Source organism: Telopea speciosissima, chromosome 11 (genome assembly GCF_018873765.1).
Source record: "Telopea speciosissima isolate NSW1024214 ecotype Mountain lineage chromosome 11, Tspe_v1, whole genome shotgun sequence".
Classification (NCBI taxonomy): domain Eukaryota; kingdom Viridiplantae; phylum Streptophyta; class Magnoliopsida; order Proteales; family Proteaceae; genus Telopea; species Telopea speciosissima.
The window spans coordinates 5,214,900-5,359,078 of record NC_057926.1 but is presented as its reverse complement, the minus strand read 5'-3'; the positions used below and the strand labels follow the sequence as shown (position 1 = coordinate 5,359,078).

At 39.9% G+C, this 144,179-nt stretch overlaps 7 protein-coding genes and 1 non-coding gene across 8 annotated transcripts; 3 read left to right on the top strand and 5 right to left on the bottom strand.

Annotated features, from left to right (window-relative positions):
• Positions 1-31,271: 31,271 nt before the first annotated feature.
• LOC122646839 (membrane-associated progesterone-binding protein 4) lies at positions 31,272-32,415 on the top strand. The gene has a single exon (XM_043840446.1). It carries the CDS (start codon positions 31,582-31,584, stop codon positions 32,317-32,319), a length of 738 nt encoding a protein of 245 aa, XP_043696381.1. The 5' UTR covers positions 31,272-31,581; the 3' UTR covers positions 32,320-32,415.
• Positions 32,416-36,502: 4,087 nt separating this feature from the next.
• On the bottom strand, positions 36,503-60,404 carry LOC122645485 (50S ribosomal protein L21, mitochondrial-like). The gene is made up of 5 exons (XM_043838796.1): positions 59,865-60,404; positions 59,634-59,714; positions 37,889-37,990; positions 36,838-36,912; positions 36,503-36,749 (listed from the first exon to the last, which is right to left on the bottom strand). Exons 1-5 carry the CDS (start codon positions 60,357-60,359, stop codon positions 36,606-36,608), a joined length of 897 nt encoding a protein of 298 aa, XP_043694731.1. The 5' UTR covers positions 60,360-60,404; the 3' UTR covers positions 36,503-36,605.
• Positions 60,405-84,364: 23,960 nt separating this feature from the next.
• Positions 84,365-88,173, bottom strand: LOC122646237 (xylulose 5-phosphate/phosphate translocator, chloroplastic-like). Its single transcript, XM_043839740.1, has 3 exons — positions 86,924-88,173; positions 85,044-85,053; positions 84,365-84,377 (listed from the first exon to the last, which is right to left on the bottom strand). The coding sequence occupies exon 1, from the start codon at positions 88,171-88,173 to the stop codon at positions 86,932-86,934; it is 1,242 nt and encodes a 413-aa protein (XP_043695675.1). The 3' UTR covers positions 84,365-84,377; positions 85,044-85,053; positions 86,924-86,931.
• A 4,702-nt stretch (positions 88,174-92,875) lies between these two features.
• Positions 92,876-94,444, bottom strand: LOC122646234 (putative glycosyltransferase YtcC). The gene has a single exon (XM_043839738.1). It carries the CDS (start codon positions 94,436-94,438, stop codon positions 92,969-92,971), a length of 1,470 nt encoding a protein of 489 aa, XP_043695673.1. The 5' UTR covers positions 94,439-94,444; the 3' UTR covers positions 92,876-92,968.
• Positions 94,445-97,088: 2,644 nt separating this feature from the next.
• LOC122646236 (probable serine/threonine-protein kinase PBL15) lies at positions 97,089-100,224 on the bottom strand. The gene is made up of 5 exons (XM_043839739.1): positions 99,729-100,224; positions 98,530-98,665; positions 98,280-98,416; positions 98,056-98,179; positions 97,089-97,625 (listed from the first exon to the last, which is right to left on the bottom strand). The coding sequence occupies exons 1-5, from the start codon at positions 100,215-100,217 to the stop codon at positions 97,180-97,182; spliced, it is 1,332 nt and encodes a 443-aa protein (XP_043695674.1). The 5' UTR covers positions 100,218-100,224; the 3' UTR covers positions 97,089-97,179.
• A 4,138-nt stretch (positions 100,225-104,362) lies between these two features.
• On the bottom strand, positions 104,363-143,562 carry LOC122646269. The gene is made up of 14 exons (XM_043839791.1): positions 143,343-143,562; positions 141,740-141,919; positions 132,230-132,328; positions 130,454-130,792; positions 129,918-130,094; positions 129,479-129,763; positions 129,244-129,366; positions 128,938-129,135; positions 127,519-127,766; positions 125,582-125,786; positions 123,155-123,463; positions 121,714-122,048; positions 113,571-113,577; positions 104,363-104,375 (listed from the first exon to the last, which is right to left on the bottom strand). The coding sequence occupies exons 1-12, from the start codon at positions 143,520-143,522 to the stop codon at positions 121,734-121,736; spliced, it is 2,658 nt and encodes an 885-aa protein (XP_043695726.1). The 5' UTR covers positions 143,523-143,562; the 3' UTR covers positions 104,363-104,375; positions 113,571-113,577; positions 121,714-121,733.
• TRNAH-GUG lies at positions 104,799-104,870 on the top strand. The gene has a single exon. It is a non-coding gene; the product is annotated as a tRNA-His (tRNA).
• On the top strand, positions 109,461-120,024 carry LOC122646270 (maltose excess protein 1-like, chloroplastic). The gene is made up of 9 exons (XM_043839792.1): positions 109,461-109,718; positions 109,806-109,982; positions 110,070-110,360; positions 110,458-110,547; positions 112,095-112,196; positions 112,283-112,401; positions 118,575-118,637; positions 119,021-119,082; positions 119,571-120,024. The coding sequence occupies exons 1-9, from the start codon at positions 109,476-109,478 to the stop codon at positions 119,651-119,653; spliced, it is 1,230 nt and encodes a 409-aa protein (XP_043695727.1). The 5' UTR covers positions 109,461-109,475; the 3' UTR covers positions 119,654-120,024.
• Positions 143,563-144,179: the final 617 nt, after the last annotated feature.

Genomic DNA, 144,179 nt, shown 5'->3' with positions numbered 1-144,179 from the left:
GGGTCGATTACCATGATACCTTTGCCCCGGTGGTGAAATTGGTGACTATACGTGTTCTATTGGCAATTGCAGTGACCCGTAATTGGGCTCTTGAACAGATGGACATCAACAATGCTTTCCTTCACGGTGACCTACATGAAGAGGTTTACATGACCCCGCCTCCGAGCTATCGTCGTAAGGGGGAGAATTTGGTCTGTCGGCTTAAGAAATCCTTATATGGTCTTAAACAGGCATCTCGGCAATGGTACTCCAAATTTTCCACTGCCTTAAGTGATTTTGGGTTTACACACTCTTAGGCCGATCACTCATTGTTATTCTTCAGCGTAACCATCATGTGATTTTTGTCCTTCTCTATATTGATGATTTGGTCATCACTGGGTCTGACCCTACTTTGATACAGACTGTGAAATCCATGCTCCATCAACAATTTCACATTAAGGACCTTGGCACCCTGAAATATTTTCTCGGCATAAAGGTGGCGCGCTCCCAAAGCAGTCTTTATCTTCGTCAGCGCAAATACTTGCTCGACATTCTTACTGATTCTGGTCTCACTGGGGCCGCCTTGCTGACACACCGATGGAACAAAATATTAAGTTATTTGACTCTTTGGGTGATATCTTGGCAGACCCCACTCCATATCGTCGCTTGACTGGCCGTTTAATATATCTCACTGTGCCTCGACCCAATATTACATATGCTGTTAACATACTAAGCCAGTTCATGCACCAACCACGACAGCCTCATCTTGATGCCACCCATCGTCTACTTCATTATCTTAAAGGCACTGTTGGCCAGGGTCTCATTTTTCTGGCTTCTAATTGTCTCACTCTACATGCCTACTGTAATTTTGACTGGGCTAGTTGTCCGGCAACGAAACGCTCTACCACAGGATATTGTATTTTTCTCGGGGACAGTCTTGTTTCTTGGAAAACAAAAAAGCAACACACCATATCCCCCGTTCATTTGCGAAAGCTGAGTATCGTGCAATAGCTATCACCACATGTGAAATAACATGGCTATTGTCTCTTCTACAAGAGATTGGCATCCCAGTCACCCAACCGGTGCCCCTCCATTGTGACAACCAGGCTGCTTTACATATTGTAGCAAACCCCGTCTTTCATGAACAAACTAAACACATAGAGATCGACTGCCATCTCGTTCGTGAAAAACTCCAGTTGAGACTCATTCGGCCTACTAAGATTTTGACCACTTCTCAGGTGGCAGACCTATTCACCAAAGCTCTAGGACTAGAGACATATCGACTGCTTACTTCCAAGTTGGGCGTTCACGATCTTCACGCTCTAACTCGAGGGGGAGTTTTAACATTACCGTTGCATCCCTAGTTGTACAAGATATCTCCAACTGTACAATATCTCTAGTTATACAAGATTAGTTTGAATTTGAAAATTTTTTTTGTACAAAAATTTCCTGTAGAATCTTTAATTATTGTACATTCAATATAGAAAAGATTATATTAGATTAGATTAATTTGAATTTAAATTTTGAATTCTTGTACAAAGATGTATATATACCTCTTACATTATTCAATGGAAATTAGAATGATGCAATTGCATCTTCCCCAACTTAAGAAAAATAATTATCCAAATAAACCAGAACAGTGATTTCGAAATCCAAATAGGTAACGTACGATTGAAGAAAAAAATTGTACTGCTTTAAAATGTTAGGGTTTTAGGTTTATGCACAAGGTTATTTAAAGCAATACACCCTACATATCAAGTTTGGAATAATCAGATTGCTGCCTCCAACTAGTATTTATAGGAAAAATTAGGATTTTAGATTAAATGGACTCTATCCAATGGGACCCACCATAGCCTGGTTCCTTATTCAATTAGACTTATATTAAAACATATATAGGGTAAGAAATATACCCAATATTTCTACCCATATATTCAGTTATTTTGGTCAATATCATTTTGATCTATTATATATAGTTAATGTTGTTTTGTTGCAATTTAACTCTCCTACATCATTTGATATCAGAGCTTATAACTAATAATGACCATCAAGTCTCTAATAAATGTTAAGATTTTATTAATCATCTTACTGAATTGATGATAAAACTCACTGGTCGTCGGTGCCTGTTGCTGATGCTGGCGTTGGTCATTGATGGTGACCGAAGCCTAAAAAAAATAAAAAACTTTCTGACAAGAATTCTGCAGACTTTCTTTTATCTTATTTTTCTTTATTGTTATTATTTTTTTTAAACAATCAACGAAAAGCTTTGATAAAGTTTTCTGATAAAAATCTGCGGATTTTCTTCTTTTGTCAATTAAAGTTTTGAAAACAAAAACACTAAAAATGAATACTTAAAAAAATCAAAATCATGATTCTGAAATCCGAATAGGTAACGTATGATCGAAAAAAATAAAATTATATTATTTTAAGACTGCTAGGGTTTTAGGTTAAATGGGCTCTATCTAGTGGGGACCACTACAGCTTGGTTCTTTATTCAAATAGACTTATATTAGAACATATATAAGGTAAAAAATATACCCAATTTCTACCCATATATTCAGTTAATTTTGCCAATGCGATTCTGATCTACTGTATGTTAGTTAATGTTGTTCTGTTACAACTTAATTCTCCTACATCATTTGGTATCAAAGCTTATAACTAGTAATGACCATCAAGTTTCTCGTGATTTCTAAGACTCTATTAATCATCTCACTGAATTGATGATGAAACTCACTAGTCACTAGCGTTGGATGCTGGTACTTCTCGTTGATGCTGGCTCTGGTCACTGATGTTGACCAAAGCCAAAAATAAATAAAAAGGTTTGACAAAATTCCTGCACACTTTTTTTAATCAAGAAAAAAAAATTTTAAAAGTTTTCTGACGATAATTCTGCAGACTTCTTTTTATCTTCTTTCTCTTTATTTTTATTTTTTTGTTTTAATCAATCAACAAAAAACTTTGATAAAACAAAATTTTCTATCAAAATTCTGTAGACTTCCTTCTTTTGTTAATTAAAGCTTTGAAGAAAAAAAATTGTATTGCTTTAAGAATATTCGGGTTTTAGATTTAAGCACAAGGTTACTTAAAGCAATACATCCTGCATATCAAGTTTGGAATAATCAGGTTGCTGCTTCTAGCTAGTATTTATAGGAAAAATTGGGGTTTTAGGTTAGATGGGCTCTATCCAGTGGGACCTACCACAGTTAGGTTCTTTATTCAAGTAGACTTATATTAGAACATATATAGGGTAAGGAATATACCCAATATTTCTACTCATATATTCAGTTATTTTGGTCAATGTGATTCTAGTCTATTGTATATTAGTTAATGTTATTCTATTATAACTTGATTTTTCTACATCATTTGGTACCTATAACTATTAATGATCATCAAGTCTTTACTGGTCTCTAAGACTTTATTAATCATCTCACTGAATTGATGATGAAACTCATTGGTCGCTGGCACTGACATTGGTTGATAATGCTAGTGCTGGCACTGGTCGTTGATGGTGACCGAAGCAAAAAAAAATTATAAAAGGTTTAATAAAAGTTTTTGTTCACTTTTTTTATCAAAGAAAAATTTTGAAAAAGTTTTCTGACAAGAATTCTGCAGATTTCCTTTTATTTTCTTTTTCTTTTATTTTGGTTTTTTAATGAATCAACGAAAAGCTTTTTAAAAGCTTTATGACAAAATTCTGCAGACTTCCTTCTTTTGTCAATAAAAGCTTTGAAGATAAAAACACAAAAAATGATTATCTAAACAATTTAGAACCTTGATTTTGAAATCCGAATAGGTACTGCACAATTGGAAAAAAAAAATTTTTATATTGTTTTAAAAATGTTAAATGTTGTTTAAAGCAATACACCCGACATATCAAATTTGGAAGAATCAAGTTGCTGCCTCCAACTAGTATTTGTAGAAAAATTAAGATTTTAGGTTAGATGGGCTCTATCCAGTGGAACCCACCATAGCCTGGTTACTTATTCAATTAAACTTATATTAGAATAAATATAAGGTAAATAATATACCCAACATTTCTACCCATATATTCAGTTATTTTGGTTAATGCGATTCTAGTATATTCTATGTTAATAATGTTATTCTGTTGCAACTTAGCTCTCCTGTATTATTTGGTATCAGAACCTATAACTAGTAATGATCATTAAGTCTCTAGTGATTTCTAAGACTCTATTAATAGTCTCACTGAATTAATGATTAAATTCACTGGTCGTTGGAGCTGGTTGCTGGTGCTGGTCGCTGATGATGACCAAACAAAAAAAATTTTAAAAGGTTTGACAAAGTTTCTATACGCTTTTTTTAATTAATGAAAAATCTATAAAAAAAATTTCTGACAATAATTCTGCAGACTTCCTTTTATCTTCTTTCTCTTTATTTTTATTTTTTTTAATCAATCAACAAGAGCTTTACTGCGAACTTACTTCTTTTGTCAATCAAAGCTTTGAAAACAAAAACACAAAAAATGATTATCCAAAAAAGTCAGAACCTTGATTACGAAATTTGAATAGGTAACGCAGGATCGAAAAAAAATATTGTAAGAACCATGGATGAAAATATCCACATCCCCCCGATAAGAGGGTTTCATTCTCGTGCGAATCAGATCTTGCCGGTGAACTCTAAAGCAAGGACCCTGATCCCTCCTAAGAGGGCAAATGGGTAATATTGAAGCCGCCACCTAGAAAGGGTCTAGGACCCATAAATGTTCCCACTAGGGGAAAGACTAATGACTCAATGGATAAAGGCTGAGGTCCACCCAGGTCATTGGGTAAGTGTCAAGTTACGAACTGGGAAGGTGTTAGGCACTTAGTCCACCTGGCCAAAGCCAATCATCCTTTGCTTTGACCATTGTTGCTCATTAATAGAGTCCTAATTTCAAGCCATTTGTCCTATACTAGGTATCTAGGCATGACACTTGCAATCCTACACCAAATTTCTATGTTATTTTATCCAAGGGTATAAAAATATACACTAAACATGCAAAGATATACTAAACAAGGAGCATGAAATATGGAACATTTAGCATGGAGTATGGAGCAAAATAATCTAGTTAATCACACATCATAAGGATCCTAAAACAGTCACGGGCTAGATGATGGGCTAGCCCAACTCCCGTCCTGAAGAGCGTGCATCTACGTCCCACGGGATCCCAACATGTAGCGTTTCGACTTGGGCCACTAGAGGGGCATTCTCACTCCTCGCACACGTTCTAATTCTATCCAAAATTGATTTTAGAAATTCATTTGGAATCCCTTAAACCCAATCGAATGAAATGGGGAGATGTGAACTTTGGATTAAAATACACTCACAAGCCCAAAACAATGGGCCCAAACTCCCCACACATGACTTATCCTTAGTCGGTGGGTCTAAATAGGTCCAAAGATACGATCCCAAGGGCCCGTGTTTTGATGGCAACACATGCTCATGAAACCAAGGGATGGGTTGTCCTCTCCACATATGATGCTATCTTGATCAAAGGGCCTAGGCCCAAATCAGAACCGAAGCCAATTGGGCCCGAATCATTAGGCCCAAATCGAGTCCACATGGTCCATTATCCAAAAGTCCATGCCCATTCCCAATGGGCCGATCCAAATCTAAAATTAATCACTTTAATAGATGAGCATCAAAATGGACCCTAGGAAGTCAAACTCACATTACCCATTGCCTATTTACCAAAAAAAAACATTACCCATTGCCTAACCGAAACATTTTCCAATTTAAAAAAAAAAAAAACCTAGAAGCCATTGAAAAGCTAAAAGCCAAATGAGCCCGGCCTATGGATCCATGTCCAAATTATTACCCATCTAAAACCATCTAAAATGAGGTCCAAAGGCCTAAGTTGGGTTAATGAAAACCCAAGCCCAAATGTCCAAAAACCGAACGGGTCTAATAGGTCGATTTTAACTTGAATTAAATGAAGTCCAACATAAGCAAATCCAAACAAACTAAGGAGATAATGGGCATCACCAGCAAGAAGAAATTAAAATAAAAAAAGGTAAACTAAGTGAAAATAGGCCAGCAATTAATTGAGATGAAAACATATCAGCAAAAAATAGGATCAAATGGGAAACATGCTTCATTGGTCTAAACACATTAAGAAATTAATAGAAGGGATCAAATGAAACAAAAGTAAGAAACGAACCGAGGCAACAATGTTCAAACAGAAATAAACCGAAATGATAGCACCCAAATGACCATAAACTCAGATGAAATAGGGGCAGATTCATGGCAGCATGTATGAATTAGAAGGAAAAAACATAGCAAAATAAAAAGGAATAGAAGCTCATCCGAGGGCTTCGTGTGACTCCTCGATGTCGATCGGCAATGAAATGGATGGGGGATTATTACTAACCAGGGGCTAAAATGGGGGAGGGACTTAATTACAGGCCGTTTCAATAAATAAGACTAAGCAAGCAAAACTAAAACATAAAAAAAAAAAACAGAAATCATAGGCAGTAGGACTCCATTGCAACAGCAGCAGCGACAATGGACCAAATGAAGCAGTGGCAGTAGTGGGCAGCAGTGTCAAGCTTCCATTCCCGAACACAATCAACCAAGTGAATAGCGGCAGAGTCCAGGCTGAGATGATACTACAATCCGATTTTGCTTTGAAAGAGTAAGAAATAGAAAAGAAAAACGATCTTGGGATTACAGAGAAGAGAAGGAATGGAAATGAAAGTGGGTTTCTGTTGGGTTTGGACTTCAGAAAAGATGAAAGAAGACAGAAGATAAAATAAAAAATAAAAAAAAAGGAAAATGGATCGATGATCCCATAGGAAAATAGACAGAGAAGAGAGATGGGTCTAGGTGATTGGTGTTGATGGGGTAAAAATGGTTGAAGTGGTGGTTCAATGGAAGAAGGTGAAATAAAAGTACAAAAGAGATTTAAATGGGAAGTTAGAGAAGATGGGATCGGTGATGGTCATAGGCTAATGGAGATGGAAAATGGATTTTGATTGTTGAGGAAACCGGAATGGAATTTAAAAAAAAAATTGGGAAAAGGGAGATGGGTTGCAGGGTAATGGGTTCCAAAATAAAAAAAATGAAGAAAGTGAAAAGAGGAGAATGAATAGAAGAGGAAGTGTAGCATAATCGTCTTCTTCCCCAGCTTAGGGGGAGGCTCGACGCGCCGATCTCAGGCCAGTCTTCCCTTAAATCCTCTCTGTCTTCCTCTTTTCTCTCATTTTATTTTTTTTTCCTCTCTTTTTACTTTCTTCCCTATTTTCACTCTGTTTTTCTGTTTTCACTCCACTCTCACCCCAAGAACGACAACTGCCTCTTTTTTTCTCTTGGGATCCCCCCCTCTAGAGTGACGAATCCCTCTTTTTTGTTTTTTCTTCTTCCCTTTACTTCTCTCTGTTTTCCTTTTTTTTCCCCCTTTTCCTCCCTAAGAATGTCGGCCACCTCCCCCTTAAAGCTCTATTCTCCTTCTTTTTAAAACCCTTTCTTAGTTTAGGGTTTTTCTCCCTTTTTAATCGATTTTCCCTTTTTACCCCTTCCCTCTTTTAGGTTTAGGTTTCCCTTTTTTAAAACTCTCTTTCCCATTTTAACCCTGGAGGGAATCTTACTTTTAAGATTTTTTTTTTCCTGTTTTACCCTCCCATCTTTTAGGTTTAGAAATTTCTTTCTTCTTTTTTATTTTCCTTTTTTACCCTCCCCCTTTAATAGGTTAAGGTTTTATTATTTTTTCCCTTTTTACCCTTCTTTTTTTTTTTAGATTCTCTTTGGATGCCATGTGGCACCCCCTTATGGACTTGGCACCAATGGGCTTTTTCATGGGCCAATTCCACACACTCATTTTTTTTTTTTTTTTTTTTTAGTGTGTCTGAGACAGAAGTCGCCGGTCCTTCACGTATCGTCATCGCCAGAGGGTGACAAAAATCAGGTGTCTACAAATATGTATTGCTCTAAGAATGTTAAGATTTTAGGTTTAAGCGCAAGGTTGTTTAAAGCAATACACCATGTATATGAAGTTTGCAATAATAAGGTTTTAAGTTAGATGGGTTCTATCCAGTGGGACCCACCACAGCCTGGTTCCTTATTCAGGGAGACTTATATTATAACATATATAGGGTAAGGAATATACCCAACATTTCTACCCATATATTCAGTTATTTTGGTCAACGCGATTCTGGTCTACTATATGTTAGTTAATGTTGTTTTGTTACAACTTAGCTCTTCTACATCCTTTGGTATCAGAGCTAGATCGACTTTGTGAGTGAGAGCGCCTGATGGAGCGAGTTCTGATGAGTTCTTAACCTTCTAAAATTGTTCTATAAATACCTCACTAATTCAACCCTTCCGTTTCAAATATTCTTGATCGATCTCTATCGGTGGTTTAATTAATTTCAATACTGTAGCTTTTCTAGTCAGTAAATTTATGTTTTTTAGAGAGAAATTACATGGCAATTAAGAGAAAACAAGCAAAGGCAAAATTTCTAAAAGAGAGATGGCAGTGAAAGGAATGCAAGGAGAAAGAATGATCCGTTAGTGAAGTTGAGGCTGGGGGATAGGGATACATTTGTTGGACTCGTGAAGAAGAATCTGATGAAAAGTGATCTTCATAATCTGAACAAATTGATATTGCCAGAGGTAGAGGTGAGGAAGCCTGTGCTACCATTGCTTAAAGCAATACACCCTACATATCAAATTTGGAATACTCAGGTTGCTGTCTCTAGCTAGTATTTATAGAAAAACTAGGGTTTTAGATTAGATGTGTTTTATCCAGTAGCGCCCAACATAGCCTAGTTCTTTATTCAAGTGGATTTATATTAGAACATATATAGGATAAAGAATATACCCAACATTTCTACCTATATATTCAGTTATTTTGGTGTATGTTAGTAATGTTATTCTGTTGTAACATAGCTCTCCTACATTTTTTTGGTATTAGAGCCTATAACTAGCAATAATCATCAAGTCTCTAGTGATTTCTAAGACTCTATTAGTCGTCTCACTGAATTGATGATGAAGCTCACTAGTCGCTGGAGCTGGAGCTGGTTGCTAGTGCTGGTCGCTGATACTGGCATTGGTCACCGATAGTGACCGAAGCAAAAAAAATAAAATAAAAAGGTTTGACAAAGTTCCTGTACATTTTTTTTAATCAAGGAAAAATCTTTAAAAAAAATTTCTGACAAGAATTCTGCAGACTTCTTTTTATCTTTTTTTCTCTTTATTTTTATTTTTTTTAATTAATCAACAAAAAGCTTTAATAAAACAAAGCTTTCTGATAAAATTCTGCAAACTTCCTTCTTTTGTCCATTAAAGCTTTTTGATAAAATTCTGCAGACTTTCTTCTTTTATCAATCAAAGCTTTATAGACAAAAACACCAAAAACGTTTACCCAAACAAACCAAAACTATGATTTCAAAATCCGAATAGGTAACGCACGATCGGAAAAAAAAAATTGTATTGCTTTAAGAATGTTAAGGTTTTAGGTTTAAGCACGAGGTTGTTTAAAGTAATACACCCTGCATATCAAGTTTGGAATAATCAGGTTGCTGCCTCCAGCTAGTATTTATAGAAAAATTAGGGTTTTAGGTTAAATGGACTCTATCAAGTGGGACCCACCACAACTTGCAGAATTAGGGTTTTAGGTTAAACCAAATAAACTGAATAAAAACCAAATTGAACCTTGATTGGACCAATCCAAAACCATTACATCTGTAAAACTCTTTGATTTCGAGAGTTTAGATTTGTAGTGTGTTTATATGATGTTGAATATGTAAATTGTACGTTAAGCCTTAAATTGTTATTATTTTTTTTGCTAAGATCAATAAGAAACTCTGCTCTCTCTTAGAAACAAAGGGAAATGGCAAGGGTCTTTCATAAATATATTCAGAGTGGCATTTTCTGCAACTAATGACTAATCATATTAGAAATGCTATATGCGAAGTGTCAAATAAGCAAAACAGATTGTGGTAGTTAAATTCATAACTTATTTAATAATCGACAATCATTTCTACTCACCCCAGCAACACCATTGAATATTTTCTTCCCATATTCCAAAACTGAAAGCTAATGAAGGATTACATTTATATATAAAGTCAAATTTTAGCTATAATCGATATCTAAAACATTGTTCAAAATTAACTTGTACTCTTCAAGAACCCAGATTTGCCAGATGTTGAAGCCCTAAGCAAAATCATGCACAACAAACCTAGATCTATAAAAACAAAGCATTCACAGAGGTGAATAAAAGCTATATAGTTCAACAAAAACACAAATTCGAATCAAGAGACCTTAAGAGAGGAGGAGGAAGGAAGGAAGAGAGGGCGAGATAGCCGTGCTTACATATCGGTACAGTGATGCAAGTTCCAGGAAATCGGTAGAATACGCAAGAGCGGAGTGACCTTCAAGAGGCGGATCTAAGCTTAAGTTGAGCGAGGATTGACCTTCGTCGTGAAGCTTTCGCACATTGGAGATTCAGCGATGGAGAGAGCTTCGTTCGTGAAGAAAGGTTGCATGTGTATTGTCGAATGAATGGAGGTGAGTTCCTTTTGCCTTCATTCGAGCCTTCCGATTTTAGCCGGAACACCTGTTTTAGAGCCCACTTGATAACCTTACTAGTAACAGTTTCTTGTGTTTTTTTATTCTAAGAAACGAAAAAACACCTAAAAACTACTTGATAAACAGTGTTTCATAGAATTTTTTTTTTATGGATAAATCAAAATTTATGAGTTGAGGAAGTGTTTTGACCGAACATGTCCCACATGTTGTGTCGTTCATTGGCACAATATTGAAAAAATGTGCCCGATAACACTATCAAACGTTGCGTCGACCTAAGCACTCTCAACCCTCTAAAGCTCCAACCTATCCAGCTCTCACGATCAAAGCGGCAGGCATTCTTGGCTCTTCAACATTGTGAGATTTGAGCTTTCAGAGGCTGCGGTTAGAAGGGGAAGAGAATCAAACCTGCAACTACGGGAGCTTCCTCTCAAGGTACTCTCAACTCTCTCTCTCTATCTCGCTATCTCTTTCTATCTGTCTCTCTATGTCTCGCTCTCTTCCTCTCTCTCGGGAGTAGTTGTTAGGGTTTGTCCCTCAGTCTCTCTCTGTCTACTCTCATAATGTACAAAGGGAAAGAGAAGGGGAAAAAGAAATCCGAGATTCAAAAATCCTTAAAAGATGGAACTTGAAAGACTTGGATCGGCTGTGCTGATGAATGATTCTTATGCTTTAGCGGAGTTTTGATTGTTTTTTGGGGTTTTTCACTGAAGTCGAGGGGAAGGAAAAATATTTGGATGGTAAGATTTGGTGAACGGTTATTTGGGGCTTCGGTTATCCATCCTATCTGCAAGTTCATTGGTGGGGGAAAAAGAGGGTGGAGGATCCAGGTTTCAGTGTTTTCATTGGAATTATGCAAACATCGGTGTTAGTTTCGATTTCGGTATGATGCTTCTAGGAAGATAAAGACCAATTTTTAAGTAGTTTCCATGTTTTATCGAGGAGCCCAGATGAGAAATTTCGATTTGATAGTTTCTACTGAGGTTGTCCCTTAAAAAAAATTGAAGATGGGTATTTGGGACTTGGGTTCTGCTTTAAGTTGGAGTGGGAATGGAGGGCTTGAAGAAATTCCCAGTTTTGTCTAATTTCATCTATGCCTTTGGTTTCTTGGTTTTGAGGTGATGAGGATGGAGGAGAATGCAGCGGCCTTCCATACTGTTTTGAATTTCGTACAGGCTTTAGGTAGGGGTTTTGATGTGAACTTTGACAACAGATTGATTTATTGCAAAGGGGTTGCAGGTTCTACTGTAGTGGAGGTGCATTAGCAGTTATGTGATATCCATGTTAGAAGAGAAGATAACTAGTATAAAGTGCCCAGAGTTGAGTTGTGAAGCAATGTTAGAGCTTGAATCATGTCGTTTAATCCTTGCACCCAAGGTGTTTGAAAGGTGGGATCTTGCTCTCTGTGAGTCTTTAATTCCTGAGCACCAGAAATTTTACTGCCCATTCAGAGATTGTTCTGCCCTGTTATGGAATGATGAGTTGGGCGTAATTAGGCAATCAAAGTGCCCCATATGCAAGAGATTGTTCTGTGCACAATGTAAGGCTCCATGGCATTCAGGGATTGAGTGCAGAGAGTTTCATAATTTGAAACAGTATGAGAGAGGGAGGGAAGACTTAACGCAGGGATTCCCTAATGCTATTAACCAACCAAACTTTCCATCTATTGTTGTTCAACCAACTGAGAAGTATAAACACACTATGTTGTACGAATTCTCAGTGGAGTAGAAAGTCATCTTCAAAGAGGTATACAAGTGCACAAGTTGTGGTCTTTTCCTTTTCCTTCCTAGTTTTCTGTTTGCATTTCATGTCTCCTTTGAACTTCTAATTGATGGTTTTAGACATCAAACAATATTTTACTTAGTGAAATAATTTTCATTGAATGACAGCGTGCACTGCTATTTATAGGAGGGGGAGTCTTTATAGTAGCCAAAATTTTCATAATCTATTCTTCTTCATATTCTGTCCTTTTAGGAATTTGGATGGTAGAATTTGTTTGTTTATATCTTAGAAGGGCCTGAAAATTTACCCAAACTGTGGAATGCTTAGATCAGATCAATTGAGTTTGTGCTCTTTCATTGTAGGGGTTACCTGTCATTTGATCGAATCAATGATCCCCATGCTAACACAATGACTCATTTTGAAGTGAAACTTTCAGTTTTTGAAAAAAATTCCATCAATGATTTGTTGTTATCATCATTGAGGTGGTTCCACCGACTAGCATTGACAAATTAACAAAATGTCCATACAATACAAGCATTACTTGCATGGGGCCAATGATTTGCTGTAATCTTTTTTTTTGGATTTTAGAAGTGAAGTAATAGTAAATATGTTTCAGTTCATGATTGCCTCTAATCCTTTTATTTGCCCAGAAATATCTTTTAACCAGTGAAAATTTTCCTTCATTTACTTTTCTGTGGAATTATTTTGGAGTCGAAGTTTTTCATTTTTCACTTGTTTTTAACTCTATGTTTCCATTTCCTTAGAAGATGACCCCTTCAGATTGTGAAGTTCTCTGATGTCTTCAGTTCCTAGAGTTTAAAGCACTCACTGTTTTGATGTTTTGGTGGAATTATGAAACCTTGCCTATAAATAAATCTTTCAGCCACATTTAGGATAGTGCGCAACTGTCTTTCTAGTTCGGTAGAAGAAGATATTTTCTGGTTTATTTTTCCTCTTCTTTTTAAAAAAAGATAGGTTGATTCGTGAGAGATGATGATCAAAAACTCATGCAATCGTAGTATCAGTTTTTGGATCCTCACTCTCTCCTCATGTAACCAAGTTGATTTGTCTGAGTTCCAAGTTGTTAAGGAATTTAGACATGAAGGTGTTAGAAGATTGTATTCACAAATGGAATCTGTGGTCGATTTGTCATGTATTCCACTGAGTTTAGAACGAAAGTTCAAAATGGTTCACTGCATCATTTTGTTGTGGTGATGTGTAATGATATCTCCATTTCAAATTGGAAGTATGTAAATTGTGGATATTTTTTATATAGCAAGTTCACTGATACAAGGACAACTATCAAAATTTTATCAAACTAAATCAGTGTCCCTTGACCATGTATAGTTTGCAGTGCTTATATGTGTGCTGCCATGGAGGTAACTTATTTTCATTTGTTCTCTTATAATAGAATTGATTAGAGAAAAAAATTCCATGTAGCCAACCCCATTTAGTAGGTATAAGGCTGAATTTTGCTGAGTTGAGTTGTTAAAACCAAAAGCTAAGATGTGATCCCATAACCCAACTGAATTTATGATATTTGGATTCCATTTCCAAATATCATGGCCAAAATGAACTCCTTCATAGGCCAATTAATCATCTCTTACATAAACTACCATCTCTGTCTCTCTGTCTTTACCACCGAACCAACTAGAGTCTGAGTTGCAAAGGCCCACATGGACTAAGCCTGATCGTCCTTACAGGTGAGGTGTCTTTTGGCCCAAATGATTATGGTTTTGGGCGCCCAGTTTTTCCTTATCTGCTGTAGAGGTGTATGTGGGCCCAAGTGCAAGCCTTAATTTGTTAACCTTTGAATAGCCTATGTGAGCTTACTTTTTTAACACAAATTCACACTTTCACAGCAGAAATTTGGTGGTTTAATTTTATATCTGGAATTAAACTTTGAATAGCCAACGTGAGCGTCCTTCTACAACACACTCTTATGGTAGTCAGCGGGAACATGCAAAGATGAATGACCTAAGGAAATAAATTGCAAATCAAATTGATAAAGAGAATCTTACGTAAAAAACTATGTTGATTTTTATCAAAATAATTATAAGGTATTGATTTTAGGTATCAAACTGGTAAAGAGAATCTTAGGTAAAAAACTATGTTGATTTTTATCAAAATAATTATGAGGTATTGATTTTAGGTATCAAACTGGTAAAGAGAATCTTAGGTAAAAAACTGTTGATTTTTATCAAAATAATTTTAAATTATAATATTATTTATGATAATGAGTAATATAATCATAATTATTATGCTTTAATAATGAACATAATGGCATTTATGTAATTTTTTTGTATAAAACAAGTGATTTTGTAAATATGTGCCAAACACTATTTTTGTTCTTTTTCTATTCGTGGAACAGAAATGTAACAGTTTTACCAAACGCTGTTTCTCTTCCACGAGATTATTCTCACAACACAATAAAAAAAGAGCACTTCTGTGAAAAGAACGTTCTCCCAGAACAGAAGTGTTACCAAACGGGACCTAAGATGCTAAAGAGGTCTTATTTGGCTGGCCTTCAGTCAGTAAAGTGGTGATTATGGGTCCAATTAAAACTTCAAATCTTCCGGTTCCATGGTCCTTGGAAAGATTATTTTGCTGTTGAAAGCTCTTCTATTTTGATGTCCAAAGGTGGCAATGGAACAGGAACTTCCTTCTTGGTTCTGGACAATTTCCCTGGTTTCAAACAGAGTCTCGCTACCTGGGTGCAGGTGCATCTGGGTCGAGTTTAAACCATCTGAAGTTTGGTGGGTTCCAAAGTTGATTAATGATATGACAGTTTGGCTATTCATTTGTATATAATGAACCTGAAGTGACTAAAAGTTCAAATATCTTGTCTTTGTGTATGTCTTTGTCTGCGTGTGTGAGTGTGTGTGTGTTAATAGCTTTGGTGCTTCCCAAGCCATTTCCTGTAATTCAAGAGCCATTGCATGTGCCTACTAAATATTTAAACAAGAGCTTTTACGTTGCGTGCGAAGCTTATTTCATCTACAAAAAAACATATCTACATTCACAATTAATCTCCCCAGCCCTCGTCTTATGACCTAGTTGGTGTAGCTTCTTGTTTTAGGAAAGCTTAGATGAAGTTTTGTTCTGACTACTAGGAAACATGTTGAAATAGATTATTATCAAACATTCACTCCTGTTATGGAGGAAAGACAGGCTGATGGTGGGCATAAAATTTACAGGTTTGAGAAATCTAAGGTGGGTAATGGTTTTGCTGCCTTTGTATATGTTAGAAGTTGTCGATGTAAAGGGGGAGGGAGTCGTGAATTAGCGCTAGTACTAATTCATGATTCCCTCTTAGGGGTGTTTTGGTCTTTTGGTTTCTACCCTATTGAAACATATTAATATTGAATGTTTTGGGGGCAGTCAATTAACGGCTGTGATTCCCACCTTGCGCAGCAGCTCTTCATCCTCTTCCTGTCTTCTTCTTCTTCCTTCTTTCTACTTCTCTTCACAATTATTTCATGGTATCAGAGCAAGGACTGTAGGAGTCGATCTAACATCCTTGAACCTTCTCTATTCTCTTCGTTTTGATCAAAATAAGGTTGCGGCTTTGAAGACCTAAAGTTTTGAGGGTTTTCATGATCTTACCTTAAAGGGGATGCAGCACCCTATGCTGCGTATTTGTGGAACTGTTTGAGACTATTTCATGTCTATATAAAAGAACTAGGTCTCGGTTTTTGGTATGTGCGAAGGTTGAGATCGATTCAGGTGCTGTTTTGCGATTTGGAGATTGATATTGTTTTTGTTTTTTCCTGAATCGATTTATTGGAGGCTATCGATTTTGCTGGCTGGTGTATTAATTTCACTAAGAAATCAATTTTGGAATTTTTCGTGGTTGATTGAAGATCTTATCTCCTTGCTGGTTCATTGGTTTCACTCAAAAGTCGATTTCTTTGTGAAGATTTAACTTGATTAATTGAGAATGGGTGACGCAAAGACAACTGTGACTGACCTGTCATCATCCTCTCATTGCATTACTGAAAGGAAACTTGAAGGAATCTCTAACTTTCAACAATGGAAGAAGGTAGTTTGATTGGCCTTAATTGGGTGTGATCAACAGGATCACTTGACAAAATCAAAGCCTGAAGGCGACACAACATGGGATACTGTGGATGTATGGATATTGAGTTAGATGTTGAACTCAATGGATAACCAGATTGCAGACCTGGTTACTCACATTGACATGGTAAAGGATTTATGGGAGTATTTGAATGTCCTCTACTCTGGGAAGGACAACTTATCTCGAATTTATGATCTGTCCCAAGCTTTTTATAAAGTGGATCAGAAGATCGTGACTGTTACTCAATATTTTGCTGAATTCAAGAGCCTGTATGAGGAGCTGAAGTCCATTCTTCCTCTTACTTCTGATGTGCAAGAGATGCAACGACAACGAGAGCTGCTGGCTGTTATAGTATTTTTGGGTGGACTTCGAAAAGAGTTTGAGCCAGTACAGTTTCAAATCCTCGATGGGGATAGGGTCACCACATTCCCAGAGGCATTTTCTCGAGTTTTACGGGTTTCCCGTGAGAGCAGCCAAGATTCCACCCATGGTGGTGATAGTTCGGCACTTGAAGCCTTTCTGAACCGTGGGTCCAGTGGTGGGACAGGTAATGGTGGCAGTGGTGGTGGTCGTGGTCGTGGGCCAGGGAATAGTAAAGCCCCCACGTCTGGTACTTCAGAGACTTCAGGACAGGTGCGCACTTGTCATCATTGTGGCAAAACTGGTCACATTCAACGCTTTTATTGGAAGCTTCATGGTAAACCACCTCAGTTTGCAAATTCAGCCAGCAGTGATCCGATGGTTTCCACTCCATCCAAGCCTGAGGGTAAAATAGTGACCATGTCTGATGAAGCTTATGAGCGATTCACTCAATTTCAGAATTCCCAGTCATCTCAGTTCTCCACTGCTACGCTAGTTCAGCCAGGTAATGCTATTGCATGCCTTTCATCTACCTCTCGTCCCTGGATCATTGATTCAGGTGCTTCAGACCATATGACTGGAGCATCAAGTATTTTCTCTTCATTTCGTGAGTCTTCCTCCAATGTTGTGTTAGCCGATGGATCTCTTGCTAGTTGTCCTCTGTTTCTTATTTTCCCAAATTTCCTTTTAATTTATTGTCTGTTCAAAAATTCACCAAAGCTAACAATTGTTCCGTTACCTTGTAAATTATCCCCCTCGAGTTAATAAACGGGTTGTTCAACCCTTTTCTTTGGTTTATTCAGATGTGTGGGGTCCGTGTCCTGTTACTTCTATGTTGGGTTTTCGTTACTTTGTCACTTTTGTAGATGACTTTTCAAGAGTTATCTGGATTTATTTAATGAAAGATTGTTTTGAGTTATTTTCTATTTTCCGTGCTTTTGTGCTTGAACTTCAGAGTCAATTTACTTCAATGAAAATTCTTCGTAGTGATAATGCAAAAGAGTATTTCTCTGCTCCGTTTAATGAGTTTATGATTCAACATGGGATCATTCATCAGTCCTCCTGTGCGGATACACCTCAACAAAATGGTATACCCGAAAAGAAGAATAGACATTTGATGGAAGTCACTTGATCTCTTTTATTTGAGATGAAAGTGGCTAAAGTATTTTGGGCTGATGCTGTTTTGACTGCGTGCTATCTTATTAACTGCATGCCTTCTTCAGTTTTAAGTGGTGGTATTCCATATTCTTTGTTGTTCCCTTCTCACCCCTTGTTTGTCTTACCACCACAGGTGTTTGTTGGAGGAAATCTTGTTTCATGGAAGAGCAAGAAATAGACCGTTGTAGCTCGGTCCAGTGCAGAGTCAGGGTATCGTGCTATGGCACATGGCACTTGTGAGCTGATGTGGATCAAACAGCTGATGGCAGAGCTTGGGTTTGGTGATGATTCTCCTATGTTACTATGGTGTGATAATCAGGTTGCCAATCAAATTTCTACCGATCCTGTGTTTCATGAGAGAACGAAACACATTAAGATTGACTGCCATTTTGTTCGTGAAAACCTGCAACAAGGGATTATCTCTCCTCGTCATGTTCGAACCGGAGAGCAACTTGCTGATTTGTTTACAAAGTTTTTGGGGAGTGTGAGAGTAGATTATATTTGTAACAAGCTAGGCATGATTATTAACATATATGCTCCAGCTTGAGGGGAGCGTTAGAAGTTGTCGATGTAAAAGGGGAGGGAGTCGTGAATTAGCGCTAGCACTAATTCACGATTCCCTCTTAGGGGTGTTTTGGTCTTTTGGTTTCTACCCTATTGAAACATATTAATATTGAATGTTTTGGGCGCAATCAATTAACGGCTGTGACTCCCACCTTGCGCAGCTGCTCATCATCCTCTTCCTCTCTTCTTCTTCTTCCTTCTTTCTACTTCTCTTCAATAATTATTTCAGTATATATATATATATATAAAGTATAATATAATATAATATAATATACATGGAGGTCCCACCCTATGGAGTATTGGACCTCATTTTTACATGGTATCAGCAATCCAGGGGATCTGGGATTAGGTATTTTGAATTTTTGTTTTTTAACTTTCTGTCTTCATTGTTCTTTGTTTTTCCCTTCTCCTTCACCATAGTTTCTTTGGGGTATGCTGGTTCATTAGCCTCATCTGGTCCTCTTCATTGGGTAGTTCTGTTTCCTCTCAGTTGACCTTTGCTTTGATGAGCACTCGTCCCGTTCCTGCTGTTCTTCCTGCTCAAGCACCAACTGTTTCCAACATCAAAACTTTAGTCCCTCTTGAACTGAATTTTGAATTTATTTATTTTTTATTGGAAACACTTTACGGAAATTGTGCTCCAAAGTCATAGAGTCCTTGGCGTCGTTACTAAAACCATTCCAACCCCCTCTTGAAACTGATCCTTCCTATGATCTGTGGGTTCAATGTGATTTGTGTTTTTATGGGATTAATGCCACTATGTCCATTGGTATTCTTGAAACCATACTCACTAATCCTACTTTCTTTGCTTGGCATTCTTGGTTGAGTCTTGAAAGACTCTTTCATGATCAAGCGTCTTTTGGCTAATGTAGTTGAAGATAAAACTGCAAACTTTCCAGATGGGCTTTGATGCAGTTAAGATTGTCCAATTGGGTCAATTTGGCCTCAGAAGACTGTATTTTGGCCCATGGTTGGGTTCTATAGACCTTAAACATCTTATTTTTGGGTTTATTGATGTAATGAGTCTATTTTATAAGCCTATAAAGTGGGGATAGTGTTAGTACATGGAATTAGTAGTTAAATTGAGTGTTTGAGTTTGATTAGGATACTTAATAACTAGATAGAATTCTTTTTTATGTTTATTTACTTTATTGAGTGTATTAGAGTGATTAGGAGTTCTTTAATGAGTCAAATTAGGAATTTTAGAAGGTCTTTTATCTCAGATTTGATTATTGGGCCTACTTGCATCTGAGATCCTTAATCTAGATTTTTAGTGGATTGCATCAATTGGTATCAGAGCCGAAATCCTTTAATTTCGATGACAATCAACCATGAATTTATTACTCTTTTGGAGTGGTTAATGGGTGGATTGTTGGATATCAAATCGGATTTTCGGGATCTTCGATCAGATTTTCGAGAGCTCACTGAAGTACCAAACATGGTTGTGATAAAGTCTGCAGCATACTAGAAGCCTTAAAGGACAGATCAGTGGTGATAGAAAATGTCGACAATGAAAGTGAACAGTCTGATGATCTGATCAATGTTGCAATTGAAGAACCGATTGATGGTCCAAATTTAGTTGTGAAACCCCACGATCAGATTCCCATCGAAGAGATGTCGTTTGCTAATGACCATTAAAAGATCGTGACGGTTGATCGTGAGATGCGTTTGATCATCGCCCCATCAAAGTTATTGATTGTGGATGCAGATCCTTTCATTCTATAAAACTCGAGGTCGAGTTTTTCTCAACACTGAAAGAATTGATGCAGTTAAGATTGTCCAACTGGATCAATTGGGCCTTAGAAGACTTTATTTTGGCCCATGGTTGGGTTCTATAGACCTTAGGCTTCTTATTTTTGGGTTTATTGATGTAATGGGCCTAATTTATAAGCCTATAAAGTGGGGATAGTGTTAGTACACTGGATTAGTAGTTAAAATGAGTGTTTGAGTTTGATTAGGATACTTAATAGCTAGATAGAATTCTGTTTTGAGTTTATTTACTTTATTGACTGTTAGAGTGATTAGGAGTCCTTTTATGAGTCAAATTAGGAATTTTAGGTCTATATGTAGGACATCCCCCATTAATTAGAGATTGATTTGAGTAAAGAATATGAATTTTTTTTAAAGAGTTTTGGTGGTGTTGAGCAGTGCATACGGGATTGGTGTCCCAAATCTGATTTCTTCTCCTCTTCTGTTCTCTTCTTCTTGCTTTTTTCTCCCAAGAAGATTGATCTCATCTCTCTTCCTTCCCCTTCCATCAATCTTATTTCTTTCCTTGGCAACGCAGTTGCTTCCTTCATCTCAGATTTGATTATTGGGCCTAATTGCATCTGAGATCCTTAATCTGGATTTTCAGATTGCATCAGGCTCTCTCTCCATGGCTTCATATCTTCAGCAATTCTAGATCACTGTGGCCTCTCTTTGTGCCATTGGTTGCCCATTTCTGGACTCTGATGTGGTGCTTCATGCACTTGGAGGTCTTGCTTCCCCTAATCCTATGAAAGGCTTGTCACTTCGATTTCGACCAGGATTTCTCTTCCCACTTTTGAAGAGCTGCATCCTCTTCTTCTTACTCATGAGCTGCGTCTTCAGCAACTCAATCCATCCTCTGATGGTGAATCTGCTGTGTTCTTTTCCAACCAGCAACATCCCTCAAACCATGGTAACAACAAAACTGGAGTTCAGTGCCAGCTTTGTCACAAGTTCAACCATACTGCAGACACTTGCCTTGTTAAAGGTGGAAATTAAAATCGGGGGAAGAACACTTTCTATTCTGGTTGAAATTCACATTCATCTTCTCTCCCTGTGGTTCAACCTCTGATACTGGAGCTCTTACTAATTCGTCTTTCAAAAAAGCCGGGGTTCAGTGTATTTTTTTTGGTTTGTTCAATCACTCGGCTTCTACTTGTCGCAAGCACTATTGTGTATGCCTTTCGGTGATGATAATGTTGAAAAATCATTGGCTGCCATATCTTTTGCTGACACTTACTAATCAAACCTGGTATCCTGATTTGGGAGCTTCATGTCACGGCCCGCCCAACAAAGGCCCACGGGCCTAACTTGCAAGCCCATGGACTTGGACATTGGGCTAAGACCAAGTCCATGGCCTAGAACTCTCTACACTAGAAGGGAGTCTAGATATGTTCTAGAACCTCTAGAAACAAAGATGGTCAAGGAAGTTTCTAGAGAAACTTCTAGAAAAGCTTTGTAAATATCTAAGGAAGGAGGACAATTCTAGAGTTCTCGAAAGAGCTAGAATCCTCCATAAAGGAGGTGGGAAAATTCTAGTTCCTTAGGCTAGAAAGTTCTCCACCATTGGATGGAGAACACTTGTACAAATCCTAGCCATACATTGTAAGTTGGGGTGCCTATAAATAGAGGTGGTCTCATTTGGCTAAGGCACCAACCAACCAACCAACCAATCAAGCAAGCAAGCTATCAAGTCTTGTACTAAAAGCTTTTAAGCAATTCAAGTGCATTCTTTCAAAGTCTCTCTAGTGTTCTCTAAGTTCTCTTCCCAAGTCCCTTGCTAGAGTGGGTGAAAGGCTGACTTAGTGCTAGAGTGAGTGCTAAGTGCCGGCACGGTTGCTTAGTAAGGTCTAAGGCCGTGACAAGTGTGGTATCAGAGCTTCGGTTGCGAGGGAAGATACTTGTGGATTCGACATCATGGCTAACGAATCGGAAGTGCTAGACATGATGGTGAGTGAGCAAGCCCGTGGGAGGGAGGCCATTCCCACCAAGGAGAGGCGAAGAGGCAAGGACAAGTCTGTGGACGTTAGTGGAGCTATGGAGCCACGCCTAGCTCGGGTGGAGCTAGCAACCGCCGAGGTGAAGGAGCGCCTCGATGTTGTGGAGCAAAGTGGGGAGGAGCTCGAGGGCCACATGATGGAGCTCAAGGAGGAGCTAGTGAGCCAAATGGGGGAGCTCAAAGAGTCCCTACAAACCACTCTTAACACCATAGTGCACGCCCAACAGGAAGAGTTTGCCAGCTTCAAGGCTCAAGTATGGGAAGCATTGGCCAAGATGGATGCTCGCATCGATGAGGTACAAACGGATTGGGCAATGTGTAGGAGGGCAGCGGTCGGGGGAGCCACTACCTCGCGTGAGGTACCTAGGGTGGAGGTACCAAAGCCCAAGCCATTCGATGGGAAGAGAGATGCGCGGGAAGTCAACAACTTTGTGTGGCACATGGAGAGGTACTTCGAGGCGATGGCACTTGAGGACGAGCCGACTAAGGTGCGGACCGCAACACTTTACCTCACCAACACAGCAACTCTATGGTGGCGAAGGAGGCATGCCGACATAGAAAGAGGTACGTGCACTATAGACACCTGGGATGAGTTCAAGAAGGAATTAAAGAAGCAATTCTATCCCAACAATGCTACCTTCTTGGCAAGAAGGAACATCAAAAGGCTCAAGCATACTGGGTCTATTCGGGACTATGTCAAAGAGTTCACCACTCTTGCGCTCGATGTCCCGAGTATGACCGACGAGGAGTTATTGTTCAACTTCATGGATGGTCTCCAAAACTGGGCTGCACAAGAGCTGCAACGCCGTGGTGTGCAAGACCTTGCTTCAGCCATAGCAGCGGCAGAATCATTGATGGAGTTCCAAAGAGAAGACAGGCCAAGAAAGAGAAATGGGGAGAATGGTGGGGGAGACCAAGGTTCTGATGCTCATCACCCCAAGGAAGGCAGCAGCAAACCCTCTTTAGGCAAGGAGGGTAAGCCTCGTCTTGACAAGAAGGATAAGTTCAAGCCCAAGGACAAGTGCTTCTTGTGTGATGGGCCACATTGGGCTAGGGACTGCCCAAAGAGAAAGGCCTTAAGTGCCTTACTCGAAGAGAAGGGTGAAGAAGAAGAGCCAATCCGTATGGGTTCCCTCATGCAGCTTGGTGCTATCAAGGCCGAGACGGAGGTCAAGGCCGCTACTCCACAGAAAGGATTGATGTATATGGAGGTACACATGAATGGGAAGCCCACACGTGCCATGGTCGACACAGGTGCTACCCATAACTTTGTCTCAAGGGAGGAGGCAAAGAGACTTGGACTAAAGGTGTCCAAGGAGGGAGGATGGCTTAAGGCGGTTAACTCCCAAGCTCGTCCCATAAGAGGTGTCGCTTGAGGTGTCGAGATGAACATTGGGACATGGAAAGGCATCATAGACTTGTCGGTGGTGCTTATGGATGACTATCCGGTGGTGCTTGGCGTGGATTTCCTTAGAAGGGTTAAGGCTATACCCATGCCATTCATCAACACAGTGTGCATCATGGAGGAAGGTGCTCCATGTATGGTCCCAACGGTGTCAGGGACTAAGGAGGGTGCCAAGCTCTTGACCGCGATTCGACTCGAGAAAGAGGGAAAGAAGCTCTAAGACTTCACTCTCGACATATCGGTTGGAGCTAAGGAAGGCGGCCTTGTAGATGCAGAAGCAAGGCCTACTAAGAAGACCCTTGATGGATGTAAGGACATCAGGCCATTAGGGATCCACAAACAATCACCACCTAAGGGGAAGGTGGATGTGGCCTGGTCTTGCAAAGACAAGACCATGAAGAAGAGAAAGAGGAGGGCTAGCAAAAGAAGGCGACCAACAAGCTTCAAAGACGGGGACTTAGTGCTCGACAAATCCCTAAAGGAGGTGTCTAAGGAGAAGGCTCGCCGACACACTAGCCCATACGAGGAGAGACATGGAAGACTCAAGTTGTGGCTCAATGGACGTTGTTACTTCACACGGGAGGAGGCTATACAGGCGTTCATGCAGGCCATATACGGAAGTTCTCCAAGAAGGTTGCGACGAGGGCGTCACCAACTTGGGCGGGGGAGAGTGTCACGGCCCGCCCAACAAAGGCCCACGGGCCTAACTTGCAAGCCCATGGACTTGGACATTGGGCTAAGACCAAGTCCATGGCCTAGAACTCTCTACACTAGAAGGGAGTCTAGATATGTTCTAGAACCTCTAGAAACAAAGATGGTCAAGGAAGTTTCTAGAGAAACTTCTAGAAAAGCTTTGTAAATATCTAAGGAAGGAGGACAATTCTAGAGTTCTCCAAAGAGCTAGAATCCTCCACAAAGGAGGTGGGAAAATTCTAGTTCCTTAGGCTAGAAAGTTCTCCACCATTGGATGGAGAACACTTTTACAAATCCTAGCCATACATTGTAAGTTGGGGTGCCTATAAATAGAGGTGGCCTCATTTGGCTAAGGCACCAGCCAACCAACCAACCAATCAAGCAAGCAAGCTATCAAGTCTTGTACTAAAAGCTTTCAAGCAATTCAAGTGCATTCTTTCAAAGTCTCTCTAGTGTTCTCTAAGTTCTCTTCCCAAGTCCCTTGCTAGAGTGGGTGAAAGGCTGACTTAGTGCTAGAGTGAGTGGTAAGTGCCGGCATGGTTGCTTAGTAAGGTCTAAGGCCGTGACATTCAGCTCACATGAAAGGTGATTCCTCTCTTCTGATTTATGGTGATCCTTATTCTAGATCAGATAAATTGTGTCTGGAAATTGACAACTCTTGTCCATCACTCATTTTGGACCTCTGTACATTCTTTTCTTCTTAAGAATGTCCTTCTTGTACCTTCTCTTAAGAAAAATTTACTCTCTTGTTCAGACAGCTAGTGTCTTTTTGAATTTGACTCTTCCTTCCTCTCTTTGAAGGATCCTGTCATGCAGAAAATTGTTTTTTGGCCAATAGGTTGTGGACTCTTTACCCTCTTGTTTTTCAGCATGCTTCTTCTTCATCAGCTTGTGCTGCTTTCATGTCTTGATCAATAAATGTCTTATCAATGGACATTCTACTTTTCATGATAATGATTGTAGTACTTGTTCTGTTTGTCTCTTAAGTAAACAGACTAAATTGTCATTTGATGTCTCAGAATTGTCTTCTTCATCTCCATTCTATTTGGATCACAGCAATTTTTGGCTGGCATCTTGTTACTCTATTTTTGGTTTTCTATATTACATAATTTTTGTTGATGACTAATCTAAGTTCTCTTGAGGATATGAAAAATAAGTCTGAAACCTATGCCGAATTTCTTGAATTTCATGCTGTGGTGGAACTGGAAGCCCTTACCTTATGATTTCATGATCATCTGAAAGGAGAAGATAGCTGCCGCTAACCGAGACAAAAAGAAAGATGCTAGTAAGAAGAAAATATAGAATCCTTGGCTGTTGTGCTTCTTCTTTGAGGACTTCCTTTATGCTTTAATGGGTGATTTGAAGAAGGAAGGAGAAGATATTTTGGCTGCTGCTGTGCTCATGTTTCTGAGATCTCTGTGAAGGGGCTGCAGAAAATTGAAGGAGGTAGAAGACTCTTATTGCCACTGCTACATTCATTGCTTTGTTGTTGAATGCTTGAGAACTAAAATCAGTTTGTGAAACTGATAAGAAGATGTGTTGGGTGATGCTGCTGCACCTTATCTGAAAAGTGAATTGTTGAGAAGAGTAGAGAAGGAAGAGAAGAAGAAGAGAGGAAGAATACAAACCTAAGGGTTTTGATTCTTGTGAGTTGCTTCAAGTAACCCAAGTGACGACTTGGTTGAGGCTTTGGCGGGGATGAGGCATCAGTGAATGTGAGCCGCTCTAGGGGATATTGACATCGATTGAAGACATTCAATCTATGGCATCTTCAGTGGTTACCCATCAACATAGGTAACCCATTTAGACAAATCCCCATTTTATTGTATTTCACAGTAGGCTATTTGTTTGGGTAAAAGCCTAAGTGAATACTTGTATATATTTGGGTGGGATTTATATTGGTATGAGCTTGTAATTGGGGCAATCATATATAACCCCATTCTTTTTTTTTTTGGGGGTACTGGGGTATTCAGTGGAGGTTGGACCGGGGGTTCTAGCTCTCTGGTAGTTGTACCTACCTAAATCTTGGCGTTGTAGCGCCCTCCTAGTCTTGTGTTGGGTAAATTGGGGGTTGATGGTCCTGATCGTGGGTGCAGTCAAAAAGATTGTATTGTGCATTATACAAAGGCCTGATTTGGGTTGTAGCCGAAGAGATTATTTACACCGTGGATGTAGGCATACGGCCGAACCACATATCCCTTGTGTTCTGTTGTTTGCATATTCTTGTGGATATTGTGGATGTGTATTTTGCAAGATGGTTTGTGTGAAAGGTAGATGGGATTTGTGATGAGTTGCTGGTGATAGCTGCATATATCTGTTGCAAGTTGTGTGTGTTTGATTGTGTGAGATTGGTAAAAAGGCCAGTGCCAACCAATTAGTGTGTGACAGACGTGAGTGCATGTGCCAAGTGCTTGAGAGCTAGTGATGGGGATTAGGAAAAGTGAAGAAGAAGGAAAGGAGGAGATGAAGGTGAAGATGAAGGTAGAAGAAGAGAAAAAGAGAAGAAAAGAGGAAGAGAGAGAAGAGGTGCTACAAGCACCGAATGACCAAACATCAATTCATTTTCATCTTTTCCATCCTTCCTTTACAAGGCTGTTCGCAACTCTTATTTAAAGGGAAACACAATAAGGGGGGAAAGGGAATAAAAAATCCAGACTAGAGGAGGAGAATTCCTCTTCTAAATTTTGACCATCCATGTGCTGGGTGGTTGTAACCACTTTCCAACCCACTAAACTAACTATAAAATGAAATAAAAACTGAAATCCTACAGCAATAACTGCCAAAGAAAACTACAAATGAAAGATGTTGTCCATCTCATGTGGGGACCACCAATTGGATCGGTCTGGTCAAAGATTCTCCTGCATCAGCTAGAGAGGCAAATGAACAAGTTGAGGTTGTGTTTTTGAGGGTCACTGATTCACCCCCGCTCTCAGTGACACTTGGGACCAACACCTTGTCGGGAGTGATTAGGTAAGGTTGTGATAGCTTTGATACATTAGAGGATTTTGAGGGAAATTAGGATTTTGAGGGAAATTTGTTCCTAAGTCTTTGGAACTGATTGAGGAAGGGGCTAGGACAGCTGGAGAAGTTGTTATTTTGGGTGGGTTCACTTTGGAGGGGGTTGAGGGTGTGCAGTCTAAGGAAGGTTGGATGGGAATTTGGTGGGTATTATTTCAATTGGAAAGGAAAATGTGTTGGTTAGGGAGGGGGTGTTTGGAGGATTTGTTGAGGGAGAATAAATCAGTTTTGGAGGGAGATTCTTTTCTAGAATCACGAGAGATTTTGATGGAGAATTTGAGTGGGGGGGGGGGGAGTCAACTCATTGGAATAAGGGGGAGCATAAGAGGGCGACTTTTAAGGACATTGGCCAATATTCTTTGCCAGGTGGTGACATGGATATTTTTTCTCCAGTTTTGGTAGTATGCTCTCTTAATGATACAAATCATTCTCAATTGATATCTGATAAGGATCTTATGGCTCTTCATGTGGAAGGTATGTTGGATTTCATTTCAAATCTTGTTTCTAGTTCTGTGGAGCCGATTTTGAATCTTATGATGGACCAAGATTTGTGTATGGGATTGGAAATATAGGTTCTTCTGTCCTAGTTCCTTTGAAGGTTTTGGGTCATGTTAAAGCTTTGAGCTTGACCCAGGAAAAACCAAGAACTAGACTTAAGGGCCAACGATTTGTGGTATATCATAGTGCTCGGGTTCTCAAGGTGGATAATTCTGTTGGTGGTGGGCTTAGGAAAGCCCATGGAGTATTTTCTGAACCAGGTTATCTATGAATATTTTATGTTGGAATATTAGGTGATTTAATGCCTCAGATAAATAAAAGTAGGGTTGTTAAGAACCTATTAAATGAGATGAAGGCTAAGTTATGCGTTTTGGTGGAGACCAAGGTGAAAGAAGATAACTTAGAGAGTATTTTTGCTTCAATTAAGCTGGGCTGGAAGTTTGTCCACAATTGTGAAGCAGCCTTGGAAGAAGCGAAACATAATCAACTTGAATTCGGGACAGCTATTCGAAATCTTACTGAAACACTGAATTTGCCATCTCATGTCTGCTTTTCGTGAAAAAAGACCAATTAAAGTGGAGGGTTTCTTCAAACAACAAGGAGCTGAGTCAACTATTCAATCAAATGATATTGAGCACGTTTCCCGTCTCTTCTCGAGAAAGAAGTGGGGTATTTCTTTGCAAAATTGTACTCAATAATGTGGCAATTCTGTCAATCTCTTTATTAGTTGGGGGAAGAATCCACACAAATCGGATTTTTTGAGGAACGTATCCAAAGGGAATTGGAATATGGTTTGAGAACCTTTAAGTTGGGATAAGGCTGAGTTTGTTTTTGTTGTATTCATGAGATAGGAATCTGGTTTTATCATCGAAAAAAGCAGAGATAAGGATTCTGATGTCCTATATATTCTTCTTTGTTTTTTTTTTTTTTTTTGAGTTGATTCTTCATTTTGTTTCTTAAATCATGTTCGGCACGTAGAATTGTCCCCTATTTCCATCCTCTTGTGTTGTCAAATTTTGTCTCTAATCTAATTTGATCTGAGAAGAAATTCCTGGAAAAATGCTGTTTTCTCTATTACTCTGTTATAAAAGTTGTAAGATTCTTTATGGATAGGTTCCAATAAATGTGCAAAATTTAGGGATGTTTTTCCAATAAATGAAACCTACCAAGATGCTCTTTAGACCCATTATCTCTGCTAACAATGAGAGAAGAGTATGTGATTAAACATAGGTAACAAGAAGTTTTAGTGATGCAATAGATGAGTCAGGTGCCAAGGGATTGACACAGTAGGGTGGTGCTTATGGATTCCCACTAAAAACTTTAGCTCTTCTGATTCCATTCTCTTCGGCAAGAAGTAGGTCATCCCTAATAGCCCAAAACTCATGTTTCTGTTAGTGACTCTTACTATTTAATGTTCAAGGGTTTCCATGAATTTTTCTTCTTCATTTGAGATGTTGCCCTTGGTTTCAGAGAGTCTCAGCCACCCGGGTGCACAGCTCTATCTGATTTGAGTCAACCAACCAATTTTGGTGGGTTCTAATGTTTATTAATATATGACTATCTGGTTTATTACAGTTTCCTACTTTCGTGAAAAATGCCTGGTGTTTTGGATTAAAGTTTATAATTTTTGTATCCTCACTTTTCTTTGTGCTTCTATTTTTTTTAATGAATTATATGAATATATTCTCTATTTTTGATGAATTTTGCACATTATTTCTTTATATTGCTCTTCTGCTCTCTCCATCTTTTAATCGGCTGTATAGATGAAAGTAGTGGTTATAATACTCGATTTGATTATTCTGAATCTGTAAAGCTAAATTGTAGAATGAAATTACTGTTTTTCTGGGAACAAATTTGGTAAATCATCTGGAAAAGGTTGGGTGGAAATAATTATCTGAATAATTTGGTCTTTTTAGGCCATTTAAATACAATGACACTATCAGATTTTGCAAAAACAAAGTCCAAATAGGAGTTTCACTTCAAACCCTAGGTTGGTAGGCGACGATGTACTACGTACTAAAATACCCTACTCTACACATAATTTAGTAATAGAAAGCAAGCAAAACATTGAATTAATGTAAAACAACTTAAATAAGCATTAGAAATCTTTCCAACAAGTCCAAGATTGCTTAAATCTGATTTATATTGAAGGAGTTATGTACCGGTCAAACTTTATTTGGTGTGCCCAAATGTTGTCAAAATCGCTCTAAATGAAAATAATTTTTTGGACATCAAAATAAATAAATATTATACCGCACTTTTGGTTTTTAGCAATGTTTTCCCATATTAAGATTTATGGAATTTTTAGATTTGAGAAAACCCCCAGCATTAGAAAGTTGAAAATTGCACCTGCCACCGAAAATCCAGTTTTTGTTCTTGAACTGGGGGGTTGACTTTTTTCCTTTCGGAATTTTATTTTTTTACTATTTTTATTGGATTCAAATAAGAGGGGTATTGGCTTATTTATAAATAATATCTTAAGTAACTGAAATACAAAAACATTTACTTAAATGATATTAGGCATAAATAAGTGTCTGTATACCAAGATTTCCCACTGAGATCTCGCTCAGATCTGGAGATCTGGCACTCATATAAAGGATTTAGGGTCGAGATCTCGACCGAGAAATTGCACTTTTAGAACTCGTATGAGTTCTCATCTCGACCCCTTGGAAAACTGAGATCTCGCGAGTCTTAGAACTATGCTTGTTATGAGTTGTGACACTGTACAAGGTCAGCAACGAGAACTTTCATTCAAGAGGTCATAGAAAGGGCGTTCTTCCTTTCTGTTTTTTCATTTGATTTATAACTGCAAAATTTTACTTGAAAGGGATAAATGTAGAGGTACAACAATAATACAGCACCACAATACAAATAGTACAACAACGAGATGGTCCTTGCCATCAAAACAGGAGCAGGCTACTCAACAGTATAGGAACCCTCGTACAGAATGTTCTGTTAACACCCTCCTAAGCTACAAAGTTAGCAGATCTCACCCTCCAAGTAAAAGTGAAGTTCTAAGCTACACATAGAGGTCTAGTTTTCCTTGTGAATATTTCGAAGGCTGACAGCATTTTACAACAACTCAGCCTTATCCCAACTAAATGGGGCTGGTTGGCTACATGGATCCTTGCCCTCCAAAGTCCAATCAGACTCTATTCGAGGTCATACTTGAGACAAGACAAGGCCTAAGCTATGCATGTCTTTCCTCACCACTTCTCCAAAGGTCATTGTGTCATTTAAGGTCATTTTAGAAATTTACTTGGATAAATACGCTAGAAAGATAATTATTCGACAATGAATTTGAGGAAGAAAATAAATTCATTAGTTCTCTTCAGAATTTATGTTAACTTTTTGTCAAATGCTTCTTTAAAATAAACGACAGGAATTCCCGACCAGCCAAATTTTGTCAGCTAGAGGCTTATTATGTTTTATTTTCACTCTTATTTACATTAGATCCACTAATGCATTTTTTCCTGGTTGTTATTTCAGCACTGTTTCCCTCTACATCCACTTACAGTTTACTTTTCTATTTGTTGAAACATATATACCAGGTGATGATTTCAAAATTAACACTGTTTAATTCAAGATAAGTGACTTAGAATCACTTCTATTGGAAGGGACAGTACAAGCAAGGAGAAAGAGTTGTTTCTGGTCACTTCACTGCCACGATGGAATGCATCATTTAAGGTTAGGATTAGTGCAGATGAAAGCATAAGGAAAGTACGGAACTAAAGAAGAGTGAGCTGTAGAGAAGCAGCAATTAGTTTGAGGATTTGATTTTTGTTGTGAACAAGAAACACAGGGGAAGCTAATCTCACGGAGTAGCAGTTGTTATGAATCATGATGGTGGCAAAGATGTTGTTGGCATCACGTTTTTATGTAGGATTAGCAGTTTTAGTCACTCTCATCGCCATCTTGCTACGGTTCTCCATGAGGCCACCAATAGTTCAGTCAAGGCTGTGGACTGCTGAAGAGTTAGCTCTGTACAATGGGACTAATGACAGATTGCCCATCGTCTTAGGACTTTTGGGCTCTGTTTTTGATGTATCCAAGGGGAGATCTCATTATGGTCCTGGAGGGGCCTACCACCACTTTGCTGGAAGAGACGCATCACGTGCATTCATTTCGGGGAACTTCACTGGGGATGGGCTTACTGACTCACTGCAAGGTTTATCAAGTGTTGAAGTGAAGGGTGTTGTGGACTGGCGGGATTTCTACGTCAGAAGCTACACTTTTGTTGGTAAACTGGTGGGCCGTTACTATGATAACAAAGGGAATCCCACTAAATCACTGAAGGGAGTGGAAGCCAAATCTGCTCGAGGAGCTCAGCTTTTGGAGAAGCAAAAGGAGGAAGAAGCTAAACTTCCAAGTTGCAATTCAAGGTGGAGTCAGCATGAGGGAGGAGAAGTGTGGTGTACTGTAGGATATCCAAGACTAGTTCAGAGACCTCTAGAGATTGCTTTAACAGGGAAGATGAGTAAACGTTGTGTGTGCTTCAATGAAGAGGAGCTGGGTAAACCTGAATTGGAAGTCTATGAGGGGTGTGATCCTTTATCTAAGGTCTGTAAATTGAACTAAATTCTGTTTTGACTCTTCTAAGTATATGTTGTTTGAATTCCCCAAATTATAAAAGTTAAAGAGGAAACAGGAAAGAAGGCAATTCACATGCATCTAATGAGAAGACTATAACATGTGAAAGCTAAGATGTCTGCTAATAGAGATTCCCACCCACCCCCACCCCCACCCCCCGCAAAGTTATTGCAGTTATTGTTCTCTATAGAGTGCTTGGTTTTGTTTGAAAAGAAACTTTCTCGTGATCATTTTCATGACAATAATGAGGCTCTAAGTCTTAACTATTATCATGGAAATTAAGCAACAAAAAACTCAAGGAAGAAGGTTCTCTAAGCCGCTGGGGCAGGGTACAGTAGCACCTCTGTGTCTCTCTCTCTCTCTCTCATCCTCACATGAAATGATCTCGCTGGAGCAGGGTACAGTTGCACCTCTTTGATGCACTCCTCTATGCCACTTGCTTAGAGAACCCTCTTGATGCAGTTAAATCATATAAATGGGTTTTTTGTTTTTTTAGATGAATTGTTGCTTGTTAAGCTGTTATTGAAGAACTAGAGCAATAAAAGCTCAATTTGCTGATGGAGCAAGTGGGCTTATTTTATTAAGCCTTGGGATGGGTTATGTATGAGTTGGGCGTTTGATCCCATCTGTGTGTGTGTGTGTTTTGGTAATGGGTAGAGACTAGGCATACGGGATTGGTTAGTTAAGTGTATATTTCTTTATTTTAATTGTTATCAAGTGTTTTAGTTATGCTGTATTAAGATTATATTAGTCTAGTCCTATTTTGAGTCTATTTCTTTTATTATTTCAAAAGTGTGGGCCTTGGTGCAACGTAAAGATTGCTCCAATGTGACCAAGTGGTTACGGGTTCAAGTCTGGTAACAGGCTCTCTGCGAGAGTAGGGATAAGATTGCGTACATTAGACCCTCCCCAAACCCCGTAGTGATGGGAGTCTCATGCACTGGGTATGCCTTTTTTTTTTTTTCTTTTATTATTTCATTTCTCTAGTCAATGTATGTTATTTTATTAGTTAAGGATTGAATTAGGTCGTTCAATTTTAACTCTTCTATATAAGTTTGCAAGGTGGTCCAACATTTTACATGAATTTTGATGAATGCAAAGCTGTCTTTGCTGCTTATTATGGTATGCTCTTCCTTGCGTTTGATCAAGGCTTGTTGGTGTTTGATCCTTCTAAACACCTTCCGGTGGGAAGCCCGGGTGCACTACTCCCTTCCATATTCTTCTTCTCCTCCATTAATCATGCAAGTTTTCGTCTGGTTTTCTGCAACGTTATAGTCTGTCCTGGAATTCATATGCTAGCATTTCTTGACATGAATTACGGTTGAGGGTATCTGACCATCAGATCATATTCAACTGATGGGTAGTTGTTCATCACCTTGAGAAGACATTAGATCAGAATTTTAGATTGATCAGACTTGTCGATCTGGAAATATTAGATATGTAACACTATTTAATGCTTCATAATCATCCCTTTCACTTCAGTTTGTTTGTGGGAGGTGTTGAGACCTTTGATGTTCCAGAAAAATTCCTTATTCACTGAAAGGAAATAAATTATTGGAGGTGGGGATGGAGGGGTTGGGGGGGGGGGGGGAATCCTCCTACACCCTATTGTATCCATTAGGCCATGAGAGATTGTAGGTCTCCCAGTCCCATTGGGCCCAGTTGAATTAGCTTCACATGTAACAGAAATCAAGGCCTCTTTGTTTACTAATTATTTGGTCCTCAGAGCGGGCCTTCACTTTGTCCTGGCCCAAACCCAAATGTTGCACCATCACACTTTTGACAGTGCATTTTGCCCTTTTTTTTAACTTCATTACAACCCCAAGCAAGCCCATTTCCCTCACCCTAGTATACACTTTCCCTTTCCTACACCCCTTGGTAAAAGGTTGTCTTGTCAAAAGGGGCTCTATTATTAATATTTAATACAATGCCCAAACAGGGTATCACACTATTACCCAACAGTTCGGTCTCCTTGTGAACAAGGCTTGATGGGCATACAACAATCCTATCTGCATTGATTCAGGAGGGCGTGACAAACGGCAAGTGCAGTCCTTCCATAGCTGGGATTGGTGAGAAAAGGGAAGACCATGCCACACACCCTTACTGCCACGAGCAGAAACTTTTTCTCTATATCCAGCTCGTCCTCCCAACCCCTTCTCATTCCCTAACCCTATACTCCTCAAATAGGACATGCCTTCTTCAACTAGGAGAACATCACCATGACTTCCCACCACACCTGAAGGCTCTGTTTGGTTGCAAAGGGAAGTGAAATTTTCAAACCTATTAAGGAAACTTTTGTATCTTTTCCAATCACAAAAAGAATGATATATAAGACTCATGATTATTTTCTTTCATGTATGATTTTTAGTTTACAACCATATCAAGATGTACGAGCGCTATGGAATTCCTCCAATCCTAATTCATCGTTCATACTTCTTCTCTCTTCAATTCCGAAAGACCTGATGTTTAGAAGATGACTAGTGGACCCAATAACGGGGAGACAAACCTGGAGATCTGTAAAGGCTTATTGACAATGGTTGTTGCCACACATCCACGAGAAGGCACTGAAGAGCTTAGAAGTGATGAATTTCTTGTAGAACAGTCATTGTCCCATTGACCATTGTACATTTGAGTAGCATTTCTGTATAAATCATCTTTATTGCTTCAGGAACGTAGGAAGGGCACTTGGGTTGAGCTGAGCCTAGCACCTGACCGGATGAACTTCCACTGTGAGCCTAAATCTCTTCCATAGAGCGTCGGCAGATCTATCATAAAGTCTAACCGATCCTTTTAGATTTGAAAATTTCCACTTCCGTACCCCTTAATTTCCCTTGCAACCAAACAGAGCAGAAGTTATACAACCCAAAACCAAACACAAACCCCCCTCCCCCCGCGGCGGTGGAGCTTCAGTCAAACTCTTCTACTTTTGAACTTATCTAACGTCCACCCCTCTCCTATACTTTTTCTTGATGAGCTAGGAGAAGAGGGACGATATTACTTCACCATATTTTAGGCTAGTAGAGCCCGTAGTTGCAGGAGAGTAGAACTCTTTCACAATAGAATATTTGTAAAATGTTTCAGTCAAATTAAAGTTTTTTACTCCATCCAAAAAAAATTAAGGGCAAATGATCGCTAACCAGTGCTATGCCTCGGCATGTACTTGCACCCAGACACAGGCCAATGCGAAATGACTGGCACACCCCTTGGAATGGCGGAAAGGACCAGGGGTGCACCGGTCTTTTCATATTGAGTTGTGTTTGGACACAGGTACATGCCGTGCCCAGCGACTGGTTAGCGTTCCTTTTCCCAAAATAAAAATAGTTACATAGATACAATTATTATAAATCTTTAAAAAGTATAATAGGCAACTTGAATTTTGCATAAAGAGCAACTCGAGTTTTGCCACATTTTGCCCCATCAACACCACGCCCACGCCCACCCCCTTTACCATCAGAAAATGAAGTGCCATACAAGTGGAACCCTATGTGGCTTTCCAGAATGGTGTTTCAAATCCATCACTAAACATCACTCAATAGGTTCTTAAACCCCCCATCAGAAAGAACACTAGTCTTTTAATTTAACTATTACAACCATTACTTACTGGCAGTCAGTATGCATACTTTCGTACATAGATTTGCATGGCCTACGTTTCTCACATGCTAATGCATCAGAATGACAAATTCTGGTTCCAGATTATAGGCTGGTACACCATCTAATGTAACCATATTTCCAGTTACATAGGAGGAATCAGGAATCAAAGGCAATCCCAGAAATCAAATACAACAAATACATTGCGAAACTCTCAGCAACTCCTGCTTAAAAAGAGGAGCCTTTCTAATGACAGAGAACAGCATAATTAATGTAATCAGAAGTGTAATTCTTGAACCAGACAATCTGCTAGCACTCGACAGCAACGATACGAAAACCCAAAAACAAGAGGAAGACCAATGCAGCATGTGGGACCAAACAAACTACCCAGGGAAAAAAATGTTTCATCATGTGTTGATCTCACTCACGAAAAAAAATTCCCTTTCCACAGTACTCAACGTTTATGCAAATAAAGAAAAGTAGAATAGATTCCACATGGTCTATAATTCCTGCAGCAACAATCTTCCCAAGATACCTGTTTGATGGTAGGTCCTTTGCCTGACCTTTTCTCCACTTCATGCAACCTTTAGGATGTGGCAGAGGGTGCTACTGCTCCCTAATACAGATCTCCACAATAAGAAAGAAAAGGACATGGAGTCTTGATAATCAGAGATGAAGAGGTCCACTTATGCAGCAACTGCTTCCTTTTCTGGCTTCTCAAGTATTTCCTTTTCTAGCTTCCCAACTTTCACCTTTTCTGGCTTCGCAACTTTTACCTTTTCTGGCTTCTGAATTCCCTCAATATCAGTAATTCTCAGCCTTGTTAATTCCTGAAAAGAAAATTTTAAGCTACATGGCAACAAAAAACCAGCCAACGGAAAGATAAGTGACTAGCTAATGGGTTGATCTTTGATTTACCTGGCGGTGCCCCTTGGTCCGACGATAATTCTTCCTTCTCTTTTTCTTAAATATAATTACCTTGGCATCCAATGCCTGAAAAAAAAGATGGTTTACAAATCGAAATGGGTCTTCAGAAAGGTGACATGGTTCATACAAGACCATGCACTAAACATCTAATTAGAGGGCAGGGAAGGCAACCAAGCTCAGAAGCTAGTCTAATTATGAACTCATGAAAAAAAAAATTCAGCACAAAAGATGATTGCCAGCAACATAGTATTTATGAACCATCCCCCCACAACACCCTCCCCCCACAAAATAAAAAGGGAAAATACCAAACAGATTAGTTACTTTGACAGCACGGCAGGTCAAAAGAACATATCAAATTAAACTTTCTTTCTTACAAGGACAACTAGAGCATAAACTCTATTGAGCAAAGAGACCCTAGTCACAAGGACTGTCTAGTTGAATAGATGCTTCTGGATAGTTAGTAGAGGAAGCAATGCCACTTTAAGGGCACCTAATTGGGGAGGTAAACAAATACAGTAGATCCCTTTTGCAACCTAGATTGCAGCACCTTGGTCATATTCAATCATACAATTTGAGATGCAGATGCCACTAATTTAATTGATTCTCTAGTTAATTGAGTGTAAATCATTTTCCTCCCCCCCCCCCCCCCTCTCTCTCTCTCTCCCCTTTTTTTTTTTTTTTTTTTTTAGGGGGAGGGTGGAGGGGAGGAGGGTGTGGGATGTATTATGGTAGTGGATCGTTGAAATTTGCAGGGACAAGTTTAGAACCAGGCCAGTGGTATCTTCCACCAATATTTCACCAAATCAACAAGCTGTCGTCTTCCCTAACTCGTGGAAACTATACTTCATTGCCTAAAATAACTCTCTACCTAAAGGAAGCATTTAATATTGATTAACTTATCATTTTTTGGCACATTCACATGTTTTATGAAGCTTGATTAACTTTTGATTAATTTCATGAGTACATACTATCTTTACAAAATTTATAATGCAAAAGTATTGCAAGCAATCTATATGAGAGGAAACAAATCCAAGGTTCTCACATGCTCTTCAACAACTGCATGAACAATTGCTTCTGGCAACGTAGGCCTGCCTATGATGGTTTGGGTCCTTGATCCAAGCATGAGAACCCTGTTCAGAATCAACTGCAACTGAACAAAGTCAGGAAAGCATGGCTGTATGCACAAACATATAGGGGGGAAAAAAAGAAAACAACACAATCTAGACAATAAAATAGAGAAACAAATGCATAAGAAATGTTAAAACCAAATGTTGGTTACTCTGTTTTAATATTTAAAAATGTGTAAAAGAATCTACCATAACTAGAGAGCCAATATAACAGTATAGTAATATCAGCTGTAATATAAATATTATGATATACTGTTTACTTAAATGCTAGTTATACTTGTTATCATTGACATTCTAATTATAATGAAAAAAAGTTCACGGTTACTTAATGCACTGACAAGTTAAACTAAACTATTTATAGCTGGGTCCAACGTCATGAATGCATGGAAGTCTGGAAATTCTGTTAGCTTTTCATGTAAGCAATACTACTTCCGTACCATAAAAGAAGAGCATAGAGATGTTTCAGGCAATAAACCTGTGCGGCAATTAGCAGTTGCATTACGGTGCATTGATAAAAATAAAATTGTATTATGATTTCATTTCACGTTGCGATAGATCCATAGGTGATAGGGATAACCCCTATGTGATGCATCCCAGAATATCACTCTTTTGCATGTTCTGGTGATGGGGAGATGGAGAAGCAACCAAGGATCCAAGAAAGAACACGATATAGATGCAGAGCAACAATCAATAAAGAGTTCAAATGAAGCAAACTCAGTAGCAAGGAAATAATTGTCACACAAGCCCCAGAGGCCATAACTGCACCTTCTGACCCAGTGGAACCACTATTTAGTATTCAGTAAGGTATTAAAGTGAGGGTAAGTTGCACTGCAGGTACCCTAAGCTTGGCAATTTGGCATCCGAGGTGTTTTGTTTATCAATTTTGTGCCCAACATATCCAAAATAATTAAGGTTAACTCTTGCATGCAACGGACTCTAAAAGTTAGTTTAAAATGCAGTTTTTAGCCTCCTGTGACCCTTCTTTATCATTGGAAGACCAAGACATACTCAGGTCTTTCAAGATCACTCTAGTTTCATCCACCGCCTGTGGCACATCTCCAACCTCTCTTGAAGCTACAAAATTTTATAGATCAGATAACATTTTCCAACAAGAAATGAATTAACCCCCCCTCCCCCCAAAGGATCTCTGTTCTCAGGAAGCACGGTCATAAGTCATAACTAAATAATCCAGCAATTAGATATGGTAAATGGACGGCAAACTCTGCCAAATAATGGGTAAATCCAACTTGTTTGCTCCGTTCTGCAAGGCTTCACATACTGAAGACAGGAAACTTACCCTTCCCTCCAGGGTGACAGAGCAACACCATACCAAACACCTCCCTCCGCTCCGTGTAAACTCCGTGAAATACAAGCATGCATTTCATTTAAACCTATGTCCTTGAGGTGTGGATGTTCTGGCATACATGCTCATCATTAGGACTGCTTATGACTCCAGCACATGTATTTTAATGCTGTTCTAACTTCCATTCTGGAGTTCTGATGGGTTTTTATGAACAGTTCATGGAATGCTTGTATTGGTTCTACAAGCATGTTGCTTGGCTTGACATGTGGTTTTTTGAAGCAGAGGTGGTTCTGGCTGTTTGAAGGCTTGACTGTGTTTATTTCAGTATTTTGAGTTTGCTCAAATCAAGTTTCAACAACAGGTCAGCTTGGTGGGACCCACACAAGCTTCTTTGGTAGTCAAAACATGGTTTTTAAGCTATTTCAGCAAGTTCAGCAGTACAGCAGCTTTTCTGATGTTTTGGAGCCTCTATAGCAGTTGTTTTTGGTGTATGGAGATGTTTTGAGGTGTGATGGGGCCCACACTGTGTTTACTTGGAATTCCAATTACCCAAGTGGCAGTGTGCAACTTGAAATTGTCAAGATTGTTCTATAGCAGATATTTGAAGTGTTGAAGATATTTTAGAGAGAGAAAGAGGAGAGAGACTGTGGACCCATGTCCAATCCAATGTGAGAGATGAGATGGAAGTGCCACTCAAGTAAGACTCCGGCCATTTGTGAAAGTGAGGTGTCCAGTTGTGAGTTTTCATGAACAGCGGTACTTCAAGTACAGTGGTGATCAAGCATTTTTTAAGGCCTAGAAAAATGTGTCAAAGAGAGAAAATGAAAGGGATTTGTGTAAAACTATAGAGAAATATTTTCTATGTGAATCCCACTGATCCACATGGAATCCCAAGTGGAGTCGACAATGTGTCTTGAGAGTCACTGAAATGCAAAAATCTGGGTTGGCTGTGATCATGAGCAGATTTTGAAGTGGCATTTAGAGGCGATGGTGTTAGAGTTATGTAATAAGGGTAGTTTGGGTACTAGTCTAGTATCTTACTTTCTTATAATGTATTTTCTGTTTTTACCTTTTACCTCCCTAGGGAGGCGTATGTAATTTCTTTTATTTCATTAGTAAAGTAATATAGGTGTGGTGGAGACAATACTCCAACACACAACATTGCACCAATTTCTCTTCTTCTCCAACCTCCTACTTTCATCCTTCTCCTTGTTCCCTTGCACTCTCTAACTTCCAACTTGGTATCAGAGCACTCTTTGTTGGTTTGAGAGTCGAGTCACCTTCTTATCCTTTTTCTTTCCTCTCTTTGGAACCCTAGGTTACAAAGGGGTTCCAAGGAAGGAACTATTATGTAAAGTGTTTGAAGATCTCTTACAAGGAGCATGAATGAAGACCATGAAGGAGGATTTTATTTGAAGAAATAGGGCTTGGAGCTCAAATCAAACCAACCCAGCCAGGCAGGCAGCAAGTTACCGCCAGCTTCTAGGTATTTCTTTCTTTCTCTTCTCCATCCAGTTGCTTTTGGAGCTGGAGTTTAGCTCTTTTGGATCGCCCTAGGGTCTGTTTGCAACCCCCCATGGTCTCGGTTCAGGTTTCTAAGAGTTGCTACTCCACAACTCCTCTTTCTCTTGGTTTTTAAGGCACTGCCAGACTCTGTATTTAGTCTGTGGTGTTTATAAAAGTGGTTTATGATAATGTATGATGTTTGTTCTTGGTGATTTGTGTTGTATGAGCTCTTAATGTGGTTGTATGAGGTCATTGAGCCTTTAAGCATATGATTGAGTTGGATATTGTTGAAGTATTAGCTTGGTTTGCTACCTGGACTGCCATTACCAGTGTTTGCAAGTTTTTTTGGGTTGAGCAGTGACTCCCCATTTCACTTTTGTTGTTGTGAGTGTATTTCGTCATCTTGTCTCGAAGCAGTGACACTACCGCAGTGGTCTCGAGTTGATGCTACTCTTTGCAGGGTGTGTTTAAGTGGAGGTTCATCAATTTGGTGCTTGTTTCCCTTGGTTGAAATTTTTTCCTTATATTGGACTGTGTATTTGGGTTGAGTGTGATCTCCCCATTTGCTTTAGATATTCTTCTCAAAGTGGGACTGTTTGGTGTTAGTGAGGACAGTGGTTTGAGCTTCTCTAGTGGTTGTATGATGAAGTTACACCAACAAGGATGTCGTGGTGTTGACCATAGTTGTCATGGCGTCGCCATGGCGTCCTGGCGCTGGAGAAGGTTGCATGGCGACCTACGCCATGGCGTCCCTCTTTGATTTCTTCTTCCTGTCTCTCTTTCCCTCTTCGATTTCTTCTTCCCTCTTCGATTTCTTCTTTCCCTCTTCGATTTCTTCTTCGATTTCTGAATTTTCTTCTTTAAACTTGAGAAACAATAGAGAAAAAATAAAACATGGCTTGAGTATACATCTATTAAAACATTAAAAATAGAGAAAATAAAAAATAAAACATGGTCGACATGCTTGCCATGGCGGGCGACATGTCGATATATCGACGTGACACCCCTCCACCGACTTGGATCGCCGTGACGCCGTGACAACTATGGTGTTGACTTTCTTTGAGCTGTTTCCCTTGTTTGGTGGCTGGACTTTATTCACCAATGTTTGAAATTTTTTTTTGGGTTGAGAATATAACCCCCCCCCTCCCATTTCACTTTGGGTATTACTCTCATCTTGTAAGTGTGTTCTTCAACCTGTCTAGATTAGTAAATCGACAGAGGTTGTATGGAAAAGTTTTACTTGATAAGAATTGTCTTTGCTTGGGTAGAGTGTGTACTCCCCATTGGATTTGGGTATCATCCCCTTTGTTTGTGCATTCCTACATTATGTCAGCTATTGGAAGAAATAGGTTCTGCTGTGACCATTGTGGGAAGTCCGGACACACGAGAGAGAGATGTTGGACACTTTATGGCTGTCCCCCTAGAATGCACGACAGCAGGAGAGGGGGAGCCAAAGCATGCTCCTTGATGACTAAGGTTGCACCTATGGGATCTCCATATGGACTACAGACAAACACCACATTTCCCACTCAGGATGATATTGCAGCATTTCATAGGGTTTTGTTATATCTGGATAGCCATACTTCAACACCTGCAGTGCCAGATTCTTCAGCTTTCACTTTACAGGCCTCTACATCTGGCCCTTCCACTACCTCTACGTGGGTCATTAACTCTGGGGCCATTGACCATATGACCGGCATATCTCAGTGTTATGAAACCTACTCTATCTGTTCTGGTAAGGAAAATGTTAGAGTTGTTGATGGTTTCCTTTCCTCTATTTCTGGTAAAGGTAGTGTTCGTGTCACTTCTTCTGTCTCCCTTGACTTTCATGTTCCTCAGTTTCATACTAACCTCTTATCTGTGAGCCATCTAACCAAATCCTTGAATTGTTCTATTACTTTTTTTCCATCTCATTGTGTTTTTCAGGATTTTGTAACAAAAAGGGTAATTGGCAGAGAACGTGAGGAAAAGGGACTTTACCTTCTTGATCAAGGAACATCCCCTCTACCTCCTGCTCAGTCCTACGCATGTGGGCATAATGATAACAGTACTGTTGATTCTGTAATGTTGTGGCATCAACGTTTGGGCCACCATTCTTTTGGTGTTATGAGGAAAAAATTGCCCCACTTGTTTTCTTCCATTCCTTCTTCCCATGTGTTTCAGTGTGAACTCTGTTTGTTTGCTAAATATTATCGTTCTCCTTATCCTTATCAGGGTAATAGATCCACTGTTCCTTTCCATATTGTGCACTCCGATGTTTAGGGGCCTTCCCCCACTACTGCTTTGTTTGGCTATTGCTATTTTGTTTCCTTTGTTGATAACTATTCCCGGTCAAATTGGACCTTTTTAATGAAACAAAAAGTGAGGTCTATGATGCCTTTAAAAATTTTTATCAGCTCATTTATACCCAATTTCGTACTCGCATTCAAATTGTTCATCCTGATAAAGGGGGGGGAGTATATGTATGGGGGACTTCAACAGTTTTTTACTGATCATGGCATTATCCATCAAATTGCTTGTGTCGACACCCCTCAACAGAATGGGGTGGCTGAAAGGAAAAATCGCCATTTGTTGGAAGTCACTAGTAGTCTCCTATTTGGCATGCATGTTTCCAAAACCTTTTGGTCGAAAGCCCTTCTTACCGCTGCCTTTTTAATCAATCGCATGCCCACTAAACTTCTTGGTTCCAAATCTCCTTCAGACTTGTTGTCTCCTCAGACTTCTGCTTTCTCTCTTCCTCCCAAGGTGTTTGGGTGTGTCTACTATGTCCATGTCAATAAATGTGCTCGTACTAAGCTTGACCCCAAGGCACTCAAATGTATTTTCCTTGGATATTCCTCCTCTACCAAGGGGTATAAGTGCTATCATCCCTCTTCCTGAAGGCAACTTTTCTCCAAAGATATTACCTTTTTTGAATCTATACCTTTCTTCACTCCTCAACATCCTCTTCAGGGGGGAGAATAGTGGAAATGAAGAGGCCGTCTCTATCTCTTTCCTCCCACCTTTGTCTACTTCTACATTTATGTTTGATATTGGAAAACACAAAGAAGGGGTTGTTGTTGATACTGTTACTCATTCAGGTGTTGATGCTTGCAATGAAAAAGGTGTTGATGCTAGAAATAAAAAAGGTGTTGATGCTAGCAATGAAAAAGAGGTAGGTGAATGCTTGAAGGGCAAGGGAAAGAAGACCTGCCATGAGTCCTCTTTGGATCCATATCCTGAGATACATCCTCCCCAGTCAGGTAACATTCCTTCTCTTCCTTCTGATTTAGACCTTCCTATTGTTGCTAGAAAAGGAAAGAGAGCTTACACTAATCCTGTAGCCCAGTTTGTTTCCTATGATGCTCTCTCTCCTACAAGTGTTACCTTCACTACTGCCCTCTCTTCTATTTCCATTCAAAAAAATGTCACTGAGACCATGTCTGACCCAAAGTGGAAGCAAGCCATGTCTGAGGAAATAATGGCCCTTGAGAAGAACTGTACTTGGAAACTGGTTAATTTTCCAGGAGACGAGTTCCAGTTGGATGTAGATGGGTCTACACAGTCAAGTACCGATCAAATGGTACAGTTGAGAGAAACAAGGCCCGATTGGTGGCCAAAAGCTACAATCAGGTGTACGAGATTGATTATCAGGAGACATTTGCTCCTATGGCAAAGCACAACTCAATAAGAGTTCTTTTATCTTTGACGGCTAATAAAGATTGGCCATTGTATCAGTTGGATGTGAAGAACGCTTTCCTCCATGGTAATCTAGAAGAGGAAGTGTACATGTAGACTCCACCTGGCTTCAAGTGTCCCTCAACTAAAGGGAAAGTGTGCCTACTCAAGAAGGCACTATATGGTCTCAAGCAGTCCCCGAAGGCTTGGTTTGAGAGGTTTAGATAGGCCATTTTGAAAAATGGGTATTCCCAGAGCCAAGCTGACCACACTTTTTTTGGGAATTGGGAGCTTTTATATATATCTTACTGTTTTAAGGGGGGGAATAGGGAGGGGGGAAGGTACCGGCCAGGAGGCTCGAACTCGAGACCTCTTGGTGAGCATGGGCATGAAGCGCACCACAGCTCACCAACTGCACTAGGCAGCTGTTGGTAAGCTGACCACACTTTATATACCCAGCAAGGTAATGATACCATCAAAACCCTTATTGTCTATGTTGATGATATTGTAGTGACTAGAGATGATAGGGCTGAGATAGCTAGGCTGAAGACCTACTTGGCTCAACAGTTTGAGATTAAAGATTTGGATCCCATAAAGTACTTCTTGGGGATTGAATTGTCAAGATCTAAGAAGGGAATAAATATATGTCAAAGGAAGTTTGTCCTAGACGTGTTGAAAGAGACAAGGATGTTGGGTTGCAAACCAGCAAACTCTCCTATTGATCAGAATCATAAGCTAGGAGAAGACTCTGAACCTTCTCTTGTTGATGCAGGGAAATAGCAGAGGCTTGTAGGGAAATTGATTTATCTCTCTTTGACTCGCCCAGATATCACCTATGCAGTTGGGATGATGAGTCAGTTTATGCATGCCCCCAAGAGTGGGCACTTGGATGCTGTTTACCGGATCTTCAAATACTTGAGGTCCTCGCCAGGAAAAGGTCTCCTATATGCCAAGTACAACCATTTGAGAATTGAAGGCTACACTGATGTTGATTGGGCTGGTTCAATTTCTGACAGACGATCTACATCTGGCTATTGTACTTTTGTGGGTGGTAATATGGTCACATGGAGGAGTAAAAAGCAACCAGTTGTGGCTCGGTCAAGTGCAGAGACAGAATTAGAGCTATGGCTCATGGAGTATATGAACTCCTATGGTTGAGATGGCTGGTCCAAGAGTTGAGATTGATATTGAGGCACCTATGAGACTCTATTGTGATAACAAGGCTGCCATTAGCATAGCACACAACCTGTGCCACATGACAGAACAAAGCACATTGAAGTGGACCGACATTTCATTAAGGAGAAGATTGACTCCGGCTACATTTGTACTCCTTTTATTAAGACTGACGATTAATTAACTGACATCTTTACCAAGGGGCTCATCCCTCATTAGTTTAGTACCCTATTATGCAAGCTGGGAATGTATGACATTTATTCCCCAGCTTGAGGGGGAGCGTTAGAGTTATGTAATAAGGGTAGTTTGGGTACTAGTCTAGAATCTTACTTTCTTATATTGTATTTTCTGTTTTTACCTTTTACCTCCCTAGGGAGGTGTATGTAATTTCTTTTATCTCATTAGTGAAGTAATATAGGTGTGGTGGAGACAATACTCCAACACACAACATTGCACCAATTTCTCTTCTTCTCTAACTTCCTACTTCCGTCCTTCTCCTTATTCCCTTGCACTCTCTAACTTCCAACTGGTGGGCCACACCATGTGGGACCACAAGCTCATTAGAACCCCCAAGTGATGATCTATCATGGGGTATCAAGTTTATGCTGAGGTGGCATCCTAGTTGGTAGGAATACATGGCTAAAGAGGGCTTGACAGTCAGCCTGGAAAATAATTTTACAAGTTACATGTAAAGCTGATTCTGAGCAGGTATTTGGATCATCGTTTTGAGAGATTGGTAGGGTCCACAGGTTGTACTATGGTTGAGTTAAATTCCCCATGTGATTGACTTTCAAATGGTGTCAAGTTCTGGTCAAGGAGACATCCCAGGTGGCTTGTACACGTGGACAAAGTAGTGATGACAGTCAGTCTAACAATAAAATCTGGGTTTTTGAGATTCCTTTTTGGGTGATTCTATTAAAGCGGCAGACTGAAGTTCCTACACCTGCAATATACATAGTGGACCTGGGTCGTTACATAAGACCATAGTTGTCATGGCGCCGCCATGGCGTCCTTGCGCTGGAGGTTTGTGCATATCGACCTACGCCATGGCGTCCCGTCTCTCTTTCCCTCTTCGATTTCTTCTTCTTTAATTTTTTGTTTCTTCCCCAACCTTAGACCCACTCCCTGCTTCCCTAAATCTCCTATTTTAGCCTTGGTTTTGTAACCTGCAACTAAGACATCCGCCAGATCTGATTTCAGATCTCACCATTCGGTTGCCAGTAGAATTTTGGGGCTATTTCTCGTTGGGATCGGCAGACCTTGGTGCTGCGATTTTGTTCTAGAAATTGCAGGGAGAATCGTCTTCATAAGGAGTTTCCTCTGCTGGAACTACTCCAGTTGACCACCTCTCTGCCTCTCTTTCTATCGTGTTATTGCAAGGTTGAAGAATACATTAAGTCTTTAAAATTGCAACTAAGGACAACTTATATTATTTATATAAAACTCCTTATATTCTCTATTGCTATTCTGTTTAACCCATTTAGTTTTCTCTTTAACTCCATTAAATTACAGTTCTGCCACTCCTTTACAACTTCAGATTAATTACAATTCTGCCATTGTTCTTATAAATCTTGATTTATCTACTAGTTTCCCATTCAACTTTGGATTTAATTACAATTCTGCCATTGCTCTTATAAATCTTGATTTATCTACTAGTTTGTCATTCAACTTTGCCATTCAAATTTGGATTTAATTACAATTCTGCCATGGTTGACATGATCGCCATGGCGGGCGACGTGTCGATATATCAATCAGACACCCCTCCACCGACTTGGATCGCCATGATGCCGTGACAACTATGCATAAGACAGGTCACTACTTTAAGTAGTGACGCACGGCTCGTCACGAAATATTTTGCACATGCTAATTTGAGAATTTAAGATTCCAATCTAATGCATCTTGTGTCTCTTGATTAGTAAACAGTTGATATGATCCTAAGGCTAATGTTTTAATCGGATTTCAAAGACCGATCTAAAGACTCTAAATGAAGTGGTGTTTGAGATCTATAGTACACCAGTGGGGGGTCAGAATATGTCAGAATAGATTCCTTTTTAAGCCTTTCTATAGGCTGGAAATCTGATATAGGTTTGGAGGGTTTAAAGCTCATTTTTGGGGTTTTGCACAGAGACGTTTTCCTCCTTAATTTTTCGAGATCTACACGATGGTGGTCTCTGTTTTCTGGTTTGAAGCCTTTGTGCAAATATATTGTTGTTTTGTTACGAATAATGAAGTTTTGATCAGTTCTTTGCATTGGAATTGGCGTCAATCTTCTCCAGAACGTGCAGGGTCGTCGTGTCAGAGGTGGTTTGGGTGTGTTTACCTCAATGGGATTTTCAGAAGTCGTGTATTAAGGTATGTTTTGTACCAATTCCTAAATTGGTGTATTAGGGCATTATTTTATCATTATTTGCTTATGTAATGAGTGAGGGAATTAGGGATTGATATTTTAATTGTAAAGAGCCTGCAGTGCCGACTCTGTGGGTGTGGGGAGTAATCCTGTGTGTTCCTGTGTGTTGGTAGAACCATGGGTCAGAAAGAGGAAATAGAAGAATGGAATGGCTTGTTGTATTGATAGGTGGGGAAATTACAAATAGTCTAAGCTAGGCGATGTGGGACTAAAACCCACATAGCTGACATAAGCTAAATACACTTAATAACATAAAAATACCACAAAAAGGATCAGAATACCCCCACGGTATTCTGGAGTACATATATTCTAACACTCCCCCTCAAGCTGGATTATACTAATATTAAAGAAAGAAGATCCAGCTTGGACTGAAGAAAAAAAGAACTCCATAACAATGCTAACACTCCCCCTCAAGTTGGCGCATACAAGGTGCTACTGCCCAATTTGAATAAAATGGGAAAAGATAAGTTGTAGCAGAATCCAACTTCAAGATGAATGCAGTTCCCAAATAAACCTTCAAGAACTTGAAAATTTTGAATCTTCAAAACTTGGGCAGACTTGATCAGTAAACTTTCACCAATCTTCAGCAGCTGTCCAGTGATGAATCTCAGACTGATAATCTTGAAGATAAGTAACTAGGGTAGCGAGCAGATGAATCAGGCAACAGTAAAGATCAAGCAGCGGAAAAAAACAACCCAATTGTAGAGCCTCATATAGGCAGGCAATAACCAAATATCTTCAAAATTTTAAGACCAACCTCCCCCTTGCGGCAAACTCAACCCAATAACAAAGTAGATACCCATTGGCAATGGTGAAACCTTTGACCTTCTATGTTTTGCACCAAGTGTTCCTGCAAGTTTTGCTTTCTGCAATGGCTGCAGGTATACTGTATATAATCCCCCCCCTCACGTGTAGTACACGTGGACATAACAGGGACTATGTAAGATATAGGGCAAAACATAATATTCCAGAATTTTCCAAGAGCTGCCAAGGGTAATGGAAAAAGAAGAAATGGCAAAGAAGAGAATACCATTAACTTCCAAGGTGGTTATGGGTTATGCCAAAGGTATATTTTGGGAGGTGGTGAATGGAAAAAAAGCAGTGGGATAATGAAGTACAGAGTAAATAATGCAACATATAAATCTCCAACCATCTTCAACCGATCAAACAAACACTTTTGATGGAAACTCCTGCAGGGGAGAAACTCCTAACTCTAATATTCAAATCTGATAAGTATACAGATCTGATTTGAAGTAAGGAAAGGCTCCAATCTTCAAGGCTTGATCAATCTTCAAATAAGGAGGAACAAGTGTACAAAAAACTCCAAAGTATAAACTCCCACATGCTAAATAGAACTGACGAAGATATCTGGACAGCAATGGATGTAAGAAGCTTCAACAAAAATTGGATCAAATCTGAATTAGGGAACAATGCTAGAATTTAAGCTCCAAAGTGTGTCGGATATGAACCAGAAAAGCTTCACATAACTGAATAGGTTCATAGTTGCAACCAATAACCGTGGAACACACTGTTGTAAGCCCAAATAAACTGATCTCTAGGGTAGCAGATTCGCGTCTTCAATAATGAAAGAATTCGATCTCCAATAGTAGGAAACTCAGTCACAATAATAGGGCAGCAGTATTCCACATAAAGGCAGCAATAACATATCAACCAGTCATGCTTACAAAAGCCAATCAATAATACCAGCCAGGTAGGTAGTAATGCTCAAAAGAACCAGCAAATATTAGTTAAATAACCAGACAGATCCATAGGTAGTTGAAGCAGCCAGCCATATAGGAACAAGTAAGAAAAATAGGTTGACAATTGGAGAAACCGAGCCATAAAATTGAACCTGAATTTGTCCAAAAAGAACTGATGAATGATGCTAAAATATGGGTTAAATACTCCTCTGATGGTTATTAAACTCTCCTAAAAAAATCAGCAATAGTGGACTACCTTAACCCTTAGATTGATTATAGTCAGGGTTTTGTAAAAAACCCTGAAAGGGAAGATCGATTGTAGGGAAGGGGGCTTCAACAAAAGTGATGATGACTTGTCAAAGGTTATGTCTTCTGGGAATAGATGCTGACCACAACTACTGTAATGGATCTCCAGTTCGAATAACCAATCTCCTTGGTAATTGAGACTTGATGCTTCAAGTGGGAGAAACACCAAAAAACTGCAGAAAAAGTAGGGTAGCAGCTATCATGTGCAATAGACCTTCTTCAAGCCAGGAATAGGTGAAGTAGAATGTCCTTCTTGATGGTAAAAACATTTCAAAAAAACTTCAATAGCAGCAATCAACCCTAACCCTAAAATCGATATTTGTCGGGGTTTTGAAAAAACCCTGGAAAGAAGGATCGATTGGGGTTAGGGGTCTTCAAACACTTGGAAAGAGGCTAAAACTGAGGTCGAGTGATCCTTGTAGGTGGAGTAATCATTCCTCCAAAAAGCAGCAAAAACTGAAACCTGTAACCCTAATGTCGATTTGAGTCAGGGTTTTAACAGGTAACAAAAAATAGCAGGTTGAGAAGGTTTGGTTGTAGGGACAAATCCAGCCATCAGATAGTGTCCAAACTGAGGTCGATTAAGGCTGGTAGTAGTAGGAAATTATCCCGGAAAAATTAGCTTCATCTGAGATCGATTTGGGTATGGAGGCTGGAAAACTTAATAAATGATGGAGAGAAAGAAAAATGGGAAGTAAGGCTTTGGAATAGGGTAGAATAGGGCTGGAAAAGACTGCATAGGATGCTCCAAAATTGGGGGATCATTCTTCATTAGGTGATAGAGATCTGATCTCCAAAGAAGAGGGAAACTCCAAATCGCAAATATGGCTCCAGCAGATTTCGAGCAGATTTTTTTAATAAAAAAAGTAGAAAGGTAGGGGGGGCAGCAACTAAATCATCGATATTCTATGTCTACCTCATTAGTGCTGCCCCTTACCAGCTGAGAGGAAGAAGAACAGAAGAAGGAGAAAATCAAGAAAAGGAGAAGGAGGAGATCGATTGAGGAGAAGTAGGGAGAATTAAGGTTTTTTTCCTCTCTCTAACCTAGATCAAACCAGCTCTGATACCATGTTGGTAGAACCATGGGTCAGAAAGAGGAAATAGAAGAATGGAATGGCTTGTTGTATTGATAGGTGGGGAAATTACAAATAGTCTAAGCTAGGCGATGTGGGACTAAAACCCACATAGCCGACATAAGCTAAATATACTTAATAACATAAAAATACGCCAAAAAGGACCAGAATACCCCCACGGTATTCTGGAGTACATATATTCTAACACTATGTCATAAGGAACTGTAAACCTGAGTTATATGGATTTAGTGAAGAGTGTTGAACAAAGCACAAAACCTATGAGGAGTATTGCTCCGTGGACGTAGGCCATTATGCCGAACCACGTATATGCTTGTCTTGTGATGTGTATGCTGCTATATTGAAATGCTTTGATTGCAAAGTGGGTGTGGATCACTGGTAGACCTCAACTACACTTGTAGTGTGAGATGAGTGACCATATGCTTGTGAGTGCTTGCTGAATTTGGCTGTTGGCAAAGGATTTTTAAATATACACAGATTCACCCCCCTCTCGTGTCCGGTGCCATTCATCAGTGGACATAATTAAAGATATATATATATATATATATATATATATATATATATATATATATATATATATATATATGATGGTGTGGTGAATAGTGTAAGAACTATGGGGGGTCAAGGTAGTGAATTCTCAATTACCATGTGGTTACATCAAGGATTAACCTTAAGCCCTTATCTATTTGCGTTTATCATGGATGATTTAACCAAAGGCTTACAAGATGAGGTTCCTTGGTTTATGCTTTTTGCTAATGATATTCTTTTAGTGGACGAGACAAAAGTAGGGATTAACGCCAAGTTGGAATTATGGAGATCAACCTTGGAATCAGAAGGTCTTCAAATAAGTAGAACAAAGATGGAATATATGGTGTGTGTATCTTTAGCCACACTAGGACGGTTAATGAGGTGGTCAATATTGATGAGGAAGATTTCATAACAAAGTGAATATTTTAGATACCTGGGCTCAATTGTAAATAAAGAAGGTAATATAAAGGATGATGTTGCCCAGAGGTTTAAAATAGGATGGATGAAGTGAAAAGGTGCATCCAGAGTGATGTGTAATCGGTGAATCCCTTTAAAGCTTAAAAGAAATTTTTATAGGACTGTCAATCAACAAGGAATGACGTATAGGCGAAATGTTGAGTAGTTAAGAAGCGTCGTACAGATAAACTAAGTGTAGCAGAGATGAGGATGTTGAGACGGATGTGTGGCAAAACTAGGAAAGATAAAGTAAGGAATGATCATATTAGAGCTGAATTGGGAGTAGCGCCGATTCATGATAAGCTACGTGAGTCTTTTGAGGTGGCACGGCCATGTTCAACGAAGGCCTTAGGATGCTACAATGCAAAGGAGTGATTAGATTGCAGGTACTAAAAGAGCCAGGGGCAAGCCTAAAATAACCATTGGAGAAATGGTGAGGAAAGACATGCATAGCTTAGGCCTCATATCAAGTATGAATTCGAATAGAACTGATTGCAGATCAAGGAACCATGTGGCCGACCGTTAGGATAAGGCTATGTTTTTGTTTTTGTTGTTGTTGTTGTTGTTGTTGTTGTTGTTGTCGTGTTGTACTCTCACCTCTAACAAGAATGACTTCTTCAATTCATCTTTCGTCCTTTGCATGGTTGAAACCACCACCATAATTTTCAACCAAGAAAAAGATCCATTTTCCCCTTCAACTCAAATGCATTGAAGCGCTTTAACCAATATAGAACAACTGAATGTCATGCATTAACCAAGCTCCAGTTCCAAGACACCAGCAAAAACCAACCTACCATCATCCTTCTCAATACTCCCACAACCTCTGGCTTCATATCTTAATCAGGTAAAGCAACAAACTTCCTAGAACTACAGAAAAAAATTGTTGCTGAGAAAATACCTAAGGTACAAATAAAAGTACAACAACAGCTGGTCGAGGTAAACTCTCCTTGGGACAACAGAACTCTCGCTATCCCAACAAGGGAAAGATAAACTCCCCATGTGTAGAAAGAACTCTTGCTTTCCTAACAAGGGAACGATAAGTCCAAGGTTACCCCTCTCCGGATCAATCTTGAAGCTAACAAATTACCCATTCAGAGTCTCTTTCCACACACACACCTTCAGCCGACCATTTGCCAAAGAAACCCCCAACCCTTGGATAACTGCTTCGAGTACTGTGGTAACTAAGCCAGCAGTAGCAATGTGGCCCAAAAACACCAAAAGAATCTCACCATCATGGTTCCTTAAAATACCCCAACCCAATGCCTGCAGGACCAGGAGTATAGATAGAGCTTCTATCCGTATTAAGCTTCATGACATCTGAGGGAGGAGTCGTCCAAACATGCTGAATCTGATCCTGTACCAGGGTGTAGGAAGCTACCAAGTCCCAATGCCTCAGGAAGTAAACAATAGATTTACCACAGACAGCCTCAAGCCCATCTCACTGTCTGCACCATAATCAGCTCACAAAGATCCTGAACAGGTCTTTGACATACTCTAAACATCCTCTGATTGCTTTCCTCTCCCATAACATCTAAATAGTCACCAGTGACACAAACCTGTACATTAGCTTTCTCCACCTATCAAAGGGGATTGAATGCCAAGACTAATGAAATCTCCATGATTTTCACCAACTTTAAGGATGCAGAAGATGAAACTCCTAAGCAGACTCCAGAATGGTGCCATAAATTTGCATGTACAGCCTCCAGGGACCTGCAATTAGACCTAAACACCAGGTGAGTGCGGTAGCATGTGGACTTCCTTTTGCCAATTACAAGACAGTTCACATATTATGCAGCTCTACAAGCATGAGCTCATTTTACAGTTACATCTGAATCCCAACCATTCCCTTAGAATTAAGAAGCAATTTAAAGAATGACATTTCATTAGATCTTAAAATCAAGAAAACAAGATTTTATCTTTTATTAATCGATAAAAATAGAAGTAGTAATATCTAAAATTTAAATTTTAATTGAAGTGGAAAGTAAAAAAATATTTTAAGGAATTTCCTTGCTTCAGAAGTCCGTTCTCTCTGAGAAAATCTTTACTACTGCATCAGCCAAACTTTCCTACTTGAAATTTTCAAAGCTCTGTTGACAACAAGAACCTGTACTTGTTTTTCTTGCAGGTGAAGACCAGACCAAGCATAGTTCAAAATCTCGCCGAGATTTCGGAAATCTCGTAAATCTCGACATAGCCGAGACTAGATATGATACAAAATTAAAAAAATGTCATTTCTCAAAAATCTCGGTCAAAATCTTGACTGATATCTCGTGAGTTTCGAAAATCTAGCAAGATATCGGCAGATTCCTTAAAATCACTTTATAAAAATAGCCATAACTCGACCTGTAGTTCGAAATTTCAAACTCGACAATCAGCTTCTGTCCCGTTTCAAGTTGGGACTTAAAATTGAGATTCGTGACAAGATGGGTGTCGTGCCGATTGAAAGTCTTAATGATTGCTTTGAGAAAGCCCTTGAGGCAGAAGATTTGTTGAAAGCAGCCCCTAGACGCTACAATTTCCAGCCAGCTGAAGAAAAGAAGTCCCCCTCCTAACCGCACTAGTGCTGCCCCTACCCAAGCTGCACAACTCACACCGGATAAGGGCAAGACACCTATGGGAGCTGCTGAAACACGTCGTTACCATTGCCAAAGATTTGGCCACATTGCTAGATTCAGCCCACAGCGGGGCAAGGCCTCTATCATTACGGTCGAATCCAATCCGGAAATGCTTGTATGTGACCCACAGTTGAGTGGTGAGTGGGCTGTTAATGCTGCCCTTGAGGGTGAAGATTTGGATGACACCCTAGAGGATGATTTGACCCAAAACACCTATGAAGTTAATGTTGTCTCAAGAATACTGCTGGCTGAATCTAAGGCTGAGGACTGGAGGCGTCACACCATTTTTAACACACTGATGAACAGTGGCGATTCTACAGTACAAGTCGTCGTAGATAGTGGGAGTTGCGTGAATGTGGTCTCTCAAGCATTCGTCATCGACAGGCAGCTCAAGCTTGAACCACACCCACAGCCCTACAAAGTGTCATTACTTAATGACAGCACCTTGGAGGTAACTCAAAGGTGTTCAGTACCTCTTCATATTTCCAGCTACGAAGAAGATGTGTGGTGCGATGTCATCCCTATGGTTTTGACCGATGTGCTACTAGGAAGGCCTTGGATCTACAACAACAATGTCTTAGTGGGAGGTACTAAGAACCAGTGTTTCTTTGATTTCAAAGGGAAACCATTGGTACTTAATCCTCTTAACATACCGGTCGTAAAAGCTAACTTGAAGGCTGCCCAAGCAAGGCGTCAAACATTGTTGCAACCTATCCTTGAGAGAACACCAGCCAAGGAAGATGATAAACACCATCGACAACAAAAGGGTACAGGAAAGCATAAGGCAAGGCCATTACTAATGCTGTCCCACATGGAATCCTTGGCAGCCAGTAAGGAACCATATGAAGTCCCTTTACAAGATAAGTCCAAGTCTGAATCTGAAATGTTTGGTGACACATATGTGGCTGCTCCCATGCATACATTTGAAGATCTTGAAGTTGAGCACGTGGAATTTATTCTTCCACCCAGAACACTGAAGAGCGACAGCCACATCTCCTAGACTACATTCGTGTTTCCAAAGAACAGCCTGAATTTTTCTATGGACTGACGACATAATTGCACAAACCCATCTCTACTAAGTCCAAAATTTGTGGTCGAATTTTTTTTAAGTGGGGGAGAGCTGATGTAGAAGCTGGCCAGAATAAAAGGCAAAGAACCAGGCCCCTAGTTGGGCCAGGAATGGACCAGCTCGAACCAGCCCAGCAGGGCCAACTCGAACCAGAAAAGGCAGGGGTTACTACAACCCACAATGGTGCCAAGTACCCTCCTTGACCAGTCAAAGATGCTCCACAGCCTTGAGAGAAGATGCTCCACGATTTCTGTTAGATCCTCCTTTGACTAGTCAGCTGGATTTGAGTGCAACTAGTAGTTTCTATATTTAGTTTCCATATTTAGTAGTTTCTAATTTGTGGCTGATTTATAAAGCCAAGTAGTCTCTATTTTAGTAACTTCTATTTAGTTAGGATTTAGTAGTTGCTATTTACTAAGTTTCTATTTTTATTTTTAGGAAGTTTCTATTTCATTGTAAGCTTGCCTAAGCAATTAATAGGCATCATTTCTTAATGGAAAAGGTTAAGTTTTAGAAAAAAAGAATCTCAGGCCATATTAGCCATCGGTTATGGGAGCTTCCTCCTATGTTCAACAGCTGAGAGCTGTGGGTGAGAGACCCAGGCTGAGAAGGCCATCCCCTACCCCCCCCCTTCTTCTTCTATCTTCTTTTCCCTTTTTCTCCCTACCCTGCTCGATCCCCTTTATTGCTGCTGGCATTCGAAGGATATTACAAGTGCTGTGAAGAATTTTTCCACTGTCCAGAGACCACTCGAGTGCTCCATTGCTGCTGAGTTATTGTTGCTGCTGCTGTGTGTCAACTGAAGAGATCAATCCAGCCTCTTACTGAACTGTTTCCAGATCTGGAGCTGCACCTGGTGAAGGCCATAACTCTTCAATCAGCCTTCAGATTGGGTTGATGTTGGAGGACACATCCACCCCATCAGCACCTTCACTCAAGTTCCATCGCCCTCCATTCCACAGCCTGAAACTTCCGTCTTCCCATTACTTTCAATTTTTATCTTCAACCTTCCATCTTACATTCCAACCATCAAAACTAGTTCAAAGCTGCAGAACAGGTTCTACACACCAAGTTTCACACTCGGTTGCTGCTGGAGACCATCACAGCCTGATTAGGAAGGTTTTTTTTTCCATAGCCTTCTAATTTAGTGGATCCTTGATAACTTCACATCGAGCCATCAGAAGTGAACCAAATTTTGAAGTCAGACTCTCCCTAGCATTCTCTACCTTTGATCCCAAGGAGGTGTCCATCAGTTGGCTGGTTTGACAAAAATCCTAACCTTCTAATTTCTGGTTCAGTTTCTATTTTGAGTTTTGTGACTGCTGAGTATTCCTGGGTTATTTGGGACTAATTCTATCCTAGATTAGTTCTACATTAGCATCTCTTGTCCATTCAAGTATAAGTATGGTGAATACATCCATCCTATAGCCTTAAAACATTTCTAGAGGATTAGAATAAGAAATCACTAACCCTAAAACAAATCACCTTACAATTAGAACCCCTGTATGTATATCGCATAATACCAGGATAATATTAAAACGGAAAAAAATGGGAAAAATGAGAGGACCTGATGTGATCTCAGGTTTCAGAGCCCTTAAATCTAGATTGCTATGGGCACACAGGTAACAAACAATTCAATCCTAAAGAGCAATGGCAATTCCATAAATTTCAGAACAATTTGGAACCTTCTTGAGTAGGACAAACAGAACTTGGGACTTATATGTAATTAAACTTAAAGGGGAAAGGACCAAACTTGAGACTTGAAACGGTTGGTGATAGATTTGAAACAATTCATGCAAAAGAAGGGTCTTTTACATAATACCAGCAACTAAGGGTCGTGTTTGTAAGAAAATAGAAGGTTTTTCTCCTTCAACCCCACGATATGTTCAGTATTGGTGGAAAAGAGATCCAATTTGTGATCACTGATCACTACAGTCCCTTAACCAAGAACTCAAAGCAATCACAGATTTGGGGTTAAGATCTCAACTCTCCACTCTCTTGAATGAACCCAGAATGAGACCAAAATATTAGCCAGAAAAATAATAAAAATTACCTGCAACATACACAGGTGGAAGTTGCTGGTTTAGACTTGATTTCAAGTGAATATCTCCCGGCATGAAGGTTCAAAGGGAAAATATCTCTAGGGTTTACTTTGCCCTAAGGGTGAGTTTCAGGCCCCAAGGTTTGAGACTGAAAGGAAAAGTCTAGAGAAAGACTAAGTTCTCTCTTACCAAGCAAACAGTACCATCAGAACAGAATAATATCAATAAGAAGAAGATGGATGGAGAATAGAAAAGAAGGGGAGGAAGGAAGAGGGAATAAGGGGAGATTAGATGGGATCACACCTGAATCACGAAGGGGATCAGAGGAGAACCACAACCCTTGCACACTTGCAGCTCTGGGCAGCAACACCAACGCAAACTTTTATTCCACATTCATCAACACTATTTCGATGGGTTCAATTACATATATAACAGGAAGGGAGGGGGAATGAGAGAAAGCCTCATAACAAAACTTTAAAAGTACGGTAGAGTTTGAAACAAACTCCTACTTATCGACTACTAACAGGAATAGAAATAGTGACTACCAATTGACTGAAATAATGCTTAATTAATCCTAGTGGACCAAGTAACTGCATCAGGACCCCATGAAAACAACTACCCAAATCCTCATGCTAAGGACATTCCATCATTGAACCCTACCAACTACACATATCCTACGGATTAAAATTAGCCTACAGATGAAATTTTTGCACTCCACTATCATCTCAGTATCTTACAATAGAGAAACTTTAAATATGTTCAGCTCTCTTTTGATGAGAGGTAATCCACCTAATAGATATAGATTTGTTTGTATAAGATATACTTATAGTGCACTCCATTGAAAATAACTTCATAAGTGAATAAAACATGACAGCGTTGGTGAATGCTTAGAGCAGCCCATTAATTGAGTTTAAATTACCAACAAAAGCATCAAAAGAAAGTCACACAATTCTAGAATGATCCTTTCACGCAATAGCACATCCTCAGTACGATAAGTACTTCACTACTGACTATTTACTGACACACACAAAAATCCAAGATAATGGTAAGTAAAGCTGCAATTTCCAATGCATATGGATGTGGAATATGTGGAAAGAAAATAATGAGGAACTTAAACTGATGAAGGCTTATGCTTTTCCATCAAAAGCATCAACTTAAAGGAGCAACATTGGAATGTGGCATCCTAAAGTTGTATAATGCAACAACCACACCAAAAAGTAGGTATGAGGTTCAAACAGGGTGTAACTTCACTTGTAATTCCTTCCTTTCCAAGAGATTGGTGCACCAATTATTATGCTATGGATAAGAATATAGAGACATACATCAGATCATTCACTCTTGACCATTTTATGAATTTTCAAAAAATATTAGAAAATTTCTTTTTGTAAGTAGTATCATAGAGGGGTGGTCACTTGGTACAATGATAAAGTTCAGTTTCGCGGCATGAAGACCTGACTATATTTTGAAGGGCGGCCACCTTGTGCAAAAATTGTCGAAGGTTAGGACCGACTCAAACTACCCACCACCCTCACTAAAATAGCAGGACTTGCACCAGTCTAAGGTCCTTTTTTAATATCAAAGTAAGACTTTTTTATAAGTAATGTTATAATAAACTTTTTCCCATTGATTATAGTCGACATCTCTTAACTAGGTAAACCATACAATATTCTGAAGGCTACTGTGTATCTGAACCATGCCAGTGAGAACAATTTCAGACTCTAAATGACAGGTAAAATCATGCAGATACATTTTTAATGCCAAATACCCATTCAGAATAAATAACTAAATTGATTTGAGTGCTTCATACCTTGTCATTGACCTCGCAGAATTTCAATCTCTCGGTGTAGATGTTATCCCCGTTGCTCACTTTAAACTGATGAGAACCAATCTACATGGAAAAAACAAAAAAAAGAGGGAGAAACGTCAAGCCAATTACTTGAGGATAACAGAACTCCATATTTTCAGCATCCTTAACCACGGCTATAATGCATGTTTCGTGACATTTAAAATTAGCAAGCAGATGAAACACAAAGCAAACCTGAACAACAGCAAAAGCCTCCTCCCGATGCTTAAAGGGTCGCTCTAAAGGATCGAGAGGGCCAATCACCTTGTACCCAATCGCGGCCGCTTCCGCCTCCTTCTCCTCCAATGAATAGGATCTACTCACAGCGCAATTCGACACCCGAGCATTTCTATCTTGCCCATCTCCATCACTACTTTCTCCCATTTCTTCTTCTTCATCCTCATCCTCCTCTACTTCACCTCCGTCATGATCCTCATCGTCTTCATCGTCACTTCCCTCAGAATTTCTCCTTCCGGATGAAAAATGACGAAGAAATCCGGGTTGAATTACAAAAATGGACTCCAAGTCACGGATGTCGTGGGATTGTGAGGTGGGAACAACCGAGAGAGGTTCAAATGCAGCAATTGTGCGAAGATGAGGTAAAGTCCTGAGGTTATGAACGGAAGCGTTGGAGGATAATAGAGACTGGCAGTGGCGAGTGAAATTACTGAGGCATCGCCTATTCGCCATGAATGCCCTCTTCTTCAATGGTGCGTGTCCCTGAGTTCAAAAATTAAGGTTATCGGAAATTATGTGAGCAGATGAGAGAGAGGGAGAGATGCAGAGTTTAGGGTTATCGTAGCATCAGAGAGAGGAAAGGAAGGTGAAAAACGAAGACGTTCGGATGACTTCTTCCTAATCTATCTAAGCACCGGAAAGAGTGGCTTCAAGGAGAGCTCAGTCTCTGTTGTCTCCTGCAGGAACGACGCCTGAGAGACGAGAAAATGGGTAAGGCAGGGCATACGATGAAATGTCTAATTTATCCCTCATATTTGACGCTTCAATGTTTGAATTGAGGTTTACCAAAAAAAAAATAAAAATGTTTGAATTGAACATTATTTTTGTTTTGGGAAAAAGTTCTCCGCGGAAGAGTGTGGCCTACACCAGCACTCCCATGAGTCTATCTCTCTCCTCCCCATGTGAAAAGACATCTCTACCCCCTTGGTTTAAGGAGGAGAGAGATAGACCCATGGGAGTGCTGGCGTAGGCCACACTCCCGTATAGAAAACTGTTTCCCTTTTGTTTTTTAGTTATACGCCTCAATGTTGAATTTTTTTTTTTTTTGGTAAACTAAAACTTATTCAGAGGCAACGGGAAAACACATAGCAAGCAGAATACAAGACTCCCTCAGTCATGGAGTGGATAGAGGTCACAGTGTCGTACATTGCATAGACATAGCCTTCCTAGCTAGAGTATCTGCCACCAAATTGGCTTCTCTAGGAATATGAGAAAAAGGAAAATTACAGATCACCTCCTAGTTTTCAATCGAAACTCAGATCACCCCCTGGTTTTTGAAAAAACTCAAATTACCCCCTCTACAATAACTGTGTTAGTCTGCTGTTAGTTATTGGTATAAAAGGACTATTTCACCCTTATACTAAAACATTAAAATTAAATTTACAATACTACCCTTCCTTCATCTTCAACCTAAAATACCCCACCCCACCTCTTCCTCACACCTGCAACTCAATCTCAAGCAGAAGTTGGCCGGAGAGAAGAAAGAGAAGGGCCTACAAGGATTGCTTGCCAAGATACACATGAAAACCAAAATCCGATTCAACTTTCATTCACTACTTCTTCTTCAACCTTCTTAAACAAACACCCTTTTTCTTCAACCTTCGTCTTCAAATTCCGACAGAGAAGCGTCTCGGCCAGATAGGCCTTAGGGTTTTGAAATAAAATAACAAAGTAAAGCAAAGGATACGGTCGGTCTTCTTGAGTTTAACTTTTGTTATTTCAGGAATCCGAAGCTTGAATGCTTCGATCTATCTTCTTTGATCCTCAACTTTCAAGTTATCCAGTGGTTCCAAGCTTCCTTGCTAGTTTATTCTGGCGGTCGTTCTGCTCTTTGTCGAAGAAAGTAGGTGTTTTCTGGTTCCAAGCATTCTCCCATACTGCAATTTGAGTTTCTTGCCAGGGATTCTTTTGTATTCACTCGCTCAAATTTCTTGGGTGGTACAAGCAAATCAGAGGGCTTTGGGAATTGATTGGTGGATCAAAAATTCTGGTTGTTCAATATGCATTTAAGTACCACCTACTCGATCAAAGATAAAAACAACAAGTGGAGGAAGGATAAGATGATAGATAGGTAAACCCTAAGACCAGAATTTCAGAATAAAATTTTAATTTTGTTTATCGTGGATCAAAGCTTTTATTACATCTTCGGGTTGTCTCTACCATTATCCCTATAGTTGAATCTGGTTTCACTTTGATGGTTGATGCCTCCTTTTGGTGCTGCTTAATTTCCTTCACGGCTTTTTGGTCGGATGAAAGATGAGTTTTTTGGACTTTTTTTTCATTCGTTTTCACAATCAGATTGAAAGGCTAGAGTGTTTAGGTTCCAGGAGCTTAGATTCAACAAAGCTATTACAGCATGTTCTTGCGCCCATGGGTCACTGCAATGAAGGAGAGGAATTAAGGCGAGAATAGCACCGGATTCCCCAAACTTGGAGCACACACAAAGAAAGTGGTGTGACGAAGAAGATAGTATTTGGGATTTTTAGTTACACGGGTAAAATCATAAATCAACACTGGTCAAGGGTAGTTTAGGGATTTAAATTTATTTAACTGGCTGACATCATCACTTAACAGCATAAAACTAACGGTAGGGACTAATTTGTTATATTGGGGTCTAAACCAGGGGGTGATTTGAGTTTTTTCAAAAATCAGGGGGTGATCTGAGTTTCGACGGAAAACCAGGGGTGATCTGTAATTTACCCTAAGAAAAATTACAAATAATGGGGAAAGAGGCAAGATGTCGGATATCTGCAACCACAGCTGACAGGCGCAAAGGCACAACTCTAGCCAGGTTAATGAGCAAATTAATAACTTCTTTGCTATCCGATTCAATCAGAAAGTGATCCTCAGCCAGCCCAATACCTTCCAACAGCCAATCTCTAATAGCCACAGCCTCCCCCACTTGAACATCCAAAAAGAACACCCTAGTTGACTTAGCGGCCAGAGGATTTCCATCCCAGTCTCTAATAATGTAACCCGTTCCATACTTCCCAGATTTAGGGTCTCTAGAGGCATCACAATTAATCTTTATACTACCTCTGGTAGCCAGAGTCCATTTAGGCTGAGGCACTGGAGGCTTCAACGAAGGCTTCTTTGGCTTCTTCAAAACCCCAGAAGCACTCAAAAATTCCTAAGAGGCACGAGTCGCTGCTTCAATCACTTCCACGGGGGACCAAGTCATGGTACCAAACGCCATGTCATTTCGAGATCTCCACAGGTACCATATGATGAAGCTTCCAAGGCACTCGAGATCCTTTGCAGCCTTACTTCCCAAGGAGTTGAACTCAGACCATTTAGAGAGCCAATCAGAGATTGTCACCAAAGGATCGATGGTCGGCTTCATCGACAAAGCCGACCCAAACCAAACGGCTTGTACGAAAGGGCAGTGGACCAGGTTATGATCAATCGACTCCACCTCAACTCCACCTCTTAAGCATTGAGGATCCAACTGGAAGTGTCTCTTGACAAAGTTCTCCCCAGTAGCCAGACAATTACTAGCTACTCTCCATAAGAAGTTTCCAACTTTGGGAAGAGTATTACACCTCCAAATGGCCTTCCATATCTCAGGCTTGGTAGCAGCCCATCTCCCAATCCGAGAAGAGGAAGGCTTAGCCGAGTTTTGCAACTCACCTCCATTATAGAGCATGTGATAATAAGACTTCACAAAGAATTTTCTGTCTCTGGCAGCACCCCAGACTAAACGGTCTTCAGCTGGAAAGAGGGGGGGTTGAATATTGAGAATCGTCTATTTAACTTCGTCTAGGAACTCAAGGATCTCCATCTTCTAGTGCCCTGACTCTACCGAAATGAGGTCCTCCACAACCTGGTATTCAGCAGCCACTTGCAAATAAGGGGGAACTTTAAAATCAGGAAGGTCGGGAATCCATCTAGTAGTCCAAATAGTGACCAACCTACCATCACCAATCTGTCATAAAAGGCCCTTCAAAATGAAATCTCTACGTGCGATAATGGTCCTCCAACCCCATGAAGGTTTATGACCCAACCCAGCCTCCAAGAAAGAACATCTGGGAAAGTAAATTTGTTTCATCAATTGGGCCCAAGGTAAATCAGGTTCAGAATATAGCCTCCAAGCCGCTTCTGCCAATAGCGCCTTAATGTGAAGATGGGAATCCCTGAAGCCCAGGCCACCACGCTCTTTAGAGTTGTATAATTTCTTCCAGGCCATCCAATGAGTCTTATTAATATCCTCTGACTCTCCCCAGAAGAAGTTTACAGCCATGGAAGAAGTTCTATTGTGGAAGTCCATCGGCAGTTTGAAGTGCGAGGAAGCGAAGTTTGCAATGGGAAGAGCTGCAGCCTTGAGAAGGGTTTTTCTTTTCCTACGTGGGAGAGAAGATGTTGAGATCAACCATGCAGTCTATATGAAATTCGGTCATTAATTTCATGAAAAATTTGCACTTTAGAGGCCCCAATTTTTTATAGGAGTCCTAGATATTTGGAAGGGCCATCCCCATAGGGAATCTTCATTATTCTTGAGAACCATCGTTTCAGCTTTGAAGGGGTGCTAGGGCTAAAACATATGCTTGACTTCTTCTTATTTACATCCTGACCACTGGCTCTACAGAAAGTGTTGATGAGCTCTTTGAAGTTGTGAATCTATTGAAGATCAACCTCCGAAAATAATAAGCAATCATCGGTGAAAAGGAGGTGGGTCAAAGGGCTTCCTCTACTTCGAATTTTAATACCAGTAATGCTGCCATTTTCTTGGGCCTGCTGAAAGCTTGGGAGCACAATACAAATAAGGCAGGGGAAAGAGGGTCGCCCTACCGAATTCCTCTAGATGGAGAAATCGAGCCCCTAATAGCCCCATTAATGAAGAGGGAGTAATGTACAATAGAGATGCAGGACATGATCAAGGACATGGATTTTGTACTAAAGCCAAAACAAGGCAACAACTGTTCCAAAAATGGCCACTCCATTCTATCATAAGCACGTCTCATATCAAGCTTGAGAATCATAAGCCTTTTCTTTCCTTTCTTTGTCTTCTTCACATAGTGGAACATTTCATGAGCAGAGAAAATGTTATCCGAGATGTCCCTGGAACAAACGCGGATTGCTGGGGGGCAATGACCATGTTAAGAACATCTTGTAGACGGATAGCAATGATTTTAGTTATGATTTTCATGCTCACACCATATAGGTTGATCGGGCGATAATGATCTACTTCCTCCGGGCAATCTCTTTTAGGTATGAGGCTGATAAGAGTATCCTTACAATGGGGAGGGAGCAATCCTGTGGAGAAGAAAGTAGTGACAAACACAAGCAGGTCCGACTTGATAAGCTCCCAATAATTTTGAAAAAACAAAGGAGGGAATCCATCCAAACCTGGGGACTTTAATGCTCCCATATCAAATAGAGCTTTCCTAATTTCCTCCAGCGATGGCACCGTACATAGCATGTTATTATCACTTTTCAGAGATAGACAGTGTGATAGCCTGAGCAACCTTTAAAAAAGCATTGTTTTCATATCCTTCAGACGATAGCAACTCCTGATAATGGCTCTCAAATTGTTGGTATATTCTGTTCTCAGATGTCGTCCAATTCCCTGATTTGAGCTTTAGCCTAAGAACCCTATTCTGTTGCCGTCTCCTGACAGTGATGGCATGAAATTATGCCGTATTTCTGTCCCCCTCTCGTAATCATTCAATTCTCGATTTCTGCCGCCAGTAGTCTTCCTCCTTCTCCAATAGGTCCTCTAGGGAAATCAGCAGCTCCTTCTCCTTAATTTGAGCATCCCCCAACACAGGAAGGCTTTGCACCTCAGTCAACTACCTGGTTAACTTAGAGATAGAAGCTTGGATATTGCCGAAGATTTCAACATTCTACCTTTCCAATTGCTCCCTGTAGTTTGTTTGCTTCTCCTGTAACATAGGGGGGAGGGTCCTATTACTACCTTCTTTTCAACCAGCTGAAACAACCGGGTCACATTCAGGAAGTTGAAGCCACGTAGATTGAAATCTAAAGGGTCAAACACCTTTGGAGGAGTGCCACCCGTCTCGACAAGAATTAGGCAGTGATCGGATCCCACAGCAGGTTTGGAAAAAACCAACGCTTCCTCAAATGCCACACTCCAGGAACTATTCACCAAGGCCCTATCTAGCCGGATTCTTATATTTGTCGTCCCTTACCTTTTGTTATTCCAGATGAACAAGGGACCCTGAGAGCCCAAGTCCATAAGCTGGCTTTTATCCATCATGTTTCTGAACTGTTGAATATCCTTTGAGCCTTTACTGTTACCCCCTTCCTTTTCCTTCCAAGTTAGGAAGGAATTACAATCGCCCACCACTAACCAATTGTCCTGTCTGCCATTACTAAAGGAAATAATAGAGTCCAAAATCTTCTGGCGCTGACTTTTCACCAAATCCTCATACACGCAAGTGAGAAAAAAATCATGCCACTTCGGAGATGAAACTCTACAATCGATCAGCCGCTGGGACGATTGCAAAACTTGGATAGAAATTGGATCCTTCCAGAGAACAGTCAGACCTCCAGCACTACCGCTATGAGGGACCGAGAAAGACCCTGTCATTTGCATTCTTCTTTGAATACAGTTAATTTTCTTCAGATCACTTCTAGTCTCCATTAAGAACACCACATCAGGCTTTTCATGCTTTGAGAGATTAAGAAGAGCTCTAACTGTCAGGGGCCTCCTAATACCCCTGTAGTTCCAACTTAGGAGCCTCATTGCTTCCCGTGGAATTGCTTTTCTGCAGATTCCATGAGGTTGAACGATAAAAAATGATCAACGTTCATTGGACTACTTTGCTCACCTTCTCTAAAGGCATCAACACTCTTCTGTTTCTTTACTCTCGCCTTAGTCTGGAGAGTTGTGCTTGCCAACCTCTGGTTGGACACTCTGGTAACAACCTTTGAACGACCAGATTGAGAAGATGTCATCTAGTTATCTTCCATTATAATGTTGAATTGAACATTGTTTTATGTTTATTGGTCTTTTCACCATTTTGTTATTTTTTCAAACGTAACCTACCCTTGTTACATGAATAACAACACCACTACCCAAACAGTACCCCCTCACCGAGTTTAGTTCCTCTGCATGTACATGCTGGTACACATACATGATACATGTGAGAGGCAACCACATGTCCCATTTTTGTCATTTACAAGGGGAGGAGGGGTATTTATGGAAACAAAAGGGACATGTGGTTGCCTCCCAGATGCATATTCAACTGATGATCCATTCTTGACTAACCTTGTAATTTTCCTAAAAGGGAACTACTAAGAGTCCACAATCCATATTACACATTACAGTAACACTAGATTTTTCAATTCATGCCCAAATCACCAGATTATGGGCTACTAAAATATAACTGCAATATATGTTGCTTAAACACACAAACCTTGGAGAATTATTTAAATAACACTACAATATCCAAAAAAAAAAATTAAAGCTCCCATAGCCAATCGTTCATCGAAAACTCCACCCAAGTCTTGATATCCTTGCAGTTTGTCCAAATGTCGATGCAGTCGATTCCTAATGATTGATCTTGCCTGCTGCAATCCTTCAAACATTTCCCGTGTTGCTTCTTGCACACTCCTCGCATATTTAGACCCTATTGAAGCAACAATAAAAGTTAATTTATTGCAAATACGTACCCATCTTACCTCATTTTATCTTTCAAAAAACTCCCATCACAATAACGATATGAGAACCTGAATGAGCAAGTTCAAGGTATTGATCACGAGATAAAGATGCATCTGAAACCGCCACATCAAGGGAAGGTGTAGATCGATCATTTGCCCAACGATTAATATTGTTCATGATCTTAAGAGGATCAATATATAAATATGACAATGGGAAAAAAAAAAAAGATATTGATTGCTTGTGTGCCATACAAAGTAACAAGTGCTAGCAAATATGGAAATGAAGAGCAACCTATATATCTCTCGCAGTTGATTAAGATGAGAGCAACATGTTCCTAAAGATATTAGCTAGCTAGAAATGAACTCAACTTGGAGATATTAACCCCTCCAACCCAACCATCCAGAAGTCCAAATCCTTTTTTTTTTTGTAAAAAGGCATGATACAAAAAGGTGTCAAATAGTTTCAATTTCACTAAGACTAAAAACACACTTATTATTAGCAATAAAAGAAGCATCTAATTTACTTATCACATATCATGACAATCCCATTGTGAAGGAGGATCGTCCACAATAAGATTCTGAATTTAGCTAGGATGGATCTTAGCCTTCCATAACATCCGCAAAACAACTAACTTGAAGCTTGAATCAGAAAGGGTAGAGAGCTCATGAGCCTGAACCGAACGATTAAAGGAGGTTAGAAATCTTACAACCACCTTTGTGGTAAGTTCACCATTAGTAGCTAGCAAAAGGAGAAAATATGAAGTCCTCATGTGGTGTTGTCGACAAGGACAACATGAAGATATTTTTTATGTACTATAAATCTCGGAAAGATCAAGGAGAGCAAAGTCAAATTCTACAATATGTTAACAATGTGATCAGCCACTGTTATGTAATGTGGAACTAAGAGGGACAATGTTCCCTAAATATACATGAGCCTGACGTGGAAGCCATGTGTCCCTCCAAATGTCTACAGATTGACAAGAACCAATGTTCCCACATGTCATCATTCAGAGCTTAGGAAGAATATGAGTGATACTACTCCACACCCAAGATCCCTTCTTGGGTTTGCAGTTAACTGAGGTAATACAAGTATTGAGAAAATAATAAGCTTTTTAGAATTTGACTACAAAGAGCCAAAGGATTGTTAAGCAGACGAATGAGAAGAGCTTCAGTTTGAATAGAGCTCAAACGAAAACCCATTCCGCCATGGTTCTTGGGTTTGCATACTTTTGTCCAAGAGATTAAGGAAAGCCTCATTTTGCCCTTAGTTTCCCCTCCCCAGATCCACACACTCATAGAATTCAACTTCACACTAATTTCTTTTGTAAATAAAAAAAAAATGTCATTAAATAGGTCAGAATGGAATGCAAGGCAGATTAAATAAGAATGTGATACGATCACTCGTGCATGGCAAGCTGACTTGGCAGGGCAGGCTGACGAGGCATAACAGATTGTGTTTTAGAAGAGTTAGAAGTTATCGTGTTTGTTTATTCCAGCATTGAGTTAGAAGAGTTAGAAAGTTAGTGGGAGTGATATGATTAATAGAAGTTGGTTGTTAGTAGGTGTCCACTTTATGTTGGGGATAGTCTATCCCTATGTTACGTAGTCCATGCTTATTCTGTTTGTTTATTATGTTTGTTTTGTCACCTTATATATTAGTGAGTTGATATTAATAAAGGACCAGTCTTGAATATTAAAGTTAATTGCGTTCTCACGAGGTTTCCCCCCAGAAGTGGGAATTTGGTCTATTCTTCATCTTCCCAAGTATTGTTCTTATCATCTGGTATCAAAGCCAGATGTTAAGCCATGGTAGAGGGAACTCGAAGTCAGGATTTCAAACGGTTTGAAGCCGAGCTCTCCAAGCTTGCAGCACAGCAAGGAGAGGGTATCAAGGAGATCAAGAACTTAATGGTCACCATGGATAACAAATTTGCTGCCTTGGACCTTAAGTACGAGCAGTTGGCAACGTCAATCGCTTCGTCTTCACAGAACCAACAGGGGATGAGTCGTGGTACACCTTCTTTGCAACGATCGTTCGCTACTCCCCAAGGGCCGATCCAGACAAAGTTTGGAAAAGTGGAATTTCCAAAATTTGATGGAGAGGATCCACTCGGATGGATCTATCGAGTAGAGCAGTTCTTCGATTATAACCAGATTATTGAAGAAAATAAGGTACCTCTCGCTGCTATCCATCTTGAACGGAAGGCACTCCAGTGGTTCCGCTGGATTGAGAAGACTCAAGGACCCATCAGTTGGAAAGAGCTTGTAGACGCGATATGCACTATATGCACTCGATTTGGACCTAATGCCCTCGAGGATTTTGTTGGTGCACTTACCAAGTTGCTTCAGACATCTACAGTTAAAGACTATCAAGAACGATTTGAGGAACTCGCCGCACGCACCAGCGGGATGAGCGATGAGTTTTATATCAGTTGTTTTATAAGCGGACTCCGAGACGAGATCCATATTGCTGTTCAAATGTTTAAACCAAAGACCATCAGCCAAGCATTGGGGCTTGCGCGACTTCAAGAAGACAATGCCGAGGCAATTTCACAACGACAGAGATCAGTCCCAACTCGATTCGATTAGCAGCGATCAACTCTGGCTTCCAAAACCCCATCCAAGGCACCAACTACACCCTCAAATCTTCCCTTCAAACGTCTCACACAATCAGAGATGAATGAAAGGCGTGCTAAGGGTCTTTGCTTCAACTGCGATGAAAAATTCACACAAGGGCATCGATGCCATCAACGTCAGTTGTTCCTTATCGATGCAGGCGGGTCCGATACTGATGATGACATTGCCACCCCTGATGATATGGCTGAATCAGAGGAAGAGGTACAGATTTTGGTGCACGCTCTCACAAGATCCTTGTCTCCTAAAACCATGCGGGTTCGAGGTTATATTAAACGTAGGCCTGTGGTTATCTTGATTGACTCTGGGAGCACACATAATTTTTTAGATCCACGTGCCGCAAAATGCATCGGCTGCAAGGTGAAACCTGTCCAACCCATGCGAGTAAAGGTGGCTAATGGTCAACAACTGGTATGTAATGCCCTCTGCCCAAATTTTCGTTGGGTAATGCACAGTACTGAGTTTGCAACTGAGGCTAGATTGCTTCCACTTGATGGGTATGATGTGGTCCTTGGTATCCAATGGTTATCAACCTTGGGTGATATTCTTTGGAATTTTGCCAAGCTTCGAATGGAATTCCTACTAGATGGTCGACGACACGTCATGAGAGGGGCCATTAGTGGTGACTTAAAGGCTGTGAGTCGCAATGACATGGGAAGGGTCATACGGAAACACGGTCAGGGTGCATTAGCTATGCTCTGCTCTATATCAGCTATGGTTGAATCTGACGAGCCGATAGATCCCGAGCCGCCCCTACTTACTGAGTTGTTGCATGAGTATGAGGACCTCTTCACTGAACCAAGTGGCCTCCCACCGAAACGGGTGCAAGATCATAAAATCCCGTTGCTCCCAGGTATTGCTCCTATTAATGTACGACCTTATAGGTATCCCTATATGCAGAAGAACGAGATCGAGCGCCCAGTGCGTGAGATGTTACACACTGGGATAGTCCAACCTAGTGTTAGCCCTTTCTCATCACCTGTTCTATTGGTGCGAAAGAAGGACAACACTTGGCGATTTTACGTCGATTACCGAGCTTTAAACCAAGTTACCGTCAAAGATAAATTTCCCATTCTAGTCATTGACGAGTTACTAGATGAATTACATGGGGCACAATTGTTTTTTAAATTGGATTTATGTTCTGGATTTCACCAAATACGGGTCCATCATTCAGACATCCACAAGACTGCATTCCGTACCCATGAAGGGCATTATGAGTTCTTGGTCATGCCGTTCGGCTTAACCAATGCCCCATCGACGTTCCAATGCCTTGTGACTGAGATTTTTAAGCCACACCTCCGTCAGTTTGTGCTCATCTTCTTCGATGATATTTTGGTCTATAGTTGCACCTGGACTGATCATATTGCTCACTTGCGCATAATTTTCTCAACATTACGACAACATCGGCTGTACGTTAAGCGCTCTAAATGCGCTTTTGGGCGACCTCAATTAGAATATTTGGGGCATATTATTTCTAAGGACAGCGTCGCAACAGATCCAGCTAAGGTTATAAATATGCTCACTTGGCCACGACCAACGACATTGAAAGCCTTACGAGGTTTCCTTGGTCTCACGGGGTACTATCGAAGGTTTGTTAAAGATTATGGCAAAATTAGCAAACCACTCACTGATATGCTCAAAAAAGACGGGTTTACTTGGACATCGCCATCTGAAAGTGCCTTTGACACCCTCAAGCAAGCTATGAGTTTGGCTCCTGTTCTATCCTTACCCGACTTCACCAAAGAGTTTACTATTGAAAGTGATGCGTGTGGTGTCGGCATTGGCGCGGTACTCTTACAAGATGGAAAGCCGATTGCATTCACAAGTAAGGCTCTCGCTCCCAAGCATTTGGCACTCTCTACATATGAAAAGGAAATGATTGCTGTTGTTCATGTCGTGCAAAAGTGGCGACCGTATCTTGTGGGATGCCATTTTAAGATTCGTACCGATCACCAAAGCCTCAAATTTATACTTGACCAACGGATTAGCACACCTGCCCAGCAGAAATGGCTCACAAAATTACTCGGTTATGATTATGAAATTTCATATAAGCGAGGCACTGAAAATGTCGTTGCCGATGCTTTGTCTCGCCAGCACGAGGAAAATGATACAGTGTTGGATGCCACCTTCCATGCACTATCTTCACCTATTTCTTCATGGTTGACACAAGTCCAAGCAGAATGGCGTACTGACCCTGGCCTACAACAGCTCATCATGGACTTGCAAAACAACCAAGCCTCTCACCCTGGTTTTACATGGGATGCAGATGAGTTACGCTAAAAGGGGCGTTTGGTCCTCAACCCAACTTCACCCATGCGTGAAGTAATTATGCTCGAATTCTATAGCAGCCCCACAGGAGGGCATAGTGGCTTTCTCAAGACTCTAAAGCGCGTCAGTCGTGTTTTTCATTGGTGCGGGTATCGTCACGACGTTCGCCGCTTTGGTGCTGAATGTGACACTTGTCAACACAACAAGGGTGAAACTGTTGCTGCCCCCGGGTTGATGCAGCCGTTACAGGTTCTGTCGCGTGTGTGGACTGAACTTTCCATGGATTTTATCGAGGGTTTACCCGTCTCCTACGGCAAGTCCGTGATCTACGTCGTGGTCGATCGATTAAGCAAATAGACCCATTTCATGTCCCTTAGTCATCCTTATACAGCCTCAACGATAGCACAAGTATTCTTTGACAACATATTTAAACTCCATGGCATGCCTCTCTCGATCGTCAGTGATCGCGATCCTGTTTTCTTGAGCATATTCTGGTAGGAAATTTTTTGTCTACAGGGTTCCCAACTACAGCTGAGTTCAGCATACCACCCCCAGACGGATGGCCAGACTGAGGTGGTTAATCGGTGCCTCGAGGTTTACCTACGTTGCACAACAGGTGACAAGCCCAAGCAGTGGGCTCGTTGGCTCTCTTTAGCAGAGTGGTGGTACAACACTTCCTTCCATACTTCCACCAAAGCCACCCCATATGAGATTATGTATGGCCAAACACCGCCCCCTCTCACTTTGTATGCACCAGGTAGCTCTAAGGTAATGGCCGTCGATCAGCAGCTACAAGATCGAGATAGTTTCATCTGTGTCGTGCGTGAGAATCTTCATCGGGCAGTCCATCGCATGAAACAACAGGCTGACTCGAGGCGTACGGAGCCGGAATTTCAGGTTGATGACCTTGTCTTCTTACATTTGTTGCCTTATCTCCAAGTCACGATGGCTTCTCGGACCAATATAAAGCTCGCCCCAAAGTTTTATGGTCCTTTTCTGGTTTCGCAGCGCATTGGCCCCGTGGCATACAAGCTCGACCTTCCAGCAGATTCTCGTGTACATCCCGTGTTCCATGTTTCCTGTCTAAAGAAGAAGTTGGGTCAACAGGTGACTACCCAGTCTGCCCTTCCAGAGGTTAATGACGACGGTCAGTTCTTGGTTGAACCAGTTCGTGCTTTGGATCGACGGGTGGTAAAGCGACGCAATCAGGCTGCAACACAACTCTTGGTTCAATGGTCGAATCGTGCACCGGAGGATGCTACGTGGGAATTTTGGTATGATCTAAAGGAGCGTTTCCCAAATTTGATGCCTTGGGGACAAGGCTCATCTCAAGGGGAGGGGAATGATACGATCACTCGTGCATGGCAAGCTGACTTGGCAGGGCAGGCTGACGAGGCATAACAGATCGTGTTTTAGAAGAGTTAGAAGTTATCGTGTTTGTTTATTCCAGCATTGAGTTAGAAGAGTTAGAAAGTTAGTGGGAGTGATATGATTAATAGAAGTTGGTTGTTAGTAGGTGTCCACTTTATGTTGGGGATAGTCTATCCCTATGTTACGTAGTCCATGCTTATTCTGTTTGTTTATTCTATTTGTTTTGTCACCTTATATATTGGTGAGTTGATATTAATAAAGGACCAGTCTTGAATATTAAAGTTAATTGCGTTCTCGCGAGGTTTCCCCCCAGAAGTGGGAATTTGGTCTATTCTTCGTCTTCCCAAGTATTGTTCTTATCAGAATGGATCAGCTAGCTTGGGATACGAGAGGAAATTTTTAACAAGCAAGTTTTTGTTGAACCCTATGTACAACACCAGATAGGGTTTTGCATTTTGTTGTTATTACCATGACAATTTATGCATTAGTTGTGTTAGTTGTACATTCCATATTTGTGAATATTCTCCATAGTATCCTCCATTGTACATTCCATATTAGTAGCTCAAGGATTTGTATTTTTTGGATTCTAGTAATACAATGAAGTCAAGCTTATGCAATTGCATCTAACCATATCCATCTTAACAAGGTATCAACCTAATTTCTTTCCTAGGACTTTCTCATGGGTACTGAGAATTCTTCCTCCACGTACTCCAACGATCTCTATTTTATCGTCCTACTTTCTTCATTCCAATGATCAACCTAGAGCTTCTCTTGTGACCCCTCTCCTTGATGGGGCTAACTACCCCACCTAGCATCACGCCATGCTCATAGCCCTTGAGGCGAAAAACAAACTCGCCTTTCTCAATGGTTCTTTGCTCAAACCTGAGTCCTCCTCTCTCGATCTACCTCATTGGGTGCATTGCAACAACATGGTGTGGTCATGGATTGTGCACTACCATTGCCTCTATATCACATAGCATAGTATAAAATGGATTGATTCTGCCTGCAATGTTTGGGTTGGTTTGCGTGATTGTTTCTCTCTAAAAAATTCTCCATGCATCTTTGAGATTTGTCGTGCTCTTTCGAATCATGTTCAAGAAAACAACTCTATATCTACCTATTATACGATCATCAAGGGATACCGCGATGAGCTTCTCTCTTATTGGGTTCTCCCCACTTGTTGCTGTGGCGCACTCTCTACTATTCAGCAATTCCTTGACATTGATTCCCTTCTAGATTTTCTTTAACGCCTTAATGACTCATATGCAGGGTTCGAAGTCAGATTTTGTTGATAGAACCTTTACCATCGGTGAACAAAGCCTACTCTTTTCTGCTTCAGGAAGAGCGCCAACGTTCCTTGCATGATCATCGCCCTGCCATGCCCGACCAAGCCACCATGGTCGTACTAAACCTCCTGTTGATCGGCAACCTCGTTCTAGGTATTCTTCCAACAAGCCATACTAACATTGTGATATTTGCCACAAGGATGGGCACTCTGAATCTTGGTGCTTCAAGAAGAATGGTTACCCGGATTGATGGACCGCGCGCACAGGCTCTCAACGTAACCCCATCTCCTCGGCCTCTAGTTCTCGTGTTTTGAGTTCTCACCCCATTGCTGCCGCTGCCACATCAGAGTCCTCTTCGGCAACTCCCACCTTCACTGCAGATCAGATACAACACTTGCTCACCCTCGTTCCTGCTAGTACTCATCCATTGGTGAACTTGTTAGCTATCTCTATAATCTATCTTCTCTGAATATGCTCCATGAACTATGGGATTAGTTTTTTGTGATTGCAAACATTGCATTACATGAATTGGGTTATTTCTTTGGCCTTATTTTAATGATGATAAAAAATAATTTGATTTGCATGTTGGTACTGTTTGAAGGTGTTTGACCTACATATTTATCAAAATCAGAATCTTTGAAGCTTGTGTTCTTATTGGATAAGTTATGGCCAAAACGATGGAGATATTGCAGTTAAACACTGATTACTTATCTCATGTAATGGCCGACTAATATAGATGATAATCTCAATTAAGTCAGATGATGTATAAGAATTAGGAGTTTTCCATTCTCTTGCCCTTACTGTTCTGTTGCGTCAAGAAATCGTCGAGCGGTCCTGCGAGTGCCGTCATCTGCAAGTGGACCAAAGGGGTCAATCAGAGAGAACCGGTGTGGTCCCGGCCTAGGGCTCTCCGATGCCAAAGTTAGATCTCCTGGCGCAAATAGATGAATAGTGAGTATTCAGTATGAGTTTTTCTGTCCCTTTATAGTTAACGCCTTAGGCGTAGAGCCTCAATGGTGGCATGGCGCCTTAGGCATGAAGCCTCAGTGTTGGCATGTTGCCTTAGGCTTGAAGCCTCGGTGTTGGCATGTCGCCTTAGGCATGAAGCCTCGATGTTGGCATATCGCCTTAGGCACGAAGCCTCGATGTTGGCATACGCCTTAGGCACGAAGCCTCGATGTTGGCATACCGCCTTAGGCACGAAGCCTTAGTGTTGGCATACCGCCTTAGGCACGAAGCCTCAGTGTTGGCATATCGCCTTAGGCACGAAGCCTCAGTGTTGGCATATCGCCTTAGGCACAAAGCCTCAGTGTTGGCATACCGCCTTAGGCACGAAGCCTCAGTGTTGGCATATCGCCTTAGGCACGAAGCCTCGATGTTGGCATATCGCCTTAATGTAGTGGCCGTGATTCGATTGAGTGGTAGGAGAAGACAAGTATTCTTGCAATATTTCTTTATTTTGACTGAAATTCACATTGTCTTTGATGTTGTCTCTCGCTACTCCTATCAGCTATCGTCTTCATGCTACTACTACCACTACTCTGCTATGCTTCTACTGGTAGTACTTCTTCAGATGTTCTGAGTTCCAGGTACGGTCTACCTAGGAGATCTAACTTTGGCATCGGAGAGCCCTAGGCCGGGACCACACCGGTTCTCTCTAATTGACCCCTTTGGTCCACTTGCAGGTGACGGCACTCGCAGGACCGCTCGACGATTTCTTGACGCAACAGATTGGCACCGTCTGTGGGAACGACGCTAGCCATTACAGCTACTAGCTCGCTTCCATACTCATTCAATGGCACGAAGGAAGACTACCACCACCAACAACGGAGCAAGGAATGGATCACCACCCCCAGAGGGCTCTCGCCGCAGAGCCAACGACCAGGACCATGTCCCTCTGGAGGAGGAGATCCCCCTTAATGACCAGTTCGTGATCGCCGAGCCCAACAATGACGAGGCCAACGATGTGGTGGTGGAGGTGACACCTGACCCCAATGCTCCAGCCACTGTGGGTCAGATCAATGACCTGCAACGACAGATCCTCGATGAACAACGACTCTTTCGAGAATACCTGACGCAGCGTGCGACATCTCACCGTCGGAGGACTTCACCAGCAGCAAGGGTGGAGTCCATACCTCAACAAGAGCCAAACCCTAGGAGATCATCTCCCAGGGGCGCGAGATCAGAGAGACTTGCGCGACAGGCAACCCCCACTCCGCAGCGGGGGGAGCCTTCCCAGCATCCCAGGAGAACAAGAGACCTCTCACCACGGTCAGAACGTGGGAGGACGCCAACACCCAGGGCGAGGGTGTCTAGCCCGCAGAGATCGGTCCGGAGGTCCGTGTTCGACGGACGACTGGAAGAAAGTCACCTACCACGACGAAGCCGGACCTACAGAGAGGAAAGCCCCTCACCTTCACGGCAGGATTCATCACGGCGTGACCATTCCCCATCCCACCAACACTCAAGGCGGGAGGGGACATCCAGGAGAGAGCGTGAACGAGGTCGCAGCGAACGTCCGGCCAGGCGTGGGGGGCAGACACGGGACGAGGAGCTCGATCAAAGACTCCGCGACCTGGATGAGAAGCTGGAAGGGTTGAAGAAGCAAACCAAAGGCGAGACACATTCCATACCTGGACAACACCCCTTCTCGGCAGAGATCATGTCAGCCACTCTACCTTCCAGGTTTCGACTACCCACCTTTGAACTCTACAGTGGTACCACTGACCCTAATGACCACATCAACTACTTTAATGGCATGATGACGCTGTATGGGGGGTCGGACGTGGTATCCTGTCGGGCATTCCCTGCGTCCCTTAAGGGAGCAGCCACATCATGGTTCTCCAGGCTACGACCGAGATCTATATGCTCGTTTGCAGAGCTATGTGAACAGTTCGTCACCCGTTTCCAAAGCAGCGTCAAGCAGAAGAAGACCACCGTCAATCTACTAAACGTGGTACAGAACCCTGGGGAATCTCTCAGGGAATACGTTATCAGGTTCACCAAGGAGTCCCTGGAGGTTCGAGACTTGGATGACCAGACACAGCATGCAGCCCTAGCAGGAGGTATCAGGGACCTGGACTTGATCAAGGACCTGGCACGTCATGAGACCAGGACTATGAAAGAGCTCCTGGAGCGGTACAACAAGTTTGCAAATATGGCCGAGGTACTACAAGCTAGAACAAAAATAATCGAGGCCAAGCCACAGGACAACAAGAGGCCAGCACCTGATGACCGCAAAGAGGGTAAGAGGTCGAGGACAGAGCGCCGACAAGAGCAGAGCGACCGCCCATCCAGGAGGACAGACCGCCGCCCAGAGAGAAGTGAGAGGGCAAGCACCCCTGAGTTCACACCACTGAACACCACCAGGTCCCGATACTCATGCGATCCAGGACCGTGACCTACTCCATTGGCCACGACCCATGCTAGCGGCGCCGAGAGAAGCGAAACCCTAACAAATATTGTCTCTTCCACAAAGAGAATGGGCACGACACAGAGGAGTGCTATCAATTGAAGAGAGAGATAGAACAACTGGTAAAAGCAGGAAGCTTGAACAAGTATGTGAAGGGGAGACGTGACAACCGCTCAGGCCAAGGAGATAGAGGTCGCGACGGAGACAGAGTGGAGCCGAGACGAGAAGAAAGAAGAACAGATCGAGAGAGAGACCGCCCAGAAGAGCGGAGAGATGCCATAGAACCTAGTGGCACCAAGGGACCTCCTATCCTCACCATACTTGGAGGACCAGGGCAAGAGTCCACCAGAAAAGCTAAAGCTCATGCCAGGTTCGTGGGAGTGGCAGAGAAGCCCAGCAAGATAGCCAAGACTGAGGCGGTGATCTCCTTCTCGGATGAAGACGTGGAAGGACTAAACTTCCCGCATGAAGATGCCTTGGTAGTACAGGTGGAGGTAGCCAATCGACCTGTACACAGGGTACTGATAGACACAGGGGCGTCTGTTGACATACTCTCCTTGGACTCCTATCGACAGTTCGGGTTCGGGGATGACCAGCTCAAACCAGAGCCCACTTATCTCCATGGATTCTCAGGTGCCACCGCCTCCATCAGAGGTACCATAGAGCTACCCGTCACCTTCGGGGTACACCCTCAACAAGTAACCATCATGGTAAATTTCATGGTAGTCAAGTCCGTGGTGTCCTTCAACGGCCTCCTAGGGCGACCATCACCGAACTTAGAGGAGTCATATCACCACTTCACCTGAAGATGAAGTTCCCACCGAGAATGGGGTAGGCGAAGTCCGAGGAGATCAGAAGAAAGCAAGGGAGTGCTACGCCACCTTCATGAAAAAGAATAATGGCAACACACGTGGAATGGCACTCTGCCTAGAGAGCATGATCAGTGACCAGAGAGATGAACTGACAGAGAGAAGGGGAAGGCCAGTGGAAGACCTCATCCCATGGCCCCTCAGCCAGGATGACCCCTCCAAGGTCGTTCAGGTCGGCTCGTTGCTAAGCAAGGAACAGAAAGAAGGGCTTGGACACCTCCTCCAAGCGAACATGGATGTCTTCGCATGGTCGACCTCCGACATGCCAGGAATACCACGTTCCATAGTGGAACACCGACTACATGTCGACCCAACCAGGAAGCCCGTTCAGCAGAAGCGGCGTAACTTCGCCCTCGACCGACAAGCAGCAATCAAGGAGGAGGTCAAGAAGTTAAGCCGATTAGGGTTCATCAGAAAGGAGAAGTTCCCAACCTGGCTCGCCAACGTGGTCATGGTACCAAAGCCAAGTGGGAAGTGGAGGATGTGTGTCGACTACACCGACTTGAACAAGGCATGCCCAAAAGATGAGTATCCACTGCCCCGGATCGACCTACTGATCGACGCCACCGCCGGCCATGAGATGCTGAGTTTCATGGACGCCTACTCCGGATACAACCAGATCCTCATGTATGAGGAGGATGAGTCTTACACCGCATTCCGGACGGACAAAGAGAACTACTGCTACAACGTCATGCCGTTCGGGTTAAAGAATGCAGGGGCCACCTACCAGAGAATGGTCAACAAGATGTTCGAGGAGCAGATCGGGCGCAACATAGAGGTATATGTGGATGACATGCTCGTAAAAAGCGTCCACACCAACCAACACCTGACCGACCTAGATGAAGCATTCACAGTACTGAGGAGGAACCAGATGAAGCTAAACCCTGCAAAGTGCGCCTTCGGGGTAACATCAGGAAAATTCCTGGGGTTCATGGTCTCAGTCCGTGGAATAGAAGCCAACCCATCCAAGATCAAGGCCATCCAAGAGATGGCACCTCCTCGAACGGTTAGGGAAGTGCAGAGGTTGAATGGAAGGGTTGCCGCCCTTTCCAGGTTCGTGTCACGATCGGGTGATAAGTGCTTACCATTCTTCAAAATATTGAAGAACCTCCGAAGCCCTAAGGACTTCACATGGACGGAAGAGTGCCAAAAGGCGTTCGAAGAATTGAAGGAGTACCTAGAGAGCCCACCCTTGCTTGGGTGACCGGAACCTAACGAAGAGTTGCAGCTCTACCTGGCCGCCACCCCTGTCACGGTCAGCACAGTACTGCTAAAGGAAGAGGACAAAGTCCAGAGGCCCATCTACTACGTCAGCCATGTCCTGATCGATGCAGAGACCAGGTACACTAGGATCGAGAAGGTAGCCTATGCATTGGTAATGGCAGCCAGGAAGCTACGACCATACTTCCAAGCCCATACCATCATAGTCCTCACAGACCTACCCCTGAAGAAGATACTACACAAGCCGGACGTCTCCGGGAGATTGATAGCATGGGCGGTGGAGTTAAGTGAGCATGACATCAGGTTCCAACCCAGGACTACCATCAAAGGCCAAGCCTTGGCAGACTTCGTCGTTGAATGCACCTTACCAGAGACAGAGCCAGGAAAAAAAAAAAAAGGAAGAGAGAGAGGCCAAGTGGCTACAGCCAAGAGGCCATGGCCAAAAGACCACGACCAAAGGGCCACGGGCAAAGGGCTATGGTCGTCATCAATGGACGTCACCTATCAAAAGAGAGAGGCCAAGTGGCTACCGCCAAGAGGCCACGGCCAAAGGGCTATGGTCGTCACCTATCAAGAGAAAAAAAAAAAAAAAAAAAAAAAAAAAAAATTTTGGGTGCCATCCGTCAAAGGCCGCTGCCCAAAAGCAAAGAAGAAAAGAGAGAAGAAAGAAAAATAAAAAGGGGGCCTTTGGCCATGGCCAAGGGCCACAATCGACAAACCATGGTAGAAGTTCAAGGTTCGAGGTTCGAGGTCCGAGGTCAGGAAGTTCGAGATGGTTCGAGTTCTAAGGATCGAGAATGCAACTGTTGATGCACTGTCCAGGCTAGCCAATGATGAACTCAGAAACCTGGCCAATGCAGTGTACGTGGAAATATTACATGAGCTAACATGCCGGGAGATGCAAGTTAATGAGATTGAGGAGGGCCTAGCTAGATGGACCCTATACTCAACTACCTACAGGACGACGTCTTACCAGAAGACAAGGCCGAGGCAAGGAAGATCAGGATGAGAGCTGCAAAGTACACCGTCCTAGACAGTGGTGCTGCATGCGGGGGCAACAAACCACTACTCCGGTGCCTAGGACCCAAGGGGGCAGAGTACGCCCTAGCCGAAGTCCATGAGGGGATATGTGGAAGCCACATGGGGGGACGAGCCCTAGCCTACAACATCCTCCGCCAGGGACTATACTGGCCACGAATGCAAGAGGAGGCCATCCAATATGCCAAGAAGTGCGAGCAATGTCGCTTGTTCGCCCAAGACTCCCATCTACCCGCCACCAAGCTGACATCAATCCTCCACCCCATACCTTTTGCCATGTGGGGACTAGACATCTTGGGCAACTTCACCGCAGCACCAGGAAACAGAAAGTACCTGGTCGTCGCGATCGACTACTTCACCAAGTGGGTTGAAGCTAAACCCTTGGCCAAGATAACAGAGACAGAGATGGAGAAGTTCGTCCGCGACGACGTCATCTACAGTTCGGTACCACGGATCCTCGTCTCGCATAATGGGAAACAATTCAACAACCCTAAATTCCAAGCATTCTCATCACGGCTACAACATCGACTATCGGCTGTGTCGGTAGCATACCCACGTGCCAATGGTCGTGGAGGTCACCAATGTAACGCTATCGAAGGAGTCAAGAAAAGGCTAGAAGGAGCCAAAGGCAAGTGGGTAGAAGAGCTACCAAGCGTCCCGTGGGCATACCGAACTACAAAGGCGGACGCCCACAGAGAGAGCCCATTCCGCCTAGCATATGGCATCAAGCATTGGCGCCGGTAGAGGTCTCCGCTATGTCCCATAGGGTTCTCGCACTTCAATGAACGCACTTATGTCGACGGATCAGCGAACCTAGACTTTATAGATGAGGTCCGCGAAAGAGCACTACTAAGGAACGCCGCCTACCAAAGAACGTATCGCTGTACTATAACGCCAAGGTCAAGGAAAGGCTATTCCACCAGGGAGATTTAGTACTACGGAGGGCAAGCGCATCGCAGCCACGCATATGGGAAGTCGTCACCCAATCGGGAAGGACCCTACATAGTCTCCAAGCGTATACGCCCGTGGACTTACCGCTTGAAGACTCCAGGGGGCAAGAAGGTAGACCGTACCTGGAACTCAGAACATCTAAAGAAGTACTACCAGTAGAAGCATAGCAGAGTAGTGGTAGTGGTAACAGAAGCAGTAGCAGTAGGAGTAGCAGTAGACAACATCAAAGACAATGTGAATTTCAGTCAAAATAAAGAAATGTTGCAAGAATACTTGTCTTCTCCTACCACTCAATCGAATCACGGCCACTACATTAAGGTGATATGCCAACATCGAGGCTTCGTGCCTAAGGCGATATGCCAACACTGAGGCTTCGTGCCTAAGGCGGTATGCCAACACTGAGGCTTTGTGCCTAAGGCGATATGCCAACACGAGGCTTCGTGCCTAGGCGATATGCCAACACGAGGCTTCGTGCCTAAGGCGATATGCCAACACCGAGGCTTCGTGCCTAAGGCGGTATGCCAACACTGAGGCTTCGTGCCTAAGGCGATATGCCAACACTGAGGCTTCGTGCCTAAGGCGGTATGCCAACATCGAGGCTTCGTGCCTAAGGCGTATGCCAACATCGAGGCTTCGTGCCTAAGGCGATATGCCAACATCGAGGCTTCATGCCTAAGGCGACATGCCAACACCGAGGCTTCAAGCCTAAGGCAACATGCCAACACTGAGGCTTCATGCCTAAGGTGCCATGCCACCATTGAGGCTCTACGCCTAAGGCGTTAACTATAAAGGGACAGAAAAACTCATACTGAATACTCACTATTCATCTGTTTGCGCCAGGAGATCTAACTTTGGCATCGGAGAGCCCTAGGCCGGGACCACACCGGTTCTCTCTGATTGACCCCTTTGGTCCACTTGCAGGTGACGGCACTCGCAGGACCGCTCGACGATTTCTTGACGCAACACTGTTCTATATGAAGAATAGGTACAACAATACTTGTAATGACTGAGAATGTATGTATAAACAGTACTTAAGGTAGCAAAGTTTAGATTTCAGCTTTCCAAAACTGGATTTTCAAAGATCTCCTTTCCTATGTCAAAATAAAAATTTGTGTCTAAGTTCCACTAAAGAGAAAGTATTTACACTCTTAAGATTCATATTTGGAACCCCTATATATCTTGAAACCCAATCAACTATTTCTTACTTTTTGTATAAGATGTTTAGGTAACGATGAATGGTATATCATCCCTATCTTTTCCATATATTCTCTCATTTTCACCAATTCATTAATCAATTATGGGCTTTTAGTATATATCCTTAGCGTCCAAGAACCTACAAATTGTATCCTCTTGAGGTTTTTAGATTAGGCTTATTTAGAGCCTCCTTTGTTTTTCTTTGATTGGGGCTATGTATATATACTTCTTGTTTTTTTCAATAAAATTCAATTCACCCCCCAAAAAATATATATATCTTGGGAAGTATAATTAGACTATGAGCTTTATTTTGAGTCAATTATTTTTATTAGATGTCTTATTTGTTTAGGAAAGGAGATAAGCAGTCATTGGAGTTACAATTTTGGAGTTAGATACATATTAGAAGTCTTTATTTTTAAATATGGTCAATATTAGAGTTTGAAAACAAGGCTTTGATTGTTTGGAATAGTTTAATTAAGATTTTGCCTATTTTCAAGAATATGGTGTGCTATAGAGTGGGGATTAGTACTTCAATTCTGCCTATTTATACATATTAACCGAAAAGAGAGAGAGAGAGAGAGAGATAGAGATATATTAGATATAAGTTTTACCTTTGAATAAGAAACATAAGATCAATAGAGCCAATAGTATTTTGGATTTTCAAAGATGAAAGCAAAAAGTATTATTTTTAGTATGATCATTGGTATGCTCTTTGATGAGAAAAATGAATTATTACTTGATTAGATAAGAATGGTTTTTGGAGGATGATGGGTAGTGTGAATGTGAGTACCTAATCGGATGTTTTTCTAATATGAGGGATGGTGTAAATACACAATATATGAATGATTGGTGACCTTATAGTATATTATTTAAGCGCACCATCCCTGTTCAGTCATAATAAGTATGATGTATGGATTTGGAAGATAAGGGCATTATATGCTTTTTCTTACCCCCTTCACTTCAATCAATATAAAAACATGGCAGACAAGAGGGGTTATTAGAAAAGTTTTTCATCTAAAGTGCTAAATTATGTTTTGAATTGTAGATCAATGTATAAATGTCTACCAATGACGAACACGATGAGAGTTATCAAAAGTGCAAGAAAGCAATTATATTAGGGGTTGTTGCTACTGCTATAAGAGCGGAGCATTATAATAAAATGTTTCTCGGGTAAAGCGCCGGACCGTGGTGAGTCTCTACGTGGACTTCAAGAGACTAAGAGAATTATTGGTGTGTGCTACAGTACATCTCGAAACATCATAAGAAGGAGTAGAATGACATTTTTTAGTTTATGTCAATTGGTGCGAGAGAGGGGACTTCTGCGTGAAACCAAATCAGTGCAAGTGGAAGAACAGATAGTCATGTTTTTACAAATAGTCGGCCACCACATGAAGAATCGTAAAAGTCTGCATGATTTTGGACATTCTGGGGAGACTGTAAGGAGGTATTTTAATCTTGTATTGGGTGTAATATTGAATTTGTACCCAGTATTTTTGAAGCCTCCAAGCACAATAACACGAGCGAATAGCTGATAACTGTAGAAGCTTCTACCTTTACTTCAAAGATTGCATTGGGGCTATTGATGGTTCACATATCCCTGCGTGGGTACCGATTAACGAACATATCGATTTCATGATACATATGGAAATATTTCGCAAAATATCTTAGCTGCCTACGATTTCGATATGAGATTTACATGCATACTAGCTGGTTGGGAAGAATCGGCATCTGATTCATGAATATTAGATGATGCACTTCATAGGAATGGAGAAGGAAGGATAGTTGTACCAGATGGTAAATACTATCTTGTTGATGCTGGCTTTGCCAACCAAAAGGGCTTCTTGAGATCATACCAGAATGTTTGTTATCATCTGAAAGAATGGGAGAACAGTCATCAAGCACCAGCTGATGAGTCATAAAATCACCCTTCGCTCAAAGAGCGACAAGTGGACGGACCGAAGTTGAACCGAGGGTCGAACCGAGACAAAGGGTGCGGCACTAAACCGGCCACCGAAGGGAAGGACGATCACACTGATCACCAACATGGCCGAGCGCCGTGACCGAGCACCAAGTTCATCGAGCACTGACCTGAGCCGGCTCTGATCGGCCATACGACCGATGGTCGCCGGGGGCGAGCGCTAGGCCGAGCACCAGTATGGTCTTGGGTCGACTGAGCTGAGCATAACACTTATGATTCAACTCAATTATCACCTGTGCTGAGCACGAAACCGAGCACCAAGGGCACAACCGCCCGAGGCCGAGGCCTCTCCAGAAGCAGTAACAATGCCTCACCTGGGATCACAGAGCCACGTCAGCATGCCCCGACAATCATGGGGTACGAATCGGGCAGCGATCTGGCGATAGAATCAAATCGCACTCCCACAGGGACTCTTACCTTATTAAGAGTCTGACTCCGAGAATAACTCTCCTGGTCACTCCATATGGAAGAGCCCAACCAAAAAAGGACTCTTACCATACCAGGACTCATCCGGCCGACTCCACTCATCCTATAAATACCCAGGTATGGAGCTCAAACACTCATCTCACTTTTCACTAAGTTGATACATTATTGCACCGGAGACCTAACTTAAGCATCGGAGAGTCCTTCGTCAGAGCCACACCGGCTCTCTTGTGCTCACTCGATTTTTGCAGGCTCATCCGTGGGCGAACCTGGCGACGGAGGTTTTCACACGCAACACCAGCTAATAAAAATGAGTTATTTAATTTACGACATTCCAGATTGAGAAATATAATTGAACGTGCGTTTTATATGTTGAAATCAAAATTTAAGTTATTGAAAAGCCAGGCGGAATACCCTTATAAGACGCAAACCAGGATATGAGAGTTTTCTTGCTGAGAACCCAAACTTTAAGCTAGAAAACAATTTATCATGCATAACCCATGTGTTAATAACATCTGCAACATTACGCAGTTTTTTTTTTTTGGAGAAGATTAAGCAGGTTAACAGACCACATAAACATGTTCCTTTCCACCAACTGCAAAACTGTGAGTGAAAACATGTTTCAAAGTTGTACAATTGTTTCTTAGTAGTAGGAACAGATCAGTACAAACTAGAAAAATGAAGATGAACATTATGACTAGTGTGTCAAATGTATTAAGGAAAAGCAATAGAGTGGAGGTGAAGAAATCAACAAATTTCAGCTCTTCTTTTCACCTTCAAGCTTCTTTGCCTTATTAGCTGTTGTCGCCTGGGAATACAGAAAAGTCCCAAAGATTGCAATGGCAGATCCCAAAGCATTCAAAGGCCTTACAGGATTCCTGAAAACCAGAATTGATGAGACAATCACAACCACCCTCTTCATTGTGTTTCCCACTGAGAATGTCAATGGACTAATCTGATCAAGAGCTTGGTAAGAGGACTGATTATACAAATGGTAGAAAACCCCAGATATGATCACCCAAAGATATAAGGTTGATGGTTTCCCAACGGCCACAAGAGCTCTTCTATAGCCTTCAACCCATTGAGATCCTTCAACAAACACAGCAACTGGAAAAAGATAGAGCAGTGAAATTATAGTTATCCATCCATATAAGTTCAGCCCATTTACTTCTTTGAAGCTCTGTAAGCTCTTTTTTGAATAAATGTTTCTAAGAACGAATCCCACATTACTAATCAGAGCTCCCCACAGGCCTTGAAAGTTGAAGGAGACTTCAGTAACTGCAGCGAGAGAACAACCCATCACAATAGGAAGGATTGAGAGCCAGACATTAAATGGGTATGTGTCACCAAGGAAGGATGAGAATACAACTGAGAAGACAGGTTCCGATGATTTGATTACATGGGTGAAGGAGACTGCAACCTTAGAGAATGAAACACAAGCAGAGATATGACCTATTGTATGGAACAGAGCAGGACCCAGGAGAGCTATAATGAAGGATTTCGATATCTTTGGGCAAGGCTGGAGTTTTAATGACCAGAGGAAGAACATCCAAACAGATCCAACAAAGAGCTGAAACGAAGCGAGCAGCCATGGGAAAGGAAAGAGGTTTAATACCTTCTTGTTGTAGATGTTGAAGACGATGTTCTGGAAGTACCAGAGACCAAAAATCAGAGCAAGCTGAAGGGTCTGTGGCTTTGAATCTTCGGTATCCCTTTCTGGGTTGGCCTCAGGAGCTGCTCTGAGGAGATGTGATGTGGGTTTTGAGGGAAGACGAAATGGGAAACCATTTAATTTACTGAAACTGCTGGTTTTGCTCCCTGTTTCATGGATTTGGGAGGTGGGTTTGTTGAATAAACCGGATGGGGATTCTGGGTTTCTTCGAACAGAAAGGTAAGAACATGTGGAGAATCTAGGGTCAGATTTGGAGAAAGCGATGGTGGAGTTTTGATTAATGTAGGGGAAAGAAGGAAGGGGATTCAAAGTATACATTATCTTCATGCCTTTTCTGTTAAACTGTGTCTGTGTGTGTGAGAGACAGAGACTACATGTTTCTCAGTTCAAGCAGATGATAAAAATCGGGAGGAGATGGTTTTTTTGCCAAAAATAAATAAATTTGAATATTAGTTCTGTTGCGGACCTAGTTCCTGTGCATCCGGGCAGTCGGGTTGTATGCGCAGTGCTAGATTCAAGGTGGTGCACTTTGATTGCCTTACCCTTGCCCAAGCCTTGCCTAAACAAAAGTAAGGCGATCAAAGCGCAGACCTTGAGTCTGGCACTGCACACGCAGCCCAGCTGCCCGGATGCACAGACTCAAGTTCTCGCAACTGGCTCAAGAAAAGACCCAACCTAACCAACTTGTCAAATTTCCATTTCCAATTCCAAAAATATAAGGAATTTAATAGATGTGGTCATAGACTCATAGGGATTGACTTTAAGTGACATCTGTTTTGTTTTTTTGTTGGGTTAAATGTGTGATATATATATATTTTTTTATTGCTCCTTATTTTGTTGTAATTTTTTTTTAAAGTCAAGCCAGGTGTAAAAAATAAAAATAAAAATTTTAAGCATGACCATGTACACACACGGACATGTCTTCAATTGTTGGATGAAAAGAGAGGGGGATGTGTTATCATGATTTTTGTGCATGGTATCAAATCGGGTATTGATCATCTTCAAAAACGATACGATACTGATATGGTACCAACATGGATTCAAATAGTTTTAACCTCTGATTTTTCTGTAAAAAAGGTTTTTTTTTTTACTATTTTACCCCTTACCTGTACCATTTCATCTAGCCAATATCGGCCAAATATCGATATTGATCACCTTCCAAACTTTGTAGTATCAGCCGTATTGGGCGATCTGATACCGATACCTCAAACCATGTGTGTTATTATACTTCTACCCCAACCCCCATCCATAAGTTGAATGGCAAAACTGTATATGTATATAATTACACATAAAAACTGAGTTAAAAAAATGATTTCCAAAAATTAATTTATCATTATGATCATTATAAAAAATTGTCAGTATTTTGTACATTTTTCTACACCTTAAGGATTGGCAATAAGAAAATCCCTTCTCTATGCCAAATACAGAAAACGTACTTGGCAGATGCTTTTTCACATCTTTTCATTTGATCATTAGGAAGGACCCTGGTTCATTCGGATATATGAACTTTGAGACAACCAAAATTTGTCTGACTTTTTTAATCCATAAGGTCCGAAGCAGAAAATTTGTCTCACAGAATCTATCTGCCTTTAGTATGTAACGGGTCGAGTCCAAGGTATGAGTAATCAATATTGTATTTACCAAAAAAAAAAAAAAAAATCAATATTGTTGGTATCAGTCTCGGCCGGTACCGATCTGATACAAATCTGGATCGATGGTAAAGCCAATAGGTTATAATGATACATGATATTAACAAGTTTTAAAAAACAATAAAAAATGATAAAAATTATTGGATTGGTTTTTTATGTGAATCGATCAATTTCGGCCGATCCGAAACCGATTACCAAAACATAGTTGAGTCAGGATTCAGGAATGCCACCCTGTAACTGTTGTTCTAATATATTATTTTTAAAAGCATTCAAATATTCAAATTATTAAATCCTATCCATTTTTAGCACATGACATGTTTTCAGACCAAAACCAATAACCAAGCAGGATCCTTGATTGGGTTTTGGCTCATGAGCTGCTCTATGCAGCATGCTCTAGGGGAGGGGAGGGAAAGAGGATGCATTCAGCTAAGGTAAAACTAACGTTTGCCAACTTTGGTGAACCATGCAAAGTTCACCAGTCCGTGGGTTCCACAGCCCATGGAGGGTTGGGATCTGTCTCCACTACTCCCTATGTGGATAACTGATCCCAACTCAAGTTCACTAGTAGCCTCGTAAGTTTTGAGACTTTTGACAAGAAATAGTAGAGGTTTTTTTTTTGGTATAAAATGGAGTAAAATGTTTGGACAAGTTTTCCTCCACCCATAGAGGACGACGGTTCACCCACCATTTTAAGGTTTACAAACCCCTCCTAGAGTTTTTGTATGTTCTAAAATACAGTTTCAATACCTATTCTCGTCCTCTCCCGCCCCTCGGTGAATGGGACCCCATTCACCATGGGTGGAGGGAAACTCGGCCCTAAATGTTGTGAGGCTGAAACTTGGTTTTTGATTGTTGTTGCATATATGCTAAAGAGGTTTCAAGTATGTTGAATACTTGTATTAAGGGAAGCACGATGTAACGCTTTACTTGGGCTCTAAATATGAGATATTGCGCAGCTATAAATCATATTTTTTATTTGACGTATCTTTTTCAAAACTTGGTGAGTTGGACGAGTCAAACTTTGTCATGGAAATTCATGTGTTTTTTTTTTTTTTAAATAATTTGTAGCATCTTCCTTCTTCTCCTCTTTCGCATTCTCCCCTTTCGCATGGAGAGATTGAGGCTATGGTTCCTTCACAATGAGGGAAAAGAGAAGAAGAGGGGGGGTTAATATTGAAAACAACAAAGAAATTTTTTAGGGTTTTGTTTAGTTGTAGACCGAGCTTATGGTCTATGAATAGTATATGACTAAATAAAAAAACCAAGACTCGGTGAATTTCACATGACTTGAACAAAATACTGAGTCAATAAAAACTCTGACTAACTCAAGCCTATTCTAATAATTTCTTAAACCTAAATAAATCTTCATGACTCCTAACCAAGTTTCATGGTTTTTTTTATTCTACTTGGATATGGGAGATTCGCTCAAGTCAAAACCTGATTTTCCAACTATGTATTAGACCTTGTTAAGGAGTTATTCTAGAGTTGGAAATTTAATTAAGACTTGCCTAAAGCCTACAACCTGAAAAGATACTATTGCTTTGGAATAACTCTGAATGAAAATGGCATATAATAAGACACAACTTATAGCGCCGAGGTCCTCTATTGCCAAGCTGCCCCTACTGCCATGTGCGCCCAAACACAGCAAGGCGGCGAAAAGACCGTCCTACCCCTATCCGAGCGCCTTGCCCGAACATGTGCGAGACGGCCTTTACCACCTTGTTGTGTCGGGGGTGCATGACAATAGGAACAGCTCGAAAGTAGAGGATCCGAATCCTAACTTGTAAATGTGTGATTATCCTGAAAGACTGAAAGTGTGACACCTAATCAAGAATGGAAGCCCTCACTACTGCCATCTGAATATCTGATTGCATCAAATTTTTTTTTTTTGTTAAATACTGATTGCACCATTCTTTGCTATTATTTTAGGCAAAAGTTTGATTGATAAAAAGGAATCTTTAGGTGGTCCAATTAGTTTTGTCATGTGGTAAGGTAATGTGACAATTTTGAGGATCCAGATCCTCTATGGTGCGCTGCCCATAGTGGCCTAAGTGGTGCACACTGAGTCACGCGTGCAAAGATCGCCTTACCCCTGCCCAAACGCCTTGCCCCAGTGGGGGTAATGCGGTCATTGCATGCGCGGCCCAGTATGCGCCGCACAAGCCGCTACGGGCAGCTGCGCGTAGACGATTTGAATTGCAATTTTGAACATTAGATATCTTTGGGTGGAACTCATTCTAAGCATTGGGGTTTCTCAACCCTAAACCCACCCACAAGCTGAAAGTCTCAACCCATCAGAATTTTCGAGCCCAAATTGCATTAGAGAGGATTATAATTATAGGGAGAGGGTTCTTTGAGCAAGGAGCACACTAATGAGGTGTGGCAAAATGGTATCGTACTTATGAAGGCAACGATGTCATTTCATGTCAGAAAGAGAGAGATAAACACAGTGCTAGGTTGCCTTTCCCATCGGCTCAGATAATAGGCAACAACAACTTAGCCTTATCCCAACTACATGGGGTCGGCTACATGGATCGTTGCCCTCCAATCAGCTCTATTCGAGGTCATACTTGATACAAAGACTAAGCTCCCTAAAAAAGTGCATTTTTCTCACCACTTCTCTTAAGGTCATTTTAGGTATACGTTATCTCTTTTATTGGGTTGAGAGCATCCCCTCAAATAAAGGCTTCCACGGCCGATTGACAAAAATGAGGAACCCAAATTGCATGAGCAATAGGTCTTACATATAAAGGGTCATATTGCACTCTTCCGTATTAGGCCATCAAAAAGCATCCATCAAATATGATCATATCACCTCAAACAACTTTCTCATTATTATTATTTATTGGAGTTGCTCTCATGTCAACTCCAATATGATCAATCCTTAATTTATTCACAAAACTATCTCAACATCGTTATCTCCGCTACATTGAATTTATTAGTGTGATACTTCTTAAATGCCCAAGACAATCGACTCAGAGAACCTTTCCCATAATTATATGTAGAGATTGTTTCATAGAGTTTATATACTTGGACCTTGACCAACTTAATTTATTAATTTATTGGAATTAATAATTAAGTGAGTAAATGGAAGCCAAGGTGAAGCCATCAAAATATTGATAACTCGAGCCTTAGTGGAGCCCACTAATTAAAGAATCCAAGGCAGCTGGATCGGCCAAAGTACACTTGTAGCTAGCCATAACTCTAATCATATCACATCGACATAAAGTATGAAATGATCACCCCACCCTTCACCTTGATGTCGTGTTTCCATTGATCATGCACTGACATAGGGGTCACGCAACCTGACATCAAATCTCCTCTCTACTTAATTATTTAAAAGAAAAAATACAAATAAATTATCATGTGACACTGAATTAAAAAAAATGGTAATTCACTACTTAAGTATCATCAAATAAATTCTTACAGCTAGGAGAGCTTGTAATTCTTTGCTATTATTCTAAAGTATTCTTCTAAGACATAGGATACTTACAAAACGTCTGATTCTTTATACAAAGGAACAACCTCTCATATGCCAATGCCATTTTTCTTGCTGTAAACATGGAAGTTGCATAATTCCGGCATGCCTTCCCTCTCTTCTCTAGCCTCTCTGCTCCTTCCTTCACAACTGCCTCCAATGCTTCAAACAATGACTCAACATTTGGCGAAAACATGAAACCAAATTCATCATCGACGACTATAGTCCCTTTTATACTAGGGAATCGCGGCGCTAGAACCGGTTTTCCACTCATCATCGCTTCCATTAGAGTAAGATCAAGCCCTTGTGGACGTAGGGTAGGGTTCACAAATATATCAATGGAGTTATAGAAGGCCCCTAATTCCGTAGGGCGCATCGACCCCAAAACGATTACTCGACGGCCTAAATCCTTGTAACGACTTTCCCATGGTCCGGAACCGGCGACGATTAAGTAAACATTGGGGTGCTTCTTGAGTAACCTAGAGAAAGCTTCATGGAGTAGAGGATGACCCTTATCCTTTACCAATCTTCCAGCCACACCCATTACAAGACTAGCATGTTGGGGTACACCAACCCTAACCCTAAAATCATGCCCTAATTTCTTATCTTGACCAAAATCCCTTTCATCTACACCATTAAGAATTACATGTACCCTACCATTAGGGATTTGATACACATCCCTTAACATCTCACCACAACTATCACTTATAGCAACATGGTGAGCATAGTTTTTGAAAAACCTAATTTCCTTCAAAATAGTGGGAATTACTCCTTGAATTTTCTTTTCAAAAGAAGGGGACATGGGTTCATTAAATTTACGTACCAAATCTTGGTATATATCAGATTGTAGGCTCTCTAGGGCAATTCCATGCCAAGAAACTGCAAGATTTGGAAGGTCACGAGCTAACCAATGAGGAAGTGCCACACTTTCCGAATGAAGAACATCGAACGGTTCTCGTTGGTTCTCAACCTCAAACTGTGACCATGCTAGGTTATAACGCCATCTTCCTGGTTCACCTTCATGAAAATGGATTTTTGGGGAAGAAATATTAGGGCTTCCACTGGGTTGATCTACATGACCATCTATCTCTTCTGAGGGAGGTGAAGTATAGACATGAATACGATGTCCACGAAGTGCCAGAGCTGTATGTAATGTGAAGGCATGGCGTTCCATGCCACCAGGTGCTGAACTAATAGGCCATTTCCGAGAGAAGACCGCGATTTTGAGAGAGGTGAGTGGTGGTTCTTCGACGAATTGTAGACGATTCCACGCGAATTCCGACTTACGGAGATCGCCGGACCATTGGTTGATAAGGGTTGAGGAGGTGTTGCAGATGAAGGTGGAAGAAGTGTGGAGGAGGAAGAAAGTAGGAATTGTGAAGAGAACAATGAAGAAAAGGGTAGTGCATAGGTTGGATTGGGAGGGGAAATTGGGCTTTTTGGATTTGCTGTTGGAAGCTGCCATTGGGGTTTGGATGAGATGTTGAGGGGTGTTAGTTTTTTTAATCAAAGAGGAGAGTTATGCAAGAAAAGCTACTAAAGTAGGCAGTTTTAAGGAGCGGTGGGCACGCACTGAAGCAAGTGCGGTGGGCTGGAGTTCACTTTGAGTGCGTTTCTCACGCTTCCTTGGACCAAACTCTAATGTGGATTCTCGTGCTAATCGGTGCTTTTGCACTTCCAAGGATTTTCAAAGTTGGATTTTTGACAAAGAGACTCCTCTCTCTCTCTTTCTCTCTCGATGAAGGTGAAGTCAACTATGGAGGACACATTCTTACCAAAAAAAACAATAACTATGGAGAGCACATCGAGAGGATTGCTCATCCACTAATTAAGCACATCCACTTAATTAATTAGGTAGCCCTTGCCTTCAAAAAAAACAAAAACCTTAATTAAGTTGCAATCTCTCTTGAGGAATAAAGTGGCGTATGTATGAGATTGAGCACATGGAGGGCCTTTATTTGTAAAGCAAGGTGAGGAAATTTCAATATGTACGCTATCTTGAGATGAATGAGTTGATCGATTTACAAAACGCTCCACTAATCCCATGTAGGGCATCCAAATTTTTTTTCAATCACTCATCCAACGACTGGAAAGACTTAGATACATATCCGAATATTTGTCCATCATTGGATGAGTCGCTAAAGAGTAATTGGAGTTAGTGAGAATCTTTTTCCGATACTGATTCGACCTGAGATTACGAACCATGATCCCACCTCATAGGGGGTTGGGTTGAGAGGTGTTATAGCTTACAATTATGTTCTACCTCCTTCCCCACCCCCCACCCCCCAAATGGACAAAAAACCATAATGCATGTTGGGATTTTGAATGTGCTACTAATGGCTATGACCCTATGAGATTAAATATAGGAGTAGGTTGTTAATTAATAGATGGGATTGTTTAATATGGATTGGTTTGGATTGATAAATTAAGATCTGTGTATATGATTGGAGAAACACTAACTCGTCTCGGGTCATTATTAATCTTCCTATAGGAAGGAATGTCTGAAATACCCATTATTAATTTTCAGGAAGTAGTTTTCTGTATAGGAGTGTGGCCTACGCTTGCACTCTCATGTATCTATCTCTCTCTTACTTAAAACAAGGGGGCAGAGGTGTCTTTTCAAGTGGGGAGGAGAGAGAGCCAGCACTCCCAGACAAAGATATCTTTTTTGGCCACCATCCCATGGCAAAATAATAACTCTTAACTGTGAGTGAAGGGGAATTGCCTCCAATATATTATGATCAAGTATGTTTATGAAATTACCTAATTGTCTTTAATTAGATTGTCATACTTGGAAGGAAAGACCATCATTTCTTTCCTCTTCACATTTTCTTATTGGCTCTGTTTTTTTCGACGTAATATTTTACTTAAAAATTTTCACTTCAAAAAATTTGACTTATAAAATTTTACATGTCTAAAAGTTTTTCAATGCTTATTTTTTTATGAAAACAAATATTGAAAAACTTTTCAACGTATAAATTTTACATTTACGAAGTAATTTACGTCGAAACAAACAGAACCTATGGGTAAATGAAATCTTTACCCTTAAGTCCATAACTCCCACATTAGGGATAGGTAAAATGGGTAAATGGGTGGATAGATTATTATAAAATTATATCATAAAAAAAAGTCTATTAGTAATGATCACAGTTGTCCGTGTTGGCCGGATTCAATGCATGACATTTCTGGCATTATTAAACGTGGCCTACTGTGAGCCAATTTTCATTTTTTTATAGTGGCATAAATAGTTATTTAAGGGATTTTTACCAAAAATAAAAATAAAAAAGTTATTTAAATGATGGCATTAAATTTGTATCTCTTCATTATTTTTACATTTTTATGGTTTTTTTATCTATGGAAAAGAGAAAGCTACCTGGCGCGTGTGTTACGCTAAGGGGTGGGGGAAATGACTGCTGCACCCCTGAAAAATTCTGTCTTTTCATGAGGGCACGGAAGTCATTTTGCCTATCCTTATGTCTGGTGTAGGGGCAGCACACCACACATGCCTAGTAGCGTTATTTCTCCCTTTATCAATTTACATCTGAGTTAGTTGTTCCTCACATTTTCGTTGATATTATTATGGCAAAAGGTTTAGTGTACCACATTTTCGTTGATATTATTATGGCAAAAGGTTTAGTGTACAGTCGTGCATGGTGCACGATCATGCACAAAGCTGTTAGATGGAGATGAGGGTTTACAATCCATCTTTCTCAATTCCATCCAACGGTTGTGTGCATGTTTGTGCATGATCATGCACCCAACCTTTTGCTTGTCATGTCTTCACAATCAGGAAGAAAACAATAGGACATAGAACACTTGCAACCATATTTGGATTTTAATTAATTTAAACACACTTAAATGGTTTCCATATATATGCCGGAAGCATACATTAAATTTTTTTCACATATTTATAAAAATGAAACACGTATATATGTTATACAAATATATAAATATGGATCGAGTTTTCCTTAAGCCACTCACCACAGGGGGCTTCAGATGCACACAGAATGGTATTTTGAGAAACATACTAAAACCCTATAATGGTTTATGAACCCTAGGATGGTCTGGATGAACATTCACCGCGTGGTGATGGGAAACTTTCTCCTGTATATGTGTCTTATTTTTTTCATACATTACTCTTAATACATATAGTATGTACAATGACTCTCTACACTTGAGAATGCTTCAATTTCAAGAGAAGTGTGATTAAATTTTCTGGCTCGGAGCAACCGGAGATTGTCTCCTATAACCCCCAAGCTTACTGTCCCTTCTTCCGTTAATAGATGTTGCATTCTTGGTAGATTTTGGTGATACTGGCCATTGCCCACAAGTACCAGCCATGTCCCTTAGATGTAGGAGCTCTTCAAGTGTGTCGACAATCACGGACATTTTTGGTCGATCTTTAGGATGAGAACTCACACATTTTAGTGCCAAAGAAGCCATTTCACGTGCTCCCTTGACGGAATACTGGCCGGAAAGTTTCGGATCCATGACATAGCGCAGCTTCCGGCTACTTGTCAAGTATGGTTTCACCCAATCAACGAGATTTTGTTCACTCTTAGGCCTTGTTTTGTCCATTGCTCTTCTTCCAGTTAGTAGCTCTAATAGTACGACCCCGAAGCTATAAACGTCACTTTTAGCAGTTAAATGCCCTAATAAGATTCATTAAAACTAAAATCATCATCTTATGATCAATGAAAAACACAAGATTATGTGCACTTCTCCTTCTTTTTTTTCGGGTGGAGGAGGGGGGGGGGGGGAGAAGTTTATATGTACTTCTCAATTCTTTATGGGATGTAATGGCCTATGGGCCTTGTAGATATGGGTTCACTCTTTCTCAATTGTTCATTGGGATACAATGGCCGATGGGCCTTGTAGGCCCATCTTGATATGGGTTCACTCTTTCTCAATTGTTCATTGGGATGTAATGGCCCACTCTTCCAACACAGGACTGGATACTCATTGGGCCAATTAACACCATAAAATGGGCCTTACAGATTCAAATTGCAATTGTTTAAACTTGGGTTTAAATTGTAGATTTCGTACATTTTCATTACTAATTCAGTGTTAATTGATTATTACCTGTGGTGACATATTCTGGTGCTGCATATCCATAAGTTCCCATCACTCGAGTTGTAACATGTGTATTAGATCCCTCTGGGCCCATTTTCGCAAGCCCGAAATCGGACAATTTAGCCGAGAAATCCTAACCAAAAAGCATGAATTAGATAGTTAACTAACAAACAGGATTAAATTCATATGTCAAACCATTATAATAATGATTAGGGAAATTGTGACTAACTTACAGAGTCCAGTAGAACATTAGAAGTCTTGAAATCCCGGTATATTACGGGTTTCTCAGAACCATGTAAGAAAGCTAAGCCTTTGGCAGCTCCGATCGCTATCTTAATCCTGGTTCCCCAGGGCAACGATACAGAGATCCCTGTGATTATAATAAATTTGAACTAATTAGGTGTTTGATTGGCTAAAATCCACACACACAAAATATTAAAAATTAACTAATAGTTAAAAGTGCTTCAAAACCATTAAACTTACTCTTAAAGAGATGATTCTCTAAACTTCCTCTAGGCATGAACTCATAAACCAGAAGCCTATCTTCATCTTCACAACAGTATCCAATCAATTTTACTAAATTTGGGTGCCTCAGTTGCCCAAGAAAAATCACTTCCGCCTTCCACAAAAAAAAAAAAAAAAAAAGAAAAGAAAAGAAAAAGGAATGATTAAATCTTTAGGGCCCATTATGATAACAAAGATAAAGAAAGTCAAATTTATTTTATTAAACTATTTGTATACAACTACTAATTATTGGGTTTATCAAGAATTATAAAAAAATTCCATCTAAGATAACATGGGTCCATGGCCTGATTTGGATGTATGATGGATTGTCACATCAAAATGGACCTGTAGGGAATATCCAGCAGCTTAGTTGAAAAAGGACTCAAAGCTTAGGCCAATTGGCTAGCCTAGGTGGCAGTATTATTAGCTGGGGCAGGTGGGAATTCCTTGGTAAACCATATCCTTGTCAACCTAATAAAAATGGCATATGCACTGCACGAGGCTCCCGTCACTGCAGGGTTAGGAGAGGGTCATATTGTACATAGCTTTACCCTGCTTTCGTAGAGAGGCTGTTTTAATACTCGAACCAGTGACCACATGGTCACAATGGAACCCTAATAAACATGCTTAAATCATGACCCCAATATGAATCGGTTCCAAATGACTCCAATAATTACAACATGATCAAGTTGGTCGAGCTTTTTAAAACCCCAACCCAACCCTAAGTCCTCTTAGGAGGGCTCAGGCCTAGTCTGGACCTGACTCGGAGCCTGAAAATCCAACCCTGACCCACCCTCAGGGCTAGATCCGGCTGACCATGATTCGCCCTGACTATGGGGAGAGGGAAGAGAGATGTAGGGGTTGGTCTAGACCGGGGAGAAGAAGAAGAAGAAGAAGATAGGGTCGGGCAGGGCTAGGCCAAGCCGGCTCAGCCCAAGGCCTCAACCCTGGTCGGGCTTTGACTCAGGATCAGAAATTCCAAACCCTGACCCGCCCTCAGGGCTAGGGTATCTCAGCCTAGGCCCGGTTCGGGCTCAGGGAGAGCTCGGGCTGATAGGACCAACCTTGCACCCGCAACAAATCCATTATCATGTTCAAGTTGGGTTGGGCTTATTTTCTTCAAAACCCAACTCAAGCCGATCCAATAATGAAAAAAAAAAAACCATGAGTCAACCTACCAGCCATTCCCGGTGGCCTTGCAGACCTTCAATGTCTAGAATCTTAACAGCAACAGCTTGAGGCTTCAATAACCCTGACCTTAAATTTTCATCGATGTAGCCTTTGTGAACAGTACCAAACCCACCTTCTCCCAATAAGAAATTGCTAGAGAAATTTTGGGTTATAGCACGTAGCTCACTTAGTTGAAAATCAAATAAATCAGGACCAAAAGAGTGAGCCAGATCTTCATTTATACGTGTTGATGAAGTACTACTACTAAGATCAGAGATAGATAACCAGCGAAAAGATGGTAATTCGGCGACTTTCTTTGAGAATTCCGACCGTGATGGTCTACACCGGCTGAAATTTCCAAAGACTATGTGATCATCAACTGAACAGCAGTACTTTCCACTAAAGGGTCTCCATGGTTTTGGGTCTTTCTTTGGCATTGTAGCAGGAGAAGGAGAAGGAGACGGAAGAGAACCAGAAGAGAACCTCCAGGGTTTCATGTTTGTCAACATTTGTACAAGGTAGAGAGGAAGGGAATACTAGTAAGCAAAAGGCATATCAAGACTATATCTTATCTAAGGCTAGACAGAGAGAGAGAGAGAGAGAGAGAGATTCTTCTTTAACTGCTCCTCCAACCACTCTTAATACCTTTTATTTCGTCTTCTTCCTATTGCCTTCATGCAAAAAAAGTCACCCTGATTGGCTTATTCATATGATGTAGGGTCAGTGAAATGCGAAGATATCAACAGGAGTGAGACATTTAGGTATATCTGAACCTTACATGGGAAGGGTTTACTATCACCTGATGTAGTAAGGTGTCAAAATGGAACCCGAACCGGCACCGGACCGGAACCAATGTTTACGATCGAACCAAATTGGACCATAGAGAAATTACTCGATTTTAATTTCATAGGTTCTCTTTTTGGTTCAATCTTGATTTGCACAGGAAAAAATCGGGGGTTCTACAATGAATAGGAACCGGTAAAATTGGACCGAATAAACTCAATTAATGTATTACTTATGTTCAAGCAAAGGTTGTTGTTGTGTTAGGGGTGTCAACAGGCCGGGCTGGGCCAGGCTTGCCCTAAACCTTAGCCCAACCGTAGGACTCTAAAAGGTCTGCCCAAGCCCAGCCCAACCCTGTCAGCTTTTAGCCAAGCTCGGCCCGGCTTTGATTGACCCTGATAGGGCTGGGCCAGCCCTGATTGACCCTAATTGAACCTGAATAATAGATGGGTTGGGTTGTAATATATAATAGATGTTCCTTGTAATATATAATAGGTGGGCCTTGTAATATATAATATATACAAGGTCCAGCTAGGCAAGGTCAGACTCAACCTAGGCCTGGCCTAGTCCGGACTTATCCGAGCTTTAGGGCAGGTTTGAGCTGGCCAGGTTTTTTTGACACCCATATTTTGTATTTCTTAGGGATTATATTTTTAAGATGTTATTTTATACTGTTGAATGTACAGTAAGAAAATCCACAATATATATTAAGATGATAAGCTTTAGTTATTCTAAAATTATCTGTGCATGATTTCAAATTAGGTGTTAAAGAATCAAATTAAAAAGTATAAAGGTGAAACCAAATGTGAACCAACTCTACAAATCACATGTAAATCGGAATTAAACACATTACAAATTTGAATTGCAAACCGTTTTTCAGAACTGGCATTACAACCCCCATGTAAACCTGAATAAAAACTTGTAAAAACCAGATCAAACGCAAAATGATTGTAATTTTGACTGATTCCTATCCGATTTACTTTTGCACCTTGTCAAAATGTAAACTGAACTGAATTTGATTGAAAAACTAGAACCAGACCGATTGACAGCCTTATTGAGTGACGTGCTTAATGGTCTATCCATGGGCCATACTCAAGAAAAGCAGAATTTTTTTTTGTTTTGTTTGAGAGGGGTCAAAAGTCAAAACAGATTAAACCGGACAGTTCTTCCTTTCCGGTTCATATTTAGTGCGGTTAGTTACATGGGCCAACTCTGGCTGTGTGAACCCGTACAGCATGTAAGTGTACTAAATTAACTCCTACCTAGGAACCGCCCAAGACTCCAAATCATAATAATCAAAGTTGAAACGACCTCGACCATCTGATTGATATAGCCTGATGGATGATAGATTTTTCTCTAGTGCAAATACATGACGTCGTACAGATACGAATCTCCTGCCACGTTTCAGTATCATAAGTGTGGGCATTCTCTTTGTAGGCCCCACAAAGGCAAAGGGGGGGGAGCATGAACAGCATGGTTTAAGGGGTGATGACATCTGAGAAGGAGTAGTTGTGGAAGTGATGTGTACAGGAGGAATACCTTCCTGCTCCACTACTGTAGGAACCGGACGGATTCTTATAGTGTCACCTGCATTGGCAGCTTATAATTATAGGGGCTACTACCCTAGCCTCTAGGGGTATATTATTATTAATTTTTTTTGATAGAATCTAGGGGTATATTATCCTCTATTCAGGATTAACATTGACATTTCAATTATTCTACTGGGTTAAGTAGGAAAAAGGCTTTTCCTTGCCGTCCACGTGTAGGGTTCTTTTCTCCGATTTTATAAAAAAAATCAATAATAATAATAATAAGGGTAAATTATACGTCACCCCTAGTTTTCAAATGAAACTCAAATCACTCCTTGGTTTTTTTAAAATACTCATTCTTCCCCTTCTATAGTAACGGTGTTAGCCTGCTGTTAATTATTGATGTGAAAGGACTATTTTACCCTTATACTAAAACATTAGAATTAAATTTATAATACTATCCTTCAAAATCTATGTTTGGATGTCAAAGGTAGTTTTAAGGATTTAAATTTATTTAACTGACAGACATCATCACTTAAAAACATAAAACTAACAGTAAAGACTAATTTGTCATATTGGGGTCTAATACAGGGGGTGATTTGAGTATTTTCAAAAACCAAGAGGTGATTTGAGTATTGTTTGAAAACCAAGGGGTGACGTGTAAGTTACCCTAATAATACCAAAGAATAGGATTCAACAAGAAAAATAAATTGGGCAAAAGTAATTTTATATTGCATGAAATAAAGAATTATCAACCCTCCACACCTACTTAGTATGATATCCTCTTTGGTAGCTTATTTGACTAATTATTTGGCAATATATGGATTGGATAGACAAGAAATTATGTGAATATGCAACTTATTAAATTTGTTGGCTTATTTCAATTATATGGTTCATCTTTAATGTTTTCTGTTTAAATTTTACAAAAAAGGACATGTACATCGCTTCCACACTCTTTCCTATCTTACCATGAGACACTCTCTCCCATCCGCTCATTTGCTTGGTGTTGGAGATGCTACACATCCGAGTGGCACGTCAATCCCCCACACTTCATTTTAGTAGGAATCTAATGGGATTTCCGGGTATTATTGGTTTAAAAGTTTCTTAGATTTTCACGGGTTATGGGTTTTTTTTTTTTTTTTTTGGGTGTGTGTGTGATAATGATGAGTTATGGTACTTAGTTTTAATAAAATCATCACTTTGACCCAAAAAAGAAATGGGCAATTTGTAAGTAAGGGGAGTTTGCAATTTGTAAAGTTATAGTGGTGCATTTGAATAAATGAGCATTTTCAAGGGGGCATTTATAAGAAACCCAAAAATAAAAGAAGAAAAGAGAACTAAATGGCATCCCGAAATGTGACCAATCCAGGAACAATTGAATGCTTAGTTGGTCCGTGGCTTGCCAACATAGTGCATTTCTATTTCAAATTTGTGCCAGAAGGCAATCCCTTAGCTGTGGTTAAAAATCTCTTTTAGTTGTAGTTAAAAGCCTCATTGGGTAGTTAGATAGGAAAAATCCAAAAAAGAAATGTGATCAATCTCAGTCACACTAGTGCATATTTACGCAGCGTTACCCTTTCTTTTAGAGAGGCTGTTTTCAGACTCAAACCCATGATCACAATAAAAGCAATTTTACCGTGGCACATACCCCAAGGCCCATCCTAGCTCCTTCAACATAATTATAATGGTGTTCCATCATTCTTTGGAGATAAAAACTGCAGCTTGAATACAAAGATAGACCAAACTTCGATGATCCTTGAAATCAACAAAAAGACACAAGATTTTAGCCATTCCATTTCGACAAAAGACCCACACCCGAGTTCCATAGCTTTGGGTCTACTATCCCGATCATGATTTTCTTATCCCTTGAGGTAAAGGAAAGGTCCTTCCCTTTTGGACTGGTTGTGGGCGAGGAGGGATTTGAACCCTCGACACCATGGTTCATAGCCACATGCTCTAATCCTCAAAGCTACAGGTCATTAACTAGAAGGGTCCATGTAGATTAAAACTCATGTGTGGTGCTGATTGCGACTGATGTTGGCATTTTCCATACAATCTTTCAATTTACTCCTTTTACACCAGGGTTCATGAATTAATTCAAAAATCATTGGAATCACTCTCATCAAACGACATTACCTCCCACATCAGTACCATTCCTTAGTGCTTACCTATTGAGGCATTCTCATGGTCATTCACACTGATCACTGATGGCAGTTTTGTTTACCAGACTAAGGAGGCGGGTTTGGGCAACAATGATTTTGTGTATCCATTTTTCTCCATTTTTTGGATTATGGCCATGTAGGGAATCCACAAGAGGCATAAATCAAGGAACAACAGCAAAAGCTTGACAGAGCAGTGCATACACCATACACAATACACAAAGGAGAGGCACAAGACAACTTAAAATATGCTTTACTTGCTTTAACACCATTAATTTCATACTTTGCCCCCCAGACTCTCCATAAATAGTTCTATCATTATGCAAGAGTACGTTTCGGAAAAAAATATGTTCCTATGTGGTGAGCCTGTAGTGTAGGGGTATAAATTAGTCCGGTTTTGGGCAATTGGTCATGCTCCTTAATGGTTTCGGCCCTAGGGGGCAGGACCAAAACCAGACCAATATGTTAATTTGTTCTAAACTTAAGATCTGGAAATATTTATTAATGGGTGGGCTGGTTCCAGTTTCTAATCCGTTACAGATCGATACAAAAAACCTTACTTAATTATACAATTAAGAATATATTGTATCGTCACAGATTTCATCATGTGGCTGTAGTTTAGTGGTGAGAATTCCACGTTGTGGCCGTGGAGACCTGGGCTCGAATCCCAGCAGCCACAATTCAGATATTTTTCTTACCTATTAAAAAATATTTTTTATTCATTATTCAAATAATTAAATATTCGTTCATGAGTATAAGATGGTAATTTTGGTCATTAAGTTCTTTCCAAAAGTTAGATTCAAAATCAAAATAATAAATTAATGGATGGGTCGGTTCTGGTCTAATTCCCAATTTTATTCAAAATTAACACCCTTGCCTGATAGGGCTGCAACAGGGTCCGGTTGGGCTGGGCCGGGCTTTTCAAAACACTAGCCCAACCCTGAGTCCCTTTAGTTGGGCCTAGGCCCGCCCTGACCCTAACCCTGACTCTGACGGGTCAAGCCCAGCTCAAGCCCGCCCTGATTGGCACTGGCACTGCAATAATTAAATTAAAATAATAACACTATGAAAGATGTGAGAGAGAGGACTTGAACTCAAGACCTTTGGTAAGAATTGATTTTTGTACAACATAAACTACCAAGTGCACTAAGCATTTCATATATAAATAATAGCTTCTATTTTTTAATAAATAAAGAAATTTCTTCAGGGCCAAAATCAAGGTCGGGCTGACCTGAGGTCTCAACCCTGACCCGACCCGACCTTGACTCAGGGCCAAAAATAGGAATTTCTGGCCTAACCTGCCCTCAGGGCTAGAAATCTTAGCCTAGGCCCTGTTCGGGCTCAGGGCGGGTTCGGGCCGACAGGGCCATACTTGCAACCCTACCTGATAGAGTGATCCTTTTGAAGAAATGAATGATTTTTCTCTTCTCTCAGGAGGAAAGACTCATCTGACGAGAGAGGATATCACATTGGTCTTTTGGGGAAATACTAAAACCATATTGGGATTTGTGAATCCTACGATAATGGGTGAAGTGTCGACTATAAGTGGAGGAAAACTGTGTGGCATATGCCAGCACTTCCATGAGTTTATCTCTCTCCTCCCCATATGAAAAGACATCTCTGCCCTTTATTTTGAGAAGGAGAGATAGATACATGGGAGTGCTGGCTTAGGCCACACTACCGAAACAGAAAACTACTTCCCTTACAACAATTCTAAAGTTTATTGAGGCTTGAAAACAAACAAGACGTTGATCTATCCAACTTTAACAATCATTCGATTAGAATCATTACTTTGTAAATTAGCCACATGCTTAGTAACCTATTATTATCTCCATAGAAAAATTGGAACTAGATATGTATTGTGACAACTACATTAAATGGCTCTTTAAAAAGAGTTTATATATTCATTGAGGTCACCATTAATTGGCTATTTATAATAAGAATCAACATTCTGCACAAGTAGCCGTCAGAGGTTGAGCGTGGGAATCTAGACTATTTTGCCTTACTTTTATTCATTTTATATCCAAATAAAGTAATAAACGGAACACATAAATGAAAATTGATTGAATGAATCACAAAAATTAAAAAATTCTTAGTTGTTGGAACTTGGAATCAATGGTTAAAATGGTATAATACTCACTAGTTATCTCTACAAGCGGGGTGTTGGGCTGCGTGCCCAAAGAATTGTGGGTCATTGGATGTGCGCTACACACCATGTCGTGCTACAGAGGAGCCCAATGCCCCCATCACTGCCCAAACAAAGATAACACTCAAGACAATAGATTTCATAAATCAACTCATTTGAGTTGTTATTTTTTTGTGCATATTGAGTTTTTAGTCCGTCAATCCTTATTATGTCTAAGCATTATCATGTTACATGACTTGTTTAAAATAAGATCATGACTATCCAATTGCCCTTGTATGATTAAATTGGTGGAGGGATGTAACGTGGTCCATAGATAAAGTTCTAGATGATCCAAAATCATTAATTTGGATTTCCTTCTTGATATATGTATATGCGGGGAAGGTATTCGTACATGGGAGATCTTCCATTGATTTCGTCAAATAAGGAGAGGGGGCCGCAGGGGTGTTTTATGTCATTTTGAATGGATATTTATGTCAATCTAACTACATTTAATGTCAGTCATGCACATGCACGCCCGTGCATAAAAACTTTTGCCTATATATAGATAGGAAGAAAAAATACTACCTTAGCGCATGCGGTGCCTATCCTTGCGCTCAGACACAGGGGTGTAGGGAATGACCGCCGTACCCCCATGGAAAGGCAGAAATTTTCGAAGATACGGTGGTTATTCTACGTGCCTTGTGCCTGGGCACAGGGGCAGCGCACAACACGCGCCCAAGTAGGTATGGAAACAAGTTCTTGGAGCTTACTGCATACACTATGCCTTCTCACAATATTATAATATTAAATTTTAATAGTGGGAGAAATAATGATTAAAAACAATAAATGTGAAAAGATGTAGAGTATTTTTTTCATTTTGGATGTGGATGAACGTTAACTATGGATAGTAACATTTATTTATTGATATGATGACTCTGCAGAATTGGTCCATCTCCAAGGCCACAAAAAATTGATTAAGAAATGTATTAGAAAAATTGGAATCAAAAGAAAAAGGACAGAAAGATGGCCTGAGTCGAACAAGGTCGTTCTGTCCTTAAGACAGTATTTGCACCCTCTTATTTCTATTCCTGCAAAGGGTTGCAGCAAACCTGCCTCCCAAGATAAATCAGGCTAAAACAGATTACTGATTGCAGAATCAGTAACCCCTTGAAGCTATCAGAGAAGTTTTGTCATATCTAACTGAGAGAATTTGTGGCCCATTTATAGGCCATGTGGGCCTATTCTGATGGGTCATGACCATTGAGCTTTCATGGCTATACAGATGGGCTCAATGAATGTGCCAAGGGTTGCACCTCCCTTTTGACCAGCATCCTATCCAACGGTCAGATCCTTTTGATCAGACACGATCCAATGGTTGGAACCTAACCATCGTACTGGATCATAGACAATTGATCTCGAAAAGATTTAGGCGACATACTGCGAAGTGCAAAGTGCTCCATCAAAGCGTCACATTGCGCCTCACGCACGCGTACGCGCTCGAACGGTCACCATCCTCGCTCGCAAGTGCATCGTACAACCCTTTCCAAACATAACATACGATAATAGCACACAATCATATATAAACCAAATGAAACACTTCTCCATAACCGATGTGAGACTAAAACCCACATCTATTATTTGGAAAAATTCCAACAAAATGTTATATTGGAATTTTTTACTTTCACACAAACTAATAGGATAAAATAGAATCATCTTAAGGAAGGATAGAGACAAATCAATAGTAGAACACATCTCATGCAAACATTAATTTTGGATCACATGTAAGAATTCAAGGATTTTTACCTCCAATACATCCCCTACCCAATGCACACTACATTACAAACCATGGATCATCCATGCCACTTAATATATTTGATGGAAGTTTTTAACCCCATCTCTAAGGAAGTTGGATGGGCTTATGTTGTTTTCAGTAAAAAAAACAATGGCAAGAGCTTGCTGCCTAATCGTGTATGTGCAACTAAGGAGAGCGTGTGCACAAGCATTAATATAGATGAGATTTTTTATTTCTAGGAGGTGAAATAGTAACTTCATGTGCTCTTGAGTCTGGGCACAGGACCTATATGATCAAACAACATTTTTTTTTTCCAAAAAACAAATTAATTATTGCTTGTGTAGAATATGGGATTGCAAGAAACCCACAAGATGCTGAGACAAGAGAAATTCAACAAGGAATTAATAGGGCAGTGTCACTAGGAAGCAAGTTTATAGAAATATGGATAGATTAAATAAAGCTGGCGCACTAGTTGTCGAGGGAAGATCAAGAGGTATTTGGCCATGAGAGTTGTTCACTTATCTTTAATGATACTTTATCAATTTAAATTGTTTTAAGGATGTAAAACTTATGAAACACGATAAATCTAATATTAGCCTAGCTCATAGACTAGTTAATTATGCTAGAGTAAATAAGTTTAGATTGATAGTTTTTGAAACTATGTTAAACTTAATTTTATGAAATAGACATAAGTTTTTATATACGGTCAGATAGGCACAATGCACAAAAACAATAAAAATCCTCAACCATATTGTAGGGTGTGCAATACACATCTTATGGCACAACTGAAGCTCGGTGTGCCACCAGCACACCCTACGATAGAGGACCCGGACTCGCATAAAAACCTTCCCTTATGAAATATTAATTAATTAATTTTTTATTTTTATAAAAAGCAAGATTTTTTTTCTATTGCAATTTTTTTTTTAATTTTCATTCAACCAAACATAGCCATACGATCCACGTAGTAAGGAAGAAGAGTGAGTGACTGTTAGTACAAAACCCACATGATGTGGACGTGAAAAAGGACTTTAGATGTTTTTTTTTAAAAAAAAAAATGTTATATTTGATTCACACCATCCCTTAACGTGATCCGATGCATCAGCTCAAATCTCTACAACCTTTTTTCGTAACTTGCTTTTCAGATCTTTCTCATCTCAACGTCTGTTACCGTGCTTGTGCCGCAGCTTCTATATACTATATACGCCCTGACTGTCATCTCGAGATTTGAGTCTCTGAGACACTCCCCCCAACAAGTGTCCCTTTGCCACCTTCTGTCTCCTTAGTGGCTCTTCCTCTCTATTTCTTTGCATCTTGTGTGTCCCTGACCTGTGTATCTAACTCTCTCTCTCTCTCCCTCCAACAAAGCGATGGCAGCATCTGTGCTGCCCTTGCTGGTCAAGGCTCCAACTTCCAGCCATTCCAGAACCTCCAACAACCCATTGACGGTCCCTTCCTCACCTCTAAAACCTTCCTCTATCTCCTTCCCCTCTGTGCATAACTCCAAAAATCTGAATCTATTGCTCCTCAACTCTCCACTTCTCCGTTCTCGTCACCATCGATTCAAACCGAGTTTCGCCCTAGAATCGAACGTCCCCTACTCTTCGAACCAGGTAATGACAGTTAAAGTGACCGTTACTCAATTCACCTGTTTTTTTTGGATGAAGCCTTGTAATTCATTCTCGGTTTCTGCTTTTCAGGGTTCAGAGAAGCTACAAAACATTACAAAAAGCTATGAGGAATGGGATTTGTGGTCTGCCAAGTTTGCTGGAGCAGCGAATATCCCGTTCCTCTTACTGCAATTGCCTCAGATCGTTCTCAATGTTCGGAATCTTTTGGCGGGAAACAAATCAGCCCTCTTTGCGGTTCCATGGCTGGTTAGTTAATTTGATTGATTGGTTCTGTGAAGAGTTTGTGTGAGAATCTTGAGATTTTCTGAAAGTGAGTTTTTTTCTTGGATGCAGGGCATGTTGACTGGTTTGCTGGGGAATTTGTCTCTGCTTTCGTATTTCGCGAAGAAGAGGGAGAAGGAGGTGGTTGTGGTTCAGACTTTGGGAGTTGTTTCTATTTATGCGGTGCTTGTTACGCTTGCAATGGCCGAAGCAATGCCTCTGCCACATTTTGTGGTGACATCTATTGTTATTTTTTTCGGTCTCATTGTGAATTTTATGTATTACTTCAACTTGCTTAACGATGCAGTCTGGAGGCTCTGGGAAGATTTCATTACTGTAGGTGGACTTTCCGTACTTCCCCAAGTGAGTCCAGAGAGCTTCTTGGAACTAATTTGGTCCTTGGAATTTAATTATTGTAAGAATTTTTCATGAGCTTGCCTATTATGGAATCTGGATGTAGGTTATATGGTCGACCTTTGTTCCTTTCATTCCAAATAGCATTTTGCCTGGGACAATTGCCTGTGCTTTGGCTATTGTGGCTGTTGTTATGGTGAGTTTCATACTTCTTGGGCTATGTTGTTCTTCTTTCAGTTATGTTGGTTTAATCAATCATGGTTCCAGGCTTCCAGCTACCTAATTTAACTGATCATGTGACCTGCAAACTTGATTTGGGTATGAGATAAGAGAAAAGGTATTGCTAGTTCTGGATCATAGAATTTTGTCTATATACCTATGACATACTTTTATCACTTTAATTTCCCAAGAATTTCTTAGCTTCTATTCTATTTTTTAACTGATTCCCTATCAATGGAAATGATGGACAAAAATTTGGAAGTATGCAAATTTGTTCTTCAGTGATCTTTGAATAAGAACTGAGACATATTTATCTAGTGGAATGTGTATAGTTACCTTAAAATTGAGCTTGGAGTACAAAGAAGCATTTAGTAAAGATAACATATCCAAGCCAGCAGAAGAATTAGGGGCAAAATGAGAAGAAAAAAAAAAAGGAATGTAAGGTGTACTTCTTGTGGGGCCCACACCATTTCCCATGCATCAAGACATCTTAGTGTGAGGTGTAATTCTTTGAGGCATTTTGTCGAACTCCTTGGCTGTTTCGAGTGATCGTACGGAAATGCCCGTATCTCCCTCATCCAGAGTAGGATTGACGCAATTACAGTTGCATTGCGAAGCTGAGTCAGCAAACTACAAGTTTCATGTATAGATCATTCTGCCCACTTCTGCCATTAAGACTTCTGCTGGCCGATATTGAGCTAGAATGTGCCCTGTGAATACTGAATTTAACTCAGTTACGCATTATTCCGACTAAATGGGAGCAGCTACATGTATCCTGTTTTGCTGTCCAACTTTATTTTGAAGCAATTTCTTGTTAACCGAAAGCCATACATATCTATCACCACTTCTCCCATGGTTATAACTCATAAGAAGCCGTGAATACAAGATTATTCCCTTTTAGAAATCAGTACGACTATGATCATCAAGAGGGAAAATGCGGAAAAAAAAAAAACTGTCACCTGCTAGAACTGTGCACACATGTACAAGTCTCAATAATAGCATCTATTGGTTGACCATGTAAATTCTGATATAGTGTAAGATTTTGGATGGTTAAGAATGTGGGGTAATAGCATAGACATCATTGTCTGGTTACATTTTGTGCTTGAAGTTGAGGCCAGTCACATTTTCACTCTTAACCTCCTCTACCGTTGCTTGTATGGAATGGTAGAAGAAATAATCATGAAAAAATAAAAAAGTAAAATTTTCCACGAGGGTCCCATCTGGAAGAATAATTCAATTCCTGTGAGAGCCCATTACATTTTTAACATGCTGGATAGAATCTGGATCAATTTTCTCTTTGCTTTGGCTATGGTTTTTCCTTGGCTTGTTAGAGTATCTGAGAAGGCAAAGAGCTTGGTTTCCAGCTGTTGTGCTGTTTTGGTGGAGAGTCCACTGTGGACCATGCAATTGCATAGTTCCCGAGTGTACAGCTTGCTTTCTTTATTTTCATTAATATAAGTATACTTGCCTTTTCAAAAAAAAGAAGAAGGTATTTTTCTGATCTCGCAGCACCATGGCTTGCAGGCACGAACTGGAAAACTCTCCGAGAAAGGTGTGAAATTTGTTGGATCTATATCTGGATGGACTGCCACACTACTCTTCATGTGGATGCCAATTGCACAGATGGTAATTTACAAATAAAATATTGAAGGATCAAACATTTATACTATTTAATTATGGTCTTATAACCAAGAATGTTGCTTCCTTTTCAGTGGACAAATCTTCTGAATCCAGATAACATCAAAGGCCTGTCAGCTTTCTCAATGTTGCTTGGCATGATTGGAAATGGTCTTATGCTCCCACGTGCACTCTTCATTCGTGATCTCATGTGGTAATATTTTTAGTCCTCTCAAACTCAATTTTCTTTGCCCTAACCTCAAATAGCTAATGATGTTTGTTCTTGTTTATTCCTCTTTTTTGCAATACTGTGACTGTTCTACTGCCACATAAAAATTAAACTAAAGGATACCCTGGGTTAAGGGATTAGTTTTCTGTCTTTGAAAAATATACTCCAGAGATATTTGGGAGAAAGACTTAGGAATTTCTTTGACTATATTTTAGAAGACAGAATATAGATTCTTCTTATTAATAGCTGACTATGAATTTCAACGAAAAAAACTAAATATGGGAATTACAACAATGAAAAGGTAAAGCCTCAAAGCTAGGAGGCTGTAATGGCCAAATCAGACAAAAAGCTGGGTTGTGCAGATATTGGATGGAGGACTGATTAATTTTGTGGAATAATGGTGTACATTTGTCCGCGTGATTCACCTGGATTTGATCCGTCGAATATAATTAGGCAATGTGGATGAAAACTGATGGGGTGAAAGAATGCATTTGTTGGCTGTTGAGTTGGCAAAATTTCATAAAATTGGAAATAGGGAGTTTGAGATACAGCCTGTCTTAGATGCTAAACAGAATATCTTTTTTTTCCTAGTGCATGATTCTAAACCAAGTCAAATGCTGGTTTCTGAAACCATTCTTAATGCAGCCAGCCCAGGTCAACTGGGCCTGATTATGCCTAATTTCAAGGCCTCAATTGGTTATATGGGCTGTTTGATTTTGGGTTATTTGCTGTAAATGGATGTTTTGAAGGGCCAATTTCACGGGCAGTATTTAGGTACACAAAATTGTATAGAGTTTTTAATTTTATTTTTCATTTAAGAGATTTAAGCTGATTTTGGTCCATGTTAAGTTGCTATTTTGGGTTGTATCTATTTTCGTATTCTTTAGTTCCCAAGTTTTGGAATTTTTCAAAGTTTCTAATTTCGATCCTGCTAGGAATAAAAGTTTGAGGGTCTGCTTGTCTTTAGTAATGGGTCATATCAGCTTTGTAATGCATATATTTTGTTTTTTAAAAATGTATGGGAATTTCGGTTGGATGGAAATTCAGTGGAGTTTTGGTTGAAATCCCAGGGTCATGGCCTGTTTGAATGAGCTGATTTCTACTCTTCTCGATTCTGGTTGACTACCTTATTCTTCTGTAGTCCTAGCACCTACTCTTCAACTATGCTCTCTTTTGGAACCTGATTTCAGTGTACTATTTTATCTCTATTCTCTCTTAAAGTTTCCTGTTCTACCTCAAACTACTTCCATGATTTTCTGTTAACGTACTTTTCTGAATACCACCATTAAACCCCCGCTGTCAGTCCCTGTTTCACACCAAATCAGGGTTACCTGTTCTGGTCGCGTCTTTAATATCTCAGGAGATTTCTGACACTGAGGGCAGTTTGATCCTATTTAGAGGTCCACACAACCCAATTTCCAGGGTCATCAGATTAGTGAGGCCATAATCTGCCTTTCTTGCCATACTTTGTCCAATTGATTTAACTGATGTTCTAACTTATTTGCCATCTCCGATGCTGGTATTCTTTTATCAGATCATATAACCAGAACCATAATCAACTGAATTTTCACTGTTCTTTCCTATTGTCCTCACCTACAGTTTAGCTTTAAAACCTTGAAGGGTTGGGGCTTCTGGACTGCACCAAATCTATTGTTATTGGTTCTTCATATGTAAGATAACTGCAAGTAACTTAACCATCATTAGTATCTTTTCATATCATTGTTACAAAAAGTTTATCAAAAATCTTATAGAAAATTATACAATGCACTATAACAGCTTTGACTTTACACTTAGTGGAAGACACATGCAAGGCAACATTTCCATTACTTTAGGGTAGTCAGCTTCTAGAAGGAGAATGAGGACTTTTTATAAAACATTAATGGTACTTTTGATCATTACTTTTCAGTAATTGTTATGTCACCCTTAATTACACTGCTCTGCCGCTGCAAGCATCTTCGGTCTTCACTGGTGACTCGGGTAAGGCTAAGGCTCCACCCTCTTTCTTGAGGGAGATGCTGTAGGGACTGAATACCATATCACAATGGACTAGCAAGCTTTGCTTGACACAACTAATCCCCCTCCTTCATCCTCATCTTTTCTCCCTTTTATCCTCCCTCCCTTTCAGGACGTCAACAAAAACCCAACTACAGGAACCAATTCCCCAGGACATCCCATGCCTCAAACCTCCCATAAACAAACCCACTAGGAAACCCAAAATATCGTGGACCCAGATGAGAAAATCAACTGATTACTGAAACAAGAAACAAATTTCAAAAGAAAAGGAACCTAATATAATGTAAGACTAGAACCAGAATGGGTCTAATCCCAGGCAGGTTCAAATAGAAAATCCTCCAATAAACAAGAAATCATGAGGGAATCAAGAGAACAATGGGAACTCAATTGAGGGAACAATTTCCTTGGTTGATGTAACAAATAAAACCCCACAAATTTGTAACCTGTTGAAGCAGCAATGATCTTACTGTGGTAATCTTCTAGAAATCAATGTGACAATCTGTTGACAAGAAATTCCAGCACACTTGTAGAGTTTCTTGAGATCGGCTAGGGCAGAATTAGGGCTTAGGATCAATAATCGATGGAAGGGGATGGGGAATGGAATGAGGGTAGGTGGGGTTGGCTATCTCAGCTTGGGCATCTCACCCATCCTATCTCAGGATTTCACAAAGGCTCAAGTCAATATTTTACTAATCAAATTCGTAGATAATGCTGGCCTCCCTTACAAACTTATATAGAAGACTCAAAAATAGACTTAGACACTAAAAAAGAAAGGCCTAACCCTACCCTTAACTAATAAGGTAACCTAAATTGACTAGGAAAGTGAACAATAAAGGAAATAAGACTCGAAACAAGACTCTAACTAAACTAATGAAGCAAATCCCGTTTTCCTACTTTCTACCCCTATTTTAGGCATATTAAATTGGTTAATTACAAAGTAAACCCATGGGATCAAAAGCCCAACACATATATAACCCAACCCAATGCTTATTTCCACTAAAATAAGCCCTTTAAGTGACTTATCTACATCATAATATCACCCCACCTGCAAATTAAAGATCTTTTCGCTCAGGATCTATGAGAAACAAGATAAGCACACCAACAGTTTCGCAGAACAGAGTGAAAACGATAAGAGGCAATGGAGAAAGGGCTTGCAAAGATAGATTCGACTACAAAAGAGGGTCGAATTGGAACTCTGTGGAAGATCATCAGCTGAAAGAAATAAAAAATATATATAAAAAAAACAATGGGCGGAGGAAAGAGAGGAAAAAAAGTGCGGGGTATGTCGGCCCACCTGACTAATGGATAGAAATAGAAGTAGAACTTCTTTTGAGATGACAGAATTGGGCTCCCTTGCAAAACTAATACCTAGTGGGCGTTAAATATTGGTGTATTTTTAAGGTTGTTGGTGTTGGAAGGATTATATTTTGATTTTAAGTAGCAGTTGACATGTGTGTTGTAGTCTCAATGCATAGCATCATTTGGACCCCATCAGATTAGTCCCACTTGCAATCAGTGGTTCCATAACATAAATCACTTGTATGTTATGCACACATGATAATTAATTGATAATGTGAAATACATACTACAAAATATTAAAAATTAACATCTTTTTTTTGCCCAAATGTTTTTAGATAAACATATAATTCCCAAATTATTCCAAATTTTATGACTTTATGAATAATTCTCGAATCCAAAGTTGTCAACTATGTGTATGATAAAATGACCCTGAGAAGTAAAGTCATTAGACTCCTTTAGATTAATCAGAATTTGAAAGCTTCTATTTCTGGGCATCTTGTTGGCCCAAACTAGATATCGGGAAAAAAAAAACCCATCAAATAATGAGATCAAGGAGTCAAAAATTGACAAGTACTCATTGTTGCATCAAAGGCAACCCAAGAGGGGATGAATTGGGTGCACAAAAATGTTGGCCGATTAGAAACTTTACAATGTAACCACAAGATGAAAAAAAGAAGGTTGTGATGTGTGAAATAGGTAAAGAGAATGGGTGAGGTACTAGATTTGTATAAGTTTGAAAAATTTTAAAACAAGCAAATGCTAATAGGGAAATGTCTATAAATATATATATATATAGGCCGAGGGTTCTCTGAGCCACTAGGGTATCCTACGCCCCCTAATAGAGAATAATTAAACATAATTTTTTTCAGGAAAGAGAAAAAACATATAAAAAATTCTCTATGAGAAGGTGTAGGAAACCCTGGCGGCTCAGAGATACTTTTCTTGTATATATATATACATTATATATTTCTGGGGGTCAAGGTAGTGAATTTCCAATCACAATTGGGTTACATCAAGGATCAACTTTAAGCCCTTATTTGTTTGCGCTTATCATGGATGATTTAACCAGGGACATTCAAGATGAGATTCCTTGTGATATGCTTTTTGTAGATGATATTGTTTTGGTGGATGAGACAAAAACATGGATTAGTGCCAAGTTGGAGTTATGAAAATCAACCTTGGAATCAAAAGGTTTTAAGATAAGTAGATCTAAGACGGAGTATATAGTATGTAATTTTAGTTACACTAGGACGGATACTGAGGTGGTGAAAATTGATGAGAGGGAGATTCCACAAAGTGATTATTTTAGGTATTTGGGCTCAATAATAAATAAAGAAGGTGATATAGATGATGATGTTTTACAAAAAATTAAAATAGGATGGATAAAATGGAGAGGTGCATCTGTAGTGTTGTGTGATTGACGTATTCTTTTAGAACTTAAAGGAAAATTTTATAAGACAGTCATATGCATAGTTGTCATGGCGTCGCCATGGCGTCCTGGCGTTGGGAGAGGGGGCATATCGAGCTACGCCATGGTGGATGTCAATATATCGTTCGATATGGCTTCCATGGCGACGCCATGGCGTCGCCATGGACGCCATACCACGATATGTTGGCATATCGGTCGATATTTGTACATATAAAAGTTAGATTAAAATTTTTTTTTAAAACCATTTAATAGCTTAGATGCTTTGCTCCAAATCACATACACTAAAGAAAGACTATTGCTATCAAGCTTCAAAGAAAAAGTTAGCCTATCATTTGATTTTTACTATTGCTTTCAATTATTTGATAGGTTAATCTATATTTTCAATTTTTCATACTTTCATATACACTAATGGATATTAGTTACACTTTCATGAATTAAACCATAGTGGCATAGTATATTAGTAGTAGTGTAGTACACTTTCATGTTGATTTTTGATGTTATAGGACATATATTATAGCATACTAAATGACATTAAAAATACAGAAAATAAAAAATTAAACATGGTCGACATGCTCGCCATGGTAACGCCATGGCGGGCGACATGTCGATATATCGACGTGACACCCTTCCACCGACTTGGATCGCCGTGACGCCGTGACAACTATGGTCATATGATCGGCTATGATGTATGGTGCAGAATGTTGGGTAGTTAAGAAGCATCATATAGATAAACTCAGTGTAGCGGAGATGAGGATGTTGAGATGGATAAGTGGCAAAATTAGGAAGGATAAAGTAAGGAATGATCATATTAGAGTTGATTTGCATGATAAGCTACTAGAAAGTCATTTGAGGTGGCATGACCATGTTCAACGGAGGCCTTTGGATGCTCCAGTACGGAAGAGCGATTTGATTCAGATTGAAGGAACTAAAAGAGCCAGGGATAGACCTAAAACGACCTTAGGAGAAGTGGTGAGGAAAGACATGCATAGCCTAGGCCTTGTATCAAGTATGACCTCGAATATAGCTGATTGGAGGGCAAGGATCCATGTAAGTGATGTAGCGGACCTCATTTAGTTGGATAAGGCTGAGTTGTTGTTTTTTTATATTTTGGGTTTATCATTTTCTTATGAATCTTGAGTACATTGTGTGAAAAGTGAAGTGTAGGTATGCAATTTAGTGGAATCAGATTTAACTCACTTGGGTTCATATCCAATTGCTTTCAAGGATAACATCAATCCGGATGTGTTTTATGCATGCGATAGGATTCTGCCTGTGATTTGAGTCCAATTCTCTAACAAGACTGGGAACTGGCGAATTTGTTTAAATGTTACAGAGACTTCAAAAAGCTTCTTTATTGACAAACTCAGCTTTGCTGTGCACTTATATATTTGATTCTGCTTTGGCTTCTTGTTTACAGGTTCACTGGTTCATCTTGGGCATCTATTCTCTATGGGTGGGGTAACCTCATCTGCTTGTACTGGTGTGTTCTCTACTTGTCTTTTCTTTAAATAAGTTTTTCCCACCCATAAGTATTTATGTCTAAACCTGTGTTCATTCGACAATGGAAGGGAAAAGGAAATTTTGAATGGTAAAACAGTCACTTTCATGGTTAAAAATGTTTTCTTCTACTACCAAATTAATTTTCTGCCTAAACAAATTTTATTTCCGTCTATATTATGAGATTTTGATGGGCTCCACTGAATTTGGAACTTTTCATTTTTAAATTTTGAAATCCAGCCAACCAAATACGTTACGAGAATATTCTTCTTTTCTCTTTCATCCTCTCTTGTCTAATGAACACAGGCTAAAATAGATTGAGCTCTGTTGAAACTTTGAATCTAAATCCTTGTATTGTCGTTCCAGTTTCAACAGTATCAGCAGGGAGTTCTTCTGGTCAGCAACAATTGGGCTTTTTGCTTGGATAGGTTGTCCCTTTGTCCTCTTTTTTATATTTTAATTCCATGGAGGATACTTTTGATTGTAATTATTACTTGTTTGTGCCATTCTGGCATCTAGGAGGGGAAGATCAGAGGGTCTCAATGAAGACATCTCTGTCACAAGATGATCTGGTCGAGCAATCCTTATGCGAATATATATAACCCCTAATGATGTATTTTGATAGTCAAGTGCTAGAATCATTCAATTGGTTCATTCTTGACCTAGAAAATCACTGACCTTGGTGTGTTCCCTTCCTAGACTTCTTGCTCATAGGCTTTATAATGAACAAAACATGAAGCAAACTCACCAAACTGTATTCACTTGCTATTTAAACTATTAGATCACCAAGTCAGATGTGAATATATTGAAACTCTATACTGGGTTATAGTAGGGCTATGGTATCAGAGAGAAGAAACTAGTGTCCTTGTTATGGCAAAGACTAATTGAACCATCTTTGACTTCCCTACTGTAACAGGAATAGCTTTCTGGGGAGACATGAAAGCTTATAAATACAATACACCATTGAGATCCTTGAAGGAGCTAGTTTTTGGAGCTTAAATTTAATGATGGCACCTACATTGATTAGTTGCAAGAGCTCAATTGGTCCCTATATTCTTTGCCATGGAGCCTAATTGTTCGAGACGACATTGAGTTGCAAACGTGAAAGACACTACCCTTCTCCAATATGTCAAAGCACACAGAGTTCTACTCTCCAGATATCTTACACCGGTAACTTGCTCCACGAACGGTGAGTTCTCAGATTAGTTTATCACAGTGGATGAAGTCTTGTAAGGTAATGGAAACCCGTTCTGTTAACTAGAGAAAGCACCATAAACTGTTTTAGTTATTACCATTTGAGATAAACTTCATTCATAAGAACATATGTGAAACAATTTTCTCAGTTCAATCTGATAAAGACTGGCCTTGTTGCCTTGCTGTTGTAGTCACTGGAACTCCAAAGATCCATGCACCACCTCTTCCTTCTTCCCAACAACAAAAGCCCCACTCCCCTTCTTCTTTGGCTGCCTGCAACCATAAAGCACGGCAGTTAACCGGTAAGACGGAGCATCCATGGCAAGCCACTGCTCAACGGAGAAGGTGCTCTGGCTGCGACCCCTTAAAAAGGATGAGTTAAATAATGCTGAGGCAAACCAATGATAACAGATCTCTCAGGTGAGAGATGAGTATCCTTACCATCTAGACTACAACTGATAAGCACTTTGTTGTTTGAAAGTTTAATTATCAGTTAAATTAATACCGAGGCAAAACTGAGATTCTGATCTGATACTAGAAAGAGTGTTATTGGAAGGCCCAGCTTGTTCTGCAGACTCAGGTGTGCAAATGGTCCAACCCATTCAAGGCTTAGACAAATTTCACCTTGGCCTTTCCCAGCCACTACCAATTATGCAATATTAAGGGAAGAAGCTTTACATGGCGGGGTTAAGAACTAAGATACAACAACAAACTCAGTCTTATCCTAACTTAATAAAACAAAGTAAGGAAAAACTAAGAACTTAATAAAACAAAGTAAGGAAAAACTAAGAACCTAATAAAACAAAGTAAGGAAAAACTAAGGTAAAAAGAGTGATGAGAAAGCAAATGAGAAGTGGAGAATGATAGATGAAAATGAGCTAAGAGGATAGAGACACTACCCAACAAGTCAGGAGAATCTCAGTTAAATGGGGTCTATTACATGGATCCTTGCACTCCAATAAGTTCTATCCGAGGTCATACTTGGCACAAGACCTAGACTATGCATGTCCTTCCTCATGACCTCTCCTATGGTCATTTTAGGTCTGCACATAACTGTTTTAGTTTTTTCCATCGTGATCATATCACTCCCCCTTACTTGTGCGTCTCTAGGCCTCCGTTGAACATGACCATAACATCTCATCCGATTCTCTCAACGCAACTCCCAAGTCAGTTTTAATACGTTCATTTTTTATTTTATCCTTCCTAGTTTTTCCGCATAAATTAAGATACAACTCATTTATGTGCAATGCATCATTTTTTTAATTTTTTATGTGGAGGTCCTATCTGATCAAATTTACTGTTGAGCAGATATAACACCCTTGGTACATAACGTGTGGTCCATCTCAAACATATGGTCCATCTAATGGATTATTTTTTTTTCCTCTCATGTGTTAGTTGAGCACCAATGTAGTGATTCTAACTCCGTTGGATGGATAATAGATCATGCTGTTTTCCTATCAAGTCAAAACTCTTCCCTAACCATCAAAATCTTGGCCACAAGTTACACATTTGATTTTATCAAATTCTGTAACGCATTTTAGATTTTGAATTGCATTCACAAAATTGGTCCAGAATGAACTAAGGTTGGGCTGACTTAGCTCTCTGCACCCCGTTTGAACAAATATTTTAAGAGTTGTCATATCACCAACAAGAGACAGTCAATCGAAACACAAGGGGTGGAAAATGCTAACAATCCAATAAGGGAAGAAAAAACTTTTGGTTTTGGATCCTAGAATTTATATTTTAGACAGTATAATCCTTGAAATCTAGGCTAATAGTAAGAGAGTTAGAGAGATGAGCATGACTAGAAATTAAAAGACTAAATAGAAAACAACAATTTTGCTTTCAATGTCAACAACTATTACAGCATTTTGGAAAAGAGAATTTACATCTTGTGAATGGTCCTAGTTTGGTTTGGTGGTGAACTCCATATTCTCTTTTGCTCATCGAAACTACCAATCACAGCAGATTGATTTTTATGACCAAGCAAATTTGCAAAGTCTTTATAATATGCCATGAAGTCTACACTTTCTAATATTTTCACTGATGATCTTTGCTTTTCATCGATCTCAATTTGTCCATCTTTGGATTCATCACCTGTAGCAAATACTTTAATGGCCTTCACTTGAAAGGTTTGGTTCAGATAAGGATTGTAATCAGCCATGATTGATGCACCAAGAAGTTCTCCCAAGTATATATCCTGTAGTAGAAACAGCCATACATGACAACAATTAAAAAAACTATAGAAAAACAATAACCTAAAACGATGCAGAAAAGAATGGAAATCACAAACAACAATCACACAGTCGCACACAAAGATTTACGTGCTTTGGCAAGATTGCCTACGCCCACGGTGAGATGAGATCTGTTTCATTATTAATTGAGAATAGGGTTATAGCCGATCGTCCATGCATCTCTTTCAGATTGCATTATAGAGAAAGAATCCTCGCTACAAATTTATAGTGAAATCCTACATAGAAAATTTATCGAAATACCTAGGGCAGCAACAGGGTCGGGTTGGGCCGGGCCTTTTAAAACCGGAGCCCAACAATGAGTCTCCTTAGCTGGACCCAGGCCCAACCCGATCTTGACTCAAGGTCAGAAAAATCCAACCCTGACCCACCCTTAGGGTCGGGCAGGGCTGACCCTGATAGGCGGTAACCATGGGGGGCAGGGAGATGCATGGGCTGGCCAGACTGGGAAGGAAGGAAAGAAAGAAAGAAAGAAAGAAAGAAGAAAAAAAGAAGAAGAAGAAGAAAAAAAGAAGGAAGAAAAGGAAGAGGAAGAGGAAGAAGAAGAAGAGAAGAACATAAAGAAGAAGACAGGGTTGGGTTGGGCCGGGCCAGGCTCAGCCAGAGACCTCAACCCTAACCCGGCTTGTCCCTGACGTAGGGCCAAAAATTCCGAACCTTGACCTGCCCTCAGGGTGAAGGTATCTCAACCCAGGTCCTGTTCGGGCTCAGGATGGGCCAAGGCAGACTGGGGCCATCAGGGCCAAACTTGCACCCCTAGAAATACCCATATAGCTCCAAAAAAAAATAAAAAATCTCTAGGACTTTGCCCCCGAATCTTGCATGGACCCACTAGTTCGTCGAGGCCCCACCAATAACCTAAATTAACGCACAAGGTGGGCTGCTTCCTTCAGGCCTCTCAACGACCCTTCGAAATCATCTCACTTATGAAAACGACAGAATACAAGACATCAAACCCCAACAAAAACATGATCAAGCGACAAAGATATTGGCATTACTCTCCATTTTATAAACTCTTAGTAAAAGAAAAATGAATGGGCATGCATTACTTTACCATATGATGGTATCTATGATGCTTTTGTTGCAAACTGTATAGCTTTGAGAGCAAGCGATGGGCAAAAACAACTTCAGGTGTCTTCCTCCTCACAACCTCCAACTTTTCTAAAATCTTAGGGAAAGAACTGACTTGTCGTTGAACCCCAAGTGGAATGAGTGTGATATTGAGATCTGATTCAAAGACTATCTTTGCAGCAAAAGGATCAAGGAACATGTTAAATTCTGAATATTTGTTTGAAGGAATAGTGAAGACATTTCCTTCATCACTTTCACCACAACTAATGTGTCCCCCAACTATATATACATCCTGCATATTAAATGGGATTAAAAATAAAGAGCTTGAGATCAATTAATTACTTATGTTTTTAACAACAAATAATATTAGAAGATTTCCCTATCAACTAATAACAGTAATTAATTTATGTAAAGTGATAGCTCATGAATATCAAAGTAATCTTCTTTCTTAATCATGATCACAAATAATCCATTTTCAAAACAACAAATGAATAGTACTGAAAAAGGAAAAAATCACAATGAGAAGAATAGGAATAAATTAAGTGGGGCCCATCTTCTGTTGAACTTGCAATAGAACCAGCCCACCCAGCCAGGTGTAGCTTAAATGCTTAAATTAGCCCATTCACACCCTAAAAATAAAATGGGGTGGGATAGGCTGCGCCCAGACACATGGGGTGTACGGGGCATAGGCTGCGTCCAGACACATGGGCTGAGATGGGCACGTCATTTTGGTCATTCAGGGGGGTGGGCACGTCATTTTGGTCATTTCACCCACCCCAATGTGTCTGGGCTCCCTAGTGCAGAGAACATTTTCCCAAATAAAATAGAGAGATTAGTTTTTATACTCCGGCAGGTCTAGAGAATATTTCTACACTAAGACAAATTTTGGTCATGTGATAAATTGGACAGAGCTAAAATTGCATCAACAAAGGAGACCACAAAGACATTTGTTTAAATGTTAAGTTTAAGCCAAAATGGAGTTGGCAAAGTCGCAAAATAAAGCTTTGAAAATCCAGTGAAAAAGTGAAGCTTTTCTAATAAGAAATGGATTATGGCTAAAATACAAAGGAACCCACCATACATGGGAGGGTATATTGATGAATTTGGAATCTTATATGGATGAATCTGGAGTCTTTCAGTTGACATATGGCCAATCTAAACCATTTTCTAACTATTCATATGGTCAAAAATGTCCACATCGAAAGAATTTGGTGATCTCAGGTTCTATTTCGTTTATTGTAGATGATAGAGTTGTTAGTCCGACTCAGAGCACTTTTGACAATGAAGTAGATGTGGGTTCTGAGGGTGTTGTTTGGGGATGCAACTCTCCTGTGGGGGGCGTTCGGTCTGATCTAGTCAACAATACTCGGGGAGTTCCAAGATTGGATGGCAGTGTTTTAGGCATTATTGATAAGGCGGCTTCTTCCATTGCTCCAACCAATCATAGTGGGAGATGGGTGGTTCCTCCCATTCCTCCCTATAATCTTAATGGGAAGAAGGTCAACTTTGTAATTGCGTGATTGGTTGTTTGGGGCTGCTTTTCTCTTTTAGTTCCTCTTTGGGTGGTCTCCCTTTAGTTTGATTTGACTGTAGGTTTTTCAGGTGTTCTTTTGTGGAACTTTCTCCTTGTTTTCTTTTTCTTTCCTTGTTCTTTTTGTTCTTTCTCCTTTTATTTGGGGGGGAAAGTTTATCCATGCTTCGTTGAATATAATTTTTTATTCATCCAAAAAAAAAAAAAAAATTGCCCACATCACCCTTCCATCGGGTAATTTTTCTAGTCTTGCTAAGCTAAGATTACTTTTGCCTAAAAGGGATCATGTACTTCATGATGGAATTTTCAATGAAAGACGACAAAAAATAAATCACGCGGAAGAAAGATATTCAAAAACTAGGCATTGAGTTTAATTGAAGAGTATAGTATTTTACAAGAACCCCCCTTTCTACACTCAAGAGTCCAGACTCTAAAAGAGTTTTTTTTGGTAATCTGGCACAAATATCTAGCAGTTGGTATATTACATTCGGCTGAAATTTTGGGAACAAATGGATCCCAAGGTCTTCTACTCACATGTCAAATGTAATACTAAATAGAATTGGTTAAGTGGCAAAATAGAGCATAGGATTACTAGGAGGGTAAACATCAATACTTGGACTACCAAGAGAATGCATGCAAATACATGCATGGGCTGATAAATGATTGAATTTGAGTCTGAAATCTAAAACATGGCCAATCTAGATCATTCCTACCTCTGGAATTACCTCGTCACCCTTCCAAATGGCACTTGTATACATCATGGAGTAGGAAATCTTTTGCCCTTTTTTAGGGTATAATCCTTATTTTGCTTAGAATTTTAATCCATTCAAATATTTGTAAAAAAACTATGAAAACTTTAGAACACAAGAAAATCCTTACCTGAATCATGGAGCTCAAATTCTTTTCTGATATAATAATGTTTGCTAAATTAGTTAAAGGTCCATTAGTCAGTACTGTAATCTTCTGTTTATGATCTATTCTCTCCAAAATAGACTTCCAAACTTCCATTGCTGATGGTTGTCTATATTCTGGATGATCAGTATCTCTAGGAGCTCCAAATTTCTTAGAGTTTTTTGCAGTGTACCTGAAATATAGCTCCAAATATCGAACAAAGTATGGATATCTTAAGAAAAAAATTTAATAATGAAATGGCATCGCATGGTCCAAATTCTAGAACATTTAAAACATGATAAAGTGCCATACCAATGTATCTTTTGTATGACAATGGAAAATAAGGACATTTGTGGAATTTTCTTAATATGATGGTAGAATATAAAATCTATTAATTTGGTGAATTTATATTTAAGGTCAACATTCTCTGAGGGAGAGCGTGACCAACGAGAGTGCACGTTGGCATCATATATGGGGGCTGGATTTTCACCTTTTATGGGGCGTAGAGCGGTCATTTCGCCCCCTTTCTGTGTCTGGGCATGGGCGGTACACTCTCCCATAGAGAACTTTTCTTCTTATATATTATTGTTAATAAATAGTCATATTTTTCAGTTACATCAATAACTATAGGGACATGTTATGGAACACCTATCAGAGGATGTTTATGATTCAGGGCTCCTTGGTCATGTCAAGTTTTTTTGCTCAATCCAAGTTGGTTAGGTGGCAAAACAAATCATTAAAAAAATCCAAGACTACTTAGAGGGTGCATGTGACTATAAAGGGGGTGCATTGACATACATGGAGGATTACGGACATTGTGCAACAATAAAGGTTGCTCCATTGTGACTAAGTGGTCATGGGTTCGAGTATAGAAATAGCCTCTCTGTGAAAATAGGGAAAAGACTACGTACATCCTTGTGCATTGGGTATACCCTTTATTGACATACATGGAGGATTATGCCATTACGTGAGAAGGTTATATGATCGAATTTGAGGCACAAATTTGACATGTGGCTAATCTTGATCTTGACCTGTCTATCCAATGGTCAGAATTGCATATCATCATGGAAGTAGAGGTATTTGCTATCAAGTGTGATTTCAGAAGATCATCCACAAAGGTGATCCATAATTTTTCCCTAAGTATACTCAAAAGTAAAACACAATATCAAAACATATACTTATATATATGCTACACCTCTTAAAATGGATAGTATATGTTATTTTGATTCATCTATTATTAGTCTTACATGATGTCAATTAACAATTAATTGTGAGAATGTAATTTAGTACTATGGATGAATTAAACAGTTTTGGTTTGTATAAATTTAATCTCATAGAAAACCTTATTGATGAAGCCCCTCCTAAAGAACAATTGTGCACCACATATCTCCAAGTATTATATACATGGTATGTATAGAGGTTTTATCATTGAATATATGGGAAGCTTCATAAAATCTAGTCCCATAGCATAAATTCTTTCATATTTTAATTAGAAATATAAATCTGATATATAGTTTTATAAATAAAATCAATATTCAAATCATAATATTTAGTTTAAATATTTACCTTGAACTAATAGACACTTCAACTCATTCAAAGGTACTACTAAGCAATCATTAATAATTAACCTAAAAAATCTATTATATAATTTTAAAAGAATTTGAAGAGTTTAATTTTATCAGCTTTTGTTACAACTAATGGCAACACTCTATTTAATAAACTTAGTTCAAACTTTCTCAATATGAAATAACAAAAGACAATATTACCGTATTAAATATTTAAACAATAAATTTTAATATCAAAAGAAAATAAATGTCTGTCAGAAGTATCCATTTAAAAAAAAAATAAAAATTATTATAGTTTAATTAAAAATAACTCTACAAAAATGCATTCATAATCAATATTAGAGGAGTTTTGAGAACTACCTTCTAAGGCTTCGTGGCAACTCACGAGCCAACCCATAAAGTGTATCAGAATCCAAAAATCCACCACTACCATTTGGTATAGCTTTGATGTAATTGCAATCAATAGTATTTGTGATTAGGTGATCATCCATAGGTAATACATTTCCTAAACCAATTGGGATGTCATCACGCCCCATCATGTGCAATACATCATAGATGACATCTATTGTTGCAGTATTTGCCCATCCAATTGGACTCACAAATATTGCCTAGCTAGTGTAATAAGTCAACAATGAAAAACAGTTAGAAATACTTAAATTCAAATACTTTTTAAAATAGAAAATACCCTAGTGATGAAAATTTAAAGTTATCGACTTCGATTGGTGTAAGTCAAGGGAAGTGAAATCACTTTTGAAAAGAAAAAAAAGAAAGTTTAGTAATCATGATTGTATAACATATTTAAAATTCTTATCACATTCGATAATTGTATTTTTCAGATATTACTTTTTAGATTAAAAGAATTTAATTGCAAAAGTGAAATTTAATAATCAAATTTAGTATATTTTGGAATTATTTGTACCATAATGTGAGTAATGATTACAAGCATTTTTTATTTTGCATTGATTTGATTTTACATCGTTTCCTTTTATTTTCTTTGCAACCAAATGGAAATAACAAAAAAATTGAAAAAAACATTAATGTTATGATGTTTTTTGTTTTTTATTTTTGATACTAAAATACTTGATTGAACATTTTGTATAATTGGTATGTAGATGGACCACTCCTTTAGTGAAAATAAGAGTAATCCATGCGACGTAATCTTTTTCGAAGGATCACATTGTTACGAGAATGAAAGACTGTTTAACTTAAACAAAAAAGTCATTCATTGCTTTCTACCAAAGTCCTGGTTAAATTAGGACTTACAATTTGGTAATTTATTTCTAAATTGAAAAGTTAACTATTAGATTAATTATATACATTAGAGAGAGAAATCGCTTAGCCAACAATTAAATTTAACTATCTAAGACTGACTTGAAAATTATCCATCCTCCTTGGTAAAAATCTATAACCATTCAAATCAGTAACAACATTTATTTGATGTTGCATTTTCCTTAACCAAGTATAAATTCTTAAATTTCAATGCATATTAAAGCTTTGACTCAAAAGAGGAGGACATGATAAGTAAACTTTATTATTAATGAAAAATGCATTTTATGTGGTCCACTTACTTTTTACCATGTGGAAGAATGATTTGATAATTCTAGTAATTGGTCATAGATACTTCAATCCCACTTAAGTCTTGTTTGTCCTTATTATTTCTATAATGCCTTGAATTAATTAGTAAATCACATGTTCATGTTGAAGATACTATTTAGTTAAATTACTTGTCAAGATGCAACATTAGAACTAGTAAAACCAGTTAAAGGATAAAAACTTTACCTTGAGATTGATAATTTCTATAGATACTTTAAGGAGATAGATGAGAGAAAGAAAATCTCCAAGACTCATATCCATGTCAAATATAATAGGTTTTCCCAATTTTTTTCTTCCAAGATTAGGCTTGTATAGAACTTCTTTGTAATAAGGAAATTGATTTGTAAAATTAAATTTTCCAGTATATTGAGGGAGGTTTAAAACCTGCAATCAAAACAGAGAAAACAGTAGTAATCATCATTGCATACATTATGAAGAAAAAATGTTAAAGACTCAAACATTCTTGGAAAATAAACTCAAAGAACTTCTTACATCCAAAAAGCTTCTGTAAAATTCTTTGTCAAGTGTACTTTCAATATCCTTATTTGGTTTTGCCATTGTAGCAACAAGAACTTGCACAGACTCTTGACCTGTTTCCTCTTTTGTGTAACCATCCTGTTTCATTTTGTTTAATTTAAATTAACAAATATATACAGTAAAACTAGGTAACACATATGAGAAAAAATGTAATTTTTTTTAATATCTCTATCTTGTATAAATCATATACCTCACATCTCCCTTTTGCATTCTTCACAAGGCAAAATGGATCTTGAAGCCCCATTTGAACATGACCATTGTGCACTCCATTCTTTTTCAAATTAAACTTTGGAATTGAAAAGCCATCAAAGAATGGATTTGAGCCATCAGATATTCCATAAGGTTTATTTGAAGTAACTACAGTTATATTCATATATTTCATCTCAGCAAATTCATTTTCTCCATTATTCTTATGCAGGTTACACATTATTGATGCAACTACACCAGCTGCAAAGAGATCCCACATGAAATAGCTCTGCAAAAGGATATTAGGGAATTGATTTTGATCACTAAAACAAATAATAGTGCATTTGTTATTTTAGTCACATGATTCAAACTTTTCAAAATTATTTTGGTCAATGATATTTACTAGAAGAAATATAATTCAATACCATCACAAAATGAGTTACCGTATAGAATTGATCGTCGAACCAAGTATCACGAATTATCTTCAAGGTCATGAAGCTATATTGTGCCTCATATGTATGTTGTCTATGTTTAAATTCAGTGAAAAAATTCTCATTTATAGGGATAGTATTTGTTGCATCCAAGGGAATGAGGGTGATAGGAATTCTAGAATGGAAAACCTACATTAAAAAGATATGTATCAACAAGATTAAAATCCTTATTAGACATACAACGCTGAAAGTGATTTAACGTTTTTTTTTTTGTTATGGATGATTAATATATTCAATGAAACCAAGAAAATCTCCCCCCCCTCCTCCCAAAAAAAATTAGAGAAAAGAATAATAATAAAGAAGAAAGGAGAAGAAAAAAGGATAAAAACAAAAGAGAAATCTCCCCAACAAAACAACAACCAATTTCTACAGCTGAATCAAGCTATAAGGAAAAATCGAAGAGAAAACAAAAGAGAAGGCTACTTAATGAGTTAACACTAACCTAACTGAAAGTGAAATGAAACAATAAAAGAAATTCAATTTATTACCTGGTATGCTGCAAAAGGATCTGAAAACATATTGAACTCTGCATATGGATTGCTAGAATAACCAAAAACCAAATTACCACGGTTTCCACATTGTGTAAGCTTGCAAGATGATGAGCTTGCATTCTTTGGGCAACAACCTGTTGGATTCTTTGATCTCACACCACCACCCATCACATAGATGTGTTTGATATTTTTCTTCAAATGAGGATTACTCATAAGGAAAATGGCAAAATTTGTATGGCTTCCAAGGAGAAATATAGATATTGGGCCTTTTGATATTGTATCAATCATCACTTGTTGTATAGTTGGTTGCTGAAGAGGAGAATACTTCTGTGTCCCCTGCTTTCCACCATCAAATGCATTAATGACACACACATATTCATGGTTGTTTATCCTCTTAGGTTTCGGGTCCGATACAGTTCGTTCGGTTCATCTCATAGGGGGCAAAAATGACCACCTCACCCCCTGCTCTAACACACTGCCCGGGTGGAGTCTACCGCCCTCTTATTAGAGGCACTAGGGAACTGTACCTGACAGAGAACCTGAGAGGATAATTTTTCCATATTCATGCATGCACATACTTTCACATAGACCCCCACCCCAAATCCCCTCCCTGCCCCCTCCCTTAAAAAAATAGAAATTTTTGTATGTGGAACTTGAGACAAAGACGAGTAAGAAGACAATTACAAATTAAGGACAAATCAAGGGAAGGGACTATTTATTGAGCAATGATTTATATAATGTGTGAACTAATGTGGTTGAAGTCTCTCATACAAGAACTTAGGTTTTTTATGAACAAAAACATCATATTGTAACAAAGCTACCATGTTACTAGCAACTCAATTTTCATGAAAAGAGCAAACATATTGAGGTCAACTGTCAATATATTGAATATTTTATCATGTGTAAGATCATATGTTCTTTTTTTCAACTCCTCAATTAGCTAAATGATAACTTTTATAGAAGTTCCTTTAAGAGGTGCTTTTTATATGATTTGTTCTAAACTGAGCACAAGTAATATATATATGGTCAAACTCGAGTGGGAGAGTTTAGAGTATGTATTTAAGTAAGGGGAAAATATTCTTATAATCAAAGTTGGTGAAAAAAAGATAGTAACCATACTGTTTTGCCCTTTTATGATAATACATTTTATTTTCTCAATAAGAGCAAATCCTGTCATTTCACATAGAATAATGACAGCTCATAATATAAATCACTTTTAACTTATTTGAAAACCTTTTTGTTCTTTCTCCCTCCTGTCTTAAATAGCTTTTGGGAATAAGATAATGGACAATGAAAAGAAGGTTATAACTTTTCAATTCACCACTTTTCTTCCTCACTACTTTGATGACAACAAGTTGAACCCAATAGGTAATAATGTTATTCATATACTTTAGTATTATATAGAAATTCATATATAAGTGTGTTGGAATCGAATGGAGAAATTCTCCTCTCCTTTAGATCTCCTTTTTTTATGTGTGTGCGTGTGTGGTAATCATAAAATACATCAATTTCATTGGATAAGAAGATGTGATTATGGGATGAAAAATTTTTAACAGTAAATTATTGAGAAATATATATAGGCTTTGGCATTAAAATAAAATTAGATTGTATCAATTTGACATATAATTGAAATTCTAAAAAATAATAATAATAATAATAAAATGAAATAAAAGGATTAGGCATATACTTGTCAAACTTAATTTGAAGTTTATTTCTAGTAAAAAAAAAAAAAATTTCTTTGAGATACCAGTAATGACTAACAAAATTTCATACCTGAGGAAGAAAACCTTTACGCATGCCATTATTAGTATTTATATGTAGCCGTCCAGAAATAGCTTGTCTGTATCGACAACCTCCTGTTGTTGACATACCCTATAAAAAAAAAAAAAAAACTAATAATAATAATGACCAGAGATCGTTGTCTGGTCACGTAGCCTTTGCACCAACGTGGGGGCAATGAGTGCTTGCGTAGGGACATCAACATAGGTGACATTTTTTATTTTATAGGGGGCAGGATGATAATTTCATGCGCTCCTATGTTTGGACGTAGGATCCACATGACCAGACAAAGTTCTTGTTGAGAATTAGGGGTATTTTGGTCTTATAGTTGAGGGATATGGGTTTATTTAGAATTCTCTTATTTTATGTCCTTAAGTTGTAAGAGTGTTATTGGTAGAGGTTAGGGGTAATATTGTAAGCCCCAACTATCTTCTTTTTTATTGTTATGAAAGTGTAATCACACAAACCACACACCAATCCCAAAAGGTTAATTGACTTTTAATACAAATTTGGCTTCTACGATAGGGATTCAAGTTTTTCCCATCGTTAGGCTGCTTCTCTTCTCTCTCTTGGAACTCCTTCTTTTCTTTTCTTCTTCTTCTCCTTCACTCTTCTATTGATTAGTTAGGTTATGGTTTCTAACATGGTATCAGAGCCATACTAATTAGTAGAAGAGTCTCCACTAATCATGTTCTGCTGATCTCCTTATCAGTTTTTAGTTTTCTGCTATGCAACCACCATTAGCTGCTTCTTTTTGTTGATAGACTGAAGACTCCTTTTATATGAATGGAGTACTAGTTTGTGATGGTTTGTTGGTGTTCTGAAGATTGACCTTGAAGAATCGATTGGAGAATGAAGCAATCACTATTTTCTGCAATTAATAGAACTAGGTTTCTATGTTGAGAAATCGATAAAGCTACTCTTCAGTGTTGAAAACTGCTGCTTCCAATGGTTGCTGACTGCTTTCAGTATTATTCCCTTATTGTGATTTACGATCTGTTTTCTTTGGTGGATGGTGTATTATTGATGGTTTAGAGGCCTCCTTTTGATCCTGCTCTGGTTTTCACATCGACAAGAATTTCAGGGATGTGTTCTTGAGCCCGATAGGTTTCTTCTTCAAGCCCTAGTTGTTGCTTCTAGTTCCAGGTTGGATATTGGTCTTCTTTGTTATTATTCTGCTATAATTGGCGGCTGGCTCTCTATACTTTATCGTGGTGATCTTCCAAAACCCTGCCTCTAGTCGATTTCTTGTTGCTGTAATTATTTTTCTGTGGTTGTTTGGTTGGTGGTTCTTCTTGTTACCTTTGCTGGTCCCTATTACTATCTTGTGGGCTAAACATTAAACGCTATTATTTTCTGCTTGAGGCCTTTGTTGCAAGTCTAGTGTTTGCTGCCTGCTATTTGGATTTCTTTTGTCAAGAATCCTTGCCGACTATTTTGTTTATTGGTTGTTGGAATTATGGGGGAAAATAAAACTACTCCTGTTGTTACTTCTTCGGCTAAGACAGTGAATGTCACTATCACCTCCGTTAAGCTCAAAGGAAGTTTGAATTATTTATTGTGGGCCCAAGCTATGAAAGTATACATTATGGTCAAAATGAAACTCAAGTATATTACTTCAGACCCTCCTGCCACTAATTCCCCTACTTATGAGGATTGGATGCAAGAAAATGTTGTTATCTTAATATGGTTATGGAACAGCATAGAACCTAACATTGTTACTAATGTAATGTTTCACATCCTTGCTAAAGGTGTCTTGGATGATTTGCAAGACACCTATTCTCAGGAGAAGAACATGAATCGTGTCTATGATCTGTATAAAATTTTTTTTCAACTTCATCAATCCAACAAGCCTCTCCAAGACTATTTTAGCTGATTCAAAGGTCTTGTTGAGGAACTAAATGTTTTTCAGCCTCTCTCCACTGACATAGACAAGCTTAAGGCACAACGAAATGAGTTCTTTGTTTCCAAAATTCTGGCTTGATTGGATCCTGATTTGAAGTCCGTTAAGGGTCATATTTTGGCTGGTGAGTTTGTCCCCACACTTACTGATACATTCTCTCGTCTTCATCGTATTTTCTCTACTGAGAATCCTGATTCGATTCCCAAGGAGAACTCAGCTTTTATTGCTGGTCGTGGTCGCAGTTGTGGTCGTAGTTCCAGGCGAGGCCACGGGAATGGTGGTCGCAGTAGTGGTGGTCCATTAGGTGACAGATCTTCTCGGAAGTGTACTTATTGTGGTAAGAGTGGTCACACTGTGGATTTCTATTGGGACAAGCATTATAAGCCAGATTGGGCTCCTCAGTCGGCCAATCATGCAGTGACAGATGGGGGTAATGATGGTTCTCCCCATAGTGATTCTACATAGGTTTCGATGATGGGTGGTAGTTCTCCTATTACTTCTCACCGCGATGATCTCTCCCAGATCTTACGGCATTTACAAAACCTAGAGGCATCTAGTCACACATCCACCGAGGCGTCCTCTTCTTCTGCTACTCTGGCCCATGTAGGTACACCTGCCTTCTTTACCACTACTACTCTACCCTGGATTATTGACTCTGGGGCTTCTGCTCATATGACTGGTGAGTCATCCTTGTTTACATCTTATTCGCATACTCAATAGTCTTCTCCTGTTATTCTTGCAAATGGTTCCTCAGCCCCTATTTCTGGGCATGGTACTGTGTCTCTTACTTCCTCCCTTAACCTATCCTCTGTGTTGCATGCTCCTCAATTACCTTTGAATCTTCTTTCCGTAAGTCAATTAACTAAAGTCTTACATTGTTCTGTGACATTTTTTCCTATACATTGTGTTTTTCAAAATCTTCACACGAGGAAGACGATTGGTGGAGGGTGTGAAAAGGACTGGTTGTACTACCTTGACCATGGTGCGACTACCTCTTCTATTGCTGCTGCTTCTGTTGGTGGAGTCTCTCCTTTCTAGTGGCATTGTCAGTTAGGTCATTTGTCACTAGCTAGGTTAAAGTTTTTATTTCCTTCCTTTCGGTCCGTGGCTAGGTTAGAGTGTGAAGCCTGTGAGTTGGGAAAGCATCATCGTGCCTCCTTCCCATCTCGCTCTGTAGCTCGTAGTTCATCTTTATTTTCTTTAATCCATTCGGATATTTGGGGTCCTTGTCGTGTTAGGAATAGGAGTGGTTTTATGTATTTTGTTACATTTGTGGATGACTATTCCCGCTTTACATGGTTATACCTCTTGAATGATCGCTTTGAATTTCTCTCTGTATTCCAAAATTTTTATAATAAAATCAAAACTCAATTTGGCATGTCTATTAAGATTTTTCGTTCTAATAATGCTTTGGAGTATGTTCAAAATGAGATTTCTACATTTTGTGTTGGTCATGGTATGATTCATCAGATTAGTTGTTCCTACACCCCACAACAAAATGGAGTGGCGGAACGTAAGAATAGACATTTACTTGAGGTTGCTCGCACCATAATGTTCCAAAGCAATTTTAGTGTGAAGGAGTGCTTACTGCGTGTTACTTGATTAATCGTATGCCTTCATTTGTTTTATCTGACCAGGCTCCATTTTCTGTTGTTTTTCCTGATCAACCTATTTTTTGGCTACCTCCTCGTGTTTTTGGGTGTACCTGTTTTGTTCAAAATCTACATGTCACCTCTGATAAATTCTCTCCCAGATCTACTAAGTGTTTTTCTTGGTTATTCTTGTACCTAGAAAGGGGAAAAATAATATGACCCTGTCACCCAGAGATATTTCATAAGTGCTGATGTCACATTTTTTGAGGATAGTTCTTATTTTACTTCGTCTTCCTCTGTTTATGGGCATGAGTGGCCTGTAGTTACTCCTCCAATTCCAGTCTTGGTTTCGTTCTCTCCACCTTTACAAGTTTATCAATAACAGAATAGGGCATCACCAGAGGAGGAGGTTCCACAGGCTCCGACCATTTCACCTCCTTTACCAGCTCCCTCCTCGAGTGAAGCTCCACCTTCCTTGTTGACCAATGACTTACCAATCACCAAGTGCAAAGGTACTCGTTCCTGCACCCAAAAGTTCAATATTGTGTATTCTATTGATAAGTATGTATCTTTTGCTCACTTACTATCATCTGCTCATAATTTTGCCTTGTCGTTGTCTGCCAACCCCATTCCCAAAGGTCATACTAAGGATCTTCGCCTTCCTGGTTGGAAAAAGGCCATAGATGTGGAAATGGATGCTCTCTTATCTTGTCACACTTAGAGTTTGGCTAATATGCCACCTAGTAAGGATCTTGTTAAGTGTCGCTGGGTTTACACCATCAAATACCTTCCGGATGGCTCTGTTGAGCAGCTCAAAGCCAGTCTGGTTGCCAAGAGGTATACCCAAACCTATGATGTTGACTATTATGAGACTTTCTCCCCTGTTGCTCGGTTGAATTCTATTCGTTTGCTCATATCTCTAGCTATAAACTTTGATTGGCCATTGTTTCAACTTAACATTAAAAATGCCTTTTTGTATGGTGACCTTCATGAGGAAGTTTATATGGAGCAACCTCCAGGGTATGTTTATCAGGGGGAGAACAGAACTAAGGTGTGCAAATTAAGAAATGCAATCTATGGTCTCAAACAGTCACCCAGAGCATGGTTTAAGAAGTTCAATGCTACAGTATTGTCATGTGGGTTTTCTCAGTGCTACTTTGATCACTCTATTTTTATTCGTCGCCATGGAGGCAAGTTGGTTGTCTTGGTTGTGTACGTTGCTGATATTATAGTTTCTGGTGATGATGTGGTAGGCATTGCCAAGGTTAAAACTTATTTATAGAAGCATTTTCAGACCAAGGATCTTGGTAATCTTCACTACTTTCCTGGCATTAAAGTTGTGAGGAGCAATAAAGGCATTAGCCTATCCCAAAGGAAGTATATTCTAGTCCTTTTGTCTGACACTGGTATGCTTGCTTAGAAACCTATGGACATTCCTATGGATCCTCATCAGAAGTTTGGGGTAAAAGATGGTGATCCTCTCAAGGATGTGCACTAATATAGAAGTTTGGTTGGTAAGCTGATCTATCTTACTATTACCAGACCAAACATTTCTTTTGTTGTTGGTATGCTGAGTCAGTTCATGTAGACTCCACAAAAGCTCATTGGGATGCTATTGCCCGAGTTCTTCGTTATTTGAAGGGTGCTCCTAGTCAAGGGTTGATTTACTGCCCTAATCGTCATATGGATTTGGTTGCTTATTCCGATGCTGATTGGGTTGGATCGACAAGTGATCGTTGGTCCACTACTAGAAATTGTACTTTTGTTGGAGGAAATCTGGTTTCGTGGCGGAGTAAGAAACAACCTACTATTGCTCGGTCGAGTGAGGCAGAGTATAGGGCTATGGCTCACACTACTGCAGAGTTAATGTGGCTCAAGTCTCTTCTTCTTGAGATGGGTTTTTCTGTGCCTACACCGATGAAGATGTATTATGATAACCAAGCTGCTATATACACATTGAGCTGAACTATCACTTTGTTCGCGATGCTGTATTGAAGAAGCTGGTTGAGACTCTGTTTGTTTCATCTTCGGATCAGCTGGCTGATGTTTTCACTAAGTCCTTGTTTGCCCCTAGTTTTCGCACCTGTTGTAATAAGCTGAGCATGGGTGACTTGTATGCTCCAGCTTGAGGGGGAGTGTTGAGAATTAGGGGTATTTTGGTCTTATAGTTGAGGGATACAGGTTTATCTGTAATTCTCTTGTTTTATGTCCTTAAGTTGTAAAGGGTATTATTGGTAGAGGTTAGGGGTAATATTGTAAACCCCAACTATCTTATTAATTCATTTTAATACAAGTTTGGCTCCTACGATAGAGATTCAAGTTTTTCCCATTGTTAGGCTGCTTCTCTTCTCTCTCTCGGAACTCCTCTTCTTCTCTTCTTCTTCTCCTTCACTCTTCTACTGATTAGTTAGGTTCTGGTTTCTAACAGTTCTTTTTCACAAATAATAATTACACACATTAATATGCATTGAGTTATGAAAAACTAGAGTGGAAATTATTTATACACGTTGAAGTAGAAGTCATCATTTATTTTGCTAAATAAAATTTTGAAAGCGGAAAAAAGAATTAAAGACATTTGAATTGAAAATATATAAGAGAAGAAGGTTGTCTTGAAATGAAGGTGCATTAAGTGGCTCTATTGGTAAAGTCTATCTATTGACTATTGATGTAGGATTGAATCCATTCTCATCTTCTACAAGTAGCGGCGTGTAATCGACTGTAGTGGCCAAACAAACGCCCCACCCTAAAAAATTAAAAAAATAAAATTGAAGAAAAAAACTATCATGAGATGAGGGGAAAAACCATTGGATAGATGTTGCAGTATAGTTTGATGAATGTGCATTTATGAGTTATATATTATCCTACATTTGACAATATCATAAGCAGGAGGTGTAAGTTTGGCTTGGTCAGCTTGAGCCCGCCCTATGGTTGAACAGGGCCTGAGCTGAGATACCTTAGCCGTGAGGGCGGGCCAGGGATGAGACCTTGGACTGAACTCAGTCCAGCCCAGTTTGACCCTGTCTTCTTCTCCCCAGCCTAGACCAACCACTGCATCTCCCTTCCCTCTCCCCATGGTCAAGGCGAATCAGGGTCAGCCTGGCCCGGTCCTGAGGGTGTCTCAGAGTTGGATTTTTCAGGCTCTATGTCAAGGTTGGGCCTTGCTGGGGCTGGACCCAGCTAAGGGGACTCAAGGTTGGGCTGGGATTTTAAAATGTCTGACCCAATTCGAACTTGTTGCAGCCCTAATCGTAAGAGTAAGGATGCAGTTTTACAAGGCTTGGAGGAAAGGAATCTCTGGGCGGCCACCTAGATTGGGCACTAATGGACATCTATGATAGGTTGGTGGGATTAGAATTCGGTGGTAGAGAGAGAGAGAGAGAGACCACTTTAGGTATACTTAGAATAGAACTTAAGACACCTTTTAATTACCCCTTGTTTTATTCCCAAAAGTTATTTAAGATATGAGTATAAAAGGATATTCAAAAAATATGAAAGTTACGTATCATTATGTCATTATCAAAAGATGTCATTATTATACACATTTTTCGAGTGCAGTTGTGAAATGATACTATTATCCTCACTAAAAAAATTTATGTCATTTTAAAAAGATAAAGAAGATCACAAATAATTTGACACCTTAAAGGGTGTCATTAAGAAAATCTCATACATATAAGATACAAACATTGTATTAGTAAGGGAGCAAAACATGGAATAATTATCACCTCCAATTCGCTGCCCCCTCCAATTCCTCACATAGGAGTAGAAATGACCATCCTACCCCACCTTGGGCAGTGTGTTCAGGCAAGGGTAGGGTGGTCATTTCCACTCCTATGTGAGGAATTGGATGATTTGAAGCTTCAGCAAATTGGAGGGGAAACCGATTCCAAAACATGAGGAAGTTGGATCGGATTTTAAATAAACATGAGGAAGCCGGAGGTCACTGATGTGCAACAGACACCAAAATGTGCTAACCCTAAACAATTAGCTATGAGGGTTAAGGGCGTCCATTTATGACTAGAATCGGGAATCAGGAATTGGATTGGCATTGACCCATAAGAATTGGAGTTGACACTGACACACCCATTTGGATTTGAATTTTGGAATCTATTAATATAGGGTTAAATATGCATACCCCCTAAAATGCACCCAATATTCCTCATGCCTCCTTAAGGTTCTGACAAGTCCACACGCACCCCCTGAAAATTCCGCGTACCACCCTTACTTTACCCCCTAAAGCCATTTAAGTCCACAATAGGCGTTAAAATGTTAAATGCTAAAAAATAACCAAACTACCCTTTCTTCTATTTTTTTTCTAAAAATCCTAATTGCCTTGACGGCTTGACCTATTTGCTAAAATTTGAAAATACCAAAATGCCCTCATCTTCCCCAAATCATCATGTTCTTTTAGATACCGACCACCACCATCACCACCGTGAAGCCCCACCTCCCTCTTCTTTTCTCTGAAATTTTTTTAGTGGTTTTGAAATGTTTCAGGCGGTTTCCTATCTCTCTCTCTCTCTCTCTCTACCCGTTATAATTATGACTCTTTTATGCTTTTTCCCTTTTCTCCCTCCCTTCCTTCGCCATATCTTAGGGGTCACACATTGAAAAGAGACTGCTTGGTAGTGTTTAAATTTATCGAATTTCTCTGTGATTGTCATTTTTTTTCTCACAGTCTCCTCCCTTTTTATCTGTACTTCTTAGTCGGAAGATGGATATCTTTTGCGTTTCCTCGTCTGCTCCGGTGCTCGATCTACTGGATTGAATTGATTGAAGCTCTTTCCTCTATATAGTCAACTCAAATTCGTTTCCCCCTGCTTGCAATCTCAGTTCGAGGTTTTGCTGATGAAAAGAGGGTCTTCTGTTCAAGTATTTCTTGCGGGTGGCTGAGGGCAGCAGGAGATACGCCTTGAATCAACTGTTAGGTCAGCTTTTATTTTATTTCTTTATTACGATGGTTTCGTTGTTGGACAAGAGGATTTCTGAGGCTTTCAGATGAGAAGCGATAGGTGTGTGCATGATCGGAAATAATTGTTTCCCACTGGGAATACTTTATCAATGATTTAGTATTGTTGCTGGTTTGCTCCAGGAAAATGAAGGTGGTGTTGTCGGTGGGGCTTCACGGTGGTGATGGTGATGGTGGTGGTGGTGGTAGTATTGGATATCTACATTGTAAAAGAAGATGATGATTTAGAGAAGATGAAGGTATTTTGGTCTTTTCAAATTTTAGTAAATAGGTCAGGGCAGTTAGGTCTTTTCAAATTAAAAAAAAAAAATAGAAGAAAAGATAATTTAGTCATTTTCTAGCATTTAACGCTTGGTGTGGACTTAAATGGCTTTAGGGGGTAAAGTAGGTTGGTACGTGGAATTTTTAGGGGGTGTGTGTGGACTTGTTAGATCTTAGGTGGGCATGAGGAATATTGGATGCATTTTAGGGGGTTATGCGTATTTAACCCATTAATAAATGAGACAGGTCTCCAAACGATTCCAGAACCAAATAACTAGTTTGGAATCGAAATCGTTAAGACCCGTTTAAAACTTGCATATAAATATTTGGTGTTGGTGATTTGGATTTTGGATTTATTAGTATGATTAGTAATGAAGATTTTTTTTGAAAGTATTTTAGTTCATAATTTTATTTCCATGCTAATGAATCGATATTTGGTTGTTTGTATACTTTATAATAAATATTTAATTATTTTTATGTTATAAATGGATATTTGATTATTTGTATGCTTAATTAGATAAAAAATTTAGAATTTTATACACTATAACATTGCATAGAAATGGTCTCATCCATTAATAAACAGTTTTGGATCTCTAGTTTAGAATCGATATCACATAGGAACTTAAGATAAGATCCTGAGTCTTTGGCGCACCTGATTAGAGGTGACCCAAAAGGGGACCATTAGGGACACACCCACGAAAGGACCAGGACAGCAGACCCACAAGGGGTCAGAAGGGTCCCATGAAAGACCAACATTTATTCCAGAAAAGACCTTGGCGCACCTGATCAATTATAGGAAGATATCCACCAACATTTGGGAGTATAGTACCATTTGGGGAAATGCCACCATCACCTCCAACTCCAACTGCAATATCATCACGATCCATCATGTAGAGGATATCGTATATGTGGTTCACAGCATGTCCAGCATCAGTCCACGAATTGGTGCTGATTGTGATAGCCTGCAATATTTCTGAATGTAATCTTGTTTGAAAATTAATACTATTCAAAAGAAACAAATTAGATTCAAGCAAAGATGACACAAAGATTTAACTTGATTTACAAATCAATGTAATATGTTACGTCCACGTATAGGTGAAGTTGAAGATGATTCACTATGTAATGGAAAGAAAAAAATAGTGGAGATCTCTCAAGAACACCAAAAGTCTCAGCCCTATCTTCTCCCAGAAAACCTTAACTCGAAATTTGCCACATGAGATGGATTTAAAGTTCTCAGTAAAATATTTTTTTTTTGGTAAAAAGGTTCTCAGTAAAATAGATGCACCCATATATGTCTTCTAAATTGCAAGTAATACTAATATTTTTTTTTAGACAAATCTTTCCTAATCTAGTAATGACAATATTGTTTGGATAAAGTTTTTCTAGTCTAAGTAGATCAAAGATATTTCTATAGGCTAACACAAATATCTATCACACGACAGATTGGATATATAGAAGTGAAATTTTGTGGACAGGTGGAACCAAAGGTCTTCTAATCACATATCAAATTTGAACTAATTGAAATATAGTTGGCCAAGTTACAAAATAAGGATTTGATTATCTGATAGAAAAATGATACTTTTCTAAAAAGAAATGGACAATTGAAATTTAAGGGAATATTTCAATACATGGTAGTCATATGGTTGAATATAATCTTAAAATTTGATATGTAGCCAATCTAAATCGTTTTTTAAATATCCATATGGTCAAGAGCATCATATCATGTAGACATGCTTTCTAGTCTTCCCGGAAAAAAGAGCCCTTTTTAGTCACCCTAGTGAGAGAGGCATTGGGCTCCTCTCTAGGGACCCCGACGCCTAGGGAGTGCCTAGTGAGGCATCCAACAGCAATGGACTGCTAGGCACGCGGGGATGGGATCTTTATATCCTCCATTTCCCTGCCTGGCCAGTTCCCCAGTGCCCCTAACAAGAGAGGGGGGCACAATGACCACCCTACCCCTGCCCGAAACTTTGCCCGGGTGGGATCTACTCAAACCCTATTGGAGGCATTGGGGAACTGGGTCGGGCAAGGAACTGGAGGAGATAATTTGCCGCAGGGATGTGTGCCTGATGTGCATCCAGACGTGCCTAGAAGCCCAGCGCCATTGTATGCCTAACTGGGCACTCCCTGGAGAGGAACCGGATCCATGAGAGAGAAGGACCTGTAGGGGATTCACTTGAGAAAGAGAAAATGGAAATGGGCTGTCCATGCCCAACCCATTTGGTTCAAGATTGGCTAAATTGGGCCTTTGAAGCCCATATTTCAGAACACAGGACACACACACACACACACACACATATATATATATATATATATATATATATATATATAGAGAGAGAGAGAGAGAGAGAGAGAGAGAGAGAGAGAGAGAGAGAGAACGAGAACCTCTAATTTGATCTCCGATGTGTTCTGTTTCAGTAGATACAAAAGAGCAAAGATATCATCCACATCAACATCGGTATCCAAAAGAAGCCTTTGAGGCTGCTGAACTTTGACATAACTGAATATTTTGCCAGAAAAACCTAACAGAATAATCAGTAAACAACGAGCTTCCCACGGCATCATCTTTTTCCTTCTATTGTAATCCCCAAATGTATTTCTTATCCCTGAAGAAAGCAAATTAGAGAACTACAATTACTTCCTTCTTTCCATCTTCAAACAATCACAACAAAAATACATCTATAATATTAAAATTGAAAGGAAAAAAAAAAACACAAATAGGTACACACAGATCATGCTAAGTCTCATTTTAAGATGATCATGCCCATGTTATCTTTATTTATTTTTCTGAAATAAAAGCTCTATATTACTTTTGGGGGGTAGGCTTCAAAAACTTGAAGAGGAAAAACCATAAAAAAAAAAAAAGAATACATAGATCAGATGGCTAAAAAACCCAACCTTTCAGATTCTTCATGAAGGTTATCTTTTGGGTTGGAACCTATCAAGATGTTGGTTCTAATTCATGCATGGAAGCTGCACAGAGAGAGAGATGTTTGTGTCTAAAGTCTGTAAATATTGGGAAGTAGAAGAGCTCTTCAAGTGAAAAAGCAAAATTAGAAAGGAAATTTAATTCACAGTTGTGCATGGCTAATGCAAAACTTATCCAGAGCCAGGGAACTACAGTTACAATGAAATGGTAGAACTACTACTGTAACAAAGGCAGGGATGGATCCACATATGGCTCAGCTAGGAGACGCTTCAAGAGAATTAAAATGGATTGGG

What these genes read in the sequence shown, in the direction of transcription:
- LOC122646839 (XM_043840446.1), top strand. Translation starts at nt 31,582, where the DNA reads ATGATGGTGGCAAAGATGTTGTTGGCATCACGTTTTTATGTAGGATTA.
- LOC122645485 (XM_043838796.1), bottom strand. Translation starts at nt 60,359, where the DNA reads ATGGCGAATAGGCGATGCCTCAGTAATTTCACTCGCCACTGCCAGTCT. An exon ending in AGGCTTTTGCTGTTGTTCAG is followed by an intron (nt 59,715 to 59,864) that starts GTTTGCTTTGTG and finishes TTTTCCATGTAG; the next exon opens with ATTGGTTCTCATCAGTTTAA. An exon ending in GGACCAAGGGGCACCGCCAG is followed by an intron (nt 36,750 to 36,837) that starts GTAAATCAAAGA and finishes TTTTCTTTTCAG; the next exon opens with GAATTAACAAGGCTGAGAAT.
- LOC122646237 (XM_043839740.1), bottom strand. Translation starts at nt 88,173, where the DNA reads ATGAAGATAATGTATACTTTGAATCCCCTTCCTTCTTTCCCCTACATT.
- LOC122646234 (XM_043839738.1), bottom strand. Translation starts at nt 94,438, where the DNA reads ATGGCAGCTTCCAACAGCAAATCCAAAAAGCCCAATTTCCCCTCCCAA.
- LOC122646236 (XM_043839739.1), bottom strand. Translation starts at nt 100,217, where the DNA reads ATGAAACCCTGGAGGTTCTCTTCTGGTTCTCTTCCGTCTCCTTCTCCT. An exon ending in AGAGAATCATCTCTTTAAGA is followed by an intron (nt 98,417 to 98,529) that starts GTAAGTTTAATG and finishes TTATAATCACAG; the next exon opens with GGATCTCTGTATCGTTGCCC. An exon ending in ACCAGAATATGTCACCACAG is followed by an intron (nt 97,626 to 98,055) that starts GTAATAATCAAT and finishes GAATCTTATTAG; the next exon opens with GGCATTTAACTGCTAAAAGT.
- LOC122646270 (XM_043839792.1), top strand. Translation starts at nt 109,476, where the DNA reads ATGGCAGCATCTGTGCTGCCCTTGCTGGTCAAGGCTCCAACTTCCAGC. An exon ending in TTCATTCGTGATCTCATGTG is followed by an intron (nt 112,402 to 118,574) that starts GTAATATTTTTA and finishes TCTTGTTTACAG; the next exon opens with GTTCACTGGTTCATCTTGGG. An exon ending in AACCTCATCTGCTTGTACTG is followed by an intron (nt 118,638 to 119,020) that starts GTGTGTTCTCTA and finishes TTGTCGTTCCAG; the next exon opens with TTTCAACAGTATCAGCAGGG.
- LOC122646269 (XM_043839791.1), bottom strand. Translation starts at nt 143,522, where the DNA reads ATGATGCCGTGGGAAGCTCGTTGTTTACTGATTATTCTGTTAGGTTTT. An exon ending in TCGACGATCAATTCTATACG is followed by an intron (nt 129,764 to 129,917) that starts GTAACTCATTTT and finishes ATCCTTTTGCAG; the next exon opens with AGCTATTTCATGTGGGATCT. An exon ending in ATTTGAGCTCCATGATTCAG is followed by an intron (nt 123,464 to 125,581) that starts GTAAGGATTTTC and finishes TTTAATATGCAG; the next exon opens with GATGTATATATAGTTGGGGG.